This window comes from Sturnus vulgaris, chromosome 18 (genome assembly GCF_052056855.1).
Source record: "Sturnus vulgaris isolate bStuVul1 chromosome 18, bStuVul1.hap1, whole genome shotgun sequence".
Lineage (NCBI taxonomy): Eukaryota > Metazoa > Chordata > Aves > Passeriformes > Sturnidae > Sturnus > Sturnus vulgaris.
In genome coordinates this window covers 10,164,787-10,302,560 of record NC_142260.1, presented here as the reverse complement: position 1 = coordinate 10,302,560, position 137,774 = coordinate 10,164,787, and the positions used below count along the sequence as shown (strand labels likewise).

The following is a 137,774-nucleotide window of genomic DNA, read 5'->3' as shown; positions in this document are numbered from 1 at the left end:
GGAAGTGTGAAAATCCCCAGGAACTGGAAGTGTTTAGAAACTCCATAAAATGTTCAGGGAGAGAGTTCCCACTCTGCAGTCCCACTGATGGCAGGGAAGGCTGCAGAATGAACTTGGCTCTCCAAGAACAAAAACATGGGTTTAGATGTCACATATAAATTGTACCTATTAAGAAAGAAATTGTGTTTTTAAACTTTCTGACCCTAAAAACTTTCATCACCAGATGAGGGCTTAGGGAACATCACGTTTTACCACTCAGCCAGCAATTGAAACACAGCCTTCATTATTAATTCCAGGTATTTCCTGGAAGCAGCTATCCAAAAGCCTTCAGGCTGCCTACCTGAGCAGCACTCATGGCTTCAGTTCAGCTCTCAGACTGCAGATTTCTGTCCTCAATTAAATGTGAAACATCAACAATTCCCTTTCAAAGCTGCAGAGTGCAGAGGTGACCCAAATAAACTCTCAGTTTTGTTAAACTGTATATGTTCAAAATTGTGTATAGACCACCAAGAACTTGGACTGCATCCACCAGGTGCTTTCTGCACATCCAGAGGACTTTTGCCTCCAAAGCTCCTTACCCACCCCATCCATGAGCACTGGATGTGTTTCAATTCTATTTCATGGGAAGGTTCACCCCTGCACCTTTGGAAACAGCCCAAGCTAAAATTTGAACAGGAGAGCAGCGCTGACATTTGATGTAATTTCATCACAAGGAAGAAAATAAATGTTTAGTTGAATCGGGCATCCAGGGACCTACCCAGGTCCAAAGCATCATTGGAAAGAAAATGACAGTGGCTCTCTTTAAAAGCTGGATGTACTCTTCACCAAAGAATTTCTTTACTATTAAAAAAAAAAATAATAACTGAAAGACTAATTTTTCTTCAAATTTATCTTTGAGTAGAATGAGCAAATTCTGTCACAGACTGTACAAACAAAAATCCCTCCAGTTTGCCCTCAAAAGTCAGAGGAAAAAATGTGTATTCATATGTGCACATGATAGCAGCACAAACATAAAATGGGAAAATGAAGACAAGAAACATCAGAACTGATAAAGCAGCTCTTTAAATTTGCTTTAATTGCAGCACAGGCTGATTCATGGAGGCTTACTAGAGGAGAATCCCAGTTCCCATTGGCCTCTCAGGATCCAGATACCTGAGCCTAAACATGATGTAACACCTGCTATCAAACCTCCTCTGCTGCACACTGCAGCCAGAACTCAAAGAGGCAGCAAACTCACATCCAGAAAATGCTGTCCCAAGCCAAAATGTCTTTGGAAAAGGAATTTGAGATTTTCAAAGTGTTCTTTCCATTACAACCAGTGAGGAACAGACTTCAGAGCAAGCAGTTCTAGCTGTGAGCATAACGAGGCCTGGAAGAATCACACTTTTTATAACATTGCCATATAATGTCTTATACTGCAATAGAGACTAAAATTGGATGAACACTTAGCTTCAGGAGCCTCCACCTTAATGCAAATCTGCCTTCTAGAGCTATCAGTACCAATATTCAAGTTAATTAATAATGTCCACAAACTTCTGCTGACTTCTGATTGCCCAGGAGCACTCACCATGGCAGCTCTGCATGCACAGGTTTGGGACAAGGAATATTCAGCCCCAAATGAAGCAAATATTTCTATACCACAAACTGCACCCAGGGGCAAAGTTCTCCACAAAAACTAGTTTTTGTTCTTAAATAGCCTAGCACAGAAATGGAGGAAGTCTGAGGCATTAGCTTCAAACACTTAAGAGCTTTGCCTGTGCCAGCAGCAGTTCTAGATGCTAACCAATATTTAGTTAATAAAAAAAAGAAAACTTGGGGGTCATCTATAAAAAGACTACATATGACAGAGTGCAAACACATTTAAATGGTTAAAGTTTCTTATGAATTGATTAAACTCAAAGAAATATAATATACTTCTTTTTTTTATTTTATAACAAAAGTATTTGTGCAACAGCAGCAAGGAGTCAATGGCTTAATACAGAAAAAATAAAAGTCCAATATATCTGAAGCCAGGAACATTTACTGCAGGGTTGTTCAGAATACAAATTAAAAAATGTATTCCTGGCAGCATTCCTTTAAGCCTAGACACTGTATTTTGCTCACCCTCTCTCACACAATTAACCTGAGAAAACATTAGTGGTTTTGTAATCCTCCATGGTTTCTTTATGTACCAATCTATTTCTTGCTATTGGCAGTGTGTGAGGCCAATAATGCATGTTCAAAGGAATAAAAGCTATATTTAGAAGCCAAAAGGAACAAACTGACAAGGGGAAAAGCTGCAGCTACAACACAACTCACAAGAACATGTGCAATGTGGAACAACAGAGGTCATCCTTGCTGGAGTGAATGGTAAAGAGGAGAGCACTGAGCAGAGCTTACAGGAAAGTCTAAGAAATGAGGCTGATGCCTTAAGTTTCAGCTTTCATATTTTCCAGACTCTGGACTGCATTGGTGTGTGAGAATGAACTCCATATAAAGTGTTCCAAGTTCTCCTCCCAGCTCAGTCACACCAAACAATCCTTTTCCAGCCCCACAACCAAGGACACCGCTGCAGCTTCAGCCCCAAAAAGTGCAAACAGCAGAGAATTGAGGAGAGAACCTGGGAGGATGGGACTGCAGAACCTGGAGCTGGAATTGGACAGTTAACCCCAGTATGGAAATGGATCAAAAAATCAAAAGTGTGAAAACTCCTGACTTGGGGTCTATCTTGGGTGTAGCCCTGGCCAGGCTCCTGCACTGCCCAAGGTGAATCCTTTGAAGACCTTTTAATAAATCCCTGCTTTATTCCTTTAACTCTGTCCAGCCTCTGTTCCAGGCAGCCTCTCCAGACATCAAGACCATTAGTTCCACAGAACATGCAGACTGACCTGCAAGACATGCATTTTTCACTTTGCAAAGTTTTATACACATCACAGGATTTTTAAAATTAATTCCATTATTTTAAGCTGGTCCCTACAGCTCATTTTGATGCCTAACAGTACCACCCACCTTTCTTTAGCTTTCTTTTCCCAGTTTTCAGGTGATTTCTTTAAACATCCTCAGTTCAATTTAATTTGATTTCTGCTTTATAATCTCTTCATTTTCATACTAATACCACATCTCTGTATTTACTGTTCCCCCAGATGGCTACATTATCTCTTTTATCATGGAATTTATCTCTTCATCCCTAAATCTACTGATTTTCTCTCTAGTCGAATTCCTTTTTGCTTTCTGTGATGCAGCCTGGCACTTTTATCAGCTATGCCATCACTTTTCTATCATTCTTCTCTCTCTAAAATGACTCCTGAGAGGCTGCAGACCTGAAACAGAGATCCCCTGAAGATCATCAGTGTCTGGAGAAGAGAGAGATTACATTTTTTGACATCAAAAAACACCCTCTTTCAAGGCTATTCCTTCTTACAGAACCAAAAAATTTCACAGCACCACAACAGTGCTCTGCTGTTACATTTGATATTCTTTTGGGGGATGTGAGGACTTGAAAATCTGAGTAGCTGAATGATGAGAGGTGACTCCTTAGCCTCTCACAGGACACAGGAGAATCACAGGAGCCTGCAAGAATAAAGAACTCCAAGAAAGAATTCTTGTCTGCCATCTCAAAAGCCAGGCTGTGTGGACATGTGAAAGCCTGCCAGTCAAATGGGCATGAGGAATGTTATAAAAAAACCTGAGAATGGAATTGCAGTGCACAGCCATGTGAAATGTGTTTGCAGCTACAATAAAACCAAAATTCAATAAGCAGCCTCAGAAGTGTCTTTAAAAAGAGCATATATTTGAGATTACAGTGAGTTATGGCTATAACCAAAGTACAAAGAGAACTTCTTTTGATGACTTAAGGTGCATATTAAATTATAAATTTATGGATGTCAATGAATATTTTCAGAAAATACCTTCAATATCAATCAAAGCAGTGCTGCCATTCTGAAGAGATGTTATTTCTCAGCACTGAGAAGAAAAATCACTCTTAATCCTTGCCATAGCTTCCACAACTCAGCTGTTAATCACTGTGTTGTGACATACATCTCTCTATATGAAAGGCTGAAGTGTTGAAAGAAAACAAAATAAAAATCACAGTTAAATGCATAGCTGAGCAGAGATCTGCTTTGAAATTCCCCACTTGAGGTCTAAACACAACTGCACTTGTCAGTTGGCTTTTTTCTCTTATTTCATGGCACATAATGGGTAAGAATCCAATCCTTTCAGTTTCTCATCTGGCTGTTCACTGTAAAATCTTTTAAAATGTCACCCATAGTAAACTAGGGGTACCAAGATATCACTTGCTACAGGACCCAAAATGCCATTTGGCTATTTTCAACTTCAAACAGAGAAAAGCAGGTCCATCTTGGGCACTGTGAACTCTTGCCAAAATTTAGAGATCATTTTTAGGTTTTATAAAACCAAGAAACCTAAAAATAAAGTGAAATGTTCATCCTGCCACTACCACCCAAATGTGCTGGGGAGAACAAAGCTCTCCCAGAGTGCCCCAAAAGCAGAGTTTGCCAAGGAGCCTGCAAGGAAAGAAAGCCTTACAAATATAATCTTAGGCATTGTTTTACACCATGGAGTCTGGCACATCAGACAGAAAAAAAAGAGAATTTCTCAGAGAGATTCGACTCCACTTAGAGCTCCACAGTCTGAAACATCATTCAGTCTACCCCAAAAGCCACTGAGAGTGAATTTTAATGATGCTCACACACACATCTACTTCTTCACAAAATTAAACAGCCTTAAAATAAAAACCCCATTAAAACTGCTTTCTCTAATCAACTTGTGAAGACAAAAAGTTGCTAATACTTCCTTTATTCTGTAAACATCATCCTTAGTTCTCTTCACCTTTCAAAGACTGACCCACACCTTTCAGGTTATACCACAATGGAATAAGGCAAAGCATCCACAGCACATTATGTTAACACCATGGAGTTGTCACTGTTAAATACTACTGACATCACACTGCTGCTCATACAAACATTAATTACTAAATGAGAAAATGCATTCATTTTATAATATATGGGTACTATTTGCTTTAAATAAATGTTTTAGTATTGAACGTTTCAGAAAAGGAAAACATGCAATGCTAATCTAACATAATGAGGAGTATTTTAGGATATGGGATTAACATTTTACCTAGAAAAAAAGCCTTATTTCAGGACTTTTTGAAGTAATTTCTGTCCCCAGGATCCATACCGTGATTCTGGTTTTGTTTCTCAGGCTGCAGTGTGCTTTTAAACATCCTGTGAACTGAGAGAAAAGTTGCTACTGAACATTCTTTCAAATAGATGAAAAAAATTCATGTTCGATGACAATTTTTGATCCATGCTTAATTATCCACAGCACTCCCAAGGGGTCGAGTCTCTAACACTAACAAAAAAATTACATCTGTTTACTAATATTGATGAAGAGCATACATTGATTTTTGGGTTGATTAACTGACTGGCAAACTGTTGGGTTAGACAATGAAGCTGCAAAACGTGGAGAAAAACACATTCTACAAGCTGCAGCTATTTTTCTACAACAGTTACTTCCAGGTGGGCAGCTACAACCCTTTAAGTTCCATCCATAAGTTTATTAGGATTAAGAATAATTACCTTGTAATATCTTGACACAATTTCCCCACTGTGCAAACAATTTTGGCACGCTTGCAGCTAAAACATCTTTTCTTACCTGGACCTCTGTGTTAGCACCTGTTCTGCAGCTAAACCAAGGAAAATGGTTATTTATATAAAAAGCCTCCTTGAAGTTTCATGATGAATAAGAGGAAGATCGTGTTACTTTTTTTTTCTCTTTGCATTCAAACTCCTTAAAGTATCATGTTTTGAAGAGGCTTTTACCCTTCAGTTGGGGTTTCATTGTTACTGCTGCCCGCTGGATTTCTCAATTCTCTCAAAATATTCTATTTACTGTGTACATTATTGCATCCTCTAAACACACAGGGCACACTCGTGACCCAGTGATGAGATAGAGCAGAGCTGAAAGGGCTGCAAAAGCTCCCTGCAAAGCTGCCCAATCACTGCACCATCTCCGAGAGTGCAGTAAACATTCCCTGAGAGCTGCAGCAATAGGATCTGCAGCTACTGCAGAGGCTGAAGCTTCTCTAGGCTAAAACCAAGTGACCAGAGGAAGAAATTCCACAAGGAGCTGCTGCAAGGTCAACAGCACCACATGAAAGAGAGAAGGAGTGAACAGAACCTCAAAGTTAAATCTTCTGCAATACCACCCAACGCCCGTGCACAGAGTTTCAGGGCAGTTTCTGGTTATGAATGCCTCCAGGTGTTAATTGTTCCACTGCCAGCTGCTCCCTGCCAGGTGACTGCACTGAGAGGAGGTGTCCCAGCTGTGCAAGCAGCACAGCCCGTGGCAGAGCTCCCACCTGGAGGAATAGCTCCAAATATAACGTTGTGGTGACAATAACTGGTTGCTTGTAGCATTTCAGCTGCTGCGTTTAAAAATTACACACAGAAAGAAAAATAAAAGATCTGCCACCATCTTTCTTCTAGAGCAAATATGAAACTGGAAGAATTAAGAGTAGAGAAACAGAAATCCACCTTGTTTGGGTTTAGGGCAGGCAGTGCACCCAGGGAAGGATCTGGCTGAGGTAGAGGAGGAGGAGCCTCTAAGGAAGAGCAGGGCAAGTAGCTGTGACACAGAAATACGAGTACACAGGGCTCCCACAGACCCAGCTCCATGAAGAAAGCACACTTATGGTCCTTTATGACTTCTAAACCACCTCCTAAGTCAATCCTTCTGCTGAGGAAGAGGCACATTCAGCTGTTGTTTATAATGAAATGCACAGGGATTTCACAACCAGCAAGAAGACATTATGTAGCAATAAACTTAATTCACAAATATTTTCTGTCTTTCTCTAGAATCGCTGCATATACATTCTATTTTCATCATACATCTGAACAACCTTTAGGGAAAAAAAACCTTTAGGAAAAGTTGCACACCCCACATGCTACTCAGGGGGAACCTAGCAATCAGCATTTCACCAGGGCTAAAAAAAGAATTTCCTTCTTCTTTTTGGAACAATGTCAGATAACAATTAGACCTCTCCTTCTCTGAGATAGGAGCTGCTTCCCAAAGCTTATACTCTAATGGTTTTCCTTGGCAGAAGTGACATGAAACAACTAACCATTAAAACCTAAATTATTTTACCTGTATTCTTCCTTGCCTACAGCACTAAACTACTTATCCAGTATAAAACCATGGTGCAGCTTAGAATAATTTTTTCCTGCTTTTCACAATCAACCTCCCAAAGAGAGAAGCATAACTTAACAGCACCCTACAAGCATGGTCTTTGTATGTAATAAATACTGAAAGTGCTTCCTACCCTTGGGGTGCCTGGAGATTTCAAACGTGCACAACTTCCACTTCATCTAAAGTATTTTACAGCATTACCTGTTTTCACAGTGTCTCTTAAAGATATTTAAGTTTCAGCATGCTCTGCAAAGCCAAGTGAGAGCCTAGCAGAGGATTACCTGCTCTCCTCTCTGTTGGTTTTTTCTCCTCCTCGCTGCTATCCCTGGCAGCTCAAGAAGGGAGTGCCTGGCACAGCACAGCTGCTCCTGACAGCCCTCCTGGACTCATCTGACACAGAAATTAAAGCAGTGCTGTGCAGAATAAAGCAGAAAGCCATATGCCCCTTCCTATCCCTAAACAAAGGGCATGAGCATTTTCCAAAAGCCATTTTCCAAATCTGCCTGGCTGCTGGATGAACAATCATTCGTGGGTAACTTCTGGATGCTCACAGGTAGTGCAAAAGCATTAGAGAGAGCTGCAGTTCTGTGTGAAGCCCATAATTAAGCAAGCTAATGATCTGAGATGATGATCCATGGCAGAACTGGTTGGAGTTTATTTTGAACTGGCTTTAGAATTCGCAAAGAAATGTTTTGCATTAGTGGATAAAAGGCCCTGGTAAGTAATTTGTGCTTGCTGATAGATGTTAAATGGCCCTCAGAAAACATATAAGAAGTCCCTGAAATGCTACAGGTTATTACAGCCAGCATTTCTTCCAGCTCTTCCATCCAACAGCAAAAATCAGAGTAATTTTAAGCCTGAAAGGGACCTTTGGGCTTTATCTGATCAAATCCTTTACTTTAAAAGCAAACAAAAGTTTGTCAGTCAGGACCCTGGAGCAGCATTTTCATTCCAACCATATCTCTTGCAGGACTGGAAAGAGTGATGTGCACAAGTCTCAAGCATGGGTTTAAAGGCATAAGATTTCCAAACCCTAAAAAGAAAAGGGAGGGTTTGTTTTATGTGGCATTGGTCACAGCAGCCCTCGCAAGGACGGGATGGGGAGAGCAGCTCACACACAGCATCACTCAGCACTCCCCAAAATCTTGAGCAGCCTGGTTTGAAATGGCCCAGCTGCACCTCACGGCAGCAGGGGCTCAGCCTCCCCTGGCTCCCCTTTGGCTCAGGATGTCACCTCTGCCACCTCGGGTGACATTTCCAGCAGCTGTCCCTCCCGGGATGAGCCAGCAGGGACAGGGGCTGCGATCAGCTGTGCCTGTCCCGGGTTAAGCAGCAGCACAGCCAGCACCAGCCCCTGCTCCTCCCGAGGGTCATTTCTGTGCAGCATTTCCTCAGCACACAAACACAGCTCCTGATGGGAACTGTGTCATCGGGGCTGTTGAAAAATGTTAAACCAGACATCCTGATCACATTTTCCTTTATGTTCTCATTATGTTCTTCTCCTTTATGTTTTGTTTTTTTTTTTTTTTAAGAAGCTGTCAGGATTTATTTGCCATCTGATTATTATCCCTGTGTTAATTTTTACTTATTATTTGGCTTACTTTTAAATTTTTGTTGTAAGCTATTCTGAGTGGAAATATGGTCTTTGAATAGTTACAATCCTGGGACAGAATATAAAAGAATGTTTTCTCTAACATCTCCCTTTCCCACCCAGATGCTCCTAAGCAGGCTTTACTTCCATTAGAATATTCATGGGGTATAAATAATAAAAAAAGCATGAAAGCTGCTGGAGTGTAGGTAGAAAATTTACTCTCCTCCCTAGTTCTTAACTTTCACCTAACTTCCTTACAACTGGTACAATAACTTGAAGCAAAATCTGTCCTTTGAGAGAAACTTCTAAGCAGTTAACAATGTACTCCATCTTTTAAATCCACACACTGCCACAGGATATTAATGTAACAGTTCCATCTCTGATAATGTACACTGCTGCCTATTAAGAGCAGGAGCTGGGGAAGCTAAAGAAATGTCTTTCAAAACTAAGCAAAGGAAATTTTTTTGTGCTTAAGCAGAAGGGATGCACAGAAAATTTTAAAACAAACTTATATCCAGTCTCTCCGAGGACAGTTCTCTCCCTACCAAACATATTCTATTTTCCAAAACATTGTTCTCATTTACCTTTCATTAACTGAGTAGTTTTCCACAGGCTCTTGAATTTCCTTTGAGCCTCTACAGATATTGTGCATGCAGTAGGCAAAGTCTTGAGTTAAAAAACCCAAAACCACAACAGCAAGAAATTAATATTTATGTTGGAAAAGCTATGGCTCATTATTAGACAATGTTTCCCCCCAAACTGTTGAGGTTTATTTTAGTAACTAATCAGCAGACATATATTGCCTTATAAAGCATTACTACTCCATCTGCATAACTAATAGTATATACAGCATTCTTGGAAAAGTACAACTCAAGGTGCATTTACAAACATTTTGTGAAGCATTTAAGCATGGACCCTTTCAGTTGCATTGTAGGTTTGTTATTTATAGAAACAGGAATTGAAATAACACAGCTTTGTTTGGAGTTTAATGGTTATGTCTCCTTTACTAGCCACAGAATTTTCAAAGCAGCTACCAAACACTTTAATGAAGATTTGAAAGAACTGGAATATTTCAAAATTCCTCTTTGTAAACTTATTTTTGCTTCATGAAACTTTGATCAATGTACCCTCTCCCAAAGCCTATCTTCCAGCAGTAGCTGTTAGCTATTTAGTGAGCTTATTTATGTTGTGGATATTCTTTCTGGGAGATTTTGGAAGTTGACTGTACATCTAATTCACAAAACTTCTTTTACAAGCATGCTGGTGAATGTTTTTGCCATGTTTGACTCTTCCCTGGCAGATCCAGCACAGCAGGACGTGCTATTTAGTAAGTTAGTCATCTTGAACATCTTTGCCTTTCAGAGCACAGAACATTAAGCTAAACTAAGCTTGCACTGAAAAAGACACCAGAGCTTCACCAAAAGACTTTTATAAGATGCAGTCAACACTTTACATTATTTGTCCTTTCTTCAATTCATGTTCTGACACGATATTGCTACAACAGAATCAGTCACCCACACCTATTTTTAAGCTATCCAGGTTTAGAACCAAATAACTCTTCCATTTCTACAGACTCTTTTAAACATAGCAACAAGCAAGTGTATTATTAATTCATTCTAATAAAACAAATCTGCTTTCAAAGCAGTGACCCAAATTAATCGGGTAAATGGAAGAGAATGGTAAAAAAACCAAACAAGAAACCAAAACCACAAGAAGGATTTGCAATGGGTTTGTCATTTCTTCCAAATGCTTTGGGCCAGCCACGAGGCCTTGTCTGACCCAACTCAGCTAATTAAAGTCCCCTAGGCACGGAGTTTAACAGGCTGAAGTGCACATTTAGCACAATTCTGACACCTCTCCTATGTCCCAAAGCACTCCAAGATGCCCCAAGTTCAAGGTAATTTTCAGCTGGAAAGAACCATCAGCTATCCTGCTCCATGCCACCCAAGGAAGAAAGGCAACAAACCCCAACTCTCCTTGTTAGCAGGGTTTGGGGTTGCATTTAAGGTTTAGAGCTAAAATATTTCAGACCAGTTTGTACAGTGGCAGAGTCCCAGACCCATCACTTATCGTGGTTTGTGGTGGCAAGTCCAACATCCCTTCAAAGAGCAGGGATGTCTTCAACTAGACCAGACTGCTCAGAGCCCCATCTCCTTTTCCTGTGTTTCACCACCCTCATTGTACAAAAAATTCCTCTTTATATCTAATTTGAATTGACCTCTTTCAGTTTGAATCCATCACCCCTTGTCCCATCACAACATGCAACTCTAAAATATCTGTGCCCCCCTTTCAGTCTCCCCTTAGGTACTGAAAGGCCACAGTAAGGTATCCCCAGAGCCTTCTCTTCTCTGAGGAACCCAAACTGTCCCAGCCTTGGCACAGGGACTGGCTTCTGCACTCCCCTGGCTGAATCCCCCTCCTCAGCCCCAAACTGGACACTGCACTCCACTTCTTGCAAGCCCTGAGCAGAGGGAAGGGTGGGAAAGGTGCCAGCTTCTCTCTGATCAACACAGCCCAGGTCACAGCTGAACAGCAGGAAAAAACTGGAATATACATTAGGATCCTACATCTGTACTGCATTACAAACACACATCCTTGCTAAACCTTCAAGAACGCATTATTTGAAATAAAGCTACAGTTTGTAATTAATATGAGCAGCTACATTAACAAAAACACATAGAAGGCAACGAAAAAATTCTGACAGACAAAAGACTGAGCAGCTTTTTCCTCTTGGGCATAGTCTTTAATAACAGAATCAGTCAATCATTCTTTGAAATTCTGCTATCAGGACAAACAGAACATGTCTCCAGGAAATTTAGGATGATGGTGTCTGGAAAACAAACAAAAAAAGAGCATTTCCAAAGCATTCATATCTCCATCCAGCATTTAACAGATGCCTTTATAAGCCTTGAGCTGCAAGGACTGGAACAAGATGCTCTGTGCATTATTCCCTCACCTCCCCTGTTGAAATCCCTGCCTGTGTTAATACAGGTAACAGAGATTTTATGTTCTTACACTGAACCAAAGAAGTTGAAATACAATGGTAGTTTCTGCAATGTTTATACCTCACAGGAAGTTCTGCTGCCTTAAGACAGAAGCAGTGTAGAATGTGGTTTAACAACATTTAGTATTTGCTGACCATTAAAACATTCCACCCCACCACAACAAACTCACATTTCAGAGACACGTGGGCCCAGTGTCCTCACCAGTTTCAGTACCAAAAACGGGCTGTGCACAAGCCAAGTAAAAATGTACAGAAAATATGAATTACTAAATTATTCCTATTCACATTATAAAGCATTGCTCTCCTGCAGGCATGTTTTGATGGTTTTTGATGGTCCAGCAGGTCATTGTTGGACTTTAAGGCACTGAAGTTTCCTGTGCCAGTCGGCCTCAAAGACATGTATTTGCCAAATCTTCCTTGCACATGCAAGAGAAAATAGTGAGGGGTAAGAAGAGAGAGAAACTTTCAATGTAGAATAGGGAAAAAAAAAAAAACAGCAGGATTTTTTTTCCTAGCAAGACTCCATTACATACTTCTAATTATATTTACTCAGAAATAATGTAGGTATTTAGAGTGATAATAAAATTACAGAGGCAGTACATTGCAAAAAGCGTTTCCATAGCTATTGCAGTGTTCTTTCCCAAGATGAATTATTAACTTTAGTATCACTGCATTCTTGAAGTCAGGGAAGTGGAATCATGAATTCACCACCAACAAGACAGAGATGCTGCACACATTTTCAAGGAACAGTTTTAAAATGGTGGCAAAAAACGCAACAGCTTTTTTGTGTTTGCTGTTGTGAAGAGTTATGGCTTATCCTATCAAGGAGGAGCAGCACACGATTTTATTTCCTTCTAATCCAGGTAGTTCAAATTTGCAATGAGAAACACTGTCACGAGTTATTTACAAGTGGGTTGCACAGAATTTCCCCCTGCCAAAATTATTCAGCAGATATGTAAATAATTTTGAGAAGCATCTGGCTCAAAGTTACCAGGTTTTGCACACGGATGTCACTTTATGCAAATTACCCCATAAACACGTCAGTGTGTTTCAAAATAAGACAGAGCAATGGACAAACTGTTCCAGCTCAACCAGTTGTGGCAGATGGCAGGATGCAGGATGTCTGGAGCCTGCCAGACCCGTGCCTTCATCTGGAGAGCACAGCCTTGGGAGGCGTGCACAAGACCATTATTTCCTTCCCCCCCCACCATCCTTTTCTCTTTATACCTTCTACATCCAAATCCAGTAAAGGTGAAAAAGATTAAGGTGTGAGAAAAGGATATTTAGAGCCAGCCAGGCAGTCCAGCTAAGGGTTGGTAAATGCCTCAGCACAGAGTTATAATACACATTTCCATCAGATGCTCTCCAACAGAGACCAAGAGCATCTTTGAGGAAAAAAAAAAAAATTATAAAAACCTAGGTGGGCTTTCTTGTCTAGGATAACTTTCTCCTGGAAATCTGCTGTTTGGAAGCCTCTTGAATCTCAGCCTGGCATTTTTTTCTCCATAACTCTATCAAATTTACTTTCTGAACTTCTAGTTTTGTTCCTTATGCATCCTGCAAAAGTAAATCTCACAGCTTAATTAACTGTTTCAGAAGAAAACCAAAACAAAACCTCCTCTAGAGCACAAATTTTTTTGTTGTGACAGTATTGCCCAGGAATTTCATATCAAAGCTCCAGGAAAAGCATCATTGCCACACATATAAAAAGTATTTCAAATTAACACAAAAAGAGTATTATAAATTAACACAGAACATCTCAAACTGGAAGAATCCTACAAGGATCATCAGTCCCAACTCCCTGCTGCTTTCAGGACTACACAAAACTAAACCATAAAACTGAGAGCAGTCCAGACACGGAATTCTGACAAGCCTGGTTATGTTCCACATTTACACTGCACATCTGTACAGAACTACTTCAGCATGGCCTTGTGCAGAGGACAAAAACCTCTTGGTATTGACTCCAGAGATACAAACTTTGCAGCTAGGGCCCAAAATTTATGCTCCTTTCCAATTTTAATTCTTTTTTTCCCATATGCACTCAAATGATGAATATTTCTAAAATATATACTCTAAGTGTCCAGCACAGCACTGATGTATTAAAAAACCCTGTCACACTCAGAACTTTTTAGGGACCCTTGCAATGCTTCTCATTCCATGATTCAATATATTGCAGTTCAGATTAAAAATTCTAGAATTAAGAGCAAAATAAAGAAACAAAAAAAGTCATTCAGCATTGAGTAGTTATCTCCCAGTAGAGATTTTCAGCTTGCATCCCACACAGCTGGTGCCAACAGCTCAAGAGGGACTTGGGCAAAATGAAGTTTTTCCAAGGATTTTGTGTACTTTGATGTCAACACAGCATCATTTTCTATTTCTTCATTCCTACTTTCTGAATGTCTGGGAGCAGCCACTTCTGTTTGATTCAGAAATCACCTTAAAGAAAGGGGGGAAAAAATAGAAAAAGAAAAAAAGAGACTAATTTCATTGTAATGCAGAGCAGCACTTCAATCTGATGGCTTTCAACTTTTATTACCTATTTACTGCACACAACTGTCTGCATGGGGAGGTTTGGTCTTGATTTTACAGCATATCTTCTGAATGTGTCCTCTTTTATTCATTAAAAAACCAGCAAGTTGTCCAAGTATTTTAGATATTTCTCCTGACTCTTCAGGAAATGCTCTAATAATTTGATTACTTTTCATATTTATGTTTGCCTAATGGTGGTTTATGTGCATATAACAGCTCTACTGGAGCTCTTCTATCATGTTCCAGGAATGCACTGCTCAGATTTGGTCTAAGTAAAATCCAAATAACATTATCCAAATGACATTTCTCATCTAATGATTCCTGACTAGTCATGATAAATTATAAAAAGTCACAACCAAACTTACTGTAGGAGATTGGTGTTAAATAGCAAAAATAACTGCACTTGTTGCCACATTTATTTTCACGTGGCAAGGCAGAAGAAGAAGCTGGATGCTATGTTCATGCTCTGGCTGTTTCCCAACATCCTCTTGAACATCTGTTGTGTCTTTCCCCCATAAAATGCAAGTAGTAGAATCAGCACTTCCATTACCTCTTACATAGCAACTTAATCTGGCACTTTTATTACCCAAAAAATGAATTCTAGCAAACAGCCCCAATATCCTAACGCAGCCAACATTCTCACTTCTCTCTTTAAACCAACAAGAAAGATAAATCTAGTATTTCTAAGAACTAGAAGATTTTCTAAGTTTCTGTAAGACTTACAGAATCAATAGGGTATGCAACAGTTAGTAAATGATCTTCCTGTATTTCAGTAGCAACAACAAATAAACTGAAATAATTACAAAATTAATTGTTTTGTTTGGAAAACCATCCCAATGGAGTCCTGGTTTCCCTTGTAATTTAACAAAATGCTTTCTGTACAAAGACATTGTTTTAAAAAGCCAGAATTTTTGGAACTGACTGGTCAGTTTAGAATTTAACAGACTGTACAGCATCATGTGATGGAACTGAGTAAGAGAGGATGACTGAAATTATATAAATATATTTCTTTCAGACAACATTAAACTTCATACCTGTCCCTTAGGGCCATATTAAAAACGCACATATGCTCAGGAGACCTTTAATCTGTGAATAGTTTATCAAAGTCACCAAGTTTTAGCAGAGTAAAAACCTTTCCACAGAACAAGTCCCAGTCTGCCTTTCCTACACACTTATTATCTATTACACAGGAAACATGAGAAGTTCTGCATCAAATTTTACATTCTAATTAATTTCAACTGTATTCACCTCGAGCAGTTTGGAAAGCGAGCTCACTTGCAGTCTCCTGGAAGAGTTTTTTAGAGATATGCAAAGTCTCTCAAAACCTAAGTGTTAGGCTAATCCAATAAAACACCCAAAGCATCTCAACTGCACAAAAAAAAAAAAAAAAAAGAGTTCCATGCTGAAAATTCCACCTTGCTGATAAATAGCTTCATGTAAACTTGACTCGTGTCAATAATTCACAGCATTATGCAGGAAATAGTTTAAAAGTTCCAAGGTTTTTATAAACTATGCCTTAGCATTAGAACAAAATGTTTGCTTTTATTTTTCAGCCTCTTTTCCCAGTTCCCTCTGGGTGGGATAAAAATATTTTAAGCCAAGCTGCAGTTAGTTACTAATAGAACTCTGCATACCAAAGAAGAACAGACTCATTAAAATCCATCTAGCTGCAGAGATCCTCCAGAAAGCAAAGATCTATCACAAGTCAAAAAGTGCTGGCTTCAAAATGAAAGCAGAGCTGCATGACACAAACTTTACCTTCAGTAGAAATTCCAACTATCATTTCAACACTCTGCTTTTTAATTCTATTATTAATGCTGCTTTCTTTGTGCTGTTGAATACTAACACCAGAACCATGGACACGAACTGAAAATTCTGCTTAAAAAAACCTTAGATGAATAAAGCTGGAGTTTTATCTGGAAGTGAGGGAACATCACATCATCTAGAGCCAGTAAAGGCTTTATTAGCCCATCTCAGCTCACTTAGTGCACCCATTCAGCTCTCAGGACTATTCCCAACAGGCTGAAATCCTGACAGTATTAGTCAGAAAAATTAAATTAGTCTTTACCCAACCACTTTGACATAAGTTATTCCAGGGCTCATTAGATAAATCCTGAACCATTAAAATTCTTTAGTACTGACAAGGAAAGAGTGAGACAATTCACAATTGATTTCCATGCAAGCTAAATTAAATTACATGGAGTTATATGTCTAGTTCAAAAGGGGCAACGAGTCAATCCTGTAGGCTTTTGAAAGAAAAAAAAAATTCTGTAATCTCCACTTCCTACAACAGTCTTTTCCAGTTTCCTTAGAGAAAATTCCAACTGATTTGGCCAGGCATCGAGGTGCCTTGATAGTAGTTTGGAGAGATGTTTTTTGGGGTATTTTTTGGGCAGCTATTTAGGGAAAAATTCAGGTCTTTTGATCTTCCTTTCCAAAGAGGCCTAAAAAGATAAGACTCTACCTTGGGCCTTGTAAATTCTACACATGAGAATTCTTCCACTTCATCTGTGGCAGCTTCAGCTTTTTTGGACCATACAGAATTTATATGCAGTCTTTTGCTTATTATTGCTTTTTTCCCTGTAAGCTTCCAGGGCATTTTCCAGCAGCCATGCACTTGGCTGCCTTTGGATTTGTTACTTTTGAAAATATCTCCCTGACAGTGTTGGATCCCAGAAATCTGGGTTTTTTGAGCTTTTTGTGCTTTCAGGCACTAACCCCTGCTTTTGACATGAGGCCTTGGAGAAGGCTCCAAATTTGAGTTGATGGAGTTAAAATCACGGGTGTGTAGTTAAATAGAAGTGTGTGATTGCACATGGTGAAGGGTTTGGAATATGAGGTTTTTATAATATAATAGGTATGGGACAAGATGGAGGATTTGGGTGGTGTCTCTTTAGGTGTTCATCTTCCTTCTTCACGATTTCAGGCAGTAGTTTCTGGTTGGACAGTCAGTGCTGCACTGTGGGTCACAGGAGTTTGGTTATTGGGTCAAAAGTATCAATAATATAGGTGTTAATTCTCTATTGCACTTTTTAGCTTTAAGAGACCTTGTAGCAGCTGGATTTCTCTCCATTTAGCTCACTTCTAGCTGGTAGTGCTGCTGAACTCTCTTTAGATAAGATTTAATAAACAACCAAGCCCAAACACAAGAAAATTCATCTCCTTCCTGTTTTTAATCCTGAATCTGAGTGAAGAGAGAAGAAACTGCAGACAAAGCACTAATTAAGTGGTGCAAAATAACACCCTGTTACATGAGAGTTCCTCAGAGCTGAGCACCAAAATATGATCTAACATTCTCCAAAAACCATATTACCTGTCCCTGATGGGGTTCCACCCTTGGCCCTGTGCTCTGCAGCATCCTGAATGACTTGGACACAGGATTTTAGGAGGTACTAAGTTTAGAGCTGATAAAAAAATCATTGGGAGGAGCTATTGGCTCTCTGGGAGGCAGAGGGGCCCTGCAGGGAGATCTTGACAAGCAAAAACCCTGAGCAGTCACCAAGCACATGGGGTTTAACAAGGACAAGTGAGGTCAGACCTCAGTGCAGTTACAAATCCTTGTAAATGGAATAGGAGGGGCAGGCACTGATCTCTTCTCTGTGTGACAGTGACACGACTCAAGGGAATGGCCTGAAGCTGAGGCAGGAGAGGTTTAAGCTGAATATCAGGAAAAGATTCTTCACCCAAAGGGTGTTTGGGCACTGGAACAGCTCCCCAGGGAATGGTCACTGCACCAAGCCTGGCAGAGCTCAGGAAGGGTTTGGACAATGCTCTCAGGCACAGGGTGTGACTCTTGGGGTGTCCTGTGCTGGGCCAGGAGCTGCTCTTTGGAGATACCTGTAGGTCCTTTCCAGCTCAGAATATTCCATGAGAATAAAAATTGGGAAATGTTTTAGACAGAAGTATCTCTCTACATTTAGTGCTACCCGATTTTTTATCCCTTGCTGTAAGTCAGGAAGAAGAAGCAGCAGTAACTCTTACATATAAATGATAAAAGACCACCCCTGTGCACAGTTTAGTCATCGTGCCCATTCCTGTCGCTTTGTAGCTCACTAATGGTTAACCACAGAAAAATAACTGCACAACATTAAAAGCTAATAGAAACTCATGTCCATTTCTCCATGGCTAAATTTATCTGAACACACAGAAATCCCTTAACAAGCTTTGCTGTGCACAAAAAGACAAAGCAGTTATTTCATATTTTTGTCTCAGATTACCAAAAGCTTCCCTTCAGGAGAATCAATGTAGCAATGAAAGTTGGGCTCCAGCCATGGCTCATTGGGACACATTAAAGGAACAATAAAGCAGGTCCTGAGCTGGGAAGTCACAGAAATAAAACACATGCAAACTATTGCAGTGCCAAAACAATGACTTGCCATCTAACATGTGCCACACAACTCACCCAAATACCCAAACCCACTTTCAGATCCAGCTTTCCATCAAACCATTCCTAGCTCTACACCAACCTGCTCCAAGCAGAACTCACCAGTGCAAAGTCTGAACTTCTAAAATTCAGTGTGTCCACAAGATGTTTGATGATGAACTGCTGTTGGTTGGCAGGGGGACAGGAAAAGGTCTGCTGGCCAGGAAAAATCAGGAAAAGAGAATCAGAAAAAGAGAATGCTGCTGGGAGCAGTGTGTCTCCAACTCTGCCATCACCAACAGCCTCCAAGAGCCCAGAAAAAATCAGGGCATACAACAAAAGTGGAAAGGAAACACACACTGGACCAGTGAGAAAATTCCTCCTAATTTTCAGTAGCTCAGAAATTTAACAGAACAGAGCAGCCTTGGAGACTGAATTTTCCACAAGAGACAATGTGGGTTGAATGTTACACTAATTACAAAATTGTTATTAGCACTGGAGAAATAATCTGCCAGTTGGACAGCCTAGGCCCACAATAAAGTGCAATGTGTGAAATTGTCAGCTCCAGAGACACATGGGACAGCAGAAACATTGCTCTAGAATGGTGCAACACACTCCTGGCAATGACACTGGCTGCTGCTGGAGACAACATCCAGCCATCCATCTGAAGGAAAAAAGAAAATATATCCTTTCCCACAGGTTCTGTGTGAGTTTGTTCAACGGGAGGGTTTTCAGACTGTCTTTGTACGTGATTCATCTGAGCAGATTAATTTGATACTAGAGTTTTGGTCACCTGGAATCTCCTCAAGTCAAAATCCATGCCCAAGGCACTGCTCTGCTCAGTCCTGAAAATTGATTTGTTCCAGTACTCATAATAGTTGAGTACAGAGGCAAACTTTGTGGTTTCCCCTCTAAAACAAAGTAGGGTTTAGAGGAAATTAGGAATGAGAAAAGCTCAGGCTTTTGATACCCCATAAGTGCCATCTGGAGAGGAATCAGAGATACATCACAAGATGAAAAAGTGAATTTTTGGCATGGCAGGAGCAATTCCATGCTTTACAGTACATGTATTACACTGTCTATACACATATATATTATACTGAAGAAAGTTCCTATTACACTCCCATCTTTCTAATGCCTGAAGCCAAATCATAAGGTCAATAGCTGTGATACAGATCAAACCCAATTAGGCTCCCTGCAGGTGGTCATTTTTCCCTGCATTAAACTCTGTAATACACAAGAAATGGTCTAGTAAATAAAGATGCTTTGAGACTGAATTTCCTAAGAGCACATCTGTCTAATTGCTGCTTTTTACCACAACTCCCTCAAGTAAAAAAATCACTTGTCACACTCCAGCTATCTTTTTAAGCAAATATACTTCTTCTATTTTATCTGCAAAAAGCATTTCTGACCTACAGTTAGTGGACTCTTAGCACCTTCCCATGTTCCTTCTCCTTGCAGTGCAGTAACTCCATAATAACAGCTGCTTCAGTGACATGGATGATAAATGAGCTCTTCACCAATAGAAATTTAAGTTTTATAGAAAGAACATATTCCACAAAGCTTTTATTTAAAGAATTTGCATGGAAATAACCTTGCACTGAAGAGAAGACTGGACAAAATACAGAGAAACTCCACACAGTGTCAGGAGTAAGAGGTGAAGGGAACATCTTGCAATGCTTTGATTCCTAATTAGAATGCAAGATGCTTGAAGCAAATTGTACAACTGAGATGGTCAATTAACAGTGCTGTTGTTGTTCTTCCACCGTAAGACCCCCTCAACCTTGCAAAAGACAGAAAATCATTACAAAATTGTTAATGCTTCAGTGTCTAGGTAGCTCTCCTTTGGAGAAGAAAAAGCTTATTTATATCAAAATACAGATACAACTAGAGTAATTTTATCTCCTGGTTTCCAAGGAGACAAGTGACCTCTATAGACTTCTCCTAACAAGTGTATCAAAGTCATATCATAGCAAGTAGAGCCATGAAAGCCATAAGAAAGCAGCTCAATGCAGAGAAAATCTGCTGCTCAAACCTGGTTTAACAACTTGGGTAGTTTGCCAACACAGCTTTGCTATTGGTGTCACTTCCCAAGATTCCTTTTAACAGAGGAACATTTAACATTCTCTGTAACAGACACTACCAATCTCTACTTCAAGGCAAAATAACAGGCAGGAAAGGATCCAATATGGAAGCACAGACAATATATTGCAGCCAGCAACAGGGGCAATAATCTAACTCTAGCACTCGTGGGGAAACCTTCCTGAGATCCAAAATCCATCCTTTCACAGCCCATCAGCAGCACCTCGAAGCCAACATTTATGTTGTATCAGCAATTCTCTATTTTAGCATTCCAGAATCTCAGGAGGATTCTCCTTTCTTCCTCAGCCAAGCTCAGGAAACCTCCTGGAGCCCACACTATGTATAATCACATTTTCAATGCCTTCCTAATCTACAAAAAGCAGATTTGTTTTGGCAAAGTGTACAGTTAAAGAGATTCACTGTCTTTCCCCATGTCCCTGTTGAGTGTCACTCACACGTTCTCAACACGCTGGGGAAACACTGAACCAAATTTTTCTTGGAGAAACTGCTTCAAGTTCCTCCCGTTAAAGTTTACTATCCAGTCCCAAGCACCTGCACACATTTTGCCTTCCCTGTGTGGCTCACCCTCCTTTTCCTGCTGTTGTTCCTCCATGGATTCACTTCAGGCAGAATTCTGAGGAGCTGACATGGAGATGGTGAGCTGCAGGACTCCGGGGTGCTGCTGGGAGCAAAGAGCATGCCTGGGCTCATTCATGACTGATTTCAGCCTGTCCTGATCTAGCTCAGCTGGCTGCAATAAAAGGAAGAAAAAAGAAAAAAAAAAAAACAAAAAACACAACAACAACAACAATAACAACAACAAAATAAAAAAAAAAATCATGACAATGTATGAGAACCCTAGACAGCAGTTCTGCATTGTAATTATGCAGCAGATTAATGGGCTCTTTGTGGTATATCCAAAATCAGCTTCAGAGCCCTGTGTTAGTTGTGGGGTAGGGCTGGGAAAGTGGCCTCGAGGGATTCATAACTGCTGATGGCAAGTTCCTGCATCCTAAACATCTACCTGGGCACAGGCTAACCAAAAATTCAGGAAAAGTGATAAGGAAAAGTTTTGATTCAGGAGATAGAAAAAGAAAAAAAAGGTGGAAGAAACTGTTATTTTAGACCTGACTAATGAAACGTTTGAGAATATAAAAGTGTGAAGGTGTTTTGAATGAGATCATGAGAGACAGCGCCAATGATTCTGCAGAAAACAAGAAGTGAGAAAAGCTGAACAGGAGCAAGACAGCTCCAGGTCAAACTCACAGGTGCACCAGACAAATTGCAGTGCTGATAAACACAGGGAAAAAACCATCAGCAGGTAATGCCAGAATTGGGGGTGCAGTGTGAAATGGATTTGTGGAAAGGCACAAATAGCAATAAGGAACATAAAAAACTAGACCTAGACAAATACAAGTCCAGGATCTCGCCAATAAGAAAAATTGCAAATGCAAAACTCTCCAAACACTCTCAATACCTGTTTTACTTAATCTTCAAAGAAACCTAAGATATTAGATATTGAGCACAGCTGGTGATAAGAGAAAACAAAATAAGGGAAAGAGTTTAAAATAAAATCAGCAAAATCCCAACACCACACAAAATTCCAACATACACAGTGCTAAGGGTATCTTGCTGGAAAATAGATCTAGTTGTTCTGCTCCCCTTGATCCCACAGCTGAAAAATCACACAGAAGAGGAAGGAAGAGAAGAAAACCCACATGGCAGGGGCCTGGTGAAGGCTCAGGTGCAGAGCTTTCTGCCACTGCCAACTCAACAGCAGAATTGTCACTCAGGTTTTTTACTCACTACTATTTGTGATGAGTTTTACAGGTGCTAGCTGTAATCCAGGCTTCTTTCTGCTACAGAATTCCACATTTTCCCATCCTTTTGTTGCCATATACATACTGCTCTATCATATTCTACCCCTTGACCAGTCAAGCATGCCTTACACTCTCATTTGGTTAGCAATTCTCTCCTTTCCAACTGTTTGCATAAAGGGTCCTTCACTTTGAATAGGACAAATAGAATCAGTACTCACAGAAATTTATTTTTAGAGAAAAAGTGCTGAAGTTACCACTTTTGTGCTTCCCTGTCTCAGAGGGTTCTGTGAGAAATTTGCGTAGCTCATTCACAGAGCATCTCCCTGGCACTGTGAGCTCTCATTACAGGGATAGAAAAGAAAATGAATCAGAAATCAGGTGTTGAGCATTCCCAGCTCTTCCTCCTCCTGGAAGCACAGCCTCACCTAATTACCATGTCCTCAGCACTCCCAGCATCCTTTCAGAAGCAAGATGAGAACCCAGGCCTCTGGCACTGTCACTCTGTGACAGGGGATTCTCCAGAATTCCTGTGCTGATAAGCATTGGAGGATACAGAAGGTCACACAAATAGACAGAGAGATGGAGGTAGATAAGAGCAGATGTGACAGAGATTGACAAACATGTTTTGGGGGTACAAGTCTTACAGCACAGTCAGCAGAAAGCCCAAGGCAAAGTGATATTATTTTATTAAAGTAAATCACATAGCATGGAGAAAGGCTAAGCAGGGTTATCAAACCTTCTCCTTTCATCACAAAAAAAGACTGCTGCTTACAATTTAAAGAAAGGCCTGACTATTATGAACCTTACCATGGGATTCTCACTGAAACTGCTGCTTTTACAAAAGGTCTTCTCTCTCCCACTGGCAAACAAAGCACCAGACTGTGTTCAAAAGTCCTCAAACTAAAAGCAAAGTAATAGATTCAAAACCACAAGTATGTCATAGAGCTAGAAATCAAAAAGCTGCAGTATAGTTTGGCTGAGTGTATGTTTTCTTTTTTTTCCACTACAATCAAAGGTCTTCAGGTCTGTCCCCTTTGTGACTTACTGACAAACAAGTGAGTTATATTTGCATCTTAATTCGAGGGAAGTAAAGGAACTACTTTACCTGCCATAATGTAAATTTACTATGGAATTGGCTATTTTATCTCTCATCTATCATAGGAGAGCACAGGATCCCCACAGCAGAAAGTCTTCCAGTGACTCACAGCTGCTGAGTGTAAGCACTTAGCTTAACATCACTGAACATCATTGTCCTCCAGCACCAACCTGCTGATCTTCCAAGGCAGCAGGATGCTGGCAAGGCCTCAGCACTCAGAACATCTGGAGCACTGCAGGAACCTTAGGTGTTGCCAGCCTTCTTTTACTCTCCTCATACCTTTTAGAAAAGAGTTTAAAGCTGACAATAACTACGTGCATGCAGTTAGCCTTGATATAAAGCATCCCCTGAAATCTCTTAATAAAACAAATATAAATGCACAGTAGGTCATTCAATTCTGATAACACTTCATTCAGTCTGAAAACTCAAGATCTTAAAACTATTTCTGAAAATTCAAGACCTGAAAACTGATTTTCCATTGCTGATGTTGTATTAGCAAACTGTTTATAGATTCATTCAAATCTGGGTTTTCTGTTCCCAATCTACTCTGGGAACATCAACCTTCCAACCTAAATTCTGCTATTTACAGGTAGGATATTGTATTAAATTCACAGAGATTCCTCTGTAAAATTGATAAACTTAGCTTGTTCAAGAGAGAAAAATCTTTTATAAATATCCTTCATCATCAAAAGGGATAAATATTCTTAAAATTCTACCATTCTACCATTGTTGAAGAAACACACTTGGGCAGCTGCCTAGAAAAATCGCTTCCTGAGTAGTGTTTGACTGCAGCAGTGAAAATGTGCTGGGGCTGTATTCAGTGTATCTGAAGAGTCGTGTGCAGCTTTTTGGAGGAGCTCGTGGTGAGGAAGGCACCACACACATCCTCACTGGCTCACTGGGATGGGAGCCAGGCTTTCCAAGAGATCTGCTGCCACGGAGAGACCGCAGCAGGTTGATAAGAGAGCACAGCACACAAAGTACTCCCTGTGCCTCTCCTAAAGAAAGGCTCTCCTTGGAAAAATCCAGCCCAAAGGGAAGGTGGGGGGAGGTGGAGAGCTTGGGCCTTTCTCCTAGAACTCTGAAAATGTAAAGTAATTGCACAGGGAAAGGCTGCACACAAACACTGAAATCAGTGAATAGGACAGCATTCTGTCAATGAATAGCCATCTCTGAGACTGAAAATGTGTGCATGTCGATTGAGTTGCTTATGGAAATGCATTATTTCAACAGGCTTTCCTGTTGAAAATTTCAGTTATGATTTCTCCTGCTTAAGTATAAACTCATTTTATCTACCAAAGTAAGCACAGCATAGCAATTAACAGTTACATATTTCTAGGCTAGCAGAGTCAAGCAGAAAGTCTGAAGTGCAGAAGACAGAGTGAAGAACTAAATTCAGTAATCCATACACAACGGCCTGAAGGCTGGGAAGAAGAGCAGGTGGACTAAGGATCACCACAGGAAGGCCTGTAAACCTAGAATTGTTTTTGGATTAGACTTCTATTCTGGACTTAGCTGACTACCTAGAGAACCAGGGTGGTATCACTTGTCTAGGTTTAATATTGGAATAATAATATAATATATAATATGTATTATATATAATATATATACTATATTATATATATTATATTAATATAATAATATATAATAATGGCTCAGATGATGTACAGGGATCAGGAAAGCAGGGACTAAAGCCCTAAGATGATGCTTGATTCTAGCAATGATAAGTGAGAAAAGAGCTCTCTTATATAGGAATTCAGAGTATATTTAATCATTGCTCCAGCTGGACATCTTATAGAGGATGGTATTCTGAAATGTAACTCAAATTCTTCAGTTTCACCCTGAGTAAGAGATATATCTTTCTTCCATCTGACACATTTATGGTGTAAGCACAAGTTAATGATTTATTAATGATTTATAATTTAAATGGAAAGTGCAAGTCACATGGCCAGGGATATATTATGGGATGAGGGAAAAAATATCTTCAGGACTAAATCTTAAAAGAGTGTCTAGTATGGGAAGACAAATAACAGCCCAATGGTCATAGCTGAGACTGCAGTCAGGGATGGCTCAAGAAAGGGGAACTCATGAAGCTGAAAGAGGCATTAAATCATAGAAGACAAGCAAGACTACAGGTGAAAGTATGATAAAAATATATAAGTAAGGTAGAAGCTACACCTGAAATACGGCTTTTTATATTTTAGCCCCGTTTTAGCCCTGTTAAAAAATCCAGCAGGCATTTGAGCCTCTCCCAAGCCCTGCAGAGTGCACTGTGCTGTCCACAGCACTCACGTCATCCCCTCCAGATTCAGCCCTACTTTCAGCCCGGCAGATGCTCCCAAAACGAGAGCTGGAAGAAGCAGGGCTAAGTGAGCTGTCACTCCAATTCAGGCAAGTACCAACCAGCCCTACGAGCCCATCTACTACACCCCTGCACTGGGATGCAGCTTTGAGGGCAGCAGAGGAGCAGGAGTGAGATGAGTGCTGCAGGCTGAGACCTGGGCACTGTGGACAGAGGTGCAAACAAGCAGGTCCCACTGCCAGGCTGGGAGATGGGATTTAGGTTAAGGCTAGAGCTTGGAAAAGGAGAGCATATGCAGCTGAGTGATAGAGCTTGACATGCTCACACAGCTAAAATAAGAGCTTGAAGAAGCAGGAAGCAATGTAATGTCACTCCTTCTAAAGCTGGCATGACACTCGTGGGTACAGCCTGGGCTGTGCCTGGGCAGGTAAAGAGAGACTCTGGAGGTGAAAACAGCCCTGGATTGTCAAAGATGGGAAATTAAGACTCGGGAATGAAACCACAGAGGAATTACTACTCCTGCTACAGCAGTACAGAGCCTCTGGAAATGATCCAGAGGAGAGGTTAGGTTGGATTAAAGTTAGGAATGCAGAGCAGGAAAGCTGAAATTGATAGTGATTGTTTAAAACTCCACAAGGAAAAAAATGAAGACTGGAGGGAGGAGAGGGAATGAATCTATCACTCTGTTTAAAACAGAAAAAATTTATGTTTGCAAAAAGGCTGGATTTAGAAATAAGAGCCCCCAGAAGGCTGCTATTGCTCTTTGAGTGCTGAGCACAGCTAATTCAGTTTGCACTTGTCCAACAGCATAGGCCCTGCCTTCCCAAAAATCAAGTACAATGGGAAAGGTCTAAAGGCCCGACAGAAATATCTGCCATAGAAAACTAAACTTCAGACTCAAGTAATGCTCTACACAAATATCACACAAAATCAGTGCTTCCTAAAGGAGCAAGTAATCATCAGCAGTCTCCAATAAAGTGCTCTTCTTTTTACCAGCTAACAGAGGTCTTCATACACCATAAGCAGTGCAGATGGTAGAAAAACACTGGCTTCAGATTTCAAGTACTACCTCTCTGGAATTTTTAAGCATCTCTTGAAAGGCAGACCTTGTGAGGTTGAAGTAGTTACAGGCTTGGACTAAGAAGAAAGAAGGGAACTGCTTGCCTTGGAAGGGAAAACCCCTCCATTCTCTCCCACAACACCTTTGAACCATTTTTTTTTAGGCAGGGGACACTGTTAAAGGAGGTCTGGCATTAAGATCTGCAGGTGGTTACACAACAAGAGTTGCTGTAATCTCAGAACTCTGTGAACTCATGAAGATGCTTGATGAATGCTTTTGTTCACTTACAGACTGAAGAGTAAGTTAGCTTCAATTTGGCTAAAATTAGGTTAGTTATGGTTCCCTCCCTCATGATTTAGTAAGGTTAACGGAAAGAAAACATACAGTAATAGCCAGCTGTTCTCTGAAAATGCAGATTTATTTTGTGCTTTGCAATGAGAAAGAAAAAATCATGGCATTTGTAGCACCTTACATTTCAGAAAGAAAATTTCTATGACCATTTGTGGGGAAAAGGAAGGAATTACAGAATTTCCTTAGAAAGAACCCTTTAGATTTCCACATACAGGAGCAGACAGACAGATGACAATTGCATTCTAAAGTTTCACTCATTTATCTGACACCACATGAGGATGTGATGGTATTATGATGTTTTAGTCCTTTCTCTTGGCATTTTCAGTCCTTCTGATGATCCACCCACCTCCTCTTCCCCCAAACCCCTAAGTACCAGTGTTCACATTGGTTTATAATCTGGTCTGCTGTAGCGTAGTTAAATACATCTCACTGTTTTTAATTTCATAACAGTTTCTTTCATAGCTCCAGTGCTCTTAGACTCACGGTGCATTTCTCTGTGCCGCCCTGCACACTCTCTGTTCTAACTGATTTTATTCAGAGCTGTTGCTCAGCATCTTTCAGAACATAATCTTCCTGTATAGACATGGGCTCTAACACCTCCTTAGGGTTTGTCTGGTTATTGCTGTTTGAGAATTGCTGAGAGGAACACGCAGTGCTCACAGAGTCCCTGATGTGGCACCGCGGGGTCTCTCCTGCAGCAGCTGCCACCAGCAGCGAGGAGGGATGACAATAAGCAGAGGAGAAGCAGCCTGTCAGCCCCTCCATCCCATGACAGAACATCTGCTCAATCTGCTGGGCTGTACATGAAAGGCAATTAGCCCTTCAACAGCTCCTGAAAGGAAACTACCAAACTTATAATTTACCCATGCCTCCAATTATCTTTGCTGTGTCCAAAGTAGAATGTACTGCCCCAGATAGCCCAGTCTCTCTTCAGCTCAGGTTGTTCTGAGTTCAGGAACCTTTCCCACCTTTCCAAATACAACCTCTCCCAAAACAGCCAGAGTGCTATTTTTCCTAGCCTCTCTTCATTAGGCTGCTGGCACCACTCTGGGAGATATCAGAGGTTGCTTTGAGAGAATAAATTTCAGTGTTAAGGGCAGGGTTGAGCAGATTTGAGATGGAGAAGCACAATATTGGTAACAAGAACCACATTGCATGATCTTGATATCAAATATTCTTTCTGGTGAGCCTGCAACATCATTTGGCACAGAGAAAAGAACTCCATACATTATTCCAAGAAAGTGGGATGCATTGCCACTGTTTGCTCACAACACAACTGTAAAAGAACTATTTTATAGCTGTCCATAGTCAAACATAAAATGCATGAGTAGAGTCTGGCAATCTTACCAAGTGCAATCAATGAAAGACAAAATACTGAAAACCACCCCTTTCCTACAGCCATATAAAGATATTAGGAGCAAGAAAAAGAATGCTAAAAACTATAAAAACAGGGCATAAAAAGGTATCTGAAATGGTTTCATTTGCAACCCTGCACTCTTTATTTTTTTTTTTTTCTAGGGTAACAAATGTTATCACACTCCAGGGCTTCAGTTTAAAACGAGGAATCAAAAGCTGCAAACTGCACAATATTTATTTTGTTGCCTTGGATGTACAAGGTATATCAGAAAGCCACAAATTCCACAAGGAAATTATACTGCAAGTTCACATGGAGAGCTGAGAGGAACAGCAAGCACGATGTATGCTGAAATGAATCCTCACTTGTATTTGCTAGAGTGAAGAAGGTGTATTGAAAGAGGCCTCCCTGTTATGTTTTATTTCTTCCCCTGACAAAAATAATGAAGGTGATCTTCTCCACACTTAGGGAATTATAAAGAACTGATCTGGCTGGCGTCTCAGAATATTTAATCCCTTTACATCAGCAAAGGGATTCGCTCGCAGAGAAAGCACGCAGCAGAGTGAATGCTGTAATCTTATTCTTTAAAAACATGGTTGGCACAGAAATTGTCCATTTTACTCAGGAGGATGCAATTACATTTCAGCTTTCATGTAAAGCTGCTTCATGAAATCGAAAAGCCTGCGCATGAACAGAAACAGAACAGCAGGGCAAAAACAAAGACTGTGGCTATGGATCATTTCTCCTTTTCCACATGGTTTGAGGGAAAAATAGCTGGCTGCACTGGGTGAAGACAATCTGCAGTAAGCAGGCTGGTACCAGCCTGCTGACCTAATGGCAACAAGGAGTCTAGGACTGAAGAGTTCAGATTCCTGGAGAAAGCAGATAATCCAAGCCCTTGTGTCTGTGAGTAAAGACTTTATGAGCTCCACAAGAGAAAATAAAAACAACCACAGGAAAAAAACAACAAAAGATACAGAGAAATGGGAAGTCATCTTAGGTCTCAAGGGAGGAAGAAGAATCTTGTTAGTCAACCCTAATCCAGATGCTGGGTTTAAAATAGAGAAGTCCCACTCATTGCTGGCTCTGCCAAAGCCCTCGAGAGACAGCAACACAAACTGCCAGGAGTGCTTTAACTGAACAGGTTTCTGTAAGGAAATGCCAGTGTGTTCATTTGGTTTAGGAATGTGCATAAGAAAAATAAACGTTCTGAGAGAGTTAAGGAGAAAAGAATATAAAAGGTGACTCTTTGTTCCTCCCTCCCAGCTGGATACTGGGTGGTCACATAGAAGGAGGTATCAGGCAATTGCTTCAGGCTGCTCTCTTCCCAAGATGACAGTCTTTGGTTCAATTAAGACAGTCCCACTTTTATCAGCAAAACCAAAAAAACTCCAAAACACTCTGAAAAAGGCATGTTTTCTGCTCATGCTAGAACAGGAGCTATCATGAAAGTCCTCCAAATTTCAAATAATTGGGAAGATATTTCTCATTCCTCTCTGGTTGCATGATAATGAACAAAAGGAAAGTTTAAATTCAAGTACGAACTGTAAATGTAACTTTCAGGTCAGAAACTCTCCACTTAAGAAGTTACACTGATTATATAAGGCTACAGTAAGTTAATTAATATTTATTAATCAATGTTAGTTTCAATGTGAAAAGCAGCAAATCCAGTCAGAAGAGACTGTTTCCACATTCACACAAATATGGCTTATGTTGTGAGACATAACTGAGTGTAAATCTTGACCTGTTAATTATCAAGGTCATTACTGTGTAGTTTTTGATACTTTCTTCAAAGGTTAAAAAAACTCCTGTGAGAGATAGATGAGCATTTGGAAAAAACACAGTGATCATATTTCATTATAATTTCTCCTTGTTTTCTGAGTATCAAGTTGTTGGATAGAACAAAAAGTTCAAAGATCTTTTTGATGAATATCTTAAAAATGTCTAGGTGCTATCAATAACAAGATTAAATTCCTGTACCCTTGATATTTGGCATGTCTGCCAAGGAAGAGCAAAGTTATTACCAATAACATCTTTGTTATGTAACATAGAGACATTTAAGTCACCATTGACAATTCAGTGAGGAGAATTACCAATAAAAAATCATATCACGCATTCCTTAGTTTGCTCACATCTGTACTTTGATAAAGCATACACTGAGATGTAGGCATACCTGTCTGATTTAATAAGTTTGTATTCTTGGAGTAAAAGTGAAAAAAGAGCAAGTATGATAAGTTAAGTCCACTGTGTGATTCAGAAGAAAGAACTGGAAAGGTTTCATCTCCTAATCCTTTGGTTCTATGCAACACTGTAGTGCTGAAGTGACCCCACAGTTTACAATGGAAACCTAAGATGTAGAGGAAAAGCTGAGATCCATCTTGAATTAAAATCCCCAGACCCCACACAGACAAACAAATGTCAGAACTGACTGCTGCAAGGAACTGAAATGCACCAAACACAGGCACCCTCACAGATCCCTTTGCTTTTACCCAGCTCTGGGAGTAAAGGTGCTGTAGTGGGTGGGGAAAGTCCCCACTGGATATTGAATGGCATGGCATGGGCTGCATTTGGAATAACTAAGGCAACCCTTTATGTTTTCTCTAAACTGAATACACATTCGACAGCAACTGCAAAGGCATGCTTATTTATTCAAGAAAAATATTTTAAATCAAAGTAAATTTTTGCTAAGCTAAACCACTTTTAAGACATCAATGTAAAATGCTTTTGCACGATTTTCATTTGAGACAAAAATGCATTCTCACTTAAATTCTTTTCTTATCTGGTTAGATCACCTTCTAATGCTTAGAAAACTGCATTTACTTTCCTATATGCTGTGTTGATTATATTTTGCCCCATTTTTCTATGTAATCATACTCAATTTCTATTTGAAGAAGCCAGAAAACCTGGCCAGAAAACCAACAATTTTTTTCCACTGTCATAACATTATTCTCTTTTAGAAAAGCTTATGAAACCTATTTCTTTTAGCTTTTCTCAGAGTCAATGCTTCCAAACCATTGTTTTGTAAGAGGTTTTTTTTGTTTCTTTTTTCTGGAGACTCTTCAACTCGTCTATATCTGAAATTGCAGTATCCAAAATTCGTGTTAGATGAAGCTTCAGCATTTTCAAATCAGGATAATTATGTCCTTTGTCTTTCATGCAATATTCCTCACCATAAACTGCAGAGTCACATTTGTCTCTTTTTGCAATAGTTTCACGTTGTTAACTCACTCTGTTTGTTTTTCCCCACGAGCCTAAGTTTGTGTTCCAAGCCCTGCTCTAGCCAGCACAAGCACAGGGTGGACAATGCACTCTTCACCTCCTGCTTTCTAATATGGGGGAGAGAGGCCCCTGACTTTCACACACAATTCATGGAGTCAGGCACACCCCTCAGCAAAATTCCAACTAGCTCTGCTCCTGACCAAGGAGATTTCTGGCATGAACCCACTGCAAGGACCACTGCAGGGGAATACTGGGACCAGCACCATACTTGACATTTCCCCTCTTTCCTCCAGGCTGAAAGGTGGCTCCATCAGCCACCTGGAATGCTGCTTAGAATCCTTTCCAAAGGCAGGCACTGTTCCAGGAGGGTTAAAATCAAAAGCCATAGTAGCCAAAACAGCAGGATTTCAGTATAACAGCACCTCACATAGATCACGTTCGAAAAGGTGAGGCAGGAGTCATTTCATCACAGAAAATATTTTTTTTCCCACAGGTTCTGGCTCACAGAACAACTTAACTTATAGATGGTCTGTGCCCTCTGCCTTGCTAAAACTTAACTCTTCTGGCTGCAGAGACACTGCTGCATTGAAGAGAACTGAAAATCTCAGTGCCTAAAGAAGAATGAACATGGCTCTGAAAGCTAACAGCAGCTGACATAGGCTGGAGAACATTTCTGTGACAGCTTCAAAATTTAACCAGAAAAGTATGGAACATGAATCTCAATTATGGAACATGAATCTCAATTATGGAACATGAATCTCAATTTCTTATGTGGCGTTTTGGTGGGGACTTTAGGTCCTGGAGTAATTTAAGTAATTAAAGAGAATTTAAGGAATTAAAGAGAAACTCTTCTCACACGGTGAACTAGGTGCTTACCTAGTTTCTTAATAAGCAAGTCATGCTTTCCAGACAGTCATCATTCGTGAGAATTTATTTTTAACATAAATTCTGCTGTAATATGAAAGTCCAACTGCTACCGATTGTCAGCTTTCCCTAGATTCAGGCAACAATGTATTTTGGGAGTATGACTCAGGAAAACATTCACATGACCAAGTGAAGCAGGTGGCCAGGACCTACCACATAGCATCAGCTTCATCAGAACATCCTCACAGAGGGAAAAATAGCTCCTAGCTGTTTGGGGAGATGATCACAGGGTGGAAGAAAAAACTGTTCTAAGGTATAGTTTATAATTATTACAACAAATAAAGCAAACTGCAGTCTTTTGCCTCAGCTTCACAAAGAGATACATTTCTAAAAAACATTATTCTGCTGATGGAAGTGTTTATATTGTGCTGTCAGTAAGTCTTGAAAAAACTCATTTACACAAGGGACCTCAGTCATAAGTTTAAATTATGCCTCTGCCAAAGAAATAGCTTACCTGCTTCTCCCTCAAAAGTGTCTCACACAGCAGCACAGATCATTTATTCCCCCAATGTTTCAACTGCAGCAGGGGAGAGGAGTTGTTTGTTAGTCTGTTGGGAAGGGAGATGCCCAAGATCCCAAAAAGCTCCCCCTGTCCCGTGCAGATTGATGCCCAGCACTGGGTCCTGTGGCTGCACAGGTTATTGCTGTCATTCCCTTGGTGTGCTGGTTTTCTATTCATTTATTTTTTGGTAAGGAAGGAAAGGAATCAGTTATGGAAATTACTCCCTGTAAGGACCTTGGCAGCTTCATTTAGACCTGACAAAAAACCAATCAGTGGTTGATTTTTAATACTGACATATTGTTACACCAATGAAAAAGTTCGATGTGCCTTTGTGAACACACAGGTAAAGATGAAAAACCTCCAGGAATCCCTCTTTTCTGTCCCACTGACAACGTACAGAAAGAATCAGTCAGTTTGCTACCTATAAAACAGTCTTTCTTCACTTTACTTAGGGACAGGAGTCTCTCTGGTCAGTCTGTGAAAACTTCTCCACAAGAAAACAGTTCTCTCGTGGCTTCAATGTCACAGCAAGTCAGCCACCCAGGAAAATGGAAATCTGATCACTGTGTAAAAGTCCCTCCCCTTGACTTACAGCTTTCCCCATAGCTGTTATCAAGGGCCGTGTCAGCCTATGGAGCACTGTTTAAAGGATGAACTGTTCACAAACAAAAGTTCTCTCCAACTATCTCTGAGATCACGTGGATAGGAGGGATTTCTTATTCCTGTCATTCCCTTGCCCACAAACAAGGCTGTGCCCCAGTCAGCTGTTATAAAAGCTGGGCAGTTTCAAGGTGAGTTTTTCATTCTTAGCTAAAGATTTGAGGAAAGGATTCTGCCTCAGGATCCTCAGACTCCAGGAGCACTCCGTGGGCAGTCCTGACCTGGGAAGCTCCTGCCTTTTGGGACATGGGCTGTGCTGGATCCCAGACTGGGCATTTTTGAGCTTTTTGTGCTTTCTGGCACTGACTCTCAGGAGAACACTGCTTTGGACCTGAGGCCTTGGAGAAGGTTCCAAATTTGAGTGATGGAGTTAAAATCACGGGTGTGTAGTTAAATAGAAGTGTGTGATTTCACATGGTGAAGGGTTTGGAATTTGGGGGTTTTATAATACAGTAATAGGTATGGGACAAGATGAAGGATTTGGGGTGTTGTCTCTTTCTGTCTTCTTCCATCTTCTTCACAATTTCAGGCAGTAGTTTCTGGTTGGACAGTCAGTGCTGCACTGTGGGTCACAGGTATTTGGTTATTGGGTTAAAAGTATCAATAATATAGGTGTTAATTCTTTATTGGACTGTTTGAGACCTTGTAGTGAGCTGGATTTCTCTCCATTTTGTTTGCTTCTGACTGGTAGCTAGAAGTGTTGCTGAACTTTCTGTACTTTTAATAAGATTTAATAAACAACCATGCCCGAACACAAGAAAATCCATTTCCTTCGTGTATTTTTTAATCCTAGTTCTGAGGAAAGACAGAAAAAACTCCAGACAAAGCACTGTTTAAATGGTGCAGAACACACCACCTTTACAGGGCTGTTCCCTTTAACTAGAACCAGCAGTATGCTGGTACTGAAACAACCTGCATGCACATGCTTCAACTCTGATTTGAATTCCTGCTCGTGGCAAAAGGGATTGCAAACCCAACCTCTGCCTTGAGCCCAGAACAGACACCATTCCTACATTTCCTACCTCAAGAACACCTTGCAGGAAGCATAATCTTGACTATTTTTAACCAATACTGTCTTCTGGGTGGACTCTAGTTTATTTGATTATATGTTAATCAGAACTACAGATGAATCTAAAAGGAATAAAAATTTTCATCCATCCACAAGGAGACTTGTGGACTTGTTTTACTTGCAAGCAGAGCCCATCTAACCTGTCACTTAATTTTAAAAGTTTTCTAGATCTAGCTATCTTTCAAAGAAACTCATAACTAAAAAAACACTAGTGGCATCTGTAAAGCATTAATTTACCATGAATCAAAAATGAGGGTTTTTACCTCGGGGATTAAGAATTTTGTTTGGATTTTGGTTCAGTTTCGATTTTTTTTTTTCCTTTTTTAGGTTTAGGTTCTGCTACCTCTTGAAGTACAAGGGTAAGAGACCATATCCTCCTCACTGAAAGTTACTTCCTTAGCATTCTCTCACAAATTGATCATAAAACCACCCAACATTTTTGTTTCTTTCTTTTGGTTAGGCAATGTTAACGTGTAGCTGCAAGTAGCTGAGTGGAAATACATCAGCAGAGCTTTCCTGCAGTCTACATTATGACTGAGCTCAGATATTTACTCATATGAACTATATCACTCAGTGAGATGGTCAGTAAGAGTTAAATATATAAAAGTTCTACTAGACAGTGTGATAACAATTTTCAGACTTTTTTTTTTTTCAGATGATTCTGCTTTTTGAACTTGGAAAAAAGATGCTTTAGAGGCAATAAAATTAACTTTATTCAGTGCCTTTAAGAAATGATGAGCATGGTTCAGGTTCCATATGGAGTCCTGAATACTGGCTAGACTCTTACAATTATAATATTTTTCTGGGCAAGCTACTTTCAGTGAGAGGTATTGCATCATCATTCCACCTAGCAGGAATTGGACTCTATATTTTATGCATTTAAAAATTCTCAAATTACATTAACTTGGGATTTTTTTTTTTTAACTTATTGGCTGCCAATGCACAAAACACAGGACCAGCTCCTATTGTTATTGTCTGGCTCCCATTAACATTTTAATAGAAATAACAAATTTCAGGGTGAGTTAAGACACCCCATTTTCAAGAGGTTCTTTCCTGATATCAAACTTTCATCTTCCTTAAGAATTTGGATATTCCAGCATGCACGGAGAGGACAGTAAGAAGAATGCCTCATACTCAGCATGATGACTCCATCAACTTTCACTGGACTATCTTCAACATTCAGGTCAAAGTTAAATCCTGATTTATTAGTGTAGCAGGCTATCTATGGTTCCCCCTGGAAGCAGGAAAGTCCTTCAATGGTTCTTGTGTGTTTATTTGCAAGAACAGAGAGCTGGTGTTCAGGGATGGAAAGCCAGACAAAATTGCAGAATCCAAAGGGGAGATAAAAACTACTGACTGCAGAGACAGGACTTTAAATCCATGTGAGCAGTCAATAACAAAAACCACAAACCACAGACTTGGGAATTCAACAATTCTCCTCAAGCTCAATTCACTCTCAAGGCTGAATTATTCAGTACACTTCTCTTTTTTTCTCCCAGTAGAGTTAGCAAAAGCTGTCAAGGAAGAGATTGTCAAATTAGAAGGCAAATCAGAAGAGATGTGTTTCCCTCCCTCCTTCTCAAGTTTTAAGGAAGCCTTCTTAAGATAGATTAAAATTGCATGTGACAAGCTACAGCACCCAGAGTACTCTCTATTAACAATGTGAATGGTACAAAGATCAAGAAAAAAAATGGTAATCTGTTATAAAGAGGTCATGAAAGTTGTCCATCATAGCAAAGAGCTTGTATTCATGTTAAGCTGTTTACAGTCTTCTGGGCAGGATCTCCTACTCAGAGCTTGCAACTTTCCTTAGGCAGTAAAGTTCTGTCCAATGGCAACCTGGGGAAAAGAACAAGAGAAAAATAAAGGAACAAAAAAATCCCACCGATGAGCTGCAGTCTTGTTTTTGCTCATAACCTTCATTCAGACAACTCATTCATTATCCACACCCCTTCAGCTCACTCTGTAAAACATGGCTGAGTCCCAGTTGTATCAGGACATTGGCTGTACACTCCTAATCCTCTGGTACAGCACAGTTCTGGTGACATTTGATGCCATCTCAGAGCTTTGACACACTTTTCCTCTGCTCACGAGGGACACTTTGCTCTTCCTTCAGGACCTGCTGTGAGGAAGCTCCCTGCCATCACTCAGAAAACCCCCAAATGACATTTTACTCATTCTGGCATGGGAACAGCTCACAGGCCTCCTGCAGAGGAAAGTACAAAGATCAGTACTATCCTAGCATTTAACACTTGTTTCATGCATTATGTTTTAAAAATGTGAGCAGATGTCAATAAATGACACGAGTTCAAAAAAAAACACCTAAGATTTTATAAAAACCATAATGAAAATACACTGCTATACCTTCTTTCATCAGAGCATGTAATTCTGATGTCAAAGTCTTCAAATGACTCCATTGTACTCAATGTACTAAGGACAGCTATTTTTTCATGCTAACATCATCAAAGTAATGATGCCACCTTCCCTTTAGTTAACACAAACCTATTTCCATATGACCTCTAGAAGTCAATGATGAGGGAAAGCCCAAATGGGGAAATACTTATTTTCTAACTAACCTGCCCTAAAACTTTCTGTGAAGAATAACTATCTCATCTGAAGAATGACACTGCTCAGAAAAGCATCATCTCAACCCCCCCACCCAGTTGCAGTTACTTAGAATTCCATTTCTTGTATGTTTACCTAAGCATTTTCTACTTTTCAGCAGCAGTACAAGATATATTCATTAAGAATACAAGGGTAATTGTATGTAAGAGGGAGAGTGAGGCAAAAAGTCTGGCACAACCAGTAACAGAAAGATTTTTGATAGATGTATCAATCCTTGAGCCTATGATGGCATTTCTTTCTCCAGCCTGGACTACAGGTGACTGCTTTTGGTGAAATGGCCTCCTTTAACTACAGCAATGTTCTTGTTTTCAGCCATTTTCCCCTCCTATTGAACTACAGAATCACAAACTTTCATTTCTTGGGGTGAAAAAAATCTTGTTTTCCATTAGTGACTCAGTTGCTCTATGTTTTCTTGATTTCCTGAAATACCTTCCTCCCTTTTTTTAAAGAAAAAGATACTCCCATGATGAGCTGTGCCCGAATGGGCAAATATAATTCCAGCAATTATAAACACTCAACACAAATACTTGGTAAGTTCTGGTTGCAGCATAGCCATAACAAAAACCCTGATGCAAGCTGCCTTACTTGCTTCCAGAAATCCATTTGTTTCATGAATGCCTCAGCTTTGAAGGTGACTTCATTGCCAGCAATCCTTGTGTTGCTGCCAGAACACTGGGAAAAAGCTTTAATTCAAGAAAAGAAAGACAAACGTGTCAATTGATGATGACAGAACTGTTGTAGGTCAAACAGTCAAACTTATTCTGAGTGTGTAGCAGGCTTGGGGATTTTTTTTTCCCTAACTTCTGAGCACACTGTATTGTGTGAGCTCTGAGCTAAACAAAACAAAATAGACCTACTGTGGTCAGTACAGATTGGAACTCTCAGGATAAGGTTAATAAGAGCATCCCACTGCATCACTCAATGACTTTCTAGGACCAAAGTTAATTAGTGCAGCATTCATTAGGGATCTCAAACACAATATGGTCCCCTCAATTGGGGAAATCTGCAGCTGACACAGGAGTAAACTAGGAGTGCCTGCAAGAAGACAAACATGCAATCAACGATAACAAAATGGCAGATATAACCCTGTTCTCACAGGCAAGATCAGGAAGGAAATGTTGCACTTGCTTTGAGACACAGCTGATTACATTGACTGCTGTTATCTCCAGAGACACGGGCATTTGCTCACACAGTGCACTTAGAGCTCAGAGCTTTGGAGAATAGATGCCTTTGTTTACAAGCAGTGATGTCCAAATAGTTTCTCTCCTCCACCACACCGAAAATTTTCCATCTCCAAGCACCTGTATCACAAACATCTCAGCACCTTCAAATTGCTTCTATTTAAAACAAAACAAAGCAAGACTTTAGTTATAGAAGGATAAAGAAATTACTGCTTCATCACCAGGCTGTCCAGAGCTCACTCTGCAGCAAGCCCAAATCCCATGCTAGCAATGAGCTTGTGGTCCCACAGCATAAAAGCCACACTCAGGTAAATGCATTAATATCACTTTGCAGTTGATGTATTTGTCTGTCCTGGACAGAGGTCAAGCTATAGAACAGCACAGCCGTCTTGGTCAGTGCCAAACTACCAAATTATAGCCAAATAATATGTAAAATGATATTAAAATGATGGTCAAATCATATACAGTAATTCAAAATCTGGTCATACACGATCACTGGACTTTGTAGTTTGCAGATATCTCTGTTAGTAACAGTCTTCAGTAGCTTCTCTGTCCTCTCTCCTTCTGGACATATCACCAGCATTGGCCTGGACTTGATTTTGTGTTACAAATTAGAAAGTTTTTGCCTCTAGAGAGTTTATATACATATGAATAATCGGATAGCCCTCCTGAACCTGTTTTTCCCTAAAAGACATTCTGGTACCTCTAGCTCTACCAAGTTCTTTAAAATTTGTCCCTTCTTCACTGCAGTAGGTTAAGCAGCAGGACTGCTGAAGCCTGATCCTTAGTTTCAGAGAAAGTGCTGTGACTGACAGCACCTCTTACAAATTGTCTTTCTCCCTGCATGCTTGGAGAAGCAAACAAATGACATTGGTTTTTCCAGCATCAAGATGAATATTTTTGTGGCATTTATTGAGACTAGTGGAGAGTTTCACACGATTAGATGTGAAAACATATACTGATGTGATCAAAATCTCCGTCCCTCAAAAATATGATTACAGTGGTAACAACTGTAACAGCCACACGCTATTTTATTATCTATTATTAATGCTTAACAACGACAAGGCAGCCCGAGTGAGTCGCCTGATTACTGGTGGAATTATGCCTGGCTTATACAATCGTGTTTTACAGACATCACTTTTCTATTAAAAAGGGGGGGTGGAGGGGGGAATGCCTTTCAGACATAAGCAATGTCGCCAAAGCACTCGGAGGCAAGTAAACAACTTTTCTGATTAATACCCTCTCCTTTCCCAAAATGCATCTCATTCCGATGATATACTTTTTGCTTTAAGAAGAAAAAAAAGCTTCTACTAGAAGATGATGCTATTTCTAGAACGGTTATCAGCAGTCTCTAAACAGGAGGCTGAACATCCACACCAGTCTGAACTTTCTGAGCTCACCGCGGCCTTTGATATTTGCCTAAACTATTATAAAAGGGAGAGAGAGAGAGGAAAAAAAATGAAGTTAAATGGAGCAGCCAGTTCTCAGTTTTTCCCCTCATGACACCCACCAGCCTCCCAGCCTACAAGCCCAGAAAGCGAAGCGGCACCTTACGAATCTCCTACTTGTCAGGATAAACATGCCTAATGGCAGACATCTCCTCAGCCCCCACCTCCTCCGGGAAGGCTCTCCTGCCCTCCCCTCCAGCTATGGCTGGGTCTCAGCCGCCTGAGCTTTCCCAGCCGCGCTTTAACTCTTTTTAACCCGTCAATAGGAACGTGCCGAACCGAGACGGCCGCTGCGCCCGGGATACATCGCCAACATTTTCCCCTCCCGACTGTGAGGGCGCGCGTTCCGGATAGCGAGGCATTGGCAGCCAGGCAGCCGAGCGAGCGGGATCGCTCCCGACAGCGGCCGGGATCGCTCCCGAGAGAAGCCGGGATCGCTCCCGAGACATAAGGGCGCACGGCCCGGGACGAGCGGGCCAAGGGCCGGGCCTGCCCTGCCCGCCATGGGGAGGCGGGGATCGGGGCGCTCCCCGTCAGGACCCGCGCTCCGCCAGCCCCTGCTCCGCCAGCCCCTGCTCCGCCTCTGAAGTTTCGGGCGTGTGCCGGGGCGGCGGCCGGGCCGCGGGGCAGTCCCTGCCCCCGGGGCGGAGAGGGGCGCGGCGGCTCCCGCCCGCTCCCCCGCCGGCAGCGCTGCGCCAGCGCGGCTGGGCGGCCGCGGCGCCGGCGCTCCCGGGCCTCGCGTTCAACTGGTGGGACCCCCGTGCGGCCCCGGCCGCGGCAACGGGGGCAGCGGCGGGCGGCCCGGCCCGGCCCGGCCCGGCTCGGCTCGGCCCGGCCCGGCGGGGCGGGTGCCGCCGGCTGAGGAAGATGCGGGCGGCGGCGCGGCGGCCGCAGGCGGGCGGCGGGCAGCGGCGCGGCGCCTGACCGCAGGGCTCCGCTCCGCTCCCGAGGATGCTGCGGGGCGATGCCCGGCGACAGGGAGGACGAGATCTGCCAGAAAGCGCTGCAGCTGCTGGCCGAGCTGTGCTCCGTCGGGGCGGTGGAGAACGAGAACTGCCGGGATTTCATCTACTACCTGCGGGACAGAGCCCGGCCCCGCCTCAGCGACTCAGGTACGGCCGCCGCCCTCGGGGGCGCGGGCACCGGCGGCTCCCCCCGGGCCCGGCTGCGGGAGGAGAGCGAGCTGCCCCGAGCATCCCCGGGCGGGCGGGAGCGGCGGGGAGAGGCCTGCGGGCGCGGCGGGGGTGCCCGGCAGCGGAAGGAGGCGGCGGGGGGGACGCTGCGGGGCTGAGGGGTTTTGCCCGGGGGATGGACGCCGGTGCGGGCTCGGTGGCGCCAGGCTGGGTTTTAGCGCTGGGGGAGATGCGGAGCCCGAGCCCGCAGCGCTCCCCGAGCCCCCGGCGGGTGCGGCAGCGCGGGGCGGGAGCGCAACTTTGCGCGGCCTCTGCCCGGCCGGAGCCGCCCTGGCCGGAGCCGGAGCCGCTCCCTGCAGGGCCCGGGGCTGCCCCGCTGCTCCCCCGGCCCTCCCAGCCCTCGGGGTGAAGCTCGCTTTAACTGGAACGCGATTTAACCCAACTCCCCAGTTCCGTGTGTCACGAGCTAAAAAAGACTATTCCTCCCATTTCTGTAGCAGATGTGCGGGCTGTAGGTCTGACAGGATGTACGCTGTGTTGGTTTCTGTGTGTTTGTCAGGATAATGGTTTCCGCATCGTGGCACAGCACTCTTACTTAAAAACTTTAACTTAAAGAAGCTTTCTCATAAGGAAGCTGAGCTCCTTATGCACAGAAACGTGAAAAGATTGAGGATCTGTCTCTGGACGCAGGGGAAAGGCAAACTGCAGTCCAGTATAGGAGCTTATTGCATTTATTTTTACATCATGAAGTTGAGTTTGCTCAGTATGAGGAGAAATTGAGTGAGTTAAGACAGAAGTTGATAAAGGTTTGCAGTGCTGAGATGCCCTGCTCTTAGATCAGCCAGTCATTGCAGCACAGTGTTCATTGCTTCATTATTCTCTGGGATAAATCAGTCTATTTGGCATAGGGCAGTCTAATGACACGCTGTTCTTAAATACTTTTTTGTAATTTGGTAGCCTGAAGTAACACTCAGAGTGCAACTTCCTGACAAAACCTTGGATATGCTGAAGGCCTGGAGAAAACAAGTAAAACTAAGTTAAAAAAATATTCATTGGAGGAAAAAGATGTGCTGTCACAATAAATGAATAAGGAATTTTCCATCATTCAGTTTGCTTGTATCCAAAGCTATTTGCAGCCGTTCTGGCTTTTCGCTGCTTAAAATATTCAAATTGGAGTGATTCATGCAATGTTTGATAGGGATTCTTTAAAAGTAGGCAAATTTAATTGTTTGGTTCATATAGGCAGATTTAATTACTTTGTTCATATAAGCAGTAATTTTTATGACAGACACCTGTGATTTTCTGTAATTTTCATTTACTGAAGGATCAGTCACGTATTTGTGTATCAGGTCATGGTTCTGAAGCCGTCTGCTTGAATCAGTGCTCGCTGTGGATACAAAACTACTTGAAATGCATATGGAGACTTTAACCTCCGCCACTTGGATAACAGCTTTTCAGATTTCTTTCAGTAGCTACCTGCTTTTTTTTTTTTTTTTTTTATCAGCCTCGGGCAAAAAGAGTACCTGGCATCTGTTTGGGAGTGATTTTAAAACATGGTGTGCTCAGTAAAAATTTATCACCTCTGCCTAAAGATGAAAAAAAAAAAAAATTTAAAAAAGTGTGTTTATTTCTACCTGTTTAGCTTGAACTGTTATTACACAACAGCCTTCCGGTGTTGTTGCAAACCTGCTCGATTACACAGAGCAGCAGTCCCTAACCTTCGCCAGCCAATGTGTAACAACAGTGAGCAATTATGCTGCAGGCAGCATCTTCCCATTGGCCTCAACCTGAACGTTTTTATTTTTTGCAGCTGCAGCCGGTCTCAGAGGGTCTAGCAGGCAACCTGTTACCCAGAAACCCTGACTTGGGAAATACTTCTGTGAGGTAGTCATGTCAGGAATTTGTTAATTTACCTAATCTCGTATTTCTGTGATTAAAATGTATTTATTATCCCAGTATGGCTGTCCACGTGGTTTGATTAGCTGGTCCTCAGTTGTGGTGCTATGGGCTGTAAGAACACGACTTCCAAAATGAAGCAATCAGTGAAAGGGCAGTAAACACACTGACCAAACCCAGCTTGCTTTATGTCGTGAGTTTCACTGACTTAACAAAGGCAAAATGGCCTTAAAAAGCCCTTAAAAGCTTTTTATCCATATCCCGATCCATTCCCTTTGCAGCCACTAGAGGCCTAAGCAGGGATGTGGAGACAAGTGGTGCTGAAGGACAGCGTCTCCTTAGCAGAGCCAGGCGAGAGACGCTGCTGTCCTTGCTCCAGCTTCCTGCCCCCGGCTGTGGAGGTGATGTGCTTTAGTCAGACTGAGCAACTGGCTCTTAGGCCACCCAAAACAACAATCTGAAAAGATCTACAGCGCCAGAGTGGAGAAAAGTGCGTGATAAAGTATCTGATGAGGTACAGGGCTAGGTGTTGTACAGGAATTAATGCATGAGGCCGCGCTTTGAAAAGTGTTTTGAAATAAAGTGCCTAAAGCCGGTGACATGGTGGGGTACAGACAGTTCTGCAGCACCTTTGGCTGGAGCCATTCGTGGATGTGGCTCTGTACTCTGTCAGGACTTGTTAGAAAAACCCACCCCTAACTGAGGGAGCTGAGGGGGTGCTGAGCCTGTGTTTGTGTCCAAGCTCAGCCTCCCAGCGCCCCTCAGCCCCAGCAGGGAGCACCCAGATCCCTGGACATCCCCTCCTCCCTTACCTGGCACCTGAGGCACTGGGCTCTGTGGCTCCCTGCTGTCCGTGTGACTCAGGCCAGGAGGGGACAGGATGCTTGTGCTGCACACCACATCTTTATTTTTCAGTTTTTCAGTATATTTCACCTCCTCTTGGGGGGTGCTGCACATGCTTCCAGCACGAGTTCCAGGGCTAATGAGATCTGAGTTTAACACACTGGTCCACTGGATTTCAAGGGTGACACGAGTGAGTCAGATTTTAAAGCTTTTCAGAAAACTAAAAATGCAAATTAGGCATTTAGTGAAAAATCTTCAATTAGTTCAATAAGAGTTTTATGTCAGAGCAACCTTGAAAATCCCAAAAGGCATTCTTAAGCATTTAGATACATTAATAAGCTGACTTGTTTTCTGTTCCATTGTAAAATGTCAATAATATTTCTGTATCACAGATGGGCTTTATGAGGGTAAATTGCAAAGTCTGAACACATCGAGTGTGTAATACATTCATAAAGGAGAGTCAGATGGACCTCTCAGAGATATTCAGGTAAAAACAATGTTTGTGATATGGGCAGTTGAAAACAATCACTCAAGATCATGGAATATCACCCCATGACACATGATAAAGCAAATATTGTAGAGGAGGAATGAGCAGAAGGATTCCTTCAATGTGTAAAAAAAGAAAAACCCAGTAAACCAAAACAACAACAAAACCATGAAAGCAGAAAATCTTGATAGAGAGACTGGCCATTAAAAGAGGAATTAAGACAAAAAAGCTGCTTATGAAGATAAGAGTTCTAACAAAAGTCCAGACCATCAATCATAGTGAATTTTCATTAATTTTGTAGTGGAAAAATGAATATAAATTAAAAGGAAAGTTTTCATTTCTGTTGCTTTGGATTGCACATCTTGAGGATGAGCCATCAAGGTCTTAGAATGTTCTTAATTATGTTCTTTAAAATTGACTAATAGATGCTAAAACAGAATACATGGTAAATATTGTGGGTATAGTGATGGCCATTAAGCATAAAATGTTTTACAGGTCATAAGTATGAGATCAATCTTTCACAGTGACAGAAAGCCAGATTTCAGTACTTGATGGAGGTAGAGATAGTTGACAGTCAAGAAATTAAAAAATCTGTGAGTGGAAATGGAATGGATATTGAAGACAGGGAAACTGCAATTATGTTCTTGCAGTAGAATTTAAGCATTTTATGAATCAGTACTTTACTTTTTAATGTCTACTTTCAACCTCAGGACAGAGAAAAGCACGAAGGAACAAAAAGCCAATGAGGCATGAACGTGGCCTCCCAGCCCTGTGGTGGAATGTGAGAGCCAAGGTTTTCTGTGGAGAGTGTTGTTCCAATAGACTGCTCATTCCCTAGACAGCTTCAATTCAGAACTGAGTTTAAAAACAAAACCTGCCTTCAGAAAGTAGTTTGATTCCTTCAAAAGGTATTTTAAAGTTTTTATACCTTGAATTACTTCCTTATTTATTCCCAACTCACCCCCCAAATCTTCCAGGACCATATCAAGCTGCAGAGTTTCATCAAGACCCTAAGTATATCTAGATTTATCTAGGTAAATGCAAAAAGCATTTACAGGTTTTAAAGACATGAAAAACATTAGAGTGGGTGAAATAACTTCCAGTATGTTTTTCCTTTTTATTTTCCTCACTGTGAGCCATTACTTTCCATATTTTTTTAGTTTTCTTTTCCTAATAGTATTCAATATGTCCTGCTAGTGCAGGACTTTGTAAGTTAGAGGACAAGTGCAAATCATATTTCCTCTCCTGAGGTCAAGTGAATGAACATATGTGAAGCCCGAGTTCCTTTGGGTTTTGAGAACCAAAGTGCTCTTTCAAGAGTTGAAAAAAATACAGGGCTGCTATGTATTTTAGACTAAAAATAGGTATTCATTTTCTCTTTTGGAAAGTCAGGAACAAGACTGAAGAAGGTAAAAACGATTACTTCCTGTTGCTTGAATTCTAAAATGCTCTGCTAGTTTAATTCCCTCTTAACAAAGATGCTCTCAGAGACTTTCCTGTCATACTGAAGGAGTTATTTTCCTTGGAAAAAGCTCTGGTTTTTTCTGTTTTAAACAGATTGCTAAATTTTGAAACAAATTGTAGAAAAGAGCAAATCATGTTCAAAGGAAACGAGCTACCTGTGCACTTAATAATGGCTTGAAACTCTAATTAAGGTAAATCAATTTAAATAAAAGTAAAGATTTTAATTTATTAGAAGTGCATATAACATTTTCCTGGAATGCATTTTTGATTTTTTTTTTTTGCAGGTAACCTAAAGAATTATAGGTGTTTAAGTTATGATTTGTTCTTCAGAACCAGAGAAAAGGACGACTACAAAGATTTTCCTCAGGATAAAGCTGAGCTTTGATCAGGCTGGAACAGAGTCATGTTAAATACTCTTCAGATATGAAAGAGCCCTGCTCTGCTGAGATCACTTTGTATTTCCCAGACGTGCAAGGCAGCTGCAGTGTAGCAGCACTTCGACTTGAGAAAACCAAACATGAGGAGTTGTTCTGTAGTCCCTGTGACCAAAGCTCACTCCTGGACACTGTGGGGAGCAGAAATGTTTCAGTCTGTGAGAAAAAGGCAAGAGCAAGGTGGCTTCCAGCCCTTCTTGGCCTCTGCATGCAGTGTGGGAAGTAGGAGCTTTCTGGGGCTCCCATTTCCATTTTGATTTTAGTCCTCACTTACACAGGGATTTTACCAAATGTTGTTGTTTACTGTTTGCCCTTATACACCCTGAAACCATAACTCTTTGTTAAATAGGCCAACTACACTCCTTTGTATTTAACAGAAGAAAAAGTGTTTTCTCATATACCACACATATATAAAAATAATACTTATTTCCCAAAGTCATTGCAAGCCCATTTGTGAAGGGATTGTACAAGTTAGAGTAACATGGTAACTGAATCAGAAATCAGTGATCTCTGCAGCCACACAGTTCATTCAAGTCTCTTCCCAGTGTGCAGTGAACAAAATACCCATCATTGCAAACAGCCTGAAGAGTAATGACCTTCGAAAATTCGGATGCCTGGATAGCACCCAGTGTGTGTTACACCTGCATTCCTGTCCTAAGGGCCAGTTTTGCTGATGAAGAGCAATAGGTTAATTTAGCCCTTGTACATACAAACTGGTTTTGCCACTAAATCTTGATCACTGCATTTGTCAATAGCTCCTATTTCAATGGGATTTGCACACTCCTCATAGACTGGAGGGGAGAGGGGAAAGAATTTTCCAATTATGCTTTCCTTAGAGTTACCCATAATCTGTGTGCAGGCCACAGTTTACATTTGTCACAAAAAACTCTGATTGCTTAAGCAAAGGTGTTACTGTACAGATTTAGGGGTTATTAATTCCTAAAAAAACCATGAACTTGTGTTAAAATAATGATATTTTTAGAATTTTATTATGGTAGAATACTGAATTGTTAGGTATTGGTGGGATACACACATTTAGTGACCCAACTACAAATGATCAGCCACATGTTCCCCCGGATAGCTTTCTGGAAAATTCCTTTGCAAACTAATTTGTGTGAGTTTAATTACACTGACAATTCAGAGACCTAGAAATGTAAGTCCGAAATTATTGCTGTCATAACAGCAGATCTGCTTAAACTCAGTCTCGAGGCTGTGCAGCTCTGCACCAACCTTGATGTGCAATATGTAGAGGCTGAGCACAAACTGCAATTTATGTATTTTTATATTTTAAAACCACATTTCTAGGGTTTAGCTCTTCCCCTGCTGAAAATAATGATCATTGTTGATGTAGTGCAAAGCTGTACTTGAGAACATTGCACTGTATGTCTTTTACTATATTTTGTCATTCGTTTAAGCTCTTCTGTGGCTTTATTTAGACCAAAGAGATAAAGAGAGATTATTTTGACCTAAAGCTCTATGTTCCTTTCATATTGCTAACAAAAATTTAGTCCAAGGGATAAGAATTTAGAATAATTAAATACAGATGCTGTCGTTGTAACTGCATTTCTTAAAGTTCATCATTTTACAGGATCAATCTCTTTTTGCATGCTTTGTAGTACTGTGAGGCAGAGAGTGATTGATCCATTTATTTGGAGAGTACAGAAAGCAAGTGTTATGTGTAACAGGTGGTGCTTTGCACATTTCTTACATTTGCTATTGTAGTCACACTGGGTATTGTGTGGCTTAAGCTGCTCAAGACGTTCAGCTGCCTCTCTTTTTTTGGATTTAGGCATTCATTAGCCAAGTGAGATCAGTTTGGTTTCCTTTGGCAGGCATGTACACTGCAGGATTTGATCCCGTGTGTCTCCCAAGGTTAGCTGCAATTCAGAAATACAGTAGATGCAGGCATGTGTGTGTGTATGCTTTAAGCCCATTTACAGTTGATGTGTGTCTACCAAAGATAAATGTTGGAGGAGTCTCTAATCTGTCAGAAAAACCTTTCAGATTATTGCTGTAAATCCACCATGCTGAAAAAAAAAAAAAAAAAAAAGTCAGGCACTAATGATTTTGGAGTTCAAACTTTCAAAGGGCTTTTTCAAAAACCTTCCCCAAATTTCTTTTTAAAATAAAAAGAATGAAGATTTGAAATAGGGTAATTCTGCCAGGATACTTTCTCACTTTCTTTTTGTTCTTGTTGAGTTTTACATGCACACAAAAAGAAAGTGTTGCTGACTTTTCTTGGATACATGTTTCTTCAGTTTGTTACATGTCCATCAGGGAGTTTGTTTAGAATATCCTAATTCCATTTTACAGTCTGTGAAACTCTCTACATGCTTCCTTTCCCCCTGTGATGGACCTTTCCTGGGTGATATTTAGAACTGTGTGTAAATATACTAAATATTTATCTTCGAAAATTTCTTCTGGTAAAGCACTCTTCATCATTCCCATGCAAGTTTGTGCTTGGTTTCTCCATCCCTTTTCTAAATTAAATGTGTATATACACCAGTGTTCCACGTGTTTGCCCATCAGGGTATTCCCACTCCCTTTCTCAAGCAGCATCTCATTTTATTTGCTGCCCCATTTTTAATGTCTTTAATTCATCTCTGGTTTAGTTCTCTGACTTCAGCCATATAGTTTGTTTTCTCCTCACATTTAGTGAAATTTCAGAATGCAGTAAGAGTTTCAGTAGCTGTGTAATCAGGCAGTACATAAAGTTTGACCTGTCTTACACACTTGTCTCGCTGGGCATCCATCTGCAGCTATATAAAATTCCTTCAGAATTCCCTTTTAAGACTTTCTGCTTCTTTTGTCATTTGCAAGAGGTTCATGGCTATGGAGTTCCTGGTTTCACCAGTTCATATGCAGACATTCCAAAAGCTGTTTCTCACATCTACCCAATTTTATAAATAATTACAATTTGTAATTCTGTACCAATTATCATACTATTATAGAAAGGAATGCACAATGCAAATTAGAAAATGATCAATGACACCAACAGTCTTATGATCTTCTGTTTCCATTTGTAGCAGATGTTTTAGCCATTTAAGAGAGGAGTTTATTTTTTTTCCTCTAGAGAAGTGAAATGGATAAGATTAATGCCTGGTTATTCCATCTCTTTTTGAGAAGCCTACCCTAAATAGGCTGATCTCAAGTATTCATTATGCTAAGTTCTCTCTGCACAGCAGAAAGGAAAAGAGAGTTCCCTGAGCCTGACTGCAGGGAAATGCAGCAGGTATTGAGTTGTTCTTGCTGAGTGCTGTCCTATTCCCTGTAGTAAGGCTGATGTAGGATATGTGTAGCAGTGGCATTACCAGCTGTAAAGAGATTTTAGGTCCATTAGCAACTAGATACAAGAGAAAAGAGATCTGGTATTGCTTCAAAAATATGTAAAGCTCTAAAGAGAAAATTCTCTTATCAGTACAACTCTAATTTTTTTTTAAGATGTACCAATTTACTCGGGGTTATACAAGACACAAATCTAAACCAGTTGCTCAAATTTTGTTTACTGCTGTGATTGTGCTCTCTCCTGCAATAGATCATGCCATGAAGAAAGATTCCCATTTCTGCAGATGCCACTAAGGCATCCATGATAACAAAAGTCTAGTGGAAACTTTTCTTCGTTTTTGCTTTCATTTTAAGTTGACATATTAAAGATGACTAATGTCATCTAAAGTTAAAAAGAAGCAGAGGTGAGAAATTAGGATTAGCAGGCAAACAGAAGGTGAAGGGCTGGCCCAGTGTTGTCCATTTGTTTTGTTTGTTCTGAGTTCCCAGGTGTTTCACAAAGAGTGGTGAAACCTCCAGGTGCAGCAGGCACCAGCACAGTGCCTGTCACTTGTTCTGCCCAGGACATGGACCTGAGGAGCAGAACAGGCAGAGAGAGGTAAAACTCATATTCCTGAGGGACCAAAAGGCACCAAGCAGACTTGCTGTCACTTGGAAATTAGAGTTAGCAGAGTTGAAGCCTGGGGTTCTGAGGACCTGCCTGTGGGGACATAGTGGACAGGAAGGGCTGTGGATATACCATGTTATACCTCTGCTGTAAGAATTTCTGTTTCTGTTTTATATTACACTAAAACTTGCCTCTGTTTTGTCCTGATTTTTGAAGATTTTTGAGTTTCTTTGTGGAGTTCCCTGTAGAAAAAAAACAATAGCTAAAACAGGTCTGTCCAAATTCTTCGTCTGCCTTGGGGTTCTGTCACTAGTTTGTTCATTGCTGGTGGTTTTTTTGTGGGTTCAGTAGCTTTCTAAGCCAGCCTGAGAAATCATGATTTGATGCTGACATTTGAGCTGTGGCTAATCAGGAACGAGAAAGCTTGGCCATTGTGGCTTCCCTTGGTATGGAAAAGCTGTCACCTTGAGTCTTCTCTGTGCAGCAGCATCACTGTTCCTGCCAGCTTCCCTTAGCTGCAGAAGGTGTAAGATTTTTATATCTGCTCTCATTCTCAAGTTAATGTCTTGTTCCTGCCTACCTTATTCGTTCTGTACCTGTCTCTTGTTCTGTTGTCATTGTGTTATAAAGAGCGAATTGACTAGTCAAGATGATTTCTTTCCTGCTGCTGCTAGGAGCCAGTGATGATAAAATAGCTAAAAGCAGTTCCCAAAATAGCAGTGCACAGGTATAGGTTTGCCAGAGTGATTTGATAGTGATTACTCTGTCGGTCCTTCTGTAGTGTTACAAGTCAGGCCCAGCACAGTGAACAAAAACTGCTCGCTCTTCCTTCCATGGATTTCTCCTCTTTCTTTTTTTCTTGCGAGCTGGAAACAAGAACAGACCTTAATAGCAACAGGACCAGCAGCATCTTCAGCCACTTCAACTTTTCTTTCCTTCCCATATTAGGGGGAAGCGGTTTTTCACCTTCAGGAACATCCAAAATTCAGTCTTGGGATTCACTTCTTATCCTAAAGGCTCTGTGCACCGAGAGATGAAGCAGTAATTTTGTTAAAATGGAAGGCTTGGGATTTAACATTTCTGGTCGTTTGGCAGTTTTACCTCCCTTTTTTCTGTACCCCTCCCTGTGTGGAAGATTTCCAGTGGAAGTTGTTGCCATGGCACTAAGCAGGACGAGGTGTCTACTCCGGTCTCAAAACTGGATATTTACGGCCGTATTGTGAAAAATTATCCCTTCTGACAACTCGGGGTTGTTTACGCAGAATTAACACACCACTCGTCTTCTTCCAAAGTGGAGAGAGGCTCTTCAGGTCATTCCCTGTGTGTCAAGACAAATGTGAGCTTCAGCAGTGCTGGAAAAGCCTTAGAATTAGCTCTGTCCTTCCACTCCCTCGTTAGCTGTTCAAATGAACAAGCGCTTCACGCCCTGCCGAGCAGCTGATTGGCCTTGGAGGGAAGAAGCATCTGAAGCAGTATTAATGTTTCATTCAAAATCATGAGAGCCAGGGAGGAGGGGAATTAGGGAATTCAAAACCCCAAATCAGTCCTGCCTTTTATTTCTCCAGGTCCTGTTCTCTTGAGCAGCATCCCTAATTTTCTCCCACACTTGATTTCCTCTCAGGACGGTCTTGCTGCCTTTGTGAGATGTTTTTGCCAGGGGTAAATTTAACAGCTCTCTTTCCTTTGCTTTCCTTTCTCCATTGTCTGCTTGTCTTCCCCAGCCCTGTTGACAGTATCTGCTATGACATATGCTGTACAGGAGATGGAGAGACAAAGAAACTGTGCACCCATCCTCTACTCTTTTCCTTTCTCAAGTCTTCACTGCTGCACCAAGGCTGGTGAAAATCCCTTTTTATTTGCTCACCAAGCAAAGCAGATCAGAAAGATGAAAAATTAGGGCCTTAAAATGCTATCTCAAAGATATTTGAGCAAACTGGAGTGATAAAGCAATCAGTAAAGGAGTGTGGTGGATTGCATGACAGCAAGAACAGCCAGCTGCGTCTGGGAGTTCTTAGACTCCAGCAGTATAAAACTTCCCAAGCTGTAAAAGAAGAGCAATTCTTTCTTTTTGTGGAAGTCCTGGCTGTTTGAAACATGGTTGGCAACTAATAATTGCAATCATAGAATCATTGTTGTTAAAAGAAACATCACCTCATAGTGGGATATCCACCTAAGATCTTGGATTCATTGTACATAGTGTAGCACATGCTGAGATTGTTAAATTTGCAGATGTTGCTTATAAATAAAAATAGTTTTATTAGGACAGGAATAGAAACAAATGTTAAGTACAGAAGTGTTGCATAACCAGCCTTAATGAGCAGAGAGGCACCCCTTTTGCAGCGTTTCCAGAAGTACAGTTCCCAGTAAATGACAGCAAATAGATCCTAAATCCCTAGGTCATCTTGAGATAAATATTAATACTGTTGTTTTAAAATGTTGCTTATTCTTTTACCTGTTAGCCTTTGGAAAAAAAAATCAGGGGAAGAAGCAAGCTTTGACAGAGTATTTCCTGAGTCAGCAGTTGAATGAAAGGAACGATGCTGATGCACTTGGTTCAAGGTAATGGAAGGACTTCACCCCAGCTGGGAGGACTGTGAACACACCAAACAGCACAGGAGCCGCCTGCCTTAAATCCTGCTGACCAAATATTACTCAACAATATGTTAATACAAATGTGTTTGACTCAGGGATGTGTTTTAGGGACAAGAGTCATGTTTTAGCTGGCTGCAATAGATTATTAGTTGGGGACTGTGAAAACTAAGGTTGTTTTTATAATTGTGCACTTGAGATGTGATCATGTAATCTGTCAGTGCTGTTTTTCCCCGCCCTTTCAACTGCTTTTTCAGTACTGATATGCAGTAAAAATTCCATCTAATGCCATGTCTGTAATCAGCAGAGAAAGCAGGGCATGTCTCAAGTGTGATGTCAGTAAAGCATTGAGCAGAAAACGGCCTAAAAAGCAGCCAAGAGAAAACAGTGGGCACAAGGATTTAGGTGGAAAGTAGCCTGCCCGAATATGGCTCACTCTGTTTTCCTAGCAAACATGAAATAAGAGCCTGGGCTTTGTTGGGGCCTCTCAGCACTTTACTCTTATAAATAATAAACAGAATACATTTTCCTCCTGTGTGGGTTAGCAAATAGAAATGTGCCTCTGTTATCAGCAAGGAAGCCATAATTGAGAGGCAGTGATTTTGTGGAATACACATTCAAATGGGACTAAATAAAAGCATGAGGAGCATTTCAAAACTTCTATTTCTGTGCTGGGTTTCATATGTTTAGCTGTGGAATTTATTCATGATACCTTTTTGCAAGCTTGGATTTACATTCTCAGACTCAAATCATGCCACTCACTCCAGCCCATATCTGGCACAGCAACAGCTCTAACAGGGTAACTTTAGATAATCTTTTGCATATCCCAGCATTTTGCTGTTTACTGCCCCATTTTCAGCATGATTTCAGAGTTTTGAGTGCTTGCTTTCATGGCCTGGCTTGGATTGCCTGTGCACATCTTGGTGTGGAACCATTTGAGACTGAAAGTGAAAGGAATACGGTTGTGGTGATCCTGTTCACGTTATTGTAGCAGAAATGCAGAATTAAACGTATTTTTCTTGAAGAGGGACACATTCCTAATGTGCCCCATTTCCACTTTGTGTCCCCCTCACCTTTGGGATTAAAGAGTGTATTTTTACTTGTTTTTAAGGATATCTATTTGTTTATTCATTTCAGTATACCTCAATGTATGTTGTGCTCGTGTTTAGGAAACTTACAGAATTAATTACCCACCCCTTACATGAAAGTCCTCTGGAGAAATTTCAGTGGGTAACTCTACCAAACAACCCACTAACAGCACAACTTCTACAGGTCTGGAAGTTTGGAACATGAAGTTCTTGGAAGGGCTTGGTCCTTTTCCCTTCTTTATTTGTCAGTTTTTTCTTAATGAATGTAGTCTCATGCTTACGAGGGAAAAGTTTTCTATTTTCTTAATATTCACATTTAGTCATTCAAAAAATTATTCCCTTTTTTTCCCCTACAATCATCTGAGTCAACCTGATGGTGGGAATCATTTTCATTTTAAGGTCGTAGGATCACAGGGATTTCCTGAGAAAGGGATGTATACAAGCACCTGAGTCTAAAGAACAGATTTAAAGTAATGGTCATGTAATTCAGTTCTAGGTATATTTTTTCCTAATATCATCAAGCTATCAGATGATTGATTTTATTTTATTCTTTCAACCTCATTTTCTTTATTTATTTTGAGGGGCCATGTGGAGCCAGGAGAAGTAGATATTGGTGGGTGCCTTATCTACCTGTGTTGGATGACAAAGAAAAGTTCTCAAAAAATTATCCTGAAATCATTCCACTGAAGTGGCTGAAAAGTTAGCAAATACCATCAGTGTATTCCAGCTAGCAAGAAGAGTGGGATGTAGCTATCTCTGGAGAAATGAGAGCCCCTATTACTATTTTTAGAGACAGAAGATGAAAAAACTGTGGCCATAAATTTACCATCCATTGTGTTTGTTTTTCTCTTAGAAGTAGCAGAATGTTTTAAGTTCTTCAAAGGCAAGGAATCCCCCAGATTTGAGAGCAATCCAGCTGAGCAAGTCTTGGGGGAGGAGGGAAGATGTGGAAGCTCAGTGTTGACACTGTTCAGTGTCCTGCAGCAGCAGTGTTCTGGTTTCTGGGAACAAGGGGCTGACACCAACATCTCCTTCACACTCCTGGTTCTGGGAGGGAGATGGGGAGAGCAGGGGTTCTCCCTTGGAACAGGCCCAAGGAGGAGCAGGATGAGTCTGCAGGAAGGTGGTTTCATGGCTGATGGTCCCTTCTCTACATCCCATTTGTTTGTGTGCACCCCCCTGGAGAGCCTGGTGCATGTATCATGTGGAAAGTGTATCACTGATTATAATTGAACTCATCTCAAAAAAACCGTGCTGTACCCCATGATTATAATTTCTCTTTCTGGTAAGGTTGTTTATCTTCTCTTTCTTGTTTATTGCTTGAGTGAAGCTAGCACATTTGGAATTCTGTTTTAGAAGAAGTAGGATACTGTGCAACTGGTGGTATTTCACTGCAGAATAACCCCCAGAGGGATTTGTAATCCCCTGGTACTATCATCCAATAGTGAGCCAAATTGAATAATAAGCTCGCTGCTATGAATTCAGCCTCATTCTGCATTGGTTAGCATTGCCTAGAAATTAATTATTACTCTGTTTTATGCTATCAATGACATCCAGAGGCTGGCCTAAACACGCTGGAGCTGCTGGCAGGAGCAGCAATATATGTGCATGCAGATATTTTGTTGTCCCTCTATAAATATGTGCTGTAGACTGTCTTTTGAAGGAGTTGTTACTGCCTCTTCCCCACAGCTATACCCAACCAGACAGTACATGCTGGACATCAGTCAAAGATGCACAATGACACATAGTTTGCTATTAATGTTTACAGGATTTGGAATGCTGTAATTGATTTTGGCACTGAAAGTGCAGTCTGGTAAATTGCTTGTCACCCTTGTTCCATCCCCGGTCTCGTTGAGAATCTCATATGCAATTAACCGAAATTGCTATACTGTATTTATTCTAAAGCACACAGCATATTGCTGGTTGTTGTTTGCTTCTCAAAAATGGGGAGTTAATTGCTTACAAAAACACAGCTCAAAATAAGGGCACCTTTGTGGTGAGGGACTGTTCTTCCAAGTAGAAAACGATGGAGTTTTAACATCATTCATGTTCCAGACCCGTGGCCCTCCTGTATTGAAATCTCCCTGACTTCAAGGCCAGTAACTCATGCAAAAATACATGACAGGTCAGTCTCCATTCCCAGCCTGTGGGACACAGCAAGAGCAGCTGGATTCTCTGCACACCAAGGTGGCTATGGAGCAAAGTGAACAAAGTGAACAGGTTCTTGTGCTGTCTGTGAGACAGAGCAATCCCTTCTGCATGTGGAACTGGACAGGAGTTCTCTAAAGGAATGTATTTGCTCCACATCCTCCAGGTCACAAGGTAGAAGCAGCACTGAATGGCTCACATGAATTCCTCTGCCAGTTTATCCTGGCAGTATTTTCTATTTAAACAGCCAAGGCTCCAGAATTAGTATGGACTGTCTAGAAACCTCAATAAAAGAAAGAGCTTTGCCAAGAAACAGTCTAGGACAGCAAAAAAATTAAAAAAAAAAAAAAAAAAAAAGGTGAAGCCCTTCTCACAGATCAACAACAAGAATCTGCAGAATTTTCCTTCCCAGGAATGAAGAGCTGCATTGTCTCCTGCTGTCATGCAGGGGCTGGATGCTGGAGGACAGGATTTCAAGTTGGGAATGAGAGCATTTCATGCTCCTTTCCTGGGGTGGATTGCCCAGAGAAGACCCAATCAGAGATTTCCTTGCTAAAGCAGAGGATCCTCTTCAGTTCCTCAAGTTAAGAAACTAGCTGTTCTAATTTTTTCTGGAGAAAATAATTTCAGGAGATAAGATACAGATCGAGCTAAATTAACTTAATTAAAGAAAATGCAAATCCAGTAGAATACATTTCTAGTAGAGAGTGTAGATTCTACTTGCTGCAAGCACAAAATATCTCCAAGAGTTTGAATATGACAAATGGTGGCAATAATTGTACGTCTAAAACATTAAAAATATCTTCTATCAGAATGCTGGATGAAAGGAGGAATTTTTAATTTTTTTGAAACTCTGGCAAATTAAAAACAAGCCTAAATACCATGAACTGATTTCCAGGATATTCAAACTAGTTTAGATCTTACTTTTAATCCAGTTAATTATTTTGCTATTCTCCAATTAATTATCAGATTAAGGTTCTTATGCAATATGTAAAATGGTCTTTTGATAATAAAAGATTAGAAAAGAAATGCTGCAGAGTTTGCTTCAGAAGAAAGCACAACAAGATTGAAATCTGCAGAATTCCAGCTTGAAAGAGGTTATTAACTTTGATAGCAATTGCATCTACCATTACAATTGCATATTCCACCAGAAAATGGGGTGCATCACTTGGGGCATGGAAGGCAGCTACAAATCTTTACTGTAAGAATCATTTTAAGATTGTACATTAATGTCATTCCTTGGATTTTCTGCTTAGATCTCCCAGAATTGCTACATTTATCAGAACCTCTCAGTTTTTTGGAGGTTTTTGTGGTGTTTTTGGTTTTTTTTGTTTGGTTGTTTTTTTTGGTTTTGTATGTTTGTTTGTTTGCTTTTTGTTTCGTTTTGGGGTGATTTTTTTTGTTTTTTGCTTTTTGTTTATTTTTTGGGTTTTTATTACAGATGTTATTTATAATTGATTTGGACCTTTGTAGTTGCACAGGAATGACATTAACCAGAGAAAAGCCAACAGGATGATTAGAGAGATGGAGCATCTCTCCTACAAGGAAAAGCTGAAAAAATTGGGTTTGGTCGGCCCAGAAAAGGGAAGGTGACCTAATTGTGGCCTTCCAGTACCTGAAGGGAGCCCACAAGAAAGAGGGAAAGGGGCTTTTTACAAAAGCCTGTAGTGACAGGAAAAAGGGAGATGGCTTCACACTGAAAGAGAGCAGGTTTACATTTGATATTAGGAGGAATTTCTTTGCTGAGAGGGTGGTGAGGCCCAGAGAAGTTGTGGGTGACTCATCCCTGGAAGTGTCCCAGGCCAGGCTGGATGGAGCTGTGAGCAACCTGGGCTCTTGGAAAGGGTCCCTGCCCTTGGCAGATGCTTTGGAAGTAGATGATTTTTAAGGTCCCTTCCAACCCAAACCATTCTGTGATTCGTGGTATTTCAGTCTTCCTGGAATCTACTCTGGGGGAAAAAAAAAGAAATTCTCCTGTTTTACAACCTAAGGGCTGATTCTCAGCGTGAGTTTTTTCACTCGGCAGGGTTGGTGACGTGGCTTTTCAGCTGCCTGGATCACTTTCCTTCTCCAAAATCTGTTCGTCCTCTCAGTCCTGCACGTGTTGGCCGTGTGCCTGCCACCTCCCAGAAAGCAGGTGCATTTGGAGAGATGGCAGCTTTCTCAGGACTCAGTGATTTCATTAACTCCTTTTTAACTGGATTCTTTGGAAAAGCGATCCCATCTGTCTGGTGGTCAATGCCTTGCTTGTGTGCTAAGCAATGACAAACTCTCTGTGTCCCCTCTGTTCAGCTGCATCACACTTCTCTAGAGGCAATGGAAAGTTGCTAGACTCACAGTGAGGAGTGAGAAGATGCAGGTTCCATTTTTAACTTTTCAAACTGTTTTACAAAGGCTCACCTTGAGAACTGTGCTGCATCTTGGGTTTCTGCTCCTCTTTCTAAAAAGACATTTAAGTAACTGACATTTATAAAGGGAAAAGCTACTTAGTGATAAACAGTTTAATCACTGAGATAATTTAACAGCTCTGTTCTGTGATCTGCTTGGTATTGTGAATAGAAAAACAAACAATTCTTCAAATGCCCACTAGGATTTCTGAACACATTTCTGTGCCATTTACATTCCATTAACATTCTTCAGATACACATTTACCCACAGTGGTTTTAACTGTGTATGTCCAGACACATTTTAATGCTTTCTCATAGCTTTCAGAAATAAATCTTGATTTAAAATAAAATACCCTATCAACAATGTCAGATTCATTGATTATTTTAAAAAGGTCAGAAGGTTGTCACTTGTGTCTCAGATATATGGCAGAGGTCACTAAACTGAAATAAAGACTGAAAAAAATACCTTGCAAATTGCTCTTTAAAACACTATAAATTACATCTTTCCAATTAAAAAGCTGGATTTTCATATCTTTTCCTATTCATATGACATTTCAAAGGAGAAAAATATTTTTAATGGACCTTCGTGACATAATCCAGGAGGTCAAGAGGCATATTGCCAGTTGATGGACATTAATGAAGTAACTGGGCATCAGAGAGGTGGAGAGACTTGGACAAGAAAGGTGTCAGCTCCTTCTCTTGATCACTCCTGAAGAGTAATTAAATGACTCCTTAAATCAGGATTTATACAGATCTATCCTACTCACCATGAGTAATTTTTTTAGACCACCAAAGCCCTACAGGCAACATCATTTATTAAGCTTATGTTAGTGGTCAATTTATATGTATTTAATACATACTGCAGAATCTTATCTTTCCACTCATGCTGATGTATCTTGGACTTGGGATGGTCATGTGTGAGTGTATTTGTCAGAGGGGAGGGATTCACAAACCAATGTAAATGGGTGAGGATCCATCTGCAGTGTTGGAAAAATGGAGTGTGTGAAGTGTGCTTGTTCATTGTCATAGAGGGCAACAGATTAAAATCTTCTGGACAGTTTTAAAGGATTAACCACTCATATTTTAATTGCTGGATATTTTTACATGCATCGAATTAACACACTTCTTAAAAGTGGTTGATACTCTTAAAATAGGGCTCAACATGCAGCCATTGCTATAAATGACTTTTTATATGAGCATAAGAGCTTCTGATCCTTTCTCTGGCCTTAGCCTCTGGTGGTCACAAGTTTCTTGAGTTGTGGCTCACAGTGATTTTAAACATCTGAAATAAAAACACCTCCTGCTTTTCTTCATTGCAAAATCCACCACGAGGCCTCTTGCAGCTTTTGAAACCTGACAGATGCAAGGCTGATGTGTTTGGTGAAGTTACTATCAGCCTTTAAACTCTAAAAAAATGCTGAAGCATTACTATCTTGACCTTTATGTCAACATGAATGAGAAATTAATTAACTTCTACGACAGCAGGCCATTCTGCAGGACTGCATTTGTTGGAAAATGTCTGCTTTTACATAGAGATGGAAGGGCAAAAATAGGCTGTTTTTCCTAAATGCTGAAATACCTTAATCTTGATGGTTGCCAGAATTTCTAGCCTTAATGAACTGGTTATTGATAGTGTTCTGTGGCATTTCTGTTTTATTATTCTCTGGTACAAAGCTGAGGGTGTTGTTAACAGCAAGGTATGAGAGGTGGGAGCTGACAGCACAGAGGGTTATATCAACTTTCATCTTTGTCCCTTGTGCCCCACCTGTCTCCTTCTAAAGATTTGTGTTCCTTAGGAATCCAGCAGCTTCTCAGCAGCCCCTGACCTTTTCACACTAAGTGATTTGTTGAGTGTGGGGCAGGGCCGTGTTTCTCCAGGTTTAGGTGCAAAATTTGACTCAGGGAATTTAAGGGCATGTTAATACCTTAATCTTCCTGAGTCACTGACAGAAGTTTTGTATCCCATCCATGAACTTTGACATTTATGTTGGAGAGCAGCAATCCCACGGTTGCTTCAGTGATGCTGAAGTGCTTGGCTCAGATTTATTATCATATTGATTTTTTGTCCTCTTTTTAATCTATCATAGTTCAATCAAAGTACTTAAATCAGAGAGTAGAGCCCTGAATTCATTCCTCAGTGAGCTACAGTACCTTCAGTTTGGTGTTCCCTGAAAAAGCTGCACATTTGGGTGCCTCCTGCCCACTGTGGGGTGAGAAATACAAGAAGAAAAACCCCTCAAGCTGTCCAGTTTCAATTTACATTCACAGCTAAGTACAACATGAAACAATTCAGTTCATAAGAAATTGTTCAGTTCATGAGAGCTGTGGCTACTTGTTCTTTCTACAGATTTCTTTGAATAAAATGTCTTGCATGGCTGTAAAATTAAACCTAGAGAAACAGAAATCCTGATATATTCAAATGTTACTCAAAGCATACATTCTTTAGTATATGCTTTGCAAAAATAAGCAAGTTAAAGTTCTTTTCTGTATTCAGATTTGCCAAAATTAGGAAGGCTTCCAAGAGCATCTCAGCTTTAAAATAATCCATGTCTAGGAATGAAAAAGCAGAAGAGCAGTCTGAATGATAATTTTATCAAATCTGTTTCTCAGTTCTGTTCTTTAGCTGCTACAATTCTAAGATGTTTCACTTTAGATTTCCCTTGATTTTCTCTGTTTTCATAGCTGTTCTGCAGTTTTCTCTTAGGCAGTGCTGGCGACAGACAAGACATTTGGACTTGATCTTAAGGATCTTTTCCAAGCCAAATGATTCTATGATTTTATGACTTCTAGAATTACCCACTCATAAGTCTGAAAGTCTTAAGCTATTTCTTTTGCTCTCTAGTAATGGAGTATGAATGGAAAAAATATATATATTCCATCTTTTTTTTTCCTAACAGTGAATTTCTAGTAGACATGATTTGATGGTAAATTATTAATTCATTATCTTTCCTAGTAGTAAATATCCCTGCCAGTAAGGCTTCCATCACACTCTAATACTTATGGATCAGCCCAAAAAAATCTTCCTTTTATAAAGTGGGAACTCTGTGTTCACAAAGAACCACAGACACAGAATACATTTGCCATGGCTGAAATTGGCTGAAATACTTTTTAAAAGAAGGCAAAGTGAGCAATGCAGTGCATCTGGCTCCTCATCTGAGAAAGATAAATGCTTTCAAGGCTGCCTTTTTTCCCCTTTGTGCCAGCAACTCCTTCCTAAAAGAAAAATCAGGCTATTTAATCAGCTTAAGATGTTAGTGATTTGTGACAGTAATAAGCAATAAATTTCCTCTTTATCCATATCAGTCTATGCAGGCAACTTTCTTGAAGTCCCTTGTGAGGTTTCAACACTTGTGACAACCTTTTTATGATCTGCCAGTATAGAGAAAGCAAATGAATTTTGGCTCTTCCTTAAATGCAAAGCAAGTATTGTAAATATTGAACCACTGTGAAGTGCCAAACTCCCATAATGTAGGCTTAGAGTAGTTGATTCTGAAAAGGAAGCTAATGAAATAATTGACCTCGTTTCCATTGCAAGCAATCTGACTTTAAAGAGAAGCTTGCACTTCTACTCAATGTAAATTGTCCAGAAAAGTAATAGTGACTTCTTCTTTCTTACATAGTTATTTCAAACAAAAAAACAAAAAACCAAAACCAAAATACCCCAACAATTTAAGAAAGGTTCAAAACCAGATATTTTTGTTAGGTTATTTAAAAACAGAAAGGCTGAGGGTTTCCAGTAGACAATAATATTATGGAGAAGCAGAGACCACTCATAAGTGAATTCAATGCTTCTAGTAGGAAAAAGATTGGAAGTTTGAAAGAAAAATACAGATTTTGACTAGAACTATATGGGCAATACAACTCCTATTAACCATTTGGCTGTCTCTGTGAAAGTATCTTTTAATCATATTCATCACGTTATAGATTTGTGTGTATATATTTAGTCTTTAGGTATTTATGTGAACCTCAAATTTTGCTGAAGCTCAACCAGCCCTTCATACTCTAATGCTCTGTCCACATCTCCCAGTCATTTGTATTAATTTAATTTCACAAATTTTGGAAGGTGTCCCTGCCCATGGCAGAGGGGTTGGAATGAGATAATCTCTCCCAACCCAAACCATCTATGATTTTATCATCTCTCTGCCTGTTGTTTTGAGCACTTTGGGAGAATATTGCTGTGCAGTTTTATACAAATGGGAAATGAAATGTTGCTCTGTCATTTCCTGTAGTACTCTAAAACACTTTACTATTATTGCAACTTACTGGGCTTTCAAGGACCATAATGGAACTTGGAGTTTATTGGTGTGGTTCAAATAAGCTGTTTGCTCTTCCATAACCTGGGGACTTCCTGCTGCTGGCTATATAGTGCAGAAATAAATGGCAATTTCTCTTCATTATTATTCATAGGGTCATAATATTCAAGATTAATGTGTACTCGGATGGCTTAGTCATTAAAATATTCACAAATCTTGATGGTTTCATAATTTTTAACGCACGCAATTTGTAAAAAAAAATTTCTACTCGAAAATTTCTCCTTGGTTATTCTTTATTCATTCTCCATCATTCGTTTTGCTGTTAAAACTTTTCATTCTGCTAATGAGGGAACATACACAGTATTTGCCAAAAGTGACTAGTCATTTTGTATGACTAGATGAGAAGTTAAATTCTGCAATTACTGCATGAACTTCTATTTTGCATTCTGTAAAAAAAGCCAGGATAAACCCTTGCAAAACATTAATTAACAGCTCCACTCACTTTGTGAAGGATCCTGCAAGAGAAAGAAAAGTCTTAAGTGTATCCTATTAATTATTTTCTTGGAATAAATAATCTGGTTCTGTGATTGAACACATGCAAAGAAGCAGCAGAAAAAGTCACAGGAACTTTATTCCTACAAACCACGAGTGCTCACTGTGAAGGCTCTCCCAGGCCTGGTGGTGACAGGAATTTGCAGTGTGAGTGTCCATCCCCAAAATGTCCTTCCCACGGGTAATATCACCAGCTTTCCCTTTTAGCTAACGAGACACAAGCATGCCTCAAATGCCAAATGGCTTTTAGAAGATTTTCTGTTCCTTTGCTCCAGCTATTTTTCCTGTCCTGCAAATGTATCACTCTCCATGATTCTTCCTAACAGGATAAAATAGAGCCATTAAAGCCATCTCTGTACACAGAGTACTTGAAAATCTGGCGTGGTATCTTTAGAGCTGCTGTCCTCTCTTCTGTTTTCATTTATGGATTTTTTTTTTTCCTTCCCAGTTTATAATACTTTACACTCGGTATTAGAAAACCAAAGGCAGTTTTGCACATTTTATCAGTTGCATGAAACGTGCATTGAAAGAGAATTTGGTAATAAACAAAAAGAAACAAGAATGAGGCATGGGAACCTGGGAAAATCTTACTGCAGTTGTGTACATGCAGACATGAAAAACTCTTTTTTCTCCTGCACTTTGTGTCACTTGTGGAGCAGAACTTCAGTTCCCACAGAGGAACAGCATCATTCTTTGTCAGTGGATACTGCTGCAGGATGGCAGGGACAAATGCAAGCCCTTGGACACACGACTCCTCTCAACTCTGTCTTTAAAATCACTGCTCATTCAGCCAGCTGTCTGATTAGTAAAGGCTTTTTTGTCACTTACAAACTGTAGCACAATATTATGTGTCAGCTATGTGTCAGCTAAGCTGTCAAAGAAATTCACATTAATGCAGACTAAGTGTATTAGAGATCCGGTGTGCAAACAGTAATAAATTCTTAGAACAAGTTCACATACAGTTTTATTGCAATTAATCAACTATCTAAGTAAGAAGTGACCTTACCTGAATTACAAACAAGACATTCTGCTTACGTAACTTTTCTTCTTAATAAGCAAAACTTTCTTTTTGTAAAACAAAAAAAAGGTGTAATATACTATGGTTTGAGTACTTTTTTCTTGTTATTTCATGTCCATGAACCATTTGCTTCAGGTTTTGTTGTGGTTTAGTTTTGGGAGTTTTTTGCTTAAAGCTTTAGTTTGGTGATCTTATCAATAAACTGTTATGTCAATCTGTGTCAGTTTTGAGCTGCATCACAGCAATTCCTGCTAGAAAAATACTCTGCACAAACCTTTTTCTGCTTTTGCACTTATTAGTGTGAATATTTTGTATGGCCATTTAGTAATTGTGATCTCCTTGAAGTTGTGCTGTGAAATTTATGTAGATTTAAACTAATTGACAAGTACCTTGGTGAAGTCCTAGGATTACATTTATGAGACTTAGTTAATGTTAAGCAATACCTGGAAAAAACATTAAACAAATTTGTAACTGAAGCAAAGCAGATGAAGAGAAAGCAGACACTGATAAACTGGAATTTGTAACATTTTTCAGGAATAAAAAGACATGCTTACCACTCAGAGGATTAGAACAGTGTCTTAACCAACACAAGAGCTTTACATACCCTAAAGCCTACCTAGAAGATGTAGAACACACAACTAGGGAATAAAAAAAAAAAATCACTAAAAGCTAATAACAGCCTCAAATACCTGTGAGACCCAGCTACAAATACATTTTCAGAGCATGGAGAATGTTCCTACCATGTGAAGCCCTGACACTGATCTCATTTAGGCCTCTTTTGTTGGTCCACACTCCTTAATTTTGGGTTCAGACATAGCTGGAGCATGTATGTGTTATAAATGAATATAATTTGTGATTCATTCCCTTGGTTTTCAGCTGCCTTCCTTTAAAGAATTGCACTGGAAGATTCTAAACACAGTATTAAGGATAATTAACAGCATTTCAGAGAAGAATCTATTAGCTGAGAATTATTCCTCTGTCCCAGGAGTCTTTGCCAAGGGACACCTTCCATCCTGAACAAGTGCCAGTTATGTTAATTAAGGAAAACTTGTGAAGCACAGAGGAAACTCCAGTGCAATACCAGCTTAAAACTGCTTCAGATACTTGATCCCAAGAACACTTCTCTGGAAAACTTAGGGTCTTAAACTTCTGAGTTTAAAAAAAACCTCTTGCAACTACTACTGAGCTGAATGATGGCCACTAACCCTCCATGGATGTATTTGCACAAAAGAAAAACAATTAGATTGTCAAAAGCACAGCTAGGATTTAAGCAATAGGCATTTAGGTTTTCAGTGTTTTTCAAGAAACTGGACTTCTGAACATACTCCTTAAAATCTCCCCCCAAACAACAAAAAAGTAATGGAAGGAGGAATTTATTTTTTTCCCTCAGGAAATGGCAGCTTGAAATTTCCACTGAATTTAGACAGAATCATATTTGCCAAGATTGCTTTGTCCCAGTATATCCTATAGTCTAGTAATATGATTATTCAGAAAAAAAATTAACTTATTTTATTTGAATGCCTTTTGAAATTTGTTGGGTAGAAATAGAGAAAGATTGCTTCTTTTGGACTAAATATATCTGTAAGATACTTTTAATAAATACAGAATAAATAATTGCAAGATTTTGAATTGCTAAAATTTGTTTCACCACTTGCTAGCCAACCTTCACCCAGCAGATCAACTGTATATTACATTACTGCTGGAATATTGGAATAGTAACTTTAATAAAAAACAGAGAGTAAATCAGCAGAGAGAAGAAAGCTTGTTTTACTTTGATAAGAATGTGGGAAGAACTCTCCCTGTTAGGATTTCTAGTAAAACTCATTCAGCCCCAGGTTAAACCAAATTACAGCCAGTTTGTTAGTAAAGGAGTTCATTTCATAGAACACCAGTCACATCCAGGCAACCAACAACTTGACTGACTAAATAATTACATTATTGGTCAGCAGTTCCTTTGATTAAATGTCCTCTCTGTGCCTGGATGATGAGAAATTCCCAGTTAAGTTGTTTTTTATTTATCATATGCTGGCTTTTATTTGAATGTTTTGGAGTCAGACAAATCCAAAGAGTTTAATCTGTGCTTTTTGACTCCATAACTCCAATTGCATGTCTAGACACATAAATTGATCTGCATTAGCTACTGACCTTTCCCATTGTTGGCTAATTTAGATATTTTATTTTGTATAAAATTTAGCAATCCAAATGGTAGCTTAATAAATATAAGAAGGATAAAAATACTTCAATGCTTGTTTCACATATGAAAAGACAAAACCACCACATTTCTATGTTTTGCTTGTCTAATTTTTTTGTGAGATTTTTCAGTATCAGAGTATTAGAGGATAAAGCACCATCATATATTCCAGAAGAAAACAAATCACAGTCCTGCAATGTGGTACTGTCAGTATTTGCATGGAATCATTATACATTTATCTTTGGTCTTACAGCCTCCCATACTGAACAACACTCATGCAACATGTATGTAAAAATTCAAGACTATTCAAATTCTTCTAGAACAATCTATGATTTTATTCAAAGTCAATATAAAAGTTTGTGTTCAGTGGATCTATACTAAAAAGTATTTGAAATCTAAATAGAAGTATAGTTTTATTTCCTTTTTTACTAGATAATCTACAAAGTGCAGTTTTATCTTACAACATTGCTGAAATTTTGGTTATTGTGATCTGAAGAATGTTCTCCACTTAGCATTTTATCCCTGCCAAAGTAAGGTTATGATATTAACCTGCTTGGTGGTTCTCAAACATTGAATTAAGTTGCCCACAGAGACTGGGGAGGTCTCAGTCTTTGGAGAAATTTCATCTGGGCATATTCTGCGTGAGGTGACCTTGATTAGGCAGAGTGTTGAACTACATGATCAGAAAGGTTCCTTCCCCAAAGGTTCTGTGATTCTCTTCCATAGGAAAATCCAAAGACAAGATCATTTATATTCCTATCAGACAGTCTCTTGACATAAAAAGTGGCATTTTTCTTTTCTGTGTAACAGATCTACTTTAAAATGTAAGTAAAAAAATGTAAAAACATTCAGTATTCAGCAATGGCCAAGTGGAGTCTTTTTGATGAAAGGACTGAGGGTTTTTTTAATCTCACTGATTGTAATAAAATCTGTCAGAAACAGAAAGGCCACGTTCATCTCTCCAGGCTGTGGTAACAACTGATGGTGTGATCCGTAGTAGAAACTCCATTTCACTTGCTATTTCCACATCATTTTTAACCTTGGGATTGCTACAAAAAAAAAAAAAAATTAAAAAAATTATGCTGATAAACAGAATAGATAAATAAGGTGGAATTCAGTAGAGTGAAGGGAATTGAAACATGGAAACCTGGTCAAAAATTAATTATTGCATCAGAATATCTGTAAGACAATGCCATGAGCAAGATATTCAGATTGTCTGTGTCCTTCCTGGAAACCATGGCTCAATTCCTGGTTCTTGGAGCTGCATGGAAATAACAGCAGTGCCTCCTGAGCCCTCCAACAATGGAGTGACAGTCTCAACAGACAAAGAATTAGAGGCAGCTCCCAAGTGTAAGAATGTTTAATCTGGGGCCACCCTGAAGGTCTGTCTATCAAAAGGCCTCCTTTTCTAGTGGGGAACACATTATATGCTATAATCAATGTGCTATAATCCAGGTATTCTGACAGGCTGCAATTCGGGAGCTCAGCCATGGTGACAAAGGCAGAATTAGGAAATTTTGACTCGGATTCATATCAAGCTGCTTGGCTGGTGTCATGGCATTCAGGGAGGGAATTTAGAAGCAGCTGGATTTCTGAGGAACACTTTTCTGTGCTGCAGATCTCATTTCTGTGAGGACAAAAAAGTAAAGACTTACCCTGCTCTCATTACAAAGCAGAGGAAATCACTGGCATCAGATGAGTACTCCTACCACAGGAGAATACAGATAAACAGGCTTAGAAAAACTGAGACATCTGGAAAGATGGAGTAAAAATTATACAGAAAATACAGTATGTAACAGTACAAGTGGCTAATAGAAAAGCAGCTCTGGGATGCAGCCAAAAATCTCTTGACGTGGGACTGTGCTCACCTCAGCTATTCACAATGGAACTGCACTGTTGGTGAAAATTGCCAGCCAGGCCTGCAGGGTGTGAAAATTACTGTCTGAGGAAAGGGAAAAGCTTAGAGCATTACCCTTAAGTCTGCTGTCCTCCATAGAAGTAAGACAGATAAGTGATGGTCCCTTTTCCACCCACAGAAACAAAAATTCCATTCTAAAACTTCTCCCTGACACAAAGGAGTCAGGAAGAAGTAAAACCGAGGTGATGGATAAACACTGCCCTGTCATGCTGTGACCTGCACTGGTTACTGCCCAGCTTCTCTGCAGGCAGGCTGTGAGATAATGGTGTTATATATGTTATTAAAGCCTCCCAAACTCTCTAAATGAAAAACGGTTCATATCACCCCCGTGTTTTTTCTCACAGTGTCTGTTGTCTAGAAAACTTCCTCTGCCAAAATCATCTTCAAGGTGTGGTAGGGGACTGCTGGTCTACTTTTCAAATTGTTCCTCACCTTCATATTCACACACCCTTATCATTGGGCAGTCTTCTGTTCTCACCTTGTAATCTTCTGGTTGCTTCTGATAGCTCCAATTTTCTCATTTCTTTCAATGCTGGGTCATTTACTTGAATCAGTTCTTTGTAAGAAATGGCCTTTTTCAGACCTCTGATGGATTTCTTTCTTCTTCTCCAGGGAATCCAAGACAAATTGTTTTATTCTAAGGGCTTTCTTTCACTTCTAAATCCTTGATCCTCAGCTTTTTAATCAAAAAGAGGTTGTGCTCTGCCTCCACTGCCAGATCTGTTTACCAATAAATACTCAGAAATTATCAAGGACCACCATTCTACTCTATCCCAAATTCCCTTTTATGCATGGGAGGAATTCCTTTAATTAATTTCAGCTCTGAAAAACTCTTTGCTGTAGTTCCAAGCAGCTGCTGTGCTGTCCCCACTCTTAATGAGCTTTGTCTTCATATGACTCAGGGAAGGACAGAAAGGGCCATGCTGGCTAAAATTGTTTGAAATTGGTTTGTAGCATGCAAAATAATCTGGACAGCTCCTGTGTGAAATGGATTGCAGTGTCACTCCCCCCACTGTGGAAATTTAATCTGTCTGGCTGGTGAGAATGAGACTCACAGCAGGGGCAGAAGGTATTGACTTTTCTACTTTTTTTTTTTTTTTTTTAAAGTTAGTTTTATTTTGCAATGGACTGGGGCTGTTTCATCTGAATTGTCATTCTTAAATAATTGTCTTAGTAGAAGCAGTACATTTCAAACCTCTGCCATCCTTTGAGAATTCAGACTAGCTGTTTGCTTAGAGAGATGCAGCCTGACACTCTGAACCTACACACAGTGTGAAAAATTGCTTTGATCAGCCTGTGTTTATAATTTAAGGCAGTAAAATAGAATCCTCACTAATTGTGTTTAAGGCATGATGTATTGTGTAATCCACAGAGAGATTCATTTCAAAAACACTGTAACCACAAAAACAGCTGTTCCACTGAGTCATTTTCCCAACGTGCAACTTAAAGCAACACGGAGCAAAACCCACTCCCAGTTGTAACTTATTTGTGTTGATGGAGTAGGATAATGCTGGAAATGTGGGGGAAAACAACAGAAAACTCATCTCCACATTCCTTTTTATACCAGAAATTCAGAAAAAGAAAAGAAAGAGCCTTTGGAGTTAAAAAAACCCAGAAAAAAACCTCAGTTTTGAAGAGATTCTGGTATCCTAATTAAATTACGAAGAGCAAGTCATGCATTGATAGTCAAAAATAATTCGCAAAGATAGGAATGAGTCTAAAATTAGATGGAATGGAATTAAAATAACAAACCAAAATACATCAGTGAAGTACCTAAAAAATTCATGTCACGGAGGTGCTTGTGTGCATATTCTCATGGTGCTTAAGCCTAATACAGGCTCTGGAGGAGAAGCTAGTAAGAACTGGTAAAACAGGTGGAGTAAACTACACTACATTAAATGAAAGGGAAAAAAAAAAAAGATAAAATGTACTGCAGGCACAGCTCTTTCATCAATAAGAAGCTGAGTGAGCAAGTGAACAACCACCCTTTCCCATTTTGGATGACCTTTCATCCCACCCAGCTTTTGGAGGGAAATTACGATAGGTTCAGGTTTTATACTGAATTCCAAACTTTTGCTGTGGGGGGACGGAAACTGGAACTTGTGATAAGCCTGTATGTCACGGCTGGTTGCCATAGCTGTGAGGTGCAGCCCCGAGGTGTTTGTTTGCGGAGGCGTGACGCCCCTGCGCTGCTCTGTTCGCAGACATCTCCATCAGCCTGCTGTCGCTGGTGGTCACGGCCTGCGGCCTGGCCCTGTTCGGCGTGTCCCTCTTCGTGTCCTGGAAGCTGTGCTGGATCCCGTGGCGGGAGCGGGGCCTGCCCTTCGGCAGCAAGGACGGCAAGCAGGAGCCGCTGCACTACGCGGAGGAGGAGGCCGATGGCCGTGAGTACGGCCAGGATTACCTGGGGCAGCCCGCCGCCTTCCCCGAGGCCTCCATGAAGATCAGCCACACGTCCCCCGACCTCCCGCTGGACACGCAGGCGGCAGCCAAGGACAACTGCGTGCCCAACGCGCGCATGCAGCGCCAGACCACCGAGCCCACGGCGTCTGCCCGGTCAGTAAGCCAGCTCCCTGCCCCCTGTTCACCTGAGAGCACGCACGGCCCAACAGGCACAGCTCACTGCTCTACGTGACATGTAGCATCTTCTCGCCACGCTCATTGTAAAGACAAATAAAGCACACAACAGTTACTCATTAAGGTGCACAAACCTTGTAGGTTGAAGGGACAGCGTCACAATTCTATTCCACTCTTCTCTCAGTTGATGCCTTGTTGAGACTACCTAAAAACAGGAGGCCAGAATAAATTAAGGCAATAAAAAGTGGTTATATTTATTGCAGGGCCTTCAGGTATGTTTTGGGCAGACAAAGCTCCCCAGGGGCTACACCCAAAATGGACGATGGGCCATGTGTTTTCACACTTTTATAACTTTTGTACCAAAATGGACGATGGGTCATGTGTTTCCACACTTTTATAACTGTCGTAAGTTTGGTCCATTTGCATATTGGGGGTTGATCTCCCAATTACAGCTTCAGATAATGAAGTCATTTACCCCAACTTTGCTCCCCCCAGTTCACTTTTGTTTACGTTTCTGGGGCCTGAGGCAGTGAGGTGTCCTTGATTCCCAGGCCTGGAGAGGAATTGTTGTGTCTGACCAAACTGGGAGAACAGTAGCTCACACTCTATATGGAGTCTAGAGTTATGCACTAAAGAATTGCAGGATTACAAATATATGGAAAATGTAAAAGCCAAAACCATAAGGCATCACAACTACTGTCTCCTTGGTGCTTTTCCCTCAGGAATTGGGTAACACAGAGCCCTGCATCCCTTAAAAGCACCAGGACAGCCTAGATTTAGCTTGTAAAGCATATTCATTTGCACTTAGCCCGGGTGCTGAACACTCAGTAATATCTCCTCAAAGATTTTTCCAAAGAGGAAAAGTAGGGCAAGCTAATGAAACTCTTGCAGGAGTTAGAAATAGGATTTAAAAATCGAAGATTTTAGCCACAGTCATGACTGTGGGGGGAAATGTAACCGAACAAGGGTCAGTGGAGTCTCCAGGGGCACTGGAGAACCAGTACACAAGGGAAGAGGAAAGGGGCAGGCTGGGGGTGTGTGCAGGGGCAGGTATAAAAGGATTATGTTTGATACAGCAAGAATAAGGATCAGCATGTGAAGAGCCAGTAAATATCTGAGTCAAAGCAGATGCACTTCAGCTGGAGAAGGTACAGCCCTAGCTCATTGGCTCTTTGTTAGCCTCTTCTTTTTATTCCTCCACAGGATATTCTGTGCCCCTCACTGCCATGAGGAGCTTAAGGGTTGAATTTTTAATTTTTTTTTCCTTTGGTGACATGATAATATTTTATCCTGGAAATGACTAATGTAAAGCCATAAGATTATGTATTTATTATGCAACAAGAGAAAAAAAATTAAGATAGCACATAAGAGGCTGTTCCTGCTTTAAGCATGAGTAAACAGATATTTACCAGGAATGAATGAACAATTGTAGCAGAGGAACTATTGCTGATTACATTCAATATAAATAGCATTGGATTAATCCTGTGCTGGCATTTTCCACGTGCTCTTTCTATGTTCAACCTGAGCTCCTGGTGCTTCAATACACTGAGTGATTGCTGCATATGAATAGGACAATACAATGGAACTCATAGAAGATTAGGGTTTTAACTAATCCAACTTTCACATCTCCCTACCTCAACAGGGATTGTAAATTTGATTTTTGTTACCATCCATGAAGGAGAAGTTTCAGTCACAGTAAGTGTGGATTGCTAAATTTCACTGGACTGAAGCTAAAAGCAGCTAATGAAAGTAAAGGAGCTTATCAGCCAAAGTACCGCAGAGTTTATTACATCAGGTGTGAGAGAAGAAAGGCAAACAATTGTTGGGGTGTCAGCCCAGCCTGAGACACGGGAGCAGAAAATGAAGTGGCATTAGCAGCGTGGTGCTGAAGGTCAGCTCTCACAAACACGGGGTCTCAGGGCTTGGTTAAACACCCCACCCCGCTGTGGGTTACAGTAAAGCCAGCGGGCTCTGCAGCGTGCCTGCACGGCCTGTTCCAACTCTTTCCTTTTCACTTCAAGGCACAATTCCCTGCGGAGACAGCTCAACCTGTCCAACCCCGACTTCAACATCCAGCAGGTGCAGAAGCAGGAGCAGCTGACGGGCATCGGCCGCATCAAGCCCGAGCTGTACAAGCAGAGATCGCTGGACGCGGACGACGGCCGCAGGGGAACCAGCAAAGCCTGCGGGAAACTCAACTTCATCCTCAAGTACGACTGTGACCTGGAGCAGCTCATTGTGAAGATCCACAAGGCCGTCAACCTGCCGGCAAAGGACTTCTCTGGAACTTCAGATCCCTACGTGAAGATCTATCTGCTCCCCGACAGGAAAACAAAACACCAGACTAAAGTGCACAGAAAGACCCTAAATCCAGTATTTGATGAGGTTTTTTTATTTACTGTCCCGTACAATGATCTCAACACAAGGAAACTTCATTTCTCTGTGTATGACTTTGACAGATTCTCCAGGCACGACTTGATTGGCCAAGTGGTAGTGGATAATTTTTTAGATTTGGCAGATTTTCCCAGGGAATGTAATATTTGGAAGGATATTGAATATGTCACCAATGTAAGTATTACAATTTTTCTTTTTTAATTTTATTTGTTCCTGACTTTATTTCCCTAATCTGATTATAACTGAAATTGTCTGTTGAATTTGTGAAGGAAAATAACTCTATTCTCTCTCTTTCTCAAGCTTTGACCTTAATCCAGGGAAATTGGCAGTACATTTTCAGTCCTCATTTCTTGTTCTGAAGAATGTTTTATGTAGGAAACAGTGGGTTTAGTCATTTCCCTGCTGATAGGGCAGAAATGCTGGAGAATGTTTTAATCTTACTTAATATGAAATTTACTTAAGGAAATACTACTTTTCTTATTTTGCCTGTCTTCCTGTTTTGCATCATTTTTTAATGTAACTCACAGCACACTAATCAGCCAGAACTGCAGATTCAACATTTCTAATGAAGCGATCTTCAGTTCTTCAAAAGACTGTTCCCATAAAGTCAGAAACCCCCACAGCTACAATCCAGTCAGAGCTCAGCCAGTGCTGTTCCATGGAAGCAGTGAAACACACTGAATTGGTTTAACTCTTTGTTTGGCATCCCTGTGTTCCTGGGGGAATGGATTTTAGAAGTCTGCATTTCTGACTTCCCAAAGTGTCTGTTACCAAGTTCTATGCAGGAATCTAAACAGTGATTAGGGATGAAATCATGGAAATTACTTCCAAAATGAAGGAGCTTTCTACTCAGAGCAGGAGGCAACCCCCTTGTAATGCCATTAGAGATGAATCCCACACATCCTCCGGAGGACAGACCTTCAGTGAGAATGGTACATAACAGAAATCCACAGGGGTGAAGGCACCAGTGCCAAGTGTCAGGAAATATTTCATTTGCTATGTCAAACCATACTCCAGTGCAGTGCACATTTTAGAGTCAAATAAACCAGACATCATTAGCAGGGAGATCAAAGGGTAAGTTTGTTAGACCTCTGTTCAGGAAAGCACTGAAGCTTCTGCTCAGTTGAGAATAAGAAGTCATTGAAAAGTAAAGGCTGTTCTGAGAAATGACTTGCCTGAATTCAGACCCTCACCTTATACCTATGTGGTCTGGTAACATGCCTGTCTGTATTACAGACCAAATTGATTAAATACTCTTTTTTCCCTTGGAAAATTCTTTATGAAAATGGATATTTTCCTACTTTTAAGGTGAATTCTCTGCACAATCCTGTCCCACACAAGGATGGAAGTGCAGCAGCAGCACAAGCAGTTCTTCACTCAGGGTGCAGGCAGGGGCACGGGCACTCGGTGTCAGGGAGGATAAACCTGGCTTTTATGGGAGAAGTTACTGCTTTTCAGCTGCAAGGCAAAAGTAAGGATGTGACAGAGCAGCTGACAGTCATTGCAAGTGAAAGGCTGCCTTCATACAGCATTAAATGTCCAAAGATCAACTTCATTTTTTACAGTCAACTGAAAGTGTAATGTGCACGCACACTGGGGCTGCTTTGATGTGAAGGGCTCCTTTTCCATGCTTTGACTTAGGCACAAGATTGGCTCTGCTATTTTCTTTTGAACCACTTCTTCCAAATTTCAGAAGTGATGCAGCATATCATTTGTATTCAGATTTTCTGTAATATGTGGAATGAAATTCAGGACTGAAACATGAGTCATTTATTAATTCCTCCTGATACCAATTCTGCCATGAAGTGTAGCCCTGTTTATCCAAACAGAACACACGACCTGCCATCTAGACTTGTCACTGGCTTTCCAGCCAACAGAGGCCTTTTCAAAGCAAGTGACTCATGGTACATGGGAGACACATCCAATTTTGGGTAATGTGAGCTCTGAGATAAGAGTATCAGATAAATGAAAGTGTGGAGTACCCAGCCTACCAATTAACATTTCCAAAATTCAAAGGTTAGAATTCATTCCGTGAGGTTATGAGAAATACTCCACGCACCATTGAAGAATCCAAGTTTCACTCTGTTTTCTTGCCTGTGTAGCTGAGATATCTCTCAGGCTGACAGCAGAAGCTGTCCTGATCCAGCTGAGGCTGCTGCAGTGAATATTCCTGTGGCTGCACTCCAGGCCAGCAGGCAGCATTAGTAAAACTCAGAAAAAGATTCTGGCAAAGTTTTGAGCCCCGTTGGGCAGTTTATGGTTGGAAACCAAAACTGTATCAACTGTAGCAGATTTTCAGTAATTTATATTTGAACGTCGTCTTGTTTCAGATAATAATTAGAGAACAGAAAAATGATGGGCAAAGTCACTGAAGGGAATTCACTTTTATGTAGGTCAACAAAAAGTGCACACAGGAAGGATAAACCTAGGAAATGAATGAGAAAAAGAGAAGCTCCACACAAACTGCACATGTCAGGTTTGTCATACTTCTGAAGAGTACAATTCATTTTAATTCCTTGTGCATCTTATTACACTGCCTAACCAGCGAGCCCAAAGGCTTTTATTTTACATTCTCCATTTTATTATGTTCTAATCCAATTTGACACAGCAATATAAAAGAATGTATCAAATCCTTCTCTGCCCAGCAAAATGTCCTGCTTCAAGTGAGCTCTGCAGATTATGCCTGAAATGTCAGCTTTACTGCAAACAATGCCATTAAACTGACCTATTATGCCATGTGCTTTCTTCTGTTTTCTAATAGCACCGGAAGGTTTTTTATCCTAAACTAGCAGTTTTCATTCTTTGGACTGTAACATCTGTTACCATCCCAGAGTTCGAAATTATTTTGTAACAGAGACACATGTCAGCATAAAAAAATTTTACATGCTTAAGAGCAGCCTGGTGCCAAAGACAAATCTCCAATATCAAAATGACTGTTCTTCTAATCCCAGGTCCTCTGAGCATAAAATCTCCTCCTGTAACACTGACACTTTTTCCAAGGAGGAAAAAAGAAGCAGTGGGCTGTATAATGATAGAAATAATTAAGTGGATCAACTTTAGCATGAGCATGAAATGGACTAGATAAGCTTTTATTTTTTCTTTTTTAATCTACCAGTCAGATTACAGTAGTTTCTGGTTTATCAAGAAAAAAAAGATAATTTTTATTTTTAGCCTGGGTTTCTCTTGTTGGTATGTTTTGTTTAGTGGCATCTAAAACATAATTAGGGTTTGGGCTGAGGTTTTTTGGTTGTATTTGTTCACAAACCGATGGCATGTTTAAAGAGAAAAAAAACAAGTGGTTGATATTTCCTTGGCTGCCATCTTCAAACTCAAATGGGATCAAGCAAAAACACATGGCTTTGTCTCAAGATAAAATGGAAAACCATGAAAGAAGAAGGTGTCAGATATGAAACAGGAAGGTGTCAGATGGTCCATTTTGGATAAAGGAAAACCTTCTCTTTCAGAATGTGCCAAGTATCCTCTTACATAATTTGCTGTGCCCCTAGGAAGGAGAATCCTTTGACAAGAATTGCTTGTTAAACATCGCGAGGCTGATGCAGGGCACAGAGAGCATTTCTGCCAGCTGGAAATACAGCTCTGCTTCATCCTGCCTCTTGGGATTCTCAAAGTGCTCAGCACTTGATAAGCAGGTGAACTTTCTTGAGGAGTTTTCTCAACTTAGATGAGGGGGATAACTGGAGAAAGGAAGTCATTTTAGCAGGGAAATTTGTGGCTTTGGTCCTAGAGTGTAATAGCTTCTGCCACTGATGCTATTTTTCAGTTGTCAGATACAGTTATGTTTAATATCTAGGCATGGAACAACCCAAACTACTCCTTTTTCTGAATGTTTAAGTTCATATATACACTTTAAAAAAAATCTTACTCCTAACACCCCATTGGCAGCTTTCTCTCATCTAAAAAAAACCCAATAGATCAGAGTGTAAAAGGAAATGGAAATATAGAATGGAAATATTCCCGAGTCTAAGAGAGAAGAGAGTACAGAGACGAGACCCTGGGTAATGCAAATAGAATTTGAGAAGTAACATGCCACAGACTTTAAGGAATGTGTTTACTACAAACCAGAAGAAAGTTATGGATAGTTCAAAGCTATGAAGAGACATGAGCTGTATATCAAGTTGTTCACTTTGACATCCAGAAAGAGCCAGCATATGCCAGAAATTTCAAAGCCAAGAAATTGATTTCATCTGTTTGTAAGAATCTTCAAGTTCTCTTAGAGTCTGGGTCAAAAATACAGCAGTGTATCAGATAGTGCTGAACTCCTTTTGCACAGATTCAGGATATAAAAGCATATTGAAAAAATATAATTAATTGAAGATGCATGTTAGTGTTTTGACAAGGAGAGAGTTAAAAATTAGGGTGGTTGTAAGTATTTGAAATTCTCCATTCTAAAAATGCAAATTGTTCACTGCTGTCGTTCTTGAGTTTGCCCGAGCAAGAAAGATTTGAGAATTTGTGTTTTTAGGCATTTATGTTGTATAACTGAGATGCAACTGGAATCATAACATCACCAGAAGGAAGTTTCAAGTTCCCTGTTTCAGAGATGTTAATGCCAACCACAGTATGTGTGGAAGAGAGATGAAAAGAGGCTAAATTTTTCAGTCAGTTGTTCATGACAAGCATCATAAAAGTATAAAATACTGAAATCTGACTGAGCTGAGAAAAACTTCCTCAAAGGCTGCATTGCTCAGGTCCATTCCTGCTGAGAGCTGTGAGCAGCTCAGCATCTGCCAAATGCACATGAACAGGTCATAAGGCTGAGGGCTTGAACCCTCAAAAATGGAGGAAAAGAAACATTCTTTGAAAGAAACAGGTAAATCCTGCCCCTAGCTCACCTACAGGCTGGGCCAACAAGGACGTGGCTTGTTCAGGACCTGGTGCTGCTGATGGCAGAGCTGAGAGCAGGTCCAGGATCTGCAGATTCCTGGCACCAGCCTTAATCCACTCTGCCTGCACTGCTTATCTCCCTCGACAGTGTGCAGACTCTGGAGCTGGCAGCAAGTCAGCCAAGTCCACCTACTCCAGTTCTAAAAACTGTTTAGCTTGTCAAGATGTTTTAGCTAGTATTTCTGAAATCCCTGTTCTGGCAACTTGCAGGGTTTGGAGAAGTGATGGCATTGAGCAAGAGCTCAGAAAAGCCTTTAAAATATTTACAGTGGTTAACAAAATTTTTGAATTTGAGGAGGAACAGAAACAAACCAAGCCTCTGTCTCTGTATCCAACCCATCAGTGTCAAGTGCCATATCTACCTTTTTTGTGTCAGTAAATGGAAAACAAAGGTTGATTTTTTTAATTTATTTTTTTTTATACAGAAAACCTATTCTGTTTTAACCTGGTGTTCTATTTCTTTAGACTTTGGCATCAGGGAAGCAACCAGTTATGACTGTGGTGATGTGCCTATTTAATTGATTTGCAAATGCAAGCCTTTAAAAGAGACAGATTTCCAAACCCATTAATCTTCCCTGTTTTAAAATATGTCAAAAGCTTAGCAGAAACAAGAACTCTTTCATGGCTATTTTATGGCAGTAAACACAAGGGATAAGGTTCACCTTGTTTAATGAATTTGTTTAAAAATTAAAATAAAATAACAAAAAGCCCACAGTCAAAACCAGAAGTACTCAAAAAAACCCCAAACCAGAAAGCATAATTGCCTTTGAGAGCAGACCCGTTGATATTCATCTTCTTCTGAGTCACAAGGTCACCTTTTGTTGCATGAGTTTTTCTGTCTATTCTTAATCAACTGTTGAGGAATAAATGAAAGTGCATGTGTAATGAATCGTTTCATAGCCAAAAGATGCTGGAACGTCATAGATCTTTAATCCTTTCAGTTCCTAAGGGTCACCACAGTAAGAATGAAATAGAAATTAATTAGGCTTCAGCACCAGCACAACAGGTATAGTACTCAGTGTTGAGTAGAGAACAGCTGCAGCCAGTGTTTTTCTTTCTGAATACCTTTTTAACTATTTAAATGCATTCATTTTCAAAACTGGGCTTTCCCTTTGTCTTTTGGGTTTGGTTTTTTTTTTCTTTGTAAATGTCATGATTGTAATAACTGCTGTGTAGGAGAAGATGTGTCAGGAGTGCCATACATTTGAATGATTAGAGGCCAGCACTCAGCATGGCTAAACAAAGGACAGACACAGTCAGGTACAACACACAGGGCAAAGATAAAATATTAACAGGTTTTCAGAAAGTTAAAGGCAGCATATGCCTAATTCTGCTGGACCAACTGAGTATTGGTGAGAATAATAAACAACAAAACTTGGGAAGGGTCAGGAAAAAAATAGTCAAATGTCTTGGAGAGGAGTGGTTTGATGTGGAATTTTTTTCTCTTGGTCCCGAGTCAGTGGTAAAAGCACTGCAAGCTTGGCTCTAAAAGGAGTGAAGATTATTTCATGCAAGGGATTTCCCAATAGCCTTGTAATTCCACAGGCATGGGCAGAAACAGGATGGATCCTGTAATATCACTGAGGCTTCAGCTACCATTGACTGGGGGTTTGGGAGCAGTTTAAGGAAATAATAATTCAGAGAGTTGTGTCCTTGTGTTTGCAACATGTGAAGTTTACAGAGCCTGGGAGCGTGGCCATCACAATTTCCAAGGGAGCTTTTTCAGGACAGATATTTCTCTACAAAAAAAACCCCATACATACAACCAACCAACCAGACAAAAGAAACTAAAGCAGTCGAGAGAATAAAAACAAAATCTGTGTAGTAGAAACGGCATCATTTCAGTTAAAAACTTTAACAGAAAAGAAGGTATTTCAAAGTTAGTATTTTGAGAAAACTGACATTTCAAAATAAGACATTTTGATTTCTCACTTGGAATGCCCTTCTATGACTATATTTTGAAAGCAAATTGTTTCCAGTCAAGTGATGGGTATCCTGCTTCAAAATGGAAATAACTCGAAATTCCTTATCAAATTAGAAGGCTGCTTTGGAAACTGATACCTTCCCTGCCCATCAGTGCTGCATCCTCTTGAGTTCACCGTGGTCCCTGCATGCTCCATGTTTCCCAGCCCCACAACAGCAGTAGTGTATGAAGAATATTTTCCTCCACACATTGGCTGTGTGCTGCAAAAGGTCAGACACCATCCTCAATTCCTGCTTCTCCTTAGTGGAAGTGTCTGTGAGTGTCCCTGTTCCACACGTCCCCCTTCTCCGTTCTTCTCACCCTCCTCTGCCAATCCTTTTTCTTTTCCCAGAAACCTCTCTCAAACAAGGCTCTGGGAGAGAAGAGAAAAAGCTCCCAGCAACACTGGCTGCACATAAACCAAAGTCAGAATGTGATCCCGGTCAGCCAAGCCTGTCCTTCAATTACACCATCCAAAATTGTCAGTGGGACCTGCAAATACCAAAAAAAATCTTGCTCCAGTATATTGCAATTCATAGGCAGCAGTTCCTGAAGACAAGCAAAGAGCATTTGCACAGTGCTAAGACTAAAATAGCTGTATTAAAGGGATCTTGGTTGTAACCATTCTGCACATAATTCAGGATTAGACTGTGCCATAGCCTTTTTTCTACAGGGTTATATAACTTTCAATTTAAACATGTATTTAGCCAGGCAGGGGAAAAAAGTCGCTTCAAACACGCATTTAATTATTGAACAGTTTTGGGAATGCTTACTCTGTCTTTTTTTTCTAGCAGAGGTCACAAAAAGCATTTCAATAGCTTATGGATTTATCAAAATTTCTGCAAAATCCTACTCTTTAAATTAAGTTTCAATATTTGGAGCCAAACTTGAAAGTATTCTTCCCTCTGAACATACTGTGCTTATGTGAAAAGCCTCAAGCCATTTTTAGCCTTTAATCCCCACTAGATATCACAGCCATCAGGCATCTTTCTCCACCAAACAGGGCATTGCAGAGTTTTACAGCTCCCTCTCTGTGCAGTCTGTTTACCCAATTCTCATGTTATTTTCCCAGGGCCTGTTATTTAAGAGTAAGTGGACTTTTTCTGTTCCAATTTCCTTAGGGATTCACTGTGACTCACAGCAGGATATCCTGGTTATTGGGGCAGGGCTCTTTGGGGATCACACCATATCTGACAGGCTGGATCCTAACACAGCCTGAAATGTGGATGTGCCAGGGTACAGTGCTGACTTCATCTTCTCTAGTACACCTGTGACCAGGTAAACAGGCAGAAGAGAATGTGCCCCTGCACACAGGCTCTTTTCTCACCAAAATAAAGATTTGTCTGGCCCACTACAGAGTCTTGGGAGAGGATGTCACCTGTCTCACACTTCAGCCTTGAGGATTCCAGGATCTGTAACAGGGGACACAATATAATCTGTACAGAAGGGAGGAATTGCTGGATCATAACTAGTGCTAGGAGGCAAGAGATTAAATTATGGATCTTGCCAAAATTAAGGTAAGGCTTTGCTAAATAATCACGTGAGGACTGCCTTCAGACCTCTCCACTGAATTTTTAGGGGGAAAATATTAGAAGCTGCAGCTGAAGTGGGAGCTGACCTGTGGAGAAGGACATATTATTCCCACATTATATGCATCTACAGCTTCTCCAGCTTTTCTCCCCATCCAGGAAACTCTGAACTCCCATAAATGACAGTAGAAACTTCAAAGGGCACACAAAGCGTTTTTCCTAGGATTTAGTGCAAGATGAGCTCTGCTGGTGCAGATAATGCCCAGGTTGTGGGTTCAATCCCTATAAGGGCTGTTCACTGTAGAGTTGGGCTGCATGATGCTTGTGGGCTCCTTCCAGCTCAGAATATTCTGCCATGCTGTGAGAGGTGTAATTCCAGATATTGTGGGGGCCCTGCTTGTCCCTGCTTGTCTAGAGATGTGCCAGCTTTTCTGTGTTCAGTCACAGCCCCTCGGAGCTCTGTAGAGAACCTTGCTCAGCTCATGGCAGACAGATCCACAGCTCTGCTCCTCCATTCCCTCACTTTGTGAAAAATAGGCAGCCAAACCACCCAGGGGATGAGGGGCAGAATGGCATCATTCTTTCATGCTAAGTGAGCTGTTTTTCCTGTTTTTCTGAGAGCAGACCTAAAGGAACAATGGCAAAACTGAGGACCTGACTGAAAGCTTTTTCATTGAGATTTATCAGCCCCAGGTTTATGACATCGTTGCAGCAGAGAACTTCATTTTAACTCACTGTTTCATTTCATTTCCTGTCATGTACGCTCATTTCTCTAAACATTCTGAATACATGTGTATCAGGAACAACATAAAATGTGTGGTGTTTCCTGCAAAAAATCCAACAGGCCACGGCAGCATCACTTTGTGCCTGCCTGGGGAGGATTAAATGGCAGACACACAAATCTGAATTCTCCTCTGCTTCTCACAAAGGCAGTGCACACTCAATGCACACTCCAATTCTAAAATCAGGGATATTATGACTCCTGTAGTCAGTCTTACTGAACTTACTGGAAGTATTCACAGGGGTAAATGAGGCAGAGAGGCTTTTGCAGTGCTGAGCCTTCCTGTGGCTCCCTTACAGAGATTTCGAGTGAGCATTTCACACCGTGTACTCTGCAGAAGTGACAGGCTCAAATGATGAGAATGCATTAGCAATGTCTGTGCTATCATGACATTTGAGATTTGTGTAGCTACATTCTCCTGGCCCTTCATTGCTTGATTAAACACCTTGCTCTATTTACTCAAGAAAACAGGAGTCACAAGCTACCTCTTACCTTAGTGAGTGCTTAATCATTCACTGCTCCCTTCACCAGGCAAACTTCAAATTAAAGCTACGTACAGCATCTGGAAGAAGATTCCTGACTAGTGATGGGATCTTGCTTGTGATGGGCAGGGAAGCAGAAAACAACTGACAGCTGGAGGTTTTCACAGTCCATTATATGAACTATTGGGGAAAAAAATCCCCCACTCAGATATTTGGGGCAAATCTGGCATCTAAAAAATAGCAGTTTATCACAACGTCAGGAAACATCACCTTGCTTGCCAGGCAATTACTGACATCCTCAGAACTTGAAGTCATTGCCCCTCCTACCTAACATCTCCTCTTGCTTCCTGCAGTGAAATTATTTGGAAAGGAGCAGTGAACAGGAGAAACTTTGAAGATGAACTCCAAAGAATAAAAGAACAGTTCTCCATACTGTGTTTTGTACTTCTGTTTTCAGAATTCATTGAGCTCTATATGTGTTTTCTCTTTAAAAGCATGCTGGGGTTTTATAAGTACTTTTAAAAGCCAGCTGTGATTTAATCAACCATCTGATCTGCATTATGATAACTCTTCCAAATAACCCCAACAATAAAATAAATATGTATGCAGTAAACTGAAACAAAAATGATAGAAAAAAAACAGCAGAGTTTGGTTTCAAGCACCCTAGAGAGTTATTTATGATCATCAAGAAGAAAGGAAACACTTTAAAATAATGAAAACCTTTCAATATCTGCACTCCACTGAGTACAGAATCTTACAGTAAATTCTAATTTAACTATAAACTTCACTCTGTTGAGACCACAACACTTTGTGCAGGTAGAAATGAGTAGTGCTCAGGATTAGATCCTGACTCTACTGTAAAGCCAGGGAAAGAATTCCCACTGAAGCTCAGATTTCCTGCACATCCTCTTGCTATAGTCTGGAAATAGTATCTTGTAAACAGTACAAAAAAACAAATGAAATCATGTACAGAGGTAACCTGAGATATACATCAGGAAATGCAATAGAACAGAACACACAAATTGCCACCCTTTTATTCCTCTCTGCAAAAGAAATACGTGACAGTGACCTACTCAGCAAGGATTTGAAGGTCCTCCTCCTCCCCCCAGATGTGATGATTAAAATGTGAGCGAGCTGTCAACTTTGGTTTTGAAGAAAGCAGATGGAAATCTCTCCATCAGAAATTACCTGAGTTTGACATCTGCTTCTTCAGTTTCTGACTGGCTGCAGCCATCCTAAGGGAATGAAGACAGATTATTTTTCCCCCAAGGTTTCTGCTGTGAGCACCCTGGCACATTCCTTTGGTAGCTCAGCATCATTTCTCATTTTCCAGCTCCTTTTCCAAATTCTCCACTTTACTTAATGTATAGAGCATCAGCATTCTTGGGAAAGCCATGAAAAACTTTTCATTGGACACCAAACTTTTATCATAAAAGGACATAAAAAGCTTCTTATCCCATCTGTAACAGTAATATTTTTGTTACAATACAGATATTTTTAAAAACAAATGTATCTATAGCATTAGATGCTCACATTCCCATCATCATATTCTTCTCAGAAGTTACTTATTCTGGGAAACCTTTCAGTGCTAAATCAGCACTAAATCAGCACATCCTTCTTTCCTGAGGGTTTTGAGTCAGGATGGTCAGAGATAACTACACTAACTTCTTTCAAAATCATACTTCCAAAAAAATTGAAGTTAGGCCCTTTTAAGGTTTCAGATCAAGTACCCAAAATCAGATTAACAGAGTTCTAAAGTATACTCATCATTTAGGACAAGCCAGTTCACAACTCTGATTTAATCTAAAAAAACATAAAATAATTTAAATTACAAAACTAATCAATCTTAAAAAAAAACCCTAATAAATCTAAAATATCATCAAATAATTTAAATTACAAAACTAATCAAACTGATTTAACTAAACTGAAAACTTGAGAAGGCCTCTAAGTGACCATGAGATTTAAAGTCACAGGCTGACTAGCAATGCTACTTTTTTTTTTTTTTCCTACCCGTAAGTGAGTATGTACTGAATAACACCATTTATTCTGAATATAGTCATGACCAGCTCTAACTCTGGGCAGCTCAGCACACTCATCTCATAATTCCATGAGGAAGAGCAGAACAAGCTGCAGCAAGGAGTCATTTTCCTCTCTAGGTGTGTTTCACAGGTAGCACGTGTAAGGTAAAACAAGTTAGAAGAAAAGTCTGCCAGGAGGAGGGAGTTCTGTTCACTCATCTTTAGGAACTTAGAGCCCTGAAGCACTTCTATATTTAGTGCTTTCTTTATCTCACATCTTACATTACCCTCAGTGCATTCTTTAGGGGGAAAACATGCTCACTGAAGTGGCCCTAAAACTGCCTCTAGTGCACATCTAAATATAATAGGGAGGCACGAACACAGCTGATAGAGAAGCAGTGTTACACACAAAGCTGTTACCACACTGCACAGTCACATCTTCCCCTGCTCACACTGCAGACACCTCGATGGATGATACACTCAGTTTCACAGTCTGCATTTTCTAACATGGATTCCTGTCTTCTCTCTTCACCTTCCTTCAGGTTCCTCAGAGTCTTTTGTTTCACTTTAAAGCTCTTTTTTTTTCCTGTATCCTGCTAAGTAGATGTAGTGCTTGGTTGGTAAACTGCCTTGCAGCTTCATGGTTAAATTTGTTGTTTATTTGTAAGGCAGGTGGATGACACACAGCAGCAGCATAAATTCTCCATGACCAGACCCACATGTCTCAGTGTGTGTCAGTTTGTGTCCTGATGGCAATAGTCCAGAGCAGGCAGCTGGATTTGCATGAACCCCTGGGCAGCCCCAGCAATGAGGACACCAAGAAACTGTGAAATGTTCCTGGTACTGCCTGGGAGGAGAGGATCACCAGGGATTCCAGGCATTGATCTGGGTGGTGGGGCAGGGAGGCAGGGTTAGATACCAGCAGCATCTCAGCATGACATGCAGGCAAGTTTGCAGTCTGTTGTGAAATCATCAGCACCTCTAGGAGGAAACAGAGAAGCCTTCTCTCCCATGTTTCACCCCCCTAGACCTCAAAAAACCATTACCAAAACCCCAGCATCTCTCCTGATTCAAATGTTTAATTTCCTTTTTAGCATGGTTTAAGAAGCAAAGGGTGAAAACTGTCCTCTTGTCCACACCTCTGGAATGATGCTGTCTGGTTATCTTTAATTTTATTGTCATCCTCTTTCTTCCTCCCTCTACTGCTTTAATTCCTTCTGTATTTAGAAACCAGAGAGATTCTAAGTTAGAAAATGAGATAATTTTTCAGTATTGAAGATGTAGGAGTTTCATCCATATTAACATATGTAACAACTGGCTTTTATAGGATTAATGTCCATGATCCTATTCCTCCATTTAAGTTGCAATTAAAAGGGAATGGCTGTGCAAGGACACTCAAAGCAGTACAACTGCACACCTTCGCACCCCATCAACAGAATATTGCCAGCAGTGAAGTGTTCTCTTCACCTTGGCTGCTTCACTTTGAAATTTGCAGATATTTTCTTTCCTATATCACCCATATAAAGAAGTAAATGAAACTTCTATGGAAATTGTTTTCTCTGTTTTTATAAGTGGGCAGTTTTATAGAGGAGTGTTACTAGTAAAATGCACTTTGTGAAATTCAGTTGTGCATTTGTTCCAATGGAAGGTTACCTGGAATGCTCTCAGAGTTGGTTTTAAGTCAAAATGATCCCTTTTCACCATTTCTCTGGTGGAGGAAACTTTCTGTGGATGATGGATTGGAGTCTGGCACTGGTAGTGTTATGCAACTGTTACTGTTATTTAGGTTACTGTTACACAGGTAACAGATCAGAAATTTTTTTTATTTTTTTTTATTTAGTGGCACCACTTAATAGCAACCAAGTCAAAGGTAAGAGAATTTCAGCATCAGGGAGCACTAGAAATGAAGTTGCCTTTTGGCAGCAAACACCTAAAATATTCTCCCTGTTGCCTGACCTGAGGCCATGCATGACATGACAAAATTGTCTCCAGAGAAACAAAACACGTGGAGAAATTTCAGCAGAAAGACAATTGAGTGTTGGCCTTAGAATCACAAGGATGCTTAGGAAAAGTACCTATTGAAAAGAAAAAAAAACAAACAACCTTTTAATAGCAATGAAGAAAATCACTTTGTAATTCACAGGGAAAAGAAGTAAGAGAAATAGATTCATAAGCCCACCTGCTAAATTGACACTGAACTTAAAAGGAGCTGCTCACAGAAAATACTGCTTCTGAAAAGTCCAACTTAGGTAATAATATTTGTATTAGTTTTTAGAGGGATGAGATGCCAAAAAGGATCAGAGAGAGACAGAAAAGGTGCACCAGGGATCTCACTGAATGTGGATTTGATAACCTGATATCACAGAATCCCAGAATTGTTTAGGTTGGAAACGACCCTTCAGATCCCAAAGTTGAACCACTAACCTAGCACTGCCAAGGCCACCACTAAACCCTGAGTGCCACAACTCCAGATCTTCCAAATCCTTCCAGGGGTGGGTGACTCCACCACTTCCCTGGGCAGCCTGATCCACTCAGTAGAATTTTTCAATGATCAGACAGGGTTTGGATTAATGGCACTAAAATTATTGTCATGGTCTGTGAAGGGAGCACTTTATATCCCAGGGCTCAGGCACATGTGCTTCTCCAGCTTCTGCATTCTTTACTCTGGCCACCATATCTTCCTTCCCACTGAAATCACACCTGGGTGAGATTCCACTGCAGATGGAAAAATCTATCAAGAGACAGTTATTAAATAAAATTAAATAAAAAAATTAAACGTATCTCAGAGAAGATTTCTGGAATGGCAGGCTACTGCAGCACAGAATTTGACATTAGCTTTATATTTTTCATGCATGATACTATTTGGACTACTTTCTTTTTCCTATCAATTTCTGCAAAATTGTAGAGAAAGCTTAGACTAATAATAGTAGATTCAGATTTGTGAAAATGGCCTTTCCTTATTACCCATTTTGTGCTAAGCCTGAGTAGCAAAGTCAGTACAGAGCACCTAATGTGAGTGTAATGAATACAGCCACAACACATTATAGGTGCTTCTGCAGACTGAAAAGAACATTTTTTCCCCTGATACTGTGACTTTCTCCATCTTTTTTTTTCAGCATTATTCAGCTACTTAGTTTCTCTCCTTCTCAGAGTGATGTGCTCAGAATAGAGGATGTAACAGCTGCTTTGCACAACACAGAATGCCTGCACTGTGACTGACATTGATATTTCAGTGGAGCTGTAAGTTCACGTGCAGCCTTTGTAACTCAAGGTAGAGTGAAAGGCCAATCTATTCATTTGCATACAGATCTAGTTTAAATTGACATTTTCATTTTAACACATAAGTGGAAAAAAAATTAACAGGCAAGACATTTTGGATTAAAACATTTTGATTAGTTAGCTTCCTTTTAAAACCAGCTTCTTCTCTTGCAATTTTTTCTTGGATGTATTTGAAATTTTCATTATTAGTGGTATATGGAGATAATTGAACATATCTTTCAACTTATGTCAGAATGGAAGCAAGAGGTAACTGGCAAATAATTCGTAGTAGAAATAATTTTATGCATTAGAATGGATATGCTGCTTCATTTTCTTCAAGCTCATGTTTGCCTAGAGATACTGAACACTTAACACATAATTTAGCCTCCCCTTCATACAACAAACCAGCCTTTAGCCTTGAAACCATGAGGGTTTATTTTCTCATCTCCTTCCTTCTGTAATGTTCACCAAAAGTTTTCTTTTAAATCTGCAAGGTTGGCCCTCCCAGGTTAAATTGCTTTAAGGTAGTGCATTCTACAATGCCACTAACCTCTGCTTCACTTTGATCTTTTCAGTCTCACTGTTTCACAAAAATAGGGGTCTAATCCAAATCAGGGACAGCCTGTGGAAAAACTACTGGGTTTCACATGGCAGATGCTGATGGACATTCATATAAACTTTTGTCCCCAATTTAGGCAGTGAATGCTTCAGAACAAATCCAGTCAGTGTCCTGATTTTCCAGATTGCACCGTGACACTGCCCTCTGTGAAACATTCCCTGTCTGCCTGACCTACCTGTCCTTCCATTTCTACACCTTCACCTGACAGCAAAACTCTTATTTGTCCCAGTGGAAGCTCCCTCCTCATTTCCTTTCTAGAAAGCACTTGCCCTCCAAACACATATTCCTATCTAGGGTAATTTGCATTTCATTGCTATTCCCAAGCTTGTCAACATTTCTGAAGCAGCCACTGCCTTCCCTGCAGAGCGAAAGGTCTGAGTCAGCTCTGTGCCAGAGGGCTCCCCTTTAAAGCTTTAGCAGTGGGAAATCAAACCCACCCTCAGGAGACTCTGGAAGTGTCATCCACAAGTTGAGAGAAGAGGAGAATCCAATTCTCCAGAGCACCTTGCTTGTAAACTCATGTCTCACAGGTTATTGTAACAGGGGTGTTATTTTCCAGCACCTAATCAGTGTTTTGTCTGGAGTCTCTTCTGCCTTCACTCAGAGCCAGGATTAAAAAATACACAAAGGAGATGAATCTTCTCCTGTTTGGGCTTGGTTGTTTATTAAATCTTCTCTAAGGTACAGAAAGTTCAGCAACACTTCCAGCTACCAGCTAAAAGTGAGCAAAATGGAGATGAACCTAGCTAGTTACAAGGTCTCTTAAATCTAAACAGACCAATAGAGAATTAACACCGATATTATTGATACTTTTGACCCAATAACCAAACTCCTGTGACCCACAGTGCAGCACTGACTGTCCAACCAGAAACTACTGCCTGAAGAAGACAGAAAGAAACATCCTCCATCTTGTCCCATACCTATTCCTGTATTATAAAAACCTCAAATTCCAAACCCTTCACCATGTGCAATCACACACTTCTATTTAACTACACACCCGTGATTTTAACTCCATCACTCAAATTTGGAGCCTCCTCCAAGGCCTCAGGTCAAAAGCAGTGTTCTGCTGGGGGTCAGTGCCAGAAAGCACAAAAAACTCAAAAATACAAATTTTCTAAAATCCAACAGCCTGCAATGCCTGGAAAACAAGAGCCAGGGCAGAATTTTTTATATTATTAAATCTATACAGAACTTTCCATTTGCTAGAAAATGACAAGTCATAGAATAATTAACAAAAAAAAAAAAGGAGAAGAGGCAGTAACAATTCAAGAAACGAAAATATCTTTCAGAGGAATAGTTTAATTTGCAAAGAGAAACTTAAACTTCAATTAACTTTTCTGTCTGGCCAACAATGCCTTCTAGCAAACCTTCAGAGCTAACTCTGTCCTCACTCTTTCCTTAATAACTGATGAGGGAGTTAAGAATGACTTCTAATAACTTTCTACAGAAGTTTCACTTTCATAAAGCCTCATTTCTGTTTTTCCCATGAAATCAGTTTCTGACACAGGCACACACACATGAACAGGACAAGTGCTGCAGATTTCCCACTCATGTCTCTGCTTATTTTCATTAGCTCAATTCAGACAATCTCTGCAGTTCATCAATTCAGTTTGGAACAAATTAAGACATTATTTCTATCTCAATAGCTACAGGAGAATTCATTAGATTCACTGTTAGGCCCAGATTCAGAAAAACACTGTAGCTGTTGTGAATTGAAAATCTGCATATAGGATTGAAAGCCAGCAAAATCTATAGGATTTAAGCATATGTTTAAAAACAGGTATGGGGTACAGTTTATCTGTACTGAATGGAGGCTTTTTTTAAAGGATCTTAACACAGAAAAATTTATCAAGAAAGTCTTAAATGAATCTAAGAACAAATACATCCTGTAAATGCATCCCAAGGATCATATGCAGCTCACCAATTGGAAGGTTTCAGTTAATCACTGATGCCCTATTTATAGGATAAAAGTGATGGCAGGGGAGATGCTGGGTCTTTAGAGAGAGGAGTACATTGACTGACAGAGGAAAAGGCCTCTGTCCTTGCTGAGGACATTGTGGCAAGGGAAAGTTATGAGTATGTTCTCCTCAGCTAAACTGACTGGATTTGTTCTGGAGCATTCATGAAATGAAAGGCTCCTACCTTGGCTCCACTTCCCTCATTTCTGAGGCAGCCTGAGTGACTGGCACAGCACAAAGCTGTGGCTGGAGAATCCTTCTTATGTGGCCTGGATTAAAGAAAAGCAGTCATGACACAAGGGTAATGGAATCAGGAGAAGAAAAAACCCCCAAAAACCACAAAACACAAACTAAAAATCCATGTTAAAAGATCTTCACACTGTGAAGACAGAGGATATGGTATTGCCTTTGGGTTTGGTACTATCTTTATAGAGAAGTTGCCAAAATTCTTGGGAAACTATGAGTGCAAAATCCAGAGTGAATTACATCAATCACTTCAAATTTCTTCTATTCCTTCACTGCAGTGAAACCAAACTTGTGAATTGTTTGTTCATGTTCTTTCCCAGTAAGTGAAATCAGACATACCAAGCACAAAAGGCTTCTATACTTACTTGTTTTCTTTTTTCAAGAAAAACATAAAGAAAAGAAATAGAGACAATGAAATCCAAAAAAATAAAAGAAAGTGAGAAAATGGTACCACTTGAAAATTAGCTTAAAACATGAAATATAGCCTGACATTGATGTATTGAAAGAATAATTCTGAAAGATAGGCCATTCCCATTTTCCACTTACTTTACTTAATCACATCTCTGTAGATATGGATTGATTCAGGCATTAATAAATATCTACTTTGCTAGAGTTCATTTCTTTGATTTAAGATGTCATGAAAATAGAATTTTCCAGTCATATCTTTTCTATTCATCTAAAAATGTGTAATGGGAAGCAACTGGCAGTCTTCTAGTCACATGCAAATTCAATTAAAATCCAACATTTCAAAAGAGTTTTTATCAGTATCTATTTCTCATAGATATAACCCAAAATGACTTTATGATGAAATTATAAAAAATGTAGAGCTAACTTCACAAATTCTTCATGTAAGGTACTTTAGATTTACTATCATTCCCAAACAGATTATAGTCTATGGGATTTGCATAATATTTTTGTCCTGGACATGTTCCTCAGCAGAATTAATATCTTATCACTGAAATCTTATTCCAGGCTGATGAGCAATTTAATAAATGTATATCCCAAAAAAGCAGATAACACTTCTTAAAGCAAGTTTAAGTCATTTGGGCTTAACACATATACCTAGTATACTCAGCTGAGTGAACCTCCTCTGAAACAAATCCTTGCAAAATTCTAATCCCTGCATTAGCAAATGTTAGCATGATGTACAGTGAAACTTATCTTGCACTGTAGCAGTATAATTCCCTTAATTCCAGGAAAGATTTGGAAGTAACCAGAAGTAACTTTTTTGTTGTTTAAAATGCAGCTAATGCTCCTCAGCTTGGAGGGGAGAAGAAAGAGAGACTTGAATAAAATAGCAGCAGTCTGTTCTTCCTGTGCTTCAGAAACTCAGAGGATACCATCCCATTCCATGAGACCTCTGCTCTGTTTGTGTTTTCCTGTGTCCCTTCAGAGACACATCCAGCTGCTAAAGGAGGCAGCATGCACAGCTCTGACACAGCAGCAGCAATTCAGCAAATCCCTAAAACCACTTCTGCCTGGAAAACCTCTCCCCAGAGTTACTAACTTAATAGGAAATAAGGAAAGGGCATCAGTGCCTGCTAAGTGCTCCAGTTAATGTTAGGTTGGTGAGATGCATAAAAATACACGTGGGCACCTCACAACCCATAATTAGTTTTGCAACATAGCAGAAAAGTGAAAAAGTAGTGTCTGAAAAAGTAGTGTCTGTCTTTTTATAGCTGGAGAGCTGAGGGAGCTGTGTAATTGAGACATATGCTTTGATTAGAGTGGGACAGGCCTGTCACAGCTCCTCTGCTCCAGAAATACACAGCTCAAGGTGCCAAAGAAATGGGCACAAACCCTGGGAATGCCTGGCTCGGGCACAGCAAACCTCCCAGATCACAGGCAGGAGCAGAAGATATAACCTATAAATGGTCTTGTTTTCCTCCATGCCCTGCTGCCTGCTTCACACACCCATTTCCTGCACTCGAATGTATTTATGAGAAGGAAGAGGAGAGCTCTGATCCCAAATGTCGTTCCCATTTGTCAGAAGACCCCTAACAACCAGGTGACTTAGAGCTTTCACTGGGAAGGTTTGGTCCAGCCTGAGCTGCTGAATGCAGCCTCGGAGGCATCAAAGGTGAGGCCATTCCTTGGTCACCATCCTGTGTGAGGTTACTCATCTCCCTGTTTAATATGCTGAGTTACACTCACCAAGCAACAGCATGGAGCTGCTGACACAGTGCTGGGGAGTGATTTATCCTGCAGGCTAATCTCCAGAAAAACTGAATGATTTAACAAACTATAAATACTGTGTGATTATAGACTAAAAGCCTGCTAATGTCACTATTAGAATTTAGGATTTTCAAAGGTGTTTTTGGGTTACTTTTATAGGGGGGAAAACCCATAATGTTTTCTGGGAAAAGCAGGAACTATGAGCCTTTCAGTAGAAGCCACTGAAAAATAATGCAAAAATATGATTTTTATAATATAGCAAGTATTTCTACCAGGAAGGAAGCATAATATGAGAGGGAGGCATGTCTCCATGCTCCTAACAGCAATCTTATTTACCTTGAGGTTTCATGGGATTCATCCTGTTTCAGGCAAACCTTGTGATTTACACCTCTGGTTTGAGCTCTCCCCCATAACACTGAGACATTTTCAAGGAGGAAGCTTCCTGCTCTTGCTCTGTTGAATAAAGAACTGCATGAACACAGCAAGGGCTCAGAGACAAATCCAGGTGGGATTATCAGAGCCCCCTGTAAGGCACAGCTCAGGACATCAAGGCACTCAGCCCTCACCCCCAGCCTGGGGCACTGGAAAAGCAAAGCCCATCCCAATCTTGTTTCCCTTTTTTTAGAACACAGGAACATGCAGGTTATAGATTAAAAATAAAGGCTGTGTTTCTACCTCTGAACCTGGGCAGTTTTTGGAGAGAGCAGTATGTTTGTTAGAGGATATTTATCCACTTATGCTTCCTGCTGAATGGGACCAAAAGAAAACTAATATAGGGCATGTACGTATAAGTAATTAAAATTGCAATTTCATTATCTTCTGATTATTTTCTTTTGAGTTATTAATAAAACTGACCAGCGTTTTGGTCTGGTTACATTAGGGCTGTCATGGTGGCACTGCAACATGCCCAGTGTGATATTACAACCACAATGAATGAGGTTAGGCACCAATTTGGAAAGCACAACGTGCATGACTTGATAACCTACACAATTTATGAAATCTTTTCCTCAGCAGGAATTCCAAAAAGTCTCTGGCAGTGCAATGCCTGTAGTGGCACGTTTTGTGGAGCATACACAGTAATGCCTAAGCACTCAATTTGAGCAGGAACTAATCCTTGCAGAAGATCCTGCCCTCTGTGCTTGTTAATTCTGTTCCTCGAAGCGATTTCTTGCTAATACAGCACACCTTTAGTGACAATCCGTGGCTTAAGCCGTGTAGCTCAGTGATTTTCGACTTGTGAAGATGTGCACTAATCCTCTCTGCGCTCTGACACGTTGGCTTTGGTTCTGTTAAAAAGCTGAATTTGTAGAGACCTGTGTTTGCTGGATGTCAGGGTCACGCTGTGACAACACTGGTCTGCAGCCAGAGCATGGTGTCTGTCCCCACCTGAGAGATGAACACACAAATTCGGGGGGGCACTCACAGCTTGTGGGACTCTGAAGAACATTCCCTCGTTAAACCTTCCTCAAGGAACCTTGAGGACCCGTTGTTTGCAATGATTTTCAGTGTTGCTCTTTGATTACAGCAAACAGGGGTAAGACATGGAGGAATAGCCAGGGCAAGAGGAAAGGCTCTGCTCTCTGTGTTATAAAAATTCTTTCCAAACTTTAGTAAACCTTTATAAGTAGCCAGTATGATGGAGTAGTCATTATTTCCCTGCAATTTAAAATGAAAGTATGAGAAGACAGAGCTTCTTTTTCAGACTGAGGGAAGGATTTTCATGGCAAAAGTTTTCCCTGCTGCTGTCTGCAAGCTTCCATTCGGTCACATTCTCAGGCACTGGCTTGTGAACAGACAATCTCATATCCTCCAACTTCTAGAACTGGAAAACACTAAAGAAATCACAGGCTCTGTTTCCAGTGTAACTCGCTTTTTTCCCTTATAATGCCCAGTGCAGTTTTTCAAAAAGCATTTACAAAGAATTTGTTAATATCATCACAGCATTTGCTAAAAAAAATTGATAAAAATTGGGTAAAAGTTTTTTTTAAATGATCATTCAGGATGATCAAGTCTGGAATGGAAACTTTTGTATTTGGTCGAGGCAGTAAATGTACAGTACTCACAGAATGAATTTCTAGTCACCACGTGGAGCACTAGATTTGAATACAGAGTGACTTTGCCATGGCCGACAATATTGAAGGAGGCCAAAATACATGGTTAAAACAACAAATGCCTGATGGGCTTCTTTGTGGTCAGGGAAAACCTGACTGATTCAACAGTCTTCTATAGGAAGAATTCAGGAAAAACAACCTCTCAAAATTCGTGAGAGTGACAAATTCCCAAAAGATGGTTTAGTCAATAATATCTTTCAATGGCTTATGAAATTCTGGTCCCCTCAGAGTTGCAGCACAAGACAGAATTTCACAGCTACGAATCTCAGCACCTCGGAGTTGGGGAAGCACATTTGCATGTTGGAAGTTGCTCTCACAGTGGGAAGGACAAGTGGAAACTTTACTTCCTGTTTTCCTGATTATCGGTATCAAGCTCCAGATTAAAAAATTTCAGAGATCAATTATTTTCCTGTAATGTTAAGGGCAGGTGTCAGCCGAGGGAATAAATTTCTCTTGGAGGTGCTGACACCTCTTTAACCTTTGTGGGACTTCTCACAGCATCCCAAGCAGAATTTTGATCCTCCCACCCAGTGAGTCAGTGACACAGTTTGCTGCAGCAGCTTTGCTTCCAAGTGGGAGCTATCAAGAGGCTCTAAACAGTCTGAGTCACAGCAGCCACCTCGCTATTGTCCCAGCCTTTATTAGCTTCTCAGCCACCGTGAAACACTGATCTTTAGAATGGAAAAGGTGATAGGGTTAAAAGCTGGTTATTCCTGACAAATGGCCCATAATATCAGCCTTTTCCTTCTTTGACTGCTTCTTTTAAGTAACAGCACAAGGAAAGGACCTACTTTTGAATGGATGTACGTGTTTGGTTTTTTCTTTGAATGAGTTGTGAGCAGAAGCAAAGATGCCTCTCTTGAGCAAGGGGTTGGATCAAGTGACCTCTAGAAATTCCTTTCTGAATTTTTCTACAGCTCTGTGCCAGCAATGCTTTCTGTCCTGCTTATGTCCCCTGCTAACTCCTGGAGTGACAGAAAGTGACTGCCCAGGCTCTGGGCATCAGTCTGAGCAGCAGCAGCCCCAGAGACAAACCTGTGCTCGGGGCTCTTTCCAGGTGTTTTCCCTCTCCTTCTATGTCACCCACCACCCTTCAGCTTTTGGTGACTGGCAGAGAAGGAACCAGGTTGGGAAAGATGAGAAGCATTGTACAAAGCTAAGCAAGATAAACATACGCCACAACAGCTGTATTTCCCTTCCCTATAAAACCTGGAATGTGGCCTTCAAATTGCTAATTTCAAGGATCAGGTAAGTTTTTGGGGTCTTTTCAAGTCGAGAATGAAATATTAAGTAACAGGAAGCAGGTCTATGAAAGTGTGAATTTACTGCTCAGTCAAAAAAATGCAAGTCAAATCAAAGAAATCACTTAATACAATCCTTCCTTTGCTATTTTTTAATGAAACAGATGGATTTCCCTCTTTAAAAAAAAATAGTGATGCTTTATAACTGCAAATTTTCTAATACTTTTCTGGAACCCTGATGCCATCAACACTGGAATGGGTTGCAAATTACTCTATTAATGACAGAGATGGATAAGTCTACTTAAAGGAGCTTGTCTGCATGAGGCACAGGAAGTTGTTGTTGTTGTTATTATGTTGTTATGTTATTATGTTATTATGTTATTATGATCAGCAATTAATAATAACCACCTTTATTCTGCTTCTGGTGGAGATTGTCCCTTTGCCATAGACACTTGTGGCCTGTCACACCTGAGTTCTTGCAAACTTGGAGTTGCACAGAGCTTTGTCCTGCCCAAACCATGGTTGGTTTTGGGGTTTTTTTCTGTGATTGTCTCTGTGGGTTTCCTCCTGCAGACCAGAACGAAAGGCACCGATATTCGTGGCTGCTTGTCAGTGAAATAGGCAAATCACTAAAAAACATAAAATAGAACAAAGGTTTTCCAGTCCCTCACAGGGCATCTCGTTATTTAAATGTGTGTCATCTCCAAGGACTGAGTTCCAGAAACCATAACCTCATTTACCCTGGAGAACTTTGGTGTCTAACAACAGAGTGACTCGAATTTTGTATACATGTGGATGGCTGGTTTTTCCAGATATGTTTCAGAATGAGAATTCATCTTTTACTGCATAACTGTAGAACCCCAAAGGTATATTTTTATCTTTAAATCCTGCTAGGAGAAGAAAAATTGTTATTATTGCTTCACATGATCTTTCTTTTCTTGGAACAGGATAACGTGGATCTTGGTGACCTTATGTTTTCGCTCTGCTACCTTCCAACAGCTGGTAGACTAACTATTACAATAATAAAGGCAAGAAATTTAAAGGCAATGGATATCACAGGAGCATCAGGTAGGAATGAATTTAATGCTCAGTGTGGATTTCTGTCCCATTTCCCTCCCGAGACAGAATTCAACACTGTCGAATCCCAGAATGATTTTTGAGAGCAGGGTTCTTATACTGTGAGCTCTACTTGAGTACAGTTTATGAGAAATAAATATAGTTTGCTTAGTTCCAAGAAACAGTTTCAAATAGGTTGCTCTCTCAAAAAGACTGCAAGTTTATTATTTCTAATGCCACTAATTCAGAGTAAGACAAACTGCCCAAAATGCATTCCCAATACTGGGAATTTGTGCAGCAGACTGTTACAGCTGTAACACAGAGGCAGATTGGCCCTCTCTGACAGTCCCCAGGAGCCACTGAGCCAGTTCTGCTGCTGCTGGCATATGGAGAAAGCAGTGATCATCATCCCAGAATCCTTTCAGCAACCCTTTCAAAATCCCACAATAAAAATTATACACATAAACAAGATTTCATAGATGACTTTTCAATACTAGCAGGGAGCTGTAGAGCTCTCAGAAAGGAGCTACAAAGAAATAGTTTTCTTTTTTGCAATATTCAGGAGTTTAAAAATAATTATAATTCTCTTGAGAAATATAAGCCACTAATTGTTACACTTTGAATTGTATTTAACCATACATCAGTAAATCCCGTTGTGAAAAACATTGTCATCTTCTGTCTGTCCTACAGATCTAACAAGTAATTAGGCTGCTATAAATAGGCTGATACACAGGCTGTTGTATAAAATAGTCATGTACAACACGCTTCAGTGGATATTTTAATACCCTTTGAGAAGCTGGTACACAACAGGGAGCTTCTTGAACCTAAAAAGTTCATTATAAGCAGTCAACCAGGTAAAGCTTTCAAAGCTGCACTGCCTCCCATGCATCCCATGGTAACAGAGAAGCTCAGATTCCAGGAGATTAACCCTGCAAGCAGGTATGGGCACACAAGAAGTCTCCCTTCACTTTCCATTTGCATTTGCCAAAAATCAACATTGTTCTTATGACCCACACAGATCCCTATGTGAAGGTTTCTTTAATGTGTGAAGGAAGGCGGCTAAAGAAAAGGAAAACTTCCACCAAGAGGAACACCCTAAATCCCGTTTACAATGAAGCCATAGTCTTTGACGTCCCTCCAGAAAACATTGACCAAATTAACTTGTCGATAGCTGTTATGGATTATGACCGGTGAGATGCCTGTAGCTGTCAAATGTTGGCTCATAAAGTCTTGCACGCTAGATTTGCACCCAGAAAGAAAGTTTTTTTTTTTTTTTCTTATAAGCAGGGAATTAATGTCATGTTGAGCTTGGTAGAAGTCTCCAATTATTTTGTTTTGTCAGGCAGAAATTCCTTACTAAATTTTAAAATACAGATTTGCACCCATAACTGACATCAGTGAGCTGCATATGTGTTTAGCAGGGCTGAGGTAACTGGGCATTAAATCAGAGAGGCCACGCACTGCTGTTCTGTTGGCACATTCATGCTAAGCCTTTCCACACGTGCTCCATATGTAAAGTCGTGTCTTAGGGCCTGTTGGCCTTTGCAGCTAATTCCAGAACACAGTGCTACAAGGGGGGAAATACCAAATTATTCTGAGCAGTCGGAAATGCGAAGAGCAAAGCCTACATATTTCCTAGCGCGTTATATTCCCCAGGAGAGAATTAATCCTAAAATACCCCACGATTAACGTTTCTGATGAAATATGCAAATGGTGTGTGGTTCCGAAGGTAAAATTTTAAGAAAAAAATATTATGGGCCATTTTCACAGTGTAGGTCACAATGAGGTCATTGGAGTTTGTCAAGTAGGCAACGATGCAGAGAGTCTAGGTCGCGACCACTGGAACGAAATGCTCTCGTACCCTCGGAAGCCCATCGCTCACTGGCATCCTCTTGTGGAGGTAAGGCTTTGATCTCTTGCCTCCCCCCTGCCATGATCAGGAATGTTCTCCCTCACGGCCTAACGAGTTGGATAAAATTTTATGAGCAAGCCCAAGATCCGCGCGCACGAGGTAAATCCGAGAGAAGGGTTTGGAAACGCTTTAAAACTGAAACAAAACGCCCAAGTTAAGTCTGCTCCTTTCAACTGTAGGGAGACAGAAGGTAATTGTTGTCTGTAATTTATAGACATGAAAACACCAAACATTATACACTCGATTGAGGGTTTGGTTTTGCATTTTAAATGCAATCTTAGGTAACTTATTTTCACTGTTAATTGATATAAAAAAATGGACCTTGTTTACAGAACAATCAAAACCTATTTTTTTTTTTTTTATATACAACAAGCTAATTTGACTTCTTTTCTTGTAACAATATATCATCCATGGCACTAGCACATCTCAAAGGATGCCTAACTGCACTGAAAAAAATATGTTTAAGTGTCTCTGGAGATCTGAGGCGCTGATAAGAAGCAACACAATCAGAAAAGGTTTTCAAGGTTCCTATGTTTTTTTTTTTGTTTTGTTTTGTTTTGTTTTTTGTCTTTAGGGCCCTATTCAGCAGGAATGTTATGCAGGTCTTCTGCGCTTGGATGGCTGCCGAAGAGGCTTCCTCACCCTTTTAACCTATTCAGCAGAAATTTGGCATTCCTGTTGAACTCTTTCTTAGCCATATCCTCAGGGGCTATTCCACAGAGTCCAGTGGGGTAAAGATGTCCTTTTAATCCCTCTGTCTAATCCTCTCCCCAATACAGGGAACACTAATCCTGATTCATGAGACACAGAAATTCATCAAAGATCGAACTAAATTGCTTCCTAAAGTTACCATGACTTACTCCCATTGCTGCTCTCACTGGCTGAGTCAGGCAGTACTCCCCGTCAAAGGGAAGCATCCTGTTCATGAACAGCCCAGAGTTATCCTCAGTGTTGATAGAGCACAGTATCCATTTGAAGCCAGGAATGATGCTGTGGGCACTAATACTTGGGGGCAGGCAGTTCACAGCTCCTCTGAGTTTACTTTCTGCATCAGAATGCAGCTGTGTTACCACAGGGCAAGTGAAAATTTCCCTACTTGCTTGTGAGCACTGGCCGTAGGCAGTTGCAGGAAAGATTGCCAGGCATTATGAAGATGCTGCAGTCTGGGAAGAATCCCACAGTCTTGTCCTGTGTCCCTAAGGAATTGTGTTTCCTGGTGCCTGGGCACCTCAGCAGCACAGTTTGAGCAGGGAGTGCCCACGGGCTGTGTGGCAGGAGGAAGGCACAGGTGCTGCCAGCAGTGGGCAGCTCTGCCCAGGTGTTTGTGCCCCCGGGGTAGATGCTGGCTGAAGTGCCACGCTTGAAATGCTGACCTGGGAGCTCTCAGCTGCAGCCAGGTGTCGCTAGGAGAGTCCTGACACAGCACACGAGGTGCAGTCTAAAGGTTACCTTTGCCCAGAGCAAAACAAGTGTCTCTTAGCAGAAGTTGTCTACATCCTTATATCCAACCTGTCTTCCCTCTTTGATAAATTTCATTGCAGCCAGAGCCCACAATTAGGTTTTGACAGCTCTTCCCTTTTCACAGGCATCCTGTTCTTTTCATACATGCCTGGCTAACTTCTTTAGATTTCATTACTGTGGATTGCTTTTCATGTCACTGGAAGCTAAACAGAGACATATTTTTTTCCTTCCCAGGAATCAAGTGGGGGAGGGTGTCCAGCACACCCAGGCTGTGCAGAGAAATATATACACAGCATATCATTTTGGTTCCTGAATCAGGATTAGACTCAGCGAGAGCTTCTGGAACCTCTGTGGCCACAGCCATAGGACCCTGAATATTTGCTGAATAGGACCCTCAGTCTTCTACTGTGTGAAGAGCTATTGGTTTCAAATAGCGTGATGTTATCCACTTGTAGCATTAATTCTCCAGCTGACACTACTGCTACTGATAGATTATTTGAATGGTTGTAAGCATTACCCAAATTCAAGTCATCGTTTCTGTTCAGTAGAATAACCCAGGTTTTACAAGCAAAATGATAGCAGTGTAAACCAACAAATATGGGAAGCAGCAACAAATATTGTCCTTGTATTTGCAAAAAAGGTGCAGTATTGTGAATGGTTAGCTTTCTAAGTAATTTTTTTTCAAGAATGATTGCCACCGGATATTTATTTTTTGATGACAAGTTGCGTCCTCAGTCTCAGCTGGTGCCTCCTTTCACCTGACATGAAAACAAATTAAAATGGTTCCTTGCAGAAATCCTTCAAATCTGAAAAACTGTAAAAAAAGTTCTGCTGGGTGAGAACAAGATGCATATGGTATTTGTAATGACAGCATGTTCTTTGAGAAAGGAGATAACCATCTGTATAACATGGAGGTTGTTAGTCCTCAACCTTTGTAGATGATTTTCCAGTCAACGTTTCTGAGTCGTGTCCATGACACTGCAAACTGTTGGAAGAGTGTCCCAGGTGGCAACGCTGGATTGTACAAACAAACACACACACCCCATGTCGTCTGAAAATGCTGTTCCAAGTATGTAGTGCCTGTGAAGACTTCCTTTATTATTTGTGGTAGAATTAGCAGGGCTGTTTTACATGGTGGTAATGTTGTAAATTCTGACAGATTCTGACCATTAAAAGAAAATTAATCAAAGCACTGCATTCTGTCACGTAATGAAATTTGTGCCCCAAAGCAGGAGACCCTGGGATAAATTTTTCACCACTTATTTAGCCACACATGGAGTGGCTCATCCTCCAGTGTTTTCTACAGAGAACTTGACTCACATCTTTACATGGGAATTTTTTGTTTAAAAGATGCAAATGCAAAGTATGGGTGTTTTATACAACACAGCTGTGTGCTGTGTACAGAGGGAGGGAGGCCTGGCCGTCACACAGAGTTCAGAGAAGTTTATGTGCACACACATTGCTTCACATCTCGTATGTGATGAATGTTCACCAAGTGTTTTGGATCTGCAACTCTGCTGACGCAAATATGCATGCACAGATTGAAAAAATATCTAAAATTTCAGCCTCAAGTCTAAAAAATTAGTTACATAACCTATCAATGATGATCTTCTACAAAATCAGAATTATTTGTGGGTAACGAATACCTTGGAACCTGCAGGAGATCTTGGATCTGTTGTAAATGTATGCTGCAGGTATAAATCAGAATTCCTGTAAGCACAGAGGTTTTCAAAAATCTCTTGTCATGCTGTGGAGAATACAACTGCCACAGGCAAGGGTATACCTGGCAAACTAAACAGCACTTCCAAACCTGCCCAAGCACAATTTCAGTAGGGCAACCACTGGGCATTTCCAAAAGAATGAAAATAACGTTGCCATGGCAAAGCTGCTTCACTGCACCTTCAGTTTCCCATCGGGAGGCCGGGGGTCCAGGACAATGTGCAGATCTGTTCATGCATGAGCCCCCCTCGGGCAGGATCTGTGCTCCTTGCCCAGGCTCATCTCCCCCGAGGGCAGATGGGTGTGAGCAAAGCAGGAGGAGCTCTTCCTTTGCACTGGAGTTCCCTGATTTCCTGGACAAATCGTTCCACCTTGCATCTCTGCCTGGAATGCAGAGAACGCTTCCCACTGCAATATTGGCAACAGAAACTGCTGGGAAGGGGAGAACACCTATGCAGCAGGCTCGATTTGTGTCCATGGAAAAGTGCAGGAGCCTTTCTAGGATTTGTCCCCAGCAGCTGAAAGGGACATCAACTGAAAAGTGGTATCATTATAACTGCCAGTGGGTTCCAGTTATCTTCTTTTATTACCCTGCTCAGTTTATTTAATGCTCAAGGGTCTGGCATCAAAAGAATTATTATGAACGGAGTTCTACTAAAACAGGGAGAGAAATCTCTGTGACAGTGAGAATTTAAAGTGGTATCCAGCAGACTTCAAAGGCTTGGAGATGAGGAAAATTCCCTAAATTTATTGAACTCTCCTAATTTTTGCTCATGACTTGCAAACTGTTACTCAGGCTGTGGCATTACTATGTGCTTTTTACAAATACCTGCCTTATCATAGTAGTGCATCTATGGAATGATAGATATTTTCTATATTTGGATACTTCACTCTTCACCTTTATACTCAACTGGTGATATTCCCTAGACCTGAAATATTTTTGTGTTCTGGTTCTGATTGGCCAGTAGACTGCTGCTGGTTCCAGAATGTGATACCACAGTCTGCTGGAAGGACCAGAGGATAGATAATTCTGCTACAAACTCAGCTGGAAACCCAGGGAAAGCTATGGTCCCAGTGCTGCTCAGCCTTTCTTTTCTGAACTGTGATTCTCATTGGTAAATTAGCACAAGAATGATTTCAAAGCTGAAACCCTCGTTTATTTTGTTCTTTGCTGAATGCATTATTACACTCTATGACAAGTATCAAAACTCTAAAATAGAAGAGAAAATCGCATAGAAATGCATCTCAGCGAGATTTTAATCCCATTTCACTCTTTAACAACGTGCTGTTAAATTGTTACCTTTATTTTTCTGTAGCAAGCCTCCGTGTCAGATGTTGTTCTGGGAAAAAGCAGCCAGTGGCAATGGGAAAACTTTCCAAGTTACTGATAGTGAGGCCAAGTACCATGAGCAGTGGCCTGATATTCCCATGACAAAACTATCATGTTGCAACTCCTCTGCAGCTGAGTGCTCAAATATTTTTTTATCTGCTCCCACTGAAATCACAAGACATTAAAAGCGTGGCTGTTTTCTTTTATTTTGCTTTTCCCTGCAAATAGCCCTGGCAGTGGATAAGCAAACATTCATCTCAATCTGGGGAAGTGGGGACTACCAGAACAGAAAACCAATATGTAGCATAAAAGACCCAGTGTTAAAAGTGTTCTCACCAGCCATTGCATGGGTCAGTTTTCCATGCCAGCAGATCCATAAAACACAAAAGCAGCACATGTGAGACACTTGTTACACAGAGGTCCCATAACTGCTGGTAGGGAAACTCCTGGATCAATACAAAATGAAACAACAGCAAAGGGCAATCCAAAAGCATGGAAAAAAAAAGGTTATTTTAGTCCACCCTTCTTGGCTTGAGGGGATGTTTTTTGAGGGGTCTTTTGGGTTGTTTTTATTCTTTGGTTTGGTTTGATTGATGTGTTTTAAACACCAGGCATGGCATATAGCTATGTTAACATGAGCACCCAAAGCCAGAGGCACAAGAGCTACATTGATTTACATGGTTATCACCTAGCAACATCCGAGCACTGAGGGGACCTGTCTGCAACTGAAATAAAAAATAGATGAAAACTCTTTTGGTTTAAAAGTAACACACAATAAACGGGGACCAGGAAATTCAGTTGAACAATCTGTTTGACCCAGCTAGAAATCCATCTGAAATGACTTTGCTGTTAATACATTTTGTTTGAACAGAAGGAAGTGAAAAAAGTGAATCAGGTGACTCCATCTGAAGTGCCATCGATGAAGTGCATTTTTCCCTTTAGAACAGTCCATTGCCAAATGGACATCTCAGTATCAAGAGAGAAAACAATGGATTTCTTATCTAGTAGGAAGAAAAGCACATAGAGAAATTAATTCACAATACTGTAGAATTTACTAGAAGCCCCCTGTGCTGCGAGAAAGGGCAGCAGGACAGACTTGGTGACAGCATCACCTTGGATCTTGCTGCAATTGGTGCCACCACAATTCAGTGCTGAAGTGACAGCCTTGCAGCCCCCGAGCCAGCTGTGTTCCAGCGGCACCAAGGCTGGGGAGTTCCAAGATTTGTGTTTGCAGTTCTTTCCTAACACAGCTGGTTGGGCAAGGAACCACAGCTGGAAGTTCTCCAGTTCTCCAGGGGCACGTCCATCTCCTCGGGAAGGGCAGTGGTGGCACTTCACCCTCATGGCACTGAGGGGTTTAGTGAAGGCAGAGCTCAATGGTGCAATGTATCCTGCCAGCTTCAGGGATCGGGTGAAGGAGACGAGGGAGGCTCTCAGCTGCTGAGGTTCCAACAAAAGCTTTATTGAGGTTGAAAGGAGAAGGAGCAAAAGAGCCCTGAGCACTGCTGTGCACAGGGTTAAATACAGAGGCAAATCCGTGGGTGGGGACAAACAGATATCCAGTGAGGAATCCTTGAGGGAGGAGTGAAGGGCAGGGCCTTACAATGAGGGCAGCACGGGGAGGAGAAAGGCTCACATGGGCCAATGGGGCATCCAGTAACAGGGGATTTCCAAGGGGTTGGAGCAACCAGGGATTGGCCCAGGGTGGGAATGACAAGGAAGGAACTGGAACAAGGGGCAGGGTTACAATGATGGACAGGGAAAGGACTGGGACAGGGTTACAGTGATGGACAGGGAAAGGACTGGAACAAGGGCCAGGGTTACAGTGATGGACAGGGAAAGGACTGGGACAGGGTTACAGTGATGGACAGGGAAAGGACTGGAACAGGGACAGGGTTACAGTGATGGACAGGGAAGGGACTGGAACAAGGGACAGGGTCACAGTGATGGACAGGGAAGGGACTGGAACAAGGGACAGGGTTACAGTGATTGGACAGGGAAGGGACTGGAACAAGGGACAGGGTCACAGTGATGGACAGGGAAGGGACTGGAACAAGGGACAGGGTCACAGTGATGGACAGGGAAGGGACTGGAACAAGGGACAGGGTTACAGTGATTGGACAGGGAAGGGACTGGAACCTGGGGCAGTGAATGCCACACTGGGCAGTTTCAGGGGTGGATACAACTTAGGGACAAACCAACTTGGGGCAAACACAGGGGCTAAGTGAACCAAACTCTTGTAACTATGACCTTAATAAAACAAGCACGCACCACAACAGGGAAGGTGACGGGAGGACTTGTAGACATCTGGGCTCTTCATTTGTTCCTTTGTTCTGTCTGGGCTCTTCAGTTCCCCCTCGTTTTTGCTCAGTCGTAGGCGTTGTAAAACGGAGATGTTTTTCTCGGTTGCATGCTGGCCATCCTCGATACCCATCGCCAAAGGTGCGTGAAGAGAGGTGTGTTGTTTTTGGTATACTTTCGGTTTTGATAACACATGAACATTGTACTATACTTTATTATTTCTTGTTCAGTAAATAGTCCTGGTATCTCTATGTTTCATGTCTAATTTTGGAGAGTAGGGCCATACCTGTATCAAGGCTCTCTCGATTAGGTGGGCATTTTGTTTGTTTAGTAGAAATAATGCATGATTCCTTTCGCAGTGATGGTTTGAGGGACAAAAAAATTCTTAATTTTGTAATATGTATTACAATCTTCTAAACACAAGTAAAAATGTACTGTGATTTATTTATATAAATCTAGTCTGAACAAATAAGTTTTGATCTTAATAAAAACTGTAAGAAATTGTGCAATTGTAATTTATTACTATTTTGTATTTAATAAATATTAAAGTTCAATTCATTATTCAGAAAGTCAGCAAACACTTTGGAAACGTTTTTGCTCAGTTTTTCTCCACAATGTGTTTTGATAATATATATGAGGCCAGAGAGAAAAAGCTTTTAACTTTGCAGCACTCACACATAACTTAGAAGTTTGGATACTGAAACCCCCTTGTGTTTCATCCCATGTCCACAGTCATCATGGCAGAAAGATCATTTGGCATGTCCGTGGTGAATCTCATCTATGTTTCATATTAAGAAGAAAATCAAGAAGCTACATCAAGTGACATTGTGTTAAATTACCAAAATTAGTATATTAGCATGGCATGCTGGCAAAATTAGCAATCCTCCTGTCAACACCTGACATGTAGCTCCAGGAAATTCCAAGAGGTCCTTTGGCAGAGCCCAGAAACAAATTGAAAAGACCAAAAATATATCTGGTATGACCACACAAACTGCACCTCAAAAGGCAACACTCTTGTCCTTTTTCCTTCTCTTTTACACCAACTGAATTCACACATCCATCAGCAGGAGCCCAACATGTGCATGACTTCTAACTAAGAGCCTCCCTGGGTGTTCAGGGATAAGCTCAGTCTCTCATTTGGAAGATCTGGCCTGATTGTTCCATTAATAAAGGGCTGCTGACGTGTGATGTAAGGCACAAAGCAATATTTCATGCCACTAAGAAATTAATTTCCTTCTTCTCTCTTCTTGGGAATATTTGCTATCACAGATACATGGGAAAGAAATGAGAACAGCCCTGTGGTTTTGAAGTTGATACTATCCTTAGTAATGGGAACACCTTTAGGCTCTGGTAGACTCCTGATTTTCCACAGGTGTGCTGGGAGATGGAAGATTGACAGAGGACACATGTGTAGGCATTTTGTCCCTGGCAGTGAATGTAGTGCTAATTATCCCTCTGTGTTCCATAAGCCACCATAAAATACACCACAGCAGAGGAGCAGGAACTTCAAAATGGTTTTTAATGTCTTTCAATAATACTGGTTTGAATGTCTCTATTTCTTTGTTAATAAGCAAGCAGAAGCCTCTTCCTCTGTCAAAACAAGCCCACACTTTTCTCCTTTTGGGACACTTTTCCAGCAGAATTATCCTTGAATATATGTAGCCTGCAGACTTTGGGGAAAAAAAAAAAAAAAAGAAGAAGAAAGGACAATGATTGCAACAGGCTGCTAATGACTGCAAGGCAAAGTTTGAGAATCCTCCCCAGAAGAGCCTGATCATTAGCCAGGCATCCCACGTAGCCTTACACCTGAGCCCTGTAATGCTGCACAGCTGACCAGCTGTGGGGTGGAAATGAAGGGAGCTTTCCTGGCTGCTGCCTGAGACTTCCCCCAGGGAATGCCTGGTGAGGACACAGCAGAGCCTGAGCAGAGCCCGGGGGGGCAGAGTGGGAGTGCAGGGCTGAGGACATGAGCTGTCACAGAGAAATCAGCAAACTTGGTGACTCCCAAAGTGACCCTTCCTGAAGGAAATCACAGTGTCCTGTTCTGAGAACTAATTCCATCCACCTCTGACAATATTGTCACTGAAATTTGTCACAGTGGGCCCTAGCAGGGGTATCTCATGTAAGCAGCACATGTTTGGTTTTTTCCCTGATTTGTTTTCTTATATGGCCATTTATACAGAACCACATAATTCTCTGGGTGCAGTTATGCATTTATAATTCCCATATTAATTAACCACACTCTTCAGTCTAGCCCACCACACCACCCTAAAGGTCATGGCTTTAAACCACTTAATAACATGCCAAAAAACATCCAGTGAATTCATGTTCCAACACCAGCACGTGTAGGAAAATCTGTCAAAGTTCCAAGTCATCAGAAATGCCTGAACAGTCTGGTTCAAAGATCTTGACTAAAGCTGTCTAATGTTAAAGGATCGTTTAGAAGTGTCAGAAATGTCCATAATTAACTATAGTGTTAGATCCTCACCCAAAGATAAAACTGTCAATAAAATATTTTTGTTGGAGAAACCATTCTTAATAAGAACCACAAATTTTATACTGCACAATATTTTGTAATTTTCAATTTAGCAGCAAAATTCTGGTTCAAGAATGTTACTGTGATCCCATCATCTATATCCTGGTAACTGACACAGAAACAGTTTTTAAACAATATATTAAATAGAGTTCATCTACATTAGGTCTCCCAAAAATGGAATATAGTTTTAATAACCATCTTTTCAAATTGCAACAGTTTCAACCCTTTTCAGTAACTTTTGCCTTCCTAAAAATATAATTTCAATATACAATAGTATTTTAAAAAACCCTCCTGGATAACATTTGAAGAATAATCACATAGCTTAGAAAAAAATTCCAAACTCATCAATCAGTTTTTGTATTTTAATGAAACTCAAGTCCAAATATTTGCTGTTCCGGTGGAAATACCTCTTCCATCTGCCAGAAAACAACCTTTGATACTGATATTTCCTCCCTTCAAAACCTCAGCTCTCCAAACATGTTGGCATTTTCCTCTCAGTTCAAATGAGTTTAATATAGATCACACTTCAGGAAAAGAACAGTAAGTCCTCAGAACATCTTTTCTAAGTCTGGCCCCGAATCAATTAGAAATACAAGTACAGTTTTGGACAATAAATAAGTTTTTGCTATTCTTAGCAGGAGCTAAGGTTTTCTGTCAGATTTCCCCAAATTTGTTAATTTCTTGCATCTTTTCCCAATTGTTTGTAAATGCCCCAAGACTTCATTCCTTTCTATACTACTTCAACTACTTGAAAAGTTAAAGTGGATTGAAACAGAAGGAGCAACTTCCAATATGACATTGGAGCTGTATCATTTCTTGGTGAGGAAGGACAGGAAGTTACTTCCTCCTACTCTTCCTATAAATCTATTTTAAATAAAAATTCATTGTTCCAAATAATAGGTTGAGATCACTCAAAAAAAAAAAAAAAATCCTTCCTTTCATCAAGAGCATCTTTATGATTGGGTGTGAGGCTCTGCTGAATTGCTTTTCCATTTCCTCCAACCTGCCTGAGAATTGGACTCCACTGCCCCAGTCCCTTTTCTGCCCTTGCCCTGCCAAGGCAGAACAGCACATTTCAGCTAAACCTTCACAAGGCCTGCAGCTTTTCACACAGGATCTGAGACCATTTGACTTGGGAATTCCATTGCAAAGAGAAATAACTTCCAAGTGCATCTAGATACATGCCTGATGGATTTTCATTTTATTGTCGATTTATTACTATTATTGTTATTATTGTTATTATTATTATGTTTTTTTACTCCTGATATCTGCCTTTTTGCCTCCTCCTGTCCTCATGCCCTTTCCCTCAGTGATTTTTACTGGACAGGTGGGTTCAGTTGTTCTCATTCTTGACATGTAAGTTCTCCCAGCAAGCCCAGGTCCAACAGATGAGCTGTTTCACATTTCATCTGCCACTCACCTCCCAGCAATAACATTTCCATTACAAAGGTGTGTATTTTCTCTTCAGGTAACAGTCCAAAATTGTAGGGGCACAAGGGCTGCTGCAGAATGTGAGGACATGATAGAATTAAGTTGCCAGTTTTCAATTTAATGAGTTAATAGTAATAGCCAGGCCTGAAACGCTTTTGATGAATGCTGCAAAATCCAAGGTGACAGCAAATCACAAAATCAATAGCTACTCATGTCTGTTCCTAAAGACATCAAACATTTGGTGTCTTCAGGTGCTTGAATAAGTACCTTAATAAAATGTTTGAGGCCATAACACAGCCTGAGATGTCAGAACGTTCTGACACCTGTCTAATGTAATGTTCAGCCACACAGGGAGCAAATAGACAAGGGAGAGAGCTGGCTCTGTACAAGGAGTTACCAGAGGATTCAGGGGAACAGACACAACTCTCCAGATGTCCAAATAACAACAAATTAATTGAGAAATATCTCCTGGAAGTTTTATTTAAACCAAAGGTCCAGAAAATTCTAATATTGCTATCCTTAAGAGAAAGGATCTCTATTTAAAAAAAAAGGAGATTTGCATTTACAGCTCTGTATAAATTTCCTTTCTCCTTTGGCACCTGATGTGAACTGTTTCAAGAAGGGCAAATATTTGTGACAAAGCAGAAAATAATTCCACCCAAACCACTCATGCTCCATGACAGTGATCCCAAATAGAGGTTATTATAATAATATATACAGTACTCTTATAGCAATTCATATGTGATACCATATTAAAGTTTAATTCACCTTTCTGCCTCAAGTGTTCATTCCAGCAGTGGTTTTGTGTTTGTTTGGAATTTCCTAGTAAGTATCAAGGGTGTGCTGCAGACTGTGCCTAAAATAGCATCTGGTTTGTAATTACTGTCTGGAACCTAAATTACAAAAACCTATTGCTCCATGAAAAGATATAATTATTGAAAAGATCTTTTATGCATGGTTTGTCTGCATGCTCAACCATCAATTAAATCATTACCATCTAATCCTGCTCATAAATAGAATTGCACAGATTCCCAAAGTCCCGAACCTACAAAAATTTGTTTCCAAGTGAAAAATTACCACGTTTATTGAATAACTAAAGAAAAGCATAATTCTTCTGTGGAGATTGGAGCTCCAAGCAGAGCCTTTTCATCTCTTTTCTTCATGGAGGCTATACAATCACCAAGTTGTTAATTGGGAGGTAAAATCAAGTCTGGTTTATCCACTGCAGGCACGTGGGATAAAAGCTAATTGATCCCAAGCCTATTTTGTGGGTACTACTCTGCATCTGCCACCACAACTTCAGTCTGGCAGCACAGGCTTTTTGCTCCAGAATATTGCCCAGATTTCCCAATTTTGACCTTCAATAATATATTATTTTTTTCTTTTCTTGCAACCAGACACACACATCAGACACTCATAAAACTTCTGAGCTCTCTTCATTCTGATCTGCTTTTACCAAAGGAACAGGACATTAGAGGGGCTTCATAAACACACATTTTTTTGTGCTGCCCAGGGCTGTGTGTCAGGCAGTATCACAGGACTGGTGTGTATTTCAAGAGCTTAAAAAAAAAAAAAAAACTTAGTATCCTCTTGATCTCCTTCCACCTACTGACACAATTCCTGTGCCAAGTGTGGCAGCTCTGAAGCAGGGCTTTGCCAGGGATGCTCTGCAGGGAGTCAGCAGAGAACTCGGTGTTCCCTTTTGGGGATCTTGTGGAGGGAAGCAGAGAGTGAGTGCAGGAGGTTTTATCCTTCCCTGATGGGCCTTTGGAGCCTTCCCAACATCATCAGTGCCTGGGAGCTGATGGAAACCTTGAGTTTCGAGTATTTTCCCTTGTGCTGCTGGAAATGTTTCCCTTTTCTGTCTTAAATGCACAAGACACGAAGATTTCTTTTCCTCCAACATGAAGATTTCTTCATCCCTCTGCTGATGGCTGTGGCTCTGTAGCAGTAACTGGAGTAATGTCAGGCGTGGATGGGAAGGCATGCCCCATGTCCAGTGTTTCCTTTGATCTGCCTTTGACTGCAAATCACAACCTGGGTGATCCTCTCAACAAATTCTCCTTCATGTTGTGTTTTCTAATTACGTGAGCCATAAACACGTTTTCCAACATCCTGCTGTCATGAGTGGTGGGAATCACTCCTGATTATGTAGAGGACACTGAACAAACCCAGAAAAGGAAAATGTTGGAACCCTGAAGCCTGAGAGTTTTGAACTTTCTGTGCTGCCAGGCACTGATCCTCAGAGGAACACTGCTTTGGACTTGAGGCTTGGAGAAGGCATCCAAAATTGAGTGATGGAGTTGAAATCACTGATGTGTAGTTTGGGTAGGGGTGTGTAATATCACAGAGTGTAGAGTTTGGAATTTGAGGTTTTCGAATATAGCATTGGGTATAGGAAAAAAATGAAGGTTTTAGGGCAGAAGTTTCTTCCTCCTTTTTGTTCCTTTTCTTCTTGGTTTCAGGCAGTAGTTTTTAGTGAGATAGAAAATACCACACTGTGGGTCATGGGTGTTTGGTCATTGGGCCAAAAGTATAAATAATATAAGTATTATCTTTTAATTAGACTATTAAGCCTTAAAAGACCTTATAACAAATGAGATACAGCTCCATTTTTTCACTTTTAGCTTATCAGCTAGAAGTGCAGTAGCACTCACTGTACTGTAAATAAGAATTAATAAACAACTGAGTCCAAACACAAAAATCCTGTCTCTTGTGCTTCAATCCCAACTCTGACTGAAAGAAAAGAAAATTAAAAAAAAAGAAAATAAACACTAATAGGAAAATTACCTTCTTCTATCATGAATCTTCATGTCATTCACTGTGTCTCTGGAAAAAGTCCTGTAGTGGCTTTAGAAAGATAAAGGTTTGGGTTTTACTGAGCTGGATGAATGAATTCCAGCCTCACTGTAGACAAAAGAATGTAATCTGATATTTTGCCTTCAGTCCCTGACATTTCCTTCTGCACTGCCTACTCCAGGCATTCCTCTTCCATGCCTTGGTTTGTGTTCTGGAAATAAAAGCTTTTCCCTTAAGCCTGTAAAATGAAAGACACAGGATATATCCTGGGAAATGCTAGGAAAAGTACAGTGTGGATCTATTTCTCATCTTCAAAATAATCTTACTTCATACATCCTTTTACAAGTAATTTCCTCCTTCCTCTGCCTTCCTGCAACTCCTTTGTCTGCAGGTACATAAAAGGTTTTTCCTGGGTATTTATATTTTTCATTAGAAGTGTATTTCTCCTTCAGACACATTGAATTTATTCAAAATGTGTCCCACTAATCATATCTCCTCTAGAAAAATGTATTTCAAAGGATCAACCCTCGATTTCATCTTCTCAGCAAGGAGCATCATTGCCCTTGTGCAATTCCTAATGTATCAGGAAATGTCCCCCACAATGACACCTGTACTGGATGAATTTTGCATTTGCTCACACATGCAAATGTGAATATCCATATAAATTTACATGACTGGGTTTGGAGCTCTAAGCTTTAAACATAACCAGGGAGAGATCATTTCCAGCTCTGTGTCAGAAATTCTAGAGTATTTGGGTGAGAGTTCATTTTACAAATACTTTTTAAAATGTTTTTTCTTTGCCTTATTAATCTAAATTACTCCTGCAACAAATTCAGAGAAAATGGAGATATTTCCAATAACCCATCATTATATTTTCTCAGTTGTAAATAAGCCACTATAAAATTAAAAAAAAAAAGTACTTGAAAAGGGAACATTTACATAACATCATTTAAGAAGTTATAATCTTCAAAATTTTGTACAAGTATGATTATCTAAATTGCTGACAATTTCAAAGAACAGTAATAAAAGAAGCCTGAAAATACTTGGAAACTTATAAAACTAAATACAATGGTTTTTTAGAGAATTTGTGTAATTTTACAGTATTTCTTGCATAAGCTGTTATTATTTGAGCAAGACCTGCCAGTGCACAGTCAGGAACATCCAGGGCTGTTTCCTCTCTCTTGTATTTCCAGCAGACATCTGGTCAAATGAAGTCCAAAGCTTTTTCTCTATTTTGTTCATTATCTTTTTCATATAAAATATAACTGGGTATCCAGGTCTTCTTCAGACCCTGATTCTCCACATTCAGTTGTGATAAGTTACTTAAATCCTTGTCATCTCACAGGTCTAATCCTTCTGCAAATCTCACATAAATATATAAAGAGCACTGAAATGTTTGAAACTGCAGCTCTGGATTTGGGCACTGAAATTCCATCCAAATGCTTTTGTTATGCCTTGGAATGCATTCTGGTTTTTAGTGACACAAAATATCACTTTTTTTTTTTTCATCGGTGTTATACTTTCAGAATTTTTCCTTACAGCCAAGGTAGAGCCAAGGCACTGGGTGAGCATCTCAGCTGTCACTCAGCTTCTGAGAAAGAATCTGGAAAAATCAGAATGTTCAGGATGAGAGAGTCAATTAACTCACCCATGTTTGTTATGTTTAGACTTGGAGAGATTTTTCACGTGGCCTTCACGTGGTCTGCGATTTTTGAGTTTGTGGCTTTTAATAAACTTTGCCTTTTCTGTTTGTATATTTATAATGTTATATAAATATATAATGTATATTTTTATATGTTATAATATATTATATATATATAATTTATAATTTTTATAATAAGTTTTGGTGTCTGCTGGAGCCCACATGGCAGATTCCACTCGGGCACTGCTGTAACCTCGTCACAGCCACGACTCTGAGGTGGCAGAATCAGAGCCCTTCTTTCACATTTAATTTTTGGAGACCTCCTGGCCATCTGCTCAGAAACCACAAGGTGCTGCTCACTCCATCTAATCTCTGAGGGAAGCTTTCCCCTAGGCTGGCTAGAAGGTCCAGACCAACCTGGATCTCTGTCTCTGCTCCCTAATTGCAGCAAACAATTCCTGTTGCAGTTTTGCATCCAGATTCAAGCACGGAGTTTGCATGGCACTTCCTTTTGCATACAATCTTAACACAGCAAGGCATCAGTGCAGTCCCTCAGCGACTCATTAAAATATTTTAATCAAGTTTTCGTGCACTTTTCATGCAAAGAGTGACTGCACGATGCTCTCTCATTAAAAACAAAACAAAACAGAACCGAAAACCAACAGTGAAATCCCAAATAAAAAAAAAATATTTTAAATAGGCTCCAAATTCTTGAAAGAATAATCTATTGTACCCTCATTTAATTCAGGCACAAGCAGCTGTCTGGCTCGTTCTTGTGTTTAATAGCACTACTGGGAATATTGCCATTGACTACAATGAGGAAAAATAATACCTGGTTTAATATATGCTTCAGCTTATAAAATAGTAACTCAACAAGTTGCTCAACATGGTTTTGCTTAACCTGTTTATTTATTTTCATACCTTAAATACAAGGACCAGAACACATAGGAAATTAACAAAAGACTGCAGTGCTTCTTTTTTTTTCAGTATTAAAAAACCTAAATCCTCATATAAGGCTATTATTAACTTGTATAAATCAACCTTTTTTTGGAGGGATATGTTACAGCCAGGGATATCAGAAAAGAAGTGGAATGACTGGATGGTAGCAAATAATATTAATGGTTTCTCTCAGGTCCTTCATGAACCACGGGGAATTTCTGCCACCTCACAGTTTTAACCTTTCAACACCTATATTAGAATAATGGAATCATAGAATCATAGAATTTATAGAATTATAGAATTATTATGGAATTATGGAATTAGAGAATTATGGAATGGTTTGGTTTGGAAGGGGCCTGAAAGATCAACGAACTCCATTCCTCCTCTCATGGTTCCACCAGACCTGTCCAGCCTGGCCTTGGACACTTGCAGGGATCCAGGGGCAGCCACAGCTTTTCTGGGCACCCTGTGCCAGGAATTCCCTCCTAATACCCAATGTAACCTTGCCCCCTGTCAGTGTAAGGCCATTACTGCTTGTCCTGTCCTATAAACCCCCCACAAAGCCCCTCTCCCCCTTTCTTGCAGCCCCTTCTGGCCCTGGGAGGCTGCTGGGAGGTCCCTGTGCTGGACCCCAGAAACCTGGAATTTCTGAGCTTTTTGTGCTTTCTGGTACTGGCCCCCAAGAGAACACTGCTTTGGACCTGAGGCCTTGGAGAAGGCTTCCAAAATTTGAGTGATGGAGTTAAAATCACGGGTGTGTAGTTAAATAGAAGTGTGTGATTTCACATGGTGAAGGGTTTGGAATTTGGGGTTTTATAACATAGTAATAGGTATGGGACAAAATGGACATTCTTGGGTGGTGTCTATTTCTGTCTTCTTCGTCCTTCTTCATAATTTCAGGCAGTAATTTCTGGTTGGACAGTCAGTGCTGCACTGTGGTTTGTTTATTGGGTCAAAAGTATCAATAACATAGGTGTTAGTTCTTTATTGGTCTGTTTAGCTTTAAAAGATCTTGTAACTTACTAGATTCATCTCCATTTTGCTCACTTGTAGCTGGTAGCTGGAAGTGTTGCTGAACTCTCTGTACTTTAAATAAGATTTAATAAACAACCAAGCCGAACATGAGAAATTTATTTCCTTTGTGGTTTTAATCCTGGCTCAGAATGAAGGCAGGAGAAAATGAAGACAAGCCACTGATGAGGCTGTGCAAGGAGCCCATCATATCCCTGGAGCCTGCTCTTCTCCAGGCTGAGCAGTTCCAAGGTCTGCTGCCTGAGCCCAGCAGAGTGGCAGTGCTCAGTTCTGTGTCAATAATTCCCGAATGGTTTATCCTGCCGAGGGCACTCACACACAGGCTGATGGAAGCAGCCCTGCCATTACTCAGTCACTGTGATTGACTCCCAGGCACCTTCTCTGCAGCCCCGTGCACAACCTGGTGTGCCTTTCTCCTCTGATAACGTGTTATTCGATGGGAGCCCTGTGCCCCGAGGCAGCACAGGGACACCACTGCAGGAGCAGAAATTAATCCTGCTGCTCTTCTCCTCACTGCTCCCACTGTTTTGTTACCAACCCCCTTACCTGGCCCTTCTCCATCAGAAGGCCCCAGGTGAGGAGGGCTGAGAATTTTCTCCACAAGAATTCATTTTAAAGCAAAATTAACAGGTTTTACTGATTCAGCAGGCTTCTATTTTTGGTGCCTAGCTGGGAATACATTTAGGGGAAGAGAGGAATATAATTTACAGCAAGACCTCGGAGCAGGTCCCCTTGTGACATCAGAATGTAGACACTCAAGGTTACTCATTATTTCTGAAAATCTTGTCCCATCTAAGTGCAACAAATCCAGGGCGTGATTGCAAACAGCTCCCATTGTTCGAGACATTCTAAATCTAATTTTCTGTCTGTCTATATTAGATATAAACATTTATTTGATGTATTTCCCAGTCATTCAAGAGATCACGAGTAAAAATATCAAAGTGTTGAGCCTCTACAACACATTCCATAACAAATACACCCCCAGCCCCCAGCTTTTAGCCTTGTTTATTTTTACCAGGCTTTGCTTTTAAGAGTTTTTATTTTGTTCCAGTGTGCTTTCTCCTCACTTCAAATTCAGAGTGGTCTTCCACTTATCTTATCTTTGCTACATTACTGACAGTCCTTTTGAGTTTGAACAACATTATCAGAGAAGTAATCGATGTTCTGCTGAAACTACAGGGATTTAACAGATACTCTTAAACCACATTATTCAAAAACTCCTGTCCACCATTTGGGATAAATGTCTGCATTTGAGGAAAGAATATATTGTGTTATTCATGCCTGTGATTCTTTATCATACAGAGAAAGTTTTACTTCAAATAATGAATCAGAAAGCAAAGCAGCAAGAGGGCTGTAAAGAAAAAAAAAAGTAGACAACAGCAAGAGAGATGGAGAGGAGAGGAAAAATGTGATGGGGGAAAAAATGAGACAGGACTGGAATTAAAGGCAATGATGTAGAAAAAAATCCTGACAGCTTTAATGGGTTGTCAAAGAAGATCTGCAAAGGCTCCAAAACAAATGAAACAAAAAAGCAGAGCCATATAAATACATATAAAAATGAAAATGGAGCAAAGTGTTTCATCTGTTACTTCAGGATGCCAAAATTAAACTGCTCTACCTAATAAACTAAAATTGCTGTTTATGAAATGCTGCTTTAGTTTATGACATATGCAACCTGTGCTGGTTCTAAAGATTAACCTGCATCAAAATCTCCAGTCTGTTTCTCCTGGAAAATTCCCTTAGCTTCCATGGTCTCTGATGCTAAGAAACCATCATGTTATGGTTTCCATTATCCTTGATTCAATCGAATTCCTTATTTTCTTGGTTTAACTAGACTACATACAATTAAGGTGTGTGCATGTCAGTGGCTTCTCCCTGGGCTGGCAAACAGCAGGAACGAGTTTCCTTAATCAATATATCTACAGTGGCAAAGGAGAACAGTTCAGAAGTGAAAAGTGCAAATCATGCACGGGGGACTCTGCTGTGGTCCCTAAACCCTGGCCTGCATCAGGATGTTGTGACACCCTCAAAGGAATCAGTTGTGTCTGCTGATTCTCCATTTCACCTCCAGGCACACCAGGAGAAATCTGCCTGTTCCTTCACGACAGGAGAATGGAAAATATCAGCTTTTATCTGTCTCTATGGTACAGAATAAACAACCCCAGGTAGGTTTAAATTAGCAGATGATATTTGTGACTAGTGAAAAAACAATTTTTCATTACCTTTCTAGAGAAATGTAACTTTAAAAAACATAATCAAATAAAGTTGGGATGGGAATTAATGTATGCACTAAATGGCTGACACTAAAAATCTTTCACTATTATCCCTGTATGTATATTTGTACTCACACAAAAAGAAAAAGTGTACTAGAGAAGCTGTTTTTCCACAGTAATTGTCACCCATGAAAAGTGCTAAAAATACAGCCATAAAAAGCAATCTGTTTCTTTGAGTTGTTTCCTTTCCTGACATTTCTTTAAATGAATGTTTTTTTATAGAAACCAGATTTTTTTTTTCCTTCTGAGTTAATCTATTCCTACAGCTCCTTGGCTGTCTTTGGTTGCAATCCCTGGTGTTTCTGCACCCATGAGTTGTGTGGGATAATGGCAGGAATATTGAAGGTCCTTCAGGGGTTCTGTTTCCAAGCTAAGATCCAGATGTTACCACATAATTACATTTCTTCCATAAACCTCCTCTTAAACCTGACATTAACAAGCCTCTTTAAGGCCATTTGTCAATTAATGGAAATCATAGAAATTAACTTACCATTTTAATACCTGGACAAAAGGAATGGAAAACTTACAAAGTGATGGAGAAAAGAAACTGCAACCCTCTGTTCTCCATTTTCTGCATTTTCCTGTTGCCATCTTTCACAACTCTCCCACAATTACTGCCCCAAAGTTTAGTGCTGCAATCCACAGAAGTTTTTGCTGAGGAAAAAAGGTTATATTCCTATTTATTATAATTTTGATTTTCTCAATATCTCTAACTCAAATGCGTTCATATTTACATTATTTGTCAATGATCGTTCCTCCTTGTACCTTGCATACTTATGTTTTAATTGGTATCTAAATTCTTAATTTGAAAAATCCTACCAGATACAAATATTACTAAAGACAGAGAGATTTCCATCAACTACTCAACTTCTTTTTGTTTCAGATTGAGCCCAGAGGGCTCAGCACAGTGTAAGAGCCATGCTGGAAATCCTTTCTAGAGTCAATGTTTGTGTTTCTGGGACTGGATTTTCACCAAAGGAGTTAAAATTGCTGCTGGGAGAGGATTGTGCATTCTGGAATGCTTCTCATTTTCACTTCTTTCTTACACAATTTAATTTTTTTCTTTCATTTTGGAAACATCTTCTATAATATAAGGGACAAGCCCCAGCATTTCTGTAGACATAGAACCCATTAGGATCACTAGAAATCCCTAAAGTGGATATGACTATTAATTCTGAGAGCAGATTCTCTATTATTATGTTGTACTATTGTTATTCTGCACTGGGAATGCACCAGAAGGCAGCCAGGGTTTTGCTACCAGGTTTCCTGCCTGCAGACATGAGTCTTTAGGAGGTGAGCACTCACTATTATGGTTTTTACAATTACCCATCTGACAAATAGTGGGCAACTCCCCTGTTCTCTTTGGGCTTCTTTAGGAGCCCCAAAATCTCCTACAGGAGATCATACTTTATTTATTTTTTTAATAAAAAATAAAAGCTTAGCTCTGAATTCTCCTGATCTAAAGGAAGACTTCAGAGATGGAGATGTCAAATATAAGAAATGTCTTCTGTAATAAGTCAGGCACATGAACAAACCACAATTAGATGAAAAAGGTCTGAGACCCTCAAGCAGGGACTGTTGCCATGTATTTGTAATATTCCTGGAAAATTATAGCTGATCTCTTTGGTGATATGAAAGGTAAACATTAAATAAATGCCACCAGTGCTGTTGCTATTAGGTTTTGGTAAAAGCAATGCCATTATGAATGGGATGAAATCACTCTACAGCACATAGGGAAAAACAAATCCAAAAAGACTACAGCAAACATGTTTGAATACTTTTCTCTCCTGCCAGCTGGTAGCAACTACTTGGTGTTCAGTTTCATGGCAAAGTACAGATTTATGGCTGTGCTTTTTGTGCAAGCAAAAAACACAAGCAAGCTGTTTACCTGTTTGAATGGAAGCAGCTAAAAGCCTGGATCAGCTGGCACACAATGCATGTCTAAATCTAAATATTTCCTTCAGCACAGGAGACTGAATGTTCTTCTCAGCACAAGCTAGGACTCAGACTGGCAGCTTGTTTATGTGCAGGTGCCATTGAAAAATTACTTGTTACTCTTGCACAGTTGGGGCAAGGTTTTGTTTGTACATTCTCCATGAAAACCAATTATAAATTCTTTATAGATGTGATCATTGCTAGGTGTTTATTCTATACCAGCAATTTACACTCTCCAAACTGTCTGGGAACTGCTTTCTCTATGTTAGGTCATTGAAGAGTGTTATTTTCGGTCAAGGTCACACAGCAGTTTTGCTATTCCTTGATTTATTGAAGCAATAATTGAATTGAAACAATAGGAAATGTTCTTTAAAATATTCCTCACTGATGCATCCAAACACCACCACAACAGCAGCAGTTTAGTCATCACCATTCTGGGATCATATTCCTCAAGGAGAGAGGGAAGGACCAGAATGGGACACTGAGAGGACAGGCTTCAGTTCCATAAAGCATCTAAATCAATTACTGCTTTGAAGCCTGCCATTATATGGAGTTTTATGCACACAAACTTCAAACTCAAATGTTTGAAGGGAAAAAAATATGTCAGAAAAGTAAGAATTAAAAAAAAAAATAAATTTAAAAGTCCTTATTGAAAAGTACCAGAAAGCTGCAGAAATAGGTTAATAGATCTCTTGCCTGTCCTGGCACAGTTTTAGCTGTGAGTTAAAGTACAGGCTCTGGGTCAAATATTAAAAACCCAATTCTGTAGCCCCATCAAAAAGACTGGGTTGACGAAAACGAGCAGGTAAAACTGAAACAGCTGAGTAAGTCTCCAGAATGACTGCAACCACAAGAGTTGTGCAGTGACTGGAATGCCCCAAGCCCTGGGATCATCAGTGTAAACAGGACTGACGGTGGCAAAACATCTCCAGAACGCCCCTGGGTTTGTGTTCAGCAAGAGGCAGGAGCCTTGAGCTGTAATTCATCTCCGTGCAAAAGTGCAGATGTTGCAGTGTTTTGGAAAAACAAATCATTAATGCCACCTGTGGATGCAGGAGCTGAGTTACAGAAGTAAAATGAGTTGTTTGCATTCATTCTGCCGGTTCATTTGAAAGGCAAATACAGACTCTAGGTGCTCATCTCCTGAAAATGCCAGCCTGAACACCAGAGAGAGCAGGCTCCTATTCCCTCCCAGGAGCCTGGCTTCCCTTTTCACTATGTTAAACCTAATTCTGCATCAGTTTGTAGCCAGGTACCAATCCCGTGGTATGGATTAAAAAAGTCAAAAAGAATCTGGTCTGTGGTGCTCAGGTTCGGTGTCGAGGTCAATCCCTGCCACAGCTCTGGCCCCTCTGCTAAATTAACATGAGACATGCACAAACAGCAGAGGCACTTCAAATCTGCTGAATTGTCACTGCAGTAATGCAAGAAAATGAGACATCTTTTTTTTGTTGTTGTTGTTGCTATCAGGTAAGTGTTTTGCAATGCAAAAATAAAATGTAAAGACTACTTCATTAACAAAATGAAGTTCAGATCAGAAAACACAACAATAATATCCACACTAAGGACAATACTGGAAAAGGAAAAGCTGCTGGCTATTAAAATCCTCCAGTATTATTTTCCCCATACCTGACAATATGTGAAGTATGATGCACAAACACTTTTTAAAATAAAAAAAGTAAGGATCAGTTGCCATGGAGACATCATGTGTTCCCTAGGGCTTGAGGAAACCCAATTAGCCTGCAGGATGGTTTTCAAACACTTCAGTTTGAACCTTTTGGAGCTGCAGCAATGTGGTGATCTGGTGAAATAACTCTTCATGCTATCTGCATCTTTACAGCCAATACATATTACTGTGTGCTCAAAAGTAGTGATTATGGAGGAATTGCTCTCATTCAGATATTTTAAATTGAGTTTATAGAAGGGAAATCTTCAGCTTTGACGTTTTATCACTAGATTAAAAAATACCATCAGTTAGTGCAGAAATCTCCTTTTTTTCTCTTCAAACTTTTCTGATTTATTTTTCTTGCAGTGTAAATGGGTTTGAATAAGGAAATTTGCTTTTATTTAAACTTTCAGTGAAGGAAACAGTGTTTTTTTCTTGGCTATTATCCCAAGTCAGCTCTCATTAGAAAGGAGTAATCAATGATTTGTGGAGAGGAGTGTGTTTCATCAGATAAACACCCTGCTTCTGATTTCACACTACTCCCTGCTTGATTATACAGACTGAAGCTGCATTCTGAATTTCTGAAGCCTTCTGTGCCTTCTGTCTATGCACCTTGCCTTCATTAAGGGGTGAAGGGAAACAGTTCTGATAACTTTTTAACCTCCATCCCTGTGTTGAGGTGTGGATGGAAAGTTATTTTTAGCAAGGTCTTGGGGAAGAATCTGTGCTTCCAAACAGAAACCTCAAGGGATTAATCACTCGGGCTAAAAGCTGTTACGTGCTTTTCACACTCCAGATGAAATGAGCTCTGCCTGATTGTCAGATCTACCAAAAGTCTTTGTATTTCTGATGATTTACACCTTCCTTTAATCGTCTGAGCCTGCTTCTCAAAGGAAGCCAATTAGCTTCGCTACACCTTTGCACATCATTGCATATAAATAAAAGAAGCCCGTACTTCTTGATAGGTTTCCATTGTAATGGCAACTCTGCCTCATTCTGTTTTCTTTAAAACGGGCTAGTAGGTCATATTGCTCTGATTTGAAGACACAAAACCCAGGTCTCCAGAAATGATGCTAATTAGGACAAATACAGATAAACTTTCTATTTGCACGCCACAAAAAATGTCATGTAACAAAATGTTTTGAGATCCTGTGCAGAAAAGCAGCCCTGATTTCACTGCAATTAATTGTGAAGTGCAAATAGAATCTCAGAAGATGATTTGTAATTGTTTGTTTAGCAGTAAGGTTTATTTAAAAAACAGAGAAGTAATTCCCCACACACATGAGAGTGTGTGTTCCTCAATGATCAAGCAGTCTTTGCTGCTGTGACTAACCCACTCCTGGTGCCCCAAACAGCACTGAAGTGCAGCTGACAATCACAATCATGCCAAAATCTGCAATTTAAACATCATCCTATTTACTAGCAGAAGCTGCAGAAAGTTTCAGCGTGGTATCAAAAAGGTAACAAACAGCTCAGGAAGGCAGAAAAATGGAGGTTTATAAAAAATTTAGTAAAGGGTAAGAATATACAATGTCATGATCATTACTTTCCTCTTGCCTATCCATATCACACACATGCAAGAAGTCAGAGACCAAATATTTTCCTCTTTGACAGGAAAGACCTGATCAAAACCAATTTTCTCAATGGAAGCCAAGTGCCTGGACACCAGAGCTATAAACCAGAACATTCACCATCAATAAGGACATCATATTTCTTGAAATGTGATTTGTGGAAGTCATTAAACAGATCTGCTGGAACAGAACTGTGACTTTAATATTGTGAGCAGCAATTTGGATATTCTCTTTAACAGATATGTCATCTCATCTCAACTGACATATGTTCCAAGATAAATTATATCCAACATCTGAAAATACACATTTTCATCTCTGAGCAGTTAGGCAGGAGAGCTGTCTTCCTCCTTAGTCTATTGAATTTTCTTTGTTTTGCTTTATGGGTTAGTTCCATTTTGAAAATGTATAATTAAAATTCTTTTACACGTTTACAATTTGCTGCCATTTGAACATGTTCTTCATAAAACTAGAGAGCTTTCTGATAATTTTAGAATATGAACTAAAAGGCAGTTTCAAATCCTTTTTAAGATGTCTCTAATAAATTTTCAGACCTAGCCATCAATGAAACCAGCAGAGATGAAGAGTGTCAGATAATTTTAAAGTGCATTTAAGGTATTCATATCTTATTTTCATGTGTCTAAGTCTATTAAATCATTGATCTCAAATTTACAGCTGTGAAATTTTGAAAAGACAATTTGTTGAGTCCAAACAGAAAACAGTGTGCAAAGAAAATAAAGTGCAAATATAGAAAGCAAGCATTAAATATAATTCATTTCACAAAACAACATCCTGATCAAAGTGAAATAAAAGCAAAATCTTGTAAATTCTAGGAGGAATTAATTTTTGAGCATAGCCCAGTCCTTCCAATATGTTAATAGTAACCAAATAAACAGCATTTCTTTTTCACCTATGACTGCACATCAGCTATCAAATGCAATCCATGTTAATAAATCAAGTGCACAGAACTTTTTGACTTTTTAATGATTCTGGGATTCTCTTAACCTACTCTTTTGGTAGGATCATGCCAAATTTTGTAAATAGAACCGAAATTTCAAGGATTTTTGAATCATGAGTGGTAGGAATACCTGTTTTATGTACAAGCATAAACATGTGCAGCCAACAATTTTATCAAAAAATAGAGTTTGGAGGCAGGAATTCCATTTTTTCCTCTTCTGCAGACTGGGTAATAACCACTGATCCCGAGCAACATTTATTTACTAAGCAAAACATCATACAGCACAGGAGGTCTAAATGTAATTAATTCTGCCACCCATCCTGCAAGGCTGCAGACACTCAGTTTATTCCTTTAACACCAAATTTCATCCCAGAATCTCAGCCTAAAACAGAAGCACTAATAACAGTGTGAACAAAATGCAAAACAAGATTGGCTCTGAACATTTCTTCAGTTCTGTTTATTTTCACATTTTCAGGCAGGTGAAAACTGAGAATAGATTTTAGAACATAACGAGCTGTAGTTTTGAATGACAGTCTTTAGAATTAGAAATAAAATCGTATTCTCTCATAAAAGATACCTGCTTTTTCACTGCCACCAGTGAAAGTCTAAAAACAGAGAAACCTATAAAGTCTGCACTCAAAAAAAGAAATTATAAATTTCCTGTGAATAACTCTAACCAACTCCAGCCCCTCATTCCTATGTTTTTTTAACCCTTTTTGCCTTATTTGTTTCTATGGTTTGAGTTTTGTTAAACATCACAGCAAGGCAGCTTCTTCCAGAGAAAATACATTACAATTACTCAAGGGGTGAATTTACTGCCTGAGCCTTGTGGATTACACTGTGAAACTGAAATTATGTATTAGCCACATGGCAAAACCTTCTTGAAGCATAGCAAATGCACAGGTCAGAAAAAAAAAAATTGCAGCAGGGTAGAAATCCTGTGGTTTTAATTTTCCTCTTGAAATGTGCCTTGGTGATGTATTGACAGCCATTGGAGCTCCCCTGGACATGGATTGTGTGCTCTAAAGAGTGAAGCATCTCAGCCATTGCACCTCAGACTGATTTGTCAGCCTGAGCTTTTGGACAATACTGCTTTACACCCACAAATTGCAGTTCTAGTGAATATTTCTGTGTATTTCCTTGAAATATTCTGCTTTGAATAAAATGCACTGGAGAAAGTTGTGATCTAAGCTGCCTCTTTTATGCAATGTCAGGGTACTTGATTTCAGTAATACACTGGCTGTCTTCTGAGAAAAGTAGAAAGGCTTGACTTCATTTTGCTCCTGATGCATTTTTGCAGTAAATATTGTAATCATCTATACAGAAGATTTACTGACTGCAAGAGAACCATGTAATCATCATTAGGTTGCTGTCCTCCAAGCAGTGCTATAATATCTGGTATAAAACACAAAATACTTGTATAAGAGAGAACCAAGAACAGGACAGAGAGAGGTTTGTGCTTTTCCACTGTTTGTTGACTTTAAAGTGATGATAATTGTAGTTCTACACAAGCACTGAAGGAATTAACAAAGACACGAGGGGTCATAGTGAAAAAATTCTCATTTTTCCATACCACACAGGCATTTTGATGAATCACCAGGGATTTCATCCACAGCATCAGCAAGGCACAGTTTTGCTTGGTGTGAGGCAAAGATGTGTGAGTTAGACACACTCCAGAAAGATCTCCAACCTGTCTGAGAAATGGGGTTCTCAGAGAATACAACACTGGCAGGGCAAATCTCATGGTGGTTGCTTCTCACCCTCCTGGGACAGCAGGAATTTAAGGGCAGGGTGAATTATTTGGAGCCAGGGTCACAGCAAACACTGACAGCTCTCCCCAGATCAATTCTTTGGAGGCTGTGGGTGAGGATACCTTCAATTCCAGCCCATGCCAACCAGGTGCTGCTGCTTTTAGTCCTCAAAAAAAGCCCTGGCTTCTCCCTAGAAAACCCAACACAGATAATCTCAAAGCCCACTTCCTTTTCCTCCAGATGCAGTCTAAGCTGTCTCAAGCTCTGGCCCAGATTAAATACTTACATATACAATCAAGCCTTTCTATCTGCACAGAAATTTCTTTGTGCTTAATCCTTCCCTTGCAAGTTGTATTTCCATTCCCTCAGTGTGATTGTGCAGTGCTATTGAAATCTGTGCCTCAAAGAGTAATTTAGCCCCATCTACCTTCCCACACTGCTAAATTCAAAAGTTTCAGTCCCTCATCTGCAATTTAACCATATCTGTACCCTTTAAAAAGAGAGGAATTCTATGCCCCTCCTATGTCAGTATTTTTTGTGCTGTAATCCCTGCTGGTATTTTAGAAATTAATCTCTCCTGGGCTGTGGAAATGTGAAAGAAAAGCACAGCTCTCATCAACTATCTATGCAGAAAATTTTAACATCATTACCCTCCATACATTCATTTCTCTTTCAAACAAGAGACAGCAAGACCTTATCTTGGTACTGCAATATTATTCATACTCCAGTTATTTGATCCAATTTAATGTAAAGTGCTCCAAATCATTTTAGACTTGGATACTGAGATTCAACGTGAAGTTAAATTACCATTTTCTTTATTTAAAGAGTGAAGCATGATTGCTTTGGAGCAGAAGCCTTCTTCCATGCCAGGGCCATGGTTCTAGGAGAAGAAGAACACATACAGCCAAATTTTTCTAGTACAGAATAAATCAGATTAACAGGTTTCTCCTCAGATTCAGCCACTTACTTACCAATTAAGGTAAACTGATACATTTTCTTCTTAAATCAAACACCATCTTTTAAAACTAAAACATATGGAATCTACATCAAATAACTTTTGTACCCCAAAGAACACGAACAAGATCTTATGAGTAATGAAATGGCCTAAAGCAGCCAGATAAAGGATGCATGAAAAATTCATTGCTTCCCTCAAATACGCTGCAAATTTTATTTGTCTTTACAGCTCTTTCACAGAGCAAATTTATTCCCCACAGTGATATTTTTTTTCCCCCCTCAGAAGTTATCAATTGCATTTTAAGTGCCTCATGTAATGGATATTCCAACATTTTCCATGAAGAAGATGCTTCACAGTCCAATAGCTGAAGATCAAGAAAACACATCCAACTTAAGAATGCTCCCTGCTCATATAACCTAGTAATTATCCTTTTCCTGAAATTTAATCTTCAAGTAAACTTTTATCTGTCCTCAGTCCTGTTAGAGCCTTGAAACAAACCTTAAAAAGGTGACAGGAGATGACAGGCAACATACTTGTTCTGACAGAGAAATATTGTATGAATTATTAATCTGACCCAGAAAAGATCATAATCAAAGAGTAGCAGGGGCCCCCTGAGCACTGTTAGTGCATAATTCCACCCTCTGAGCCTTGAAAGCACAGGGAATTCATGTAGGAAGGAGCAGAACAATAAAGCCAAAGTGTGTGTCACTGGTAGAAAGTTTAAAGGAGAGTTGCAACACCTACTATGGTGTTCTTTTAATATATGGATGTATTTCAAAACATTCTTCTATTGCCCTTTCTAAAAAAAAAAAAAAAAAAAAAAAAGAAAAAAAAGAAAAAAAAAGGGTGATGCTTACATAATTTAAAAACATCACCGAGCAATTCCACACTTTTGAGGAATAGGAAACCCAAAGAAAGTGTACCAGCAGGATGAAAAATTTATTTCTTAATAACAAAATCTTTCCCTCAGAATGAACAAAGCAGTTACAGCCACCTAAAAGAGAGGAATAAAGAGGATTTTAGCTTTATTCAGTGCTGAATACATTAATGCTGTGGGCATCCTCAGTGGTGGAAGCTTCCACGTCATGGCTTTGAGTGAGTGAAAAACTAAGAAAGATCACCAAAGATTTTAGCTTAAACATGTTCAGTAGCTGTAGCAAAGTTTCCTCTACATGTGTCTGATACAAAAATGAAATGCTGATAGGAGTTGCCACTGTATTCCACTTGCTGCTGGAAAAAAAAATAAAAAAGAAAAAATAGGTTGGTTTTGATTACTATCTCTATGAAATAATCTGAGAAATCAGCTAAACTATTCCTGAGTTTCTGGTCTTGCTCATCTCTTCTTAGCACAGCAAGTCCTGCTAACACAGGACAACGAAAAATATCAAAAATGTATCAAGTTCTAGTGATCAGATGTGCAGGTGAGTGAGAGAGAGCAAAGGGAGGACACCAGATTCTGGATCCTGCAATGCCTGACAGGTTTTCAGAACATAAAATAAATATTTCATCAATTGCCTAAATGCAGGACATAACCTCTGTAGCATCTTGGGTGGATGGAGACAAACAAACCAAACAGAAAAGGAAGATCCCATGCACCTCCCTCAGAATGCTGGCCCTGGTCCACCTGAGCTGGACCAGTTTGCAGCAGGATGAGGATGCTGTGCAGAGCGTTTGTTCAGAGCACACACGGGCTGCCAGCTGCCTGCTCATCCTCACAGGAGCAGCCAGGACCGGGGAAAACACAGAAAATCCCGGCCCAAGAACCGTGGTTACACCACATCTCATCTGAGAAAGTCATGCTCTGACCCCAGCAGGCCTGTGAACCACAGAATTGTCTGGAGCTCTGGTGAAATACAGGAGCTCTGCTGGCTCCTGCTGCTCCCATGGGACACACAGCTCTTACAGGACCCCCAGGCAGCCTCAGTCTGATGTACATGATTATTATTATTATTATTATTATTATTATTATTATTATTATTATTATTGTTTATACTACAGATAGAGCATTAAATATTTACACTATGTGTTTAGTCAGGTACACATTCCCTTATCTTTCAAATACTTACTCCCCATTTGATTAATTTCTCGCTGTTTCCATCCACACACTCCTCTACAAGAAGATTTTGAAAGGCAGATTTTGCTCTGTAAGTTCAGCAGCAGAAGGCAGGGCTGTGTATGAACAAGCCTGAAATCCTCCTTGTCCAGAGAATGGAAAGATCTTATGAGGCTCTATGTGAATAAAACATGAACTAGAGGAAACTTCAGAGCAGACAAATTTTGAGCCAGACAAAACTTGGACCCTTCGGTTAATATTGCATCAATATGAAACTTTCTTTGTGTGCATCTAAATCTTCCCCATATTCCCTGTGGTTTTGATCTGGAATGTTTTCAGAGGATGGACGTAGATAATTCCTATTACAATGGTTTCTGAGCCCTTCACAGCCCTTTATAGGGTCATTTTCTAAGCAATTTCACAGAGGGGAAGATGCTCAAAGGTACAGGAGCAGGAGACTGCAAGTACCTCACTGTCTTCTTGAAAGTGTTTTTTTTTTTCACTTTGATTCAGAGGTGCAGCATTAAAATCTGCAGCACACCAGGACTGCAGCATGCAGTGGGCATGGCTCTCATTCTCTTGTCCTAATAATTGTCATTAATGGTACCAGAAACCTTTAGAAGACAGGACAGACACATGGATAGATGTGACTGTTTTATGGGTATTATTAATTCCCTTGCTGCAGGCTGTCACCAATGTTTTTATTGCTTTAGTTGCTCAGGAATGCTCTGTGCAAACTCAAGGAGTGGAAGGTGCTGGCTGGTCCTGATCCAACCATCACAGCCAGGATACTCTCTGATCACGCTGAGAACATGAGCTACAAAACTTTTATTCAGCTGGCACAAAAAAAGGTTCATCATCTTCTAAGATTCATTTTATAATTTTATTATTTTTATGATATTTATTTCTGGCACAGAAGTCTCTGTCTTGTATGAAGAGAAAGCCAGCCTAGATAAGACACCTGAACATTCCTGACACAGTTCCTGTGCACATTTCCCTCCCCAGGCCTTGCCCAGCCTCTTTTCCTGACAGCCACTGCTGTCTTACCACAGTTATTTCTAAATGATGAAAATTGTTTTTGGAGTTGTAGTGTCAAACACTGATTTCCCAAATACAAGGCTTCTGAAAGTTTCCTGTAGAAGTTACAAGATTTATTCCCCAAGACCTTTCTGACATAAAGAGAATTTATTTTTAAAGAAATCCGTGGCAGATTATGTATAGACAGAAGCAACACAGCAACAAATGCAAATCAAACATTCAGAGGCACATTCCTGGCAGAGGTTGTGGAATTCTGTTATAACTTTCACTTCCAGCACATTTAGACAGGGACAACAAACACCAAGCCAAAAATCATTGCTATTGATTGCAACAGGTCCAATAGTATTTGCAAAGCTGAATATTCCAGCATCTTTATAGCCTGCAAAGTATTGAGAGGCCATATGAATTCCAGTGATTACATAAAGCATTCCTAAAATTTGGAACCAAAATCATCTGGGCACTTAGGCTTGGAGTACCTGATATCAATTCCCCATTGAGCACAAGCAGCATTCCAGAGGAATTGGCTCTATGGACTTCATTATCCAACCATGGGCACTTTTGGAGAGCACTTTATTATTTCAGATATCCCTTTTCTCAGTCACACAAGTTTTCCCACTTCAGCTGCTCCTGCAGCTCTGGTGGAGCTCAGAGCACATCTGGGAGAGTTCTGCAATGCCAGCCACAGCAGCCTCAGGCTTCACTGGATTGTGTTGAACAAAAACCTCCCTGTTCTCTGAAGGTGCCCAGGCTCAAAGTCCCCAGGGACCATCTGTCACACCTCCAAATCACAGCTGTCACCTTCCATTTGATCTCAGGAAGGTCACAAAAGCCACTGTTAGCTTTTCTGCAAAATACTCAGAAACCACTCTGAACCCCAGACCTTGTTTCCTGCACTCAATTCCAAATTCAATTTCCCTTAGCTTTGCCCAGATGGACACCTGCAGAAACATAGCTGTTCCCAAGCTTTTTCACCCATAGCCTTTGGGGAAAAAAAAAAAGGCTCACATTCTCTTCCTATCACTTTCAGTGATCAGCTAATTGATTTTTAGGAGCAGCTCTCCTAATAGCAATCTGCTACCAATCTCTTCTAGGGCATCTGAGAAACCCAGTGTGCTGAGCAGTCCCATAATTTAATTCCCTGTTTTCTTCAACACAGAGCCAGGCTCAGACAGAGGCAATTCCACTCCTCTCTTTCCTCTGGCCACCCACAAAAAAAAATTTGACCAGTTTTGGAGAGTTTGCAGCAGCACAGCTGCCCTTGTATCCATTCCCCCAGAAGTTCTCACATGGCCAGAACATGTTGTGAGTGACACCAACCTCCACACTGGCCATGTTTTGCACAGGTTCCTGCTAAGCCACCTCAGCAGCTGACACAAAATTTGCCAACCTGCACCTTCTCCTTGGGAGGAAAGTGAAAACAAATGTGTGCAGCCTCAGAGCCCCACAGTCAGGGCTGCAGGTGGCTGATGGGGAAGAAGCTGGAACTGATTTTGAGGTCCAAAGCCCGTGGAGAGAAGGTTGTTAGCTCTCAGTTTTAATTCCTCTCAATTGATCCATTCTTTGGTTTTCCCCAGTAGCTTACCACAACAGAGATAGCAGCGCTGCTATGTGCAGGGAAAGACAAGGAATTAACAGCTTGGAAGTGCTGAGATCATCCTCCAGAAGTGCAGAAGATTATTCTGTGATATCTCAACCTTCAGGAAAAACTCATTACTGAGAACACATTTACTAATCATCATGGAGGCAGAATATAAAGAATAGGGTAAATCATTGTGGCCACTAATGGAGTAAGTTGGTGTGAACAAAAGCCAGCCAGCATAAAAAGCTAAATAATCACTAATTTATCAATAGCTGATGAAAATAATCTCATTATGTAATGTTCTATTACTTTCAGCTGATGAATTTTTAAATGGGAAATCTTTTCTCAAGTCCCTGCCACAAATGCAGATCCTCTTTTGTGCCCAGAGGCAGGTTATCTCAAAGGATGCACACAGGCAGAGACTAACTCACACAGGCACATGCTCATTGGTTTTTCACAGAACCCTTTAATTTTGGCCTCTTTCCTCTGTTGCTCTCAATAAAAGCAGAATGCAGCTTCCAATCATTTCAATTTTTCTGTTTATGGCAAATATGAGCTTCCATGTGTACTCTCCAATTGCTTCACAGATCATCTTTGGCATTAAAATAGATTGAAGCAAACTCTTGACTATAAACTGGCTGGGTCTGGGTTTCATGCTGGAAAACAATGCACAGAAAGGAGGTTTATGGACACATGAATATTGTAGGGTCTGATGGAGTTGTCAACAGTTTTAGATGAAGCTACTCCTCTGTAATTTTTATGCAACTGCTCTGACCACACCTTGGCCTTCAAGCTATTGATTTCCTGCCCTAAAAATCCGTGAATTTCTAATTCAAATATTTGGTCAGGCTCTGTGTTCGCAGCCCCTCTGACTCTGAAATCCCTGGCAGTTTCTGTGCCAGGATTTTTACAGCTAGCAGCCTTTCTGCTACTTAACTTGCATAACCTCCTCTGTCTTGTTTTATAATATACACTTAAAAGACCCAAAAAACACCCCATAATTTATGACAGCATCGAGAACAGCTAGAACAGGAAAATGCTAACTACATTCCTGTTCTCGCTGGTGAACATAAATGAAAGTTGTTAAGAACCTTTCTAACTTTTTAAATTTGCATGAATTTCAATTAATTTTATTTCTGATTCTTAGTGCACTTTTTCTGTTCAGGTTTTTTTTTTTTTGTGGCAGAAGTGAACGAACACTGGTGGAATCTAGTGGTGATGGAAGGCACATAAACTGCAGCTGACACTAGAAATAGCACAGGAAAGCAAAGGCAGTGGCAGATTTATGCCAGATGAAAAAACACATTGCTTTGGTAATATATCTCAAGATATGTCCCATATGTATATATATATATATATGATAGCAGTTTATTTATCTCACTGTGTTTTAATCTTCATATTTACATCAATCAACTTACCAGTTCAAGTTCTGTAGTGTGATCAGGCAGTGGAAATTCTGTGTTGGTAAATGGCAGAAAAAGGTTTTAAATATTGGTTAGAAGGTTCTCTGCAGGGACCAGATGTGCCAGATTGTACCAAAAAGTCAAACAAAGAACCACATCCCACTGGAGGAATTCTCAATACCTGATGCTTCCATTCAACTGCACACTACCTTCCAAAATGAGAACAGCCCATTGCTCAGAAAAATTAATGAATGTAACACACAGAACTTGCTCAGCAACTACCAAATTATTCTGGAACTTGTTACTGAAAAAAAAAAAAAAATCAGGGCACTGCTGAACCTCGTGATGGTAGTGAGGAATCTTTCCAAAGTTAAAAGTAGAGAAAGAGCAAATGAGAAAGCAAAATTAAAAGAAAAAAGGAAGGAAATCAGGGATGCTCAGTGCTTGCTGACTTGTATTTAAAATACTAGAAAATTATTTGACTACAACACAGCACTAACACCAGTACAGTCTTAAGGGACATAAATACAGATAATCATGTAAATTTGCAATTGCCATAAATTGAATGGAAAAAAATCCCCCAGCCCTTGATGCAGGAAGGAATTATAACTTGATTTATCAGGATTAATTTAAATAAAAGTAGGAGTAGAGTTTAATGCTGCTGTGGAGTAGTTCTCTTAAAAGCTCATAGAAAAATTATTCTGTGAAGAGACTGTGGAGTTTATGTGGGAGGGGAATTGAATTAGGGAAGCCACTTGCACACTTGCAGAAGAAACCTTGCAGAAGTGCACCGGGTTCCTGCACTTCAAAATAAGCATCTCAAATAAAATAAGCATCTCAAATAAAATAAGCATCTGAAATTCCACTTCAGCTGCACCATCCAACCTCTTCCTTGCTTAGTAGAAACTAAAGTTTCTACTGCTTCTGCCCTGAAAAAAAAACATCCAATTCCTACTAGCTGGAACAACATTTTTAATGACTGGAATGATGACACAAATTTCACCACTGCAAAATAGGCCCCATTACAGTCACTCAGCTCAAAATCCAAAAAGCAAAACACATGAAATTTTCATCTAAAAGTATTTTGAGCTGTGTTGGTGGTGGGTTATTTTCCAAGGACTGCCATAAACATACAATAATTACAGATATCTGTAAAAATGCTGGAATTCCCACTGACCAGCACTGAATTTAGCTTTTTCAAGCAGAGTCAGATGCAAAAGCAATCTTTGTATTAAAGTCAATGGGAAATCTGAAATCTGAACCTAGAGCAGGTAACCAAAAATTAGTTTTGAATTAACAGGGTATTAAAAAAGCCAGAAGCTTCCAAGTATTTAATGTTTTACACTGATTAAAAAAAAAAAAAAAAAAAAAAAGACTGAGAATCCCTCGTGCAAAATTCCAGCTTCATCCACAGAATGAAGTGCAAATGCCTGACAGAATTTCACAAAGGATTTGTCAAAAAAAGAAAAAGCTTTCCCTTTGCTGCAAACAAACCTTTTCTCAAAAGCTGCCAACATGTTCTAATGAAACAAAATAGAATTTCCAACACTGCTGTGACAGGACCATAACTCAAGATGATACAGATAAATTGGATAAATCATATGAAATTAATGATATGACATTCTGTGAAGATAATAAGTGGTTGTGGAACTCTTAACACTTTCTGATCCAAAGTTGAGCTAAAATCTCACTCAGCTGAGAATTCGTGTCTCAATATAGCATCATTTTACTTATGAAAAATCAAGATAAAAATATTTTACTACTCTATTGGATAATTAAAATTCAATCATCTACAAGTGCTTCCAAGCTAGAACTGGTAATGTGGAAGGTCAATTGATTTTACCTCCAAAGAAACTTTAAAATTTGCATGTTATAGGCTTTTTCTGCAGCAAGCACTGGTTTGTCACAGCAAGTCATAGACTGCATAATCAATTTCTCTTCTTTTTTCTACAAAAACACAAGGCATGTCCTGTTCTGGTTTCCATTCTGTCTAAATACTTGGACTTTTTCATCTGTGTTCAATGGTGTCAACAGAGAACTCTCCTGCCTTTTCTCAGAAACGTGAAGACCCAGTGGATCCACTTTTAATAAATAATGAATAAATAAATAAAAGAAATAAAAGAAACACTTTTATTGTGGTGACTGAGATATAAAATGTAATGCAGGGTAATCAAATGCAAAATCAAATAAAAATTTGTAATTAACTCAGCAGTATCTAAGGGTTTGGTGAAACACAACGAGTGAAACAGACTGAAAACTTAGCACATACAAATTCTTCCATTGTCACAAATGCTCTTTCTGCCCTTGATGATGATTCCACATTATATAAAATCTTTTTCTTTTTCCCCATTTAAGTCTCTTTTATTCAACACTACAGAAGGAATTCTTTTCTGCTTGGTTTTGCTTCAGCCTGAGGGATTTTGGAGGTTCATAACCACTGAGATTATTAATTGGACAACACTATTTACAGACATGAAGACTGAGCTGCTCCACTGCTGCAGCACAATTACTGGAAATCTGGAGCAGTGTGATGGATTCCTATTGCACTGCACGGCCTTGCTGAGTAATGCTTCTATGGAGATTGCTTCTTATCAAAAAAAGGTATAAAATTGTGGGTTTCCCCAGTAAAATTGAATAATTGCACTCCAAAATCCACACACGGGGTCAGCAGCACCCAGCATCATTTTCCTTCAGAGCTCTCATTCAAACTTTCTTTCACTGAAATGTCTGGAATTTTGGATCTTAAGCACTCATGTCCCACTTCATTTTTTCGTGTGATAGCTTGAGCTTTGACTTGCTATTTCTGTCTTCGATGTATTATTTGGGAATATAAATCCAGAGGAAAAAAAATTATTCCCTAATATGAAGCTCCCTTGCCTCTATATTTCTTCCTCATAATTAGTTAAGGCTGCAGGGGTAGCAGTGGCAGAAACAGCAATGTTTGTTTCAAGGAAGGAATTAGGATCAGGAGAGGGAATTCCAAAGAAGGATGGATTCCAAAGCTCTGGAATTGAGTGGGAAGCCCAGCTCTTTCCAGGGAAGTCAGTGTCCCTTTGGTACCAACAGCTGTCCTTTACTTCATGCACAATAATACCATTGGTGGGGCTTTTGGGACTTCTGGGAGGGTGATGGTGCACAATTTTACTAAAATTGGTTGCTTACAGAGGAGCCCAGTTGTGAGAACATGCCCAAAACTTCCCTCATTACCCATCAGTGCTCGTTCAAATTGGTACCTCCCAGAGAAGACACTGGCCTTGCACATGGAGTCCAAGCAATTCTAATTAATGCCAGTGATTTCATGATTAAACAGCAGTAAAAGCAGTAATTTACATCAGTAGTTCAATAATGTTAAAAACTCTGCTGATCCTGTTTTAGTTTTGGAGAAAATTAGGTGTGGGCACTGGAAGGATAAAACAGAGCTGGCTGCCAGGAGCTTCATGGAAATCTCAGGCTCTGAATTAACCTGATGGCCCAGATCCAAGCCAGGGTGAATTCAGAGGCTGTGGCAATCATCAT

General features: G+C 40.3%; 1 protein-coding gene and 2 long non-coding RNA genes across 11 annotated transcripts; 2 read left to right on the top strand and 1 right to left on the bottom strand.

The window, feature by feature from the left end:
* Positions 1-36,795: 36,795 nt before the first annotated feature.
* Positions 36,796-40,896, bottom strand: LOC148221746 (uncharacterized). Of its 4 annotated transcripts, none has more exons than XR_015807469.1 (4): positions 40,651-40,896; positions 38,600-40,347; positions 38,328-38,425; positions 36,796-36,956 (listed from the first exon to the last, which is right to left on the bottom strand). It is a non-coding gene; the product is annotated as an uncharacterized LOC148221746 (long non-coding RNA). The 4 variants fall into 4 exon arrangements; XR_015807470.1 differs by having other exon boundaries at positions 38,600-39,079; positions 39,412-40,799; XR_015807468.1 differs by having other exon boundaries at positions 38,600-38,777; positions 38,871-40,782.
* Positions 40,897-41,320: 424 nt separating this feature from the next.
* SYT9 (synaptotagmin 9) lies at positions 41,321-107,204 on the top strand. Of its 5 annotated transcripts, XR_015807441.1 has the most exons (9): positions 41,321-41,483; positions 70,869-71,220; positions 73,263-73,809; positions 97,869-97,989; positions 98,996-99,167; positions 99,748-99,877; positions 100,464-100,620; positions 101,585-106,253; positions 106,288-107,204. XR_015807441.1 is itself a non-coding variant. In XM_014882515.2 (8 exons), exons 1-7 carry the CDS (start codon positions 41,336-41,338, stop codon positions 100,569-100,571), a joined length of 1,578 nt encoding a protein of 525 aa, XP_014738001.1. In that variant the 5' UTR covers positions 41,321-41,335; the 3' UTR covers positions 100,572-100,620; positions 101,585-107,204. The 5 variants fall into 5 exon arrangements, 2 of the variants coding, with proteins under 2 accessions (XP_014738001.1, XP_014738002.1); XM_014882515.2 differs by having other exon boundaries at positions 101,585-107,204; XR_015807443.1 differs by lacking the exons at positions 100,464-100,620; positions 106,288-107,204 and having other exon boundaries at positions 99,753-99,877; positions 101,585-101,609.
* On the top strand, positions 44,290-54,132 carry LOC148221745 (uncharacterized). 2 transcript variants are annotated; one of them, XR_015807495.1, is made up of 4 exons: positions 44,290-44,730; positions 45,441-45,638; positions 46,288-46,385; positions 46,479-54,132. It is a non-coding gene; the product is annotated as an uncharacterized LOC148221745 (long non-coding RNA). The 2 variants fall into 2 exon arrangements; XR_015807494.1 differs by having other exon boundaries at positions 44,290-45,638.
* Positions 107,205-137,774: the final 30,570 nt, after the last annotated feature.

Coding starts and splice junctions, on each gene's coding strand:
- SYT9 (XM_014882515.2), top strand. CDS start 41,336: ATGCCCGGCGACAGGGAGGACGAGATCTGCCAGAAAGCGCTGCAGCTG. Junction 97,990..98,995: donor GGATATCACAGGAGCATCAG/GTAGGAATGAAT, acceptor TGACCCACACAG/ATCCCTATGTGAAGGTTTCT. Junction 99,878..100,463: donor ACTGGCATCCTCTTGTGGAG/GTAAGGCTTTGA, acceptor TTTTGTCTTTAG/GGCCCTATTCAGCAGGAATG.